The following is a 144179-nucleotide window of genomic DNA, read 5'->3' on the forward strand; positions in this document are numbered from 1 at the left end:
GCCGCTCTCGAGCGGGATGGGGCCAGGGGCGGCGGGGCAGGCGCCCCGTCCGGGGGCAGCGCGACGCCGGGCCGGGGGTGGCGGGGGGCTCGGCCGGGGCCGGGGCCGGGGCCGCCTGCGCCCGAGGGGGCGGCCGGGGCGGGGGGCGCGCTGCCGCCCACGCCGCTCCGCGGGGAGGCGATGCGGGAGCCCCGCCGCCGCCGCCGCCGGCGAGGGGAGGAAGGGGGCGGCACGGGGGAGCCGCCCGCGGCGGGGGGCACGGCCGGACCCCGGCCCCGCTCCGCCCCGCTGCGCGCCAGCGCTCCGCCGCCCCGGGCCGGGCGGAGGGAGGCGGGCGGGCGGGCGGGAGGGGAGGGCCGCGGGGCGGGGCGCAGCGCGGCGCGGAGAGGGGCCGCCCCCCCGCCCGCTCCGCTCCGCTCCGCGCCCGCCGTCGGTGCCGGTGAAGGCGGCGGTGGCGGTGCCGCCGGCTCCCGCCGCCCCCCGCCCCGGCCCCGCGTCCCCATGGCCGGGCAGGAGTGGGACTGGTTCCAGCGCGAGGAGCTCATCGGGCACATCAGCGACATCCGAGTGCAGAACCTCCAAGGTAAACCAACACCCCCGGAGAAACCCCTCCCTCCGCCCCCGCGCCGCCCCGCTCCCCTTCCTCTCCTTCTCCCGGTGCCGGTCCTGCCTCCCCGCCTCTCCCCGTGCCCCGGCGCGGGGCTGCCGCGGGCTCCCCAGCCCGCCCCCCCCCCCCTTCCTCCGGGCCGCCCACCGCGGGCTCCCCCGGCTCCCCGAAGCGGGGGCGGTGCGGGTGCGGGGCCGGAGGAGGACGGCGGCGGGGCCAAAGTTTCCCCCGAGCGCGGCGCCGGGCCCGCCCGGCCCGCCGAGAGCCCCGGCGCTGGGGCGAGCGGCGCCGGCCCCCGCGGGAGGGACGGGGCGCGGGGGCTCCGCGGGCGCCGGCGGGATGCTGCGGCGCGGGGCGGGGGGGTGGTGTGCGGCGGCGGCGGCACAGCCCCGGACCCGCCCCGGCGGGGACACTGCCACCCGCAGCCTCCTCCTGAGGGCGTCGGGGAGGGGGGCTGCAGGCTCCGGCTCACCTCGCTCCCTCCCGGGCGGACCTCGCTGGCTGGCCGGGCGGCGCGGAGCGAGCGGTGCCGGGGCTCCCCTGCCGCGGCCGGTAACGGGAGCTCCGCCTTTCGTTCCCGCCGGAGCCTGGCAAAGGCGCCCCGCGAGCCGCCAGCCGGGGGGCAGAGCCCGCCCTGCCGCTCCGACCTGGAGTACTCGGAGGTGCTCGGCCGCAGTCGGGCTGCGGCTCTGGGTCCCTGTCGGCGCGATCTGAAGGGAAGCCGATGGCTATCGGCGTGCTCAATTTAACGTACCTTCTCATAAGCTACTGTTGAATAAACACGGGCAGAGCTTTTGGATAAATCGACTACGAGATGGTCTCCTATTCTGCCACAGGCTGTGCTGGCGCAAGGGGGGCAAATATCTAGGTTTGAATGTAGTTCGGTGTCAGTGTAGCAGTTCCTCCGAAGTTGCGTTTGCCCCTCACCGGCTAACTCCTCGTGATTGGCAAGGACAGCGAGAATCGATGAAAGAAGAAAAAGCAGCAGTGGTTTATGGGAGAACAATTTGTTTAATGTAACATACCAGTCTTAATCAACAGCTGACATTATACTGCCATGTATCTTCATGTTCCCTATAAATAATAGACTTGAATTACAGGTCATTATCTCTTCCTGTTTATGCATAATGATATTAAGGCACTGTCTACTGGCAGAGGCAGTGCAGTTGCTGGAAATTAGTTTTGGTTTGGCTTGATTATAGAAGATGTATAATTTATCAGAAAAGAGACTCAAATTAGCCATTCTTTCAGCTCTGATGTTGTATTAGTTATCACTTAACTGCTGATGGGGTCACTCCACAACATTTTGACCCGCATCGTCATAACCTCTGAAATTCAGATTTTGAGTGCAGCCAGGGCTGTCGATTCCAGGCTGAACTCCCCTTGGGTTTTGACAGTCTCTCATTACGGTGTAATTCTACATTTCTGACTCCTGTCTCTGTCTCTTTTGATTCTGTGTGTTAGCACGGATGGCCTGCCTCTGATCTCTTGGTGCTCAAAACTGTAGCAATTAAACCAGGTTTAATCCTTAATTCATGGGCATTTTTTGAGAAGAAATAGAAGAGAAATCTGTTCTTAAAAAGAGTAATATATTTTTGGCTTTGCCTCTCAGTCATTTGTGTAAGAAGGAGTTAAACTCATTTCCCTTTCTGGCACTTAAAATGCATTTATACAGATGCACGCAGCCTTCTCTAAAATTCTTATAGTCCTGTAGGAGAATGTCATCCTACAGGGCAAATTCCTTTGAATAACATTATGTTCATGAAAAAAACCTCCTGTTCCCTTCTTACCATACAGGAGGAATTTTGAGAGGTATATTAGTTGTCTCCTCGCTTGCACAACTAAATAGGGGTTTAAGAAGTTTTATGCCCCATGTGGGCTCTTACAAGCGGAGAAGAGGCATTTGTTCTAAGGTGCTGCTCCAAAGCATGTGATAATATCTATCACTTACAGTATATATGATTTGTAACACTTAGTTCTCACATTATCTTCTAGAGTTGAAAAACATTTTACAGATGGTGAGTCTGATACTCGGGAGGGTGTGATTTTTGTCACTCAGGAGCTCAGTGGCAAAGCATGGTGCTTCTCTTCAGGGTAGTTTCTTGTAAAATGGCAGCATATGCGCTGCGTTCATATGTAGTAATTAAACTTGCTCCTGCTTTATAATTCAAAATTCATTCTCTCCTCTCAAAACAATGCGATCTGAATCACCGCTAGTATCATTGTCTGTTAGCTGCAGAATCAATAAGAGTTTTGATGTGCTATAAAGTCACGAGTCTAGGATGAAAAACTAGCTGAGGATGATGCAGAGTTTCCAGCAGCACCAGCAGAGCTCCTGCAGGGCCCCGCTGCTCAGGGCCACACGAAGGACCTCGGGCGGTGAGGGTCCCCGTCTGCTGCTGCATCTCCTGCTCCTGCAGCGCTCTCTTGCAAGACCAGCTGCGTTTAGGGGAGGTGTTACGAAGTTGATGGTTTGTCTTACTCCAGAATGCTTCTTTTCAACGGGACGTTTTACAAGTGTGAAAGTGCTTCCTGGTCTCTGGGGGTCCCATAATAGGAATATAGACCCAAGAGGGAGTATGTTGTGAGGAGAGGATGGGAGGCAGCAGCTAAATATTTGCAGATATGAACAACATGTGAAAACACTGGCATGTCTGCGTGCAGAGATGGAGACTTCTGCTGATGCACGGAGCCAGCCAAATAATGAGGTCTTTCAGGTCTGGAAGGCAGATAGAGGCGTTACTGTCGTGCTGGGTCCGAGCCATCCTGCCCAGCAGCCGATGGAAGAGCCCAAGGAGATGAGCCCAAGTGGTGATGACCATGAGAAACGGTACCACTAGCACCTGAGCAGCCTAGCTGGTATTAAAGTTTCTGCAGCCATCACAGAGCCATCTGCTGTAGCAGTTTTCCATACCCTTTCTGTCTCCCTTTTTAAAAGCTAAAATTATTCATTTCTCTTGAAAAGTTCTTCATTATGTCTTAGCTAAGCTATAGAGCACTGCTGACGTAAAGTACTATTTGAAGATGGCATATGCTGTTTCAGTCTGTTGCACCTTCCCTCTCTAGTTTGGGAGTTCCACATCCAGGAAGGATCCAGGATGCCGGTTACTGGGAAGCGTCTGCTGTCGTGGGGATGCTTTTGCAGTGGTATGATCCCACTGAATTCAGGAGTTGTTCTAGGTGCATGTTCTGGGTGCAGAAGTAGCCTCAGGAACTATATATTCTGTCCTGTAACTGATGGGTGAAATTATGGCATGCGTGGGGTTTTCAGCTTTTTCACAGGGAGACTAAAACTGACAGCTAGGGGTGAAATTTGCTAAATGGACTGGACACAGGGGAAAAAAAGGATGGTTTTAAAAATGGAATTACATCTGGATTTTTAGACACAGGCATATGATGATGAGCTTTTATTTTCCCTTTCCGTCAAGATCTGAGATTTTCCATTTTATTTTTTCAATGAAGAAAGGGATAGTTCAAAGCTGTCGCAGGTAAGTGATGCTAAAAGCCAGGCTTGCTGCTTCCGTTCTCAACAGAGGTAATTTCAGACAACAGAAGCAAAAGTGACAATCTGATGGAGAATGTGTGGTGATGCACAAACCAAGTTCCTCACTCCAGGTCTGTTCAGTTTCTAAATGCATTTAATAAACTGATATTCGTGTTTTCTTTGTTCTGTTTGTATATTCTCCATAGTGAATTTCTCCACATACTGAAAGAGAAAAATGGAAAGCCTGTGCAGAATGTAGGAGCGCATCATCAAGCAGTGGAATGCTCAATAATTAATTTCCTGCCAGGAGATTTTTTTTTTTTCTTTTTCTTTCTTTCATTGTAACACCAGCGGGAACATTTTGTTACAACACAAGAATATTTTAAAATCTTCCCTACTGGAAGCTTGATTTAGGATCATCAAAAATATACTCCCTTGTGTGGTGAATTGCACTCACTAGAAAGAGGCAACATCCTCAGCAGGAGTTATTCTCTTTTAGACCATATTTTGGTCCTGTGCTTTACAATAGTCCGAATGTGTATTTAGTAGTACGTATCTTTCCTCACATTCCTCGGAATGAAGTATGTGGAGATGAATACTTGTGGAGTCAGATGTTTTGTCCATCTCTGGGAAACAAGTGCTGTTACCACCATTTTAAAATGGTTTGAATGTTCATTTCGTATATTTATAATAGAGTATGTGGGCTGGGATGGTAGAACTCTACCATTCTTCTATCAGAGGACTAGACAAGGAGCCTGAAGTCCAGCTACTCGTCATTTCGCTACTCACTCAGGGTTTGATCCAGAATCCACAGAAATCCATAGATGTTTATTCCTTGATTTCAGTAGATTTAAATACTTTCCTGAGTCTCAGGCTTGCTCTGCTGAGGGTTGCATGGCCTTCAAACATATTTGGAGGGCTACGCAAGAATATATTGTAGTGTTGTCAGAAACATTGAAAAAACCAAAAGTGGTGATGGGCTGGAAGAAATAAACTGAACAATACCAGCCCCATTGGTTCCCTGTCCTTGCCCTAGCTTGTACCTTTGCGTGAATCACTTGGTTGTAAACTCCCAGTGCTCTCTGATTTTGCATGTCTTCCCATTTGGATCCTTAAGATCTGGATTTTATAAGCTTTGGACAGCAGTAACTCTAGTTGTCACTGACATGAACCTCAGCTTCCTTTGAGGTAACAGGTCCTGAAGCCTATGTTGTAAGAGGTAATACAGATGCTTAACTCATGAAAGTTAACTCTGGCAGTGAGTATTTACATGTCTTTACTTTGTGGGGCTTAGGCATCTCTGATGGACAACCAAAGGCAGGTGCTATAGTCAGTCTTGAAAATGTTTCTCTCTGTATTTTTGTTTATCCATTTATGTATGAAGCATAATTCTTATGACTTTTGCACTTAACTACAGAGAGTAATCTTTTTTTTTTTTTTAATTACAAGATACAGCAGCATTCAACCTGTTTGCTGTAGTTTGACATGCCTTTCGAACACATGGAAATTTTACAAATAGAAGGAAACCTTTTTTAATGTATCCATTCATTCTGACAGCAAGTAAGGTGCTATAACTGTTCATTACTTTAACTCTTCCATAGCTTGTCGCCATATTCAGCAGGATTTCATTCTGCCTGTAGACATGTTCATTTCAGTGGAGCTCTTTGTAGATTTGGAAAGATTAAATTGCCTGGAGAACCTTAGATAAAGCCCTGTGGAACCACAAAGTGATCCTATTATATATAAAAGTAAAGTTGAATAGGCCTGAGTGTTACAAATGTGAACCCCCAAAATAAAGATTCAGATCCAGGTATAAGAAACCAAAGATCATGCTGGAAACATAAGTCTTCTGGTGGGGATGGTCTTTGTAAGGGAGCTCTCATACCTGACAGTATTTGTTAGCAAAGGAAGGAAGACTTACCTGCTCCAGACGTAGGAAACCCTGGCAGTGAAATAAAGGAGCAGTGAGAGGTAAGGCAAGGTACAGATTGCATGTTTCAGCATGCAGTTTTAACAAGGTCAGTGCCTAATTTCTCTAACAAATTAGAAGTCTGGGCTCTCCATCCCTTTGCATGGATGAAATTACACCAGATTCAAATCATGCCCAGTAGCTCCGCAGTCAAATGAACTCTTACACCTGCATATTAACACTTCATTGTGAGAGAGACTGTTTGTGTTTGGCGTCCAAACGTGGACCTGACTCGAGGCATGGGGTTGATCTGCTGTCACTGGCCAACATCACCTTCTCCGTCTTTCCTTGGTGAGCTGTTGTTCAAGCACTGACCAGCCTCAGTGTCACTAGAGCTGGTGACATCTCAGACCGTATCACTTGCCTGAAGTTGAATGGCATTAGTTTAAAAATGACAGTCTTCAAAACATTGTGTTAAAACTAGTGCCAGTTGAAAAATATAATGTACCTTTCATAGTTTCTCCTGCTTATTTTTTGTTTTGTCCACTCAGCTTGGACAGAAATTCGAACAATTTTCTTTCTCCTAAAGACAATTTCAAGGTTATGGCACTTGCATCCTGAAGTATGCGTAGCATTTACTTTGAAAATATTACAAAGGGATGACTCGTTTTCCTTTTTCTGTTTTAAAGCCAGCTTTCTATTGGACTAGAAGAAGCAACCTTGGGCATTTTGGCTTGTCCGTGTCCATTTAAACATTATTTGTTTATGTCCTAAGCTGTTTGAACTTACTGTTGTTGCAGAATGATTGTTAAGGGCATATGTCTAAAGGGGAAGAGCCAAATGTTATCTGTCTTGTCATGTAGAAGTCAAAAATATTGTCAAAATTATGTATTCAGGAGAAGAAATTACCAGATAAGCAGTCACATCTGTGTCAGTGCTGGGGTGGTGAAGGGCATCACAGCACCTTTTAAGAAATAAGTGTCTTTTTCTACATATCTCTTTACCTGCTGTTCTATTTTTATCTCTCTCCAACCAGTTAAATACAGGGATTGTAGGTGGAGGATTGCAGGATGGATTTTACTTCATTATAATTGCTGCATATTTCTGTGCAAACAGCTGAGCTATATTTTAGCTGTAGTTTGAGGCTCTATAGCCACAAACACAAGTTTAAATCGGCATCTTCTAAAGAGGCTCGTAATAGCAACAACCTGGATGTCTACAGAGTGAATGCCTGTGGACATGTAACCTGCAAGCAGAGAGGATTTCTTTTTAAAACCAGAAATCCAACTGAATCTGAAAAGATGCTATCAAAACCACATAAAAGATAACTCTTATCTCTATGCCCATTACTTAATTTGATGGCGTGATACAAAACACAATCGTTGAAATAGTGTAATACTTTGAAGGATTCTGTTAATTATTTCCCACTAATTCAGACATATATAAAAACATATTTTATGCTGTAGTATCTTTAAAGTTACTCCTGATATGTATTGGTGTAATTCAGATTCAGTGAATCTATGAACAGCAAGTTACCCTGTTTTTTATACTTTTTATGTTAGCATCTTTTACTACTGGTAGTTAGAAATGAGACCTTTCCTGACCAGTGTTGTTGATCTGCTTCATTATGGTGATTTTTAAGTCTTTCTCTTTCAGTAGTGTAATTCTAGTTGTTTACAAAATAAACGTGAACTAGATAGGTGCCACAGGATTAATTTCAAATAGAAATATTTATATTCCAGTCCTTGCTGTCTTTAATGCATGTATCCCTTTGGATCTTCATCCTATCCTAATTAAGACTGGGGATGAGTGCATTTTGTGGAGTCCCAAGCTGGACAAAGAAGCCTCTGCTCTTGCGCAGTGTCCGTTACCGGGAAGCATGTCTGTTCAGTGGTGTGTTTAGATTTACATGCCAGCCAGACCCCAGCCCTGCAATGCAGGTCCCGCAGGCTGCGGTGCTCCCTTACTCACTCCAGTGATGCTCCATACGTCTGAGTCCATCCAGAGCCCTGCTAAAGTCGAGGATGCTCTACCCATACCCATGAAATGGCCCAGCCAGATCAGATTACGTCACCAGGGCCTTCTGTGACAGAGATTTTAAATAGAAGACCAAATCTTGTCTGAAGGCAGTAAATCATGTTCTGCTTGTCTGTACTGGTGGGTTTGTGGCTTTCTGGGCAGCTGGACTTCTTAGTCTTCTGTTTTGTGTTTGGGTCAGGTTGAAGACTCTTGCAGTTAACCGGTTGTGAAACGAGTCTTGAGTGTGTAATTAACCTCCATCACGGTGCATGCCATGGTGCTCCTGTTCTTATACTGGGACCCCCAGGGCGGGTGCTCCACGTTTTAGCCAGACTTAATGGAAGCTCAGATTTAGGTTTTGCACCTAGGATTGTCCCTGAGAGGGACTGAAGCTCTCTGAAGCAGGTGGTGTTCACAGTGGCTCAGCAGTTGCAGTCTCCCAGTTAACAAAGAGCCCTTAAAAGAAAGCATTTTGTATGTTGCACCAGGAAGAAGGTATTTACAGGGGAGAAAATGAACTTCAAATAAACTGCCTACATTCTCCCTCCCCCCCAGCTTACAATCACCGTCAGTGGTAACATGGCAGGTCTTACTGTTTTGGACCACTTCTGAAACCTCTGAAAGGTCTCTCATGCACTAATCTTGGTATTGCCTTCTAACTCTCAAGTGCTTATGGTAACCTACATTTTTATTCTTCCAGCCTGTTTTTCTTACATTTTCTTCAAGAAACCCAAATAACAGTACATTAAACTCCTCGATGATCAGGCGGCCATGCATTATTCATATGTTGTGCGAGCCGTATCGCAGCCTGAACTGTCCATTTCGCAGGACTCCAGCTGAAGCTCTGCATTGCTGCCAAAGCACAGGGACTGGTTACATGCATGGGCTGTCTTTCTGTTGTGCATTAATGGTCAGATAGAAGTACTTTGCCATTTTGTTTTAGTCTTTGCAAAGAACCCCCTAATGTATATCAATAGGTGTTTTGTATATGCAGTCAGTGTAGTTCGCAACTAAGGGCTGATTATGCTTCTCTTGGCTCAGTGAAAAATGGGAAGGGCGAGAGAGTCCTGGCACCGTGACAAATTAAAGCAATGCCAACGAAGATAACTGTTAAAAACTGATCCTTCATATGACTGTGTCTGGACACGTGGTTAAAGCTCTCTGGCTCTTGCTGATGTTCATGATGAACACAAACTGCAGTTATAACTTAGTATAGTAGTTATAAATAACATAGTATGAAATGTCTGCTTCAGAAATACTGTCTGGGATCTATAAGGAAAGAAACACAAATCGATCTGGGGCAAACAGGAGTGGGCAAATGGGGAAGAGCGTGGTCCTCAGAAACCTAATGATAGCGCAGGAGGGACTGCGGCCAGCACCTTCATGTGATACTTTAAATTGGTGAATCATAAAAATCCTGCCCAAATGAGAAGACGAGCTTTCAGAGACAAAATTCCCCCTGAGTTTCCCTTCTTGACAAGGTACTCAGTACGCCTGTTTCTGGTACAAATCCTGAGCGATTCCAGCACTTACTATTCAGAGTGGCTGGGAAGCATTCAGCCCCTGTCCTTGTTCTCAGGTTCCGTGCCAGGTAGGGGACTTCCCAGCCCTGATGATTAATGCCACTGAACAACATTTAGTTCCTGTTACTCTCAGGGTTTCTTTGTCTTTTTTTTTTTTTAAGATCTCTCTGGGTACAGGACAAGGCGTGATTTGAAGTTATAGGGACTCTTGCATGAGTTTTTCGATTTCTGCCCATTATAAAGAAAAAAGTTGTTAAGGGACCTAATGTTGGTTAAAAAGTGCTTCTGGTTAGCCTTCTTCCAGAAGTTAATATGATTATTGACCTTGACTGAAAGTAGTCAGAGTATGAATTTTTGCTGGCTAAGCTGCGTTTCTTCTTTTGAAGGTAGATGGTCTTTTTGATGTATTCAGTGTTGGCCTTTCAAAACTTTAAAACATTGTGTGTTTATCAGAAGGATCAAAGAAGATAGGAGATTTAATTGTCTTCAAAAACTGTGTGTATCAAGAGGAAGCACCATGTTTTGGTTGCTAGTAGAGCTAAGGGACGCTATAAAATCCTTTGTCTGTAATGCTGCAGTTGACAGTATCACTCATCATGAGTTTATTTTAATTAAAGAACTCGGAGGTCACACCAGTGTCGCTACTGTGAAGTCAGGAAGCGGTTGTGACCCTGGTGATGGTAGCCTGTGTGTGCAGGAGAAGGGCAGCGCATGCTTCCCGTCCAGTCCCGGATGGATGTCACCAAGAGGGACCGTCCTCAGGTACTGAGGGATCCAGATATAGCTGGGGAGGTCTGGAAAGCTGATATCCATCTGTCTCTCAAGACTGTTTGTAAACTAATTAATGCAGCAAGTCATATTCGGATTTTGTTTCAACCGGTCAGATCCTGGGTACCTTTCAAGTCCTCAACTTCCTTTGGGGGGAGGTCTAAACACTGTTTCATTGCCTATCCCACAGATGGCTCTAGAGCAATTTTTTTTCATGCAGGATCCCAATTTTTTTCATGCATATTGAGTCCTTTGCTTTTATGCTGAGACTGATTACAAAAGCCAGTTGCAGAGGTGGTCTGGATGCCTACAGCAAGCTCAGATGAGACCCCTATGTTGTGTCACTCGAGCCAGTAGACAGCTTCATCATTCAGGCACTTAATTATGAACTGAATGTTCACTTGACCTCTTATCTTCTCATTTCACTAATGAACCAAAAATCGGGAAGAGTGGCTGACTGCAGAGCTGCTGCAGTTTGGGCTCTTCGAGCCAAAGTTTCCACTCATTTCATTTATCACGCTAATGATCAGTTTTTGAGCCTGAACACAGGAGCTGCATGGAAAAACACAGCTTAATGTGCTAACATGATGTCCACATGACAAAAAGATTGGCATGGGCTGCCCACTTCATTTTGGCTTGCTGGTCCTGCTACGTGTGTGTGTTCTTGCACACTGCATCCTTACAGAAGAATGGGGCCATCAGGGACGTTGAAGTAGCATTTAATAACTGTGGTTTTGCAGAGAGGGTCCAAGCTCGAGTTCTGGTACTGAGATAATTTTGATGCCCATAGGCTTTCTTTCCCACTGCTTTGCATTTGTCTTGACTAAAATTGAAATATATTCTTAATACATTCTAGCAGGGATTTATTTCTATTTTTTAGTATTTGAGTGTTTCGTGGTTTTGATGTATTTCTCTAGATGACACCCTTACGTTAGGGTTGGGGATCAAAGGCACATGCAAGCTAGAGGATTTATTTCAAAGTTTTCCAGATGGCCTAATGACATATTTCTCTGTGTGTGAACATGGAAAGTTTTGGTGGAGCAGGCCTTGAACCTTGGTATTCTCTGTTCAAGGTGACCATTGTAACTACCTGACCAAATTCCTCTCCTCACACCTTCTTTTTCTCTCCTTCGCCATCCGACAGCAAAAGCTAACAGTGTCATCTAACAATTCACATGAACTGTAATACAGATAAGCTGCCTTCTCTATCATAAACTTTTACAACTTGGTAACTTACATGAAGCTACAAACGCCTCTTTCATCCTAGCATGTGGTGTTCCCATGTTTGGTGGCTGGTGGTTTCCTTCTGCGTTTGCTTGTGCTTGTTGGTGTTCTCTCCAGTGCACACCAGTTGGTGTGAAGGTTAACCGAGTGCAGTCAGATTTCATTTTAGCTTGGCTTAGGGTTTTGTTAATGCAAGAAGAACAAAATGCTTGTGGAATGGAATCAACCTGCTTTCTTCTACTTCTCCCTATTTGTGAAGGCGTATTTTTTGAAGTCTCATGTTGATCACCTCTATGAGTTACTATTCATCATCTTCAGGTAAAACCTTTTTTTCTCCAAGTGCTTTGGTATTACCTCAGTCAAGATCCAAATCAGCTGTGCTCCCTCTGCCTCTTCTTACTATGTTTTCAGTTCACTGAGTTTGTTCCAGGAGTTTTGTTTGCTTTGGTTTGAGTATGTGTTGCTAGAAAGGAGATAAAGCGGAGCTGGGGAAAGAAGAAAACTTGCTACTGGAAGCTGGAAGAGGGTAATTCACAACGAACATCTCCAGGAACTGTAATTTGTTTTCTTTGAGGAATGTATGCTAATAAAAGCTTCCCGTTTGCATGCATAAATGAATCAGATTAAATTTTATCCCAGCCTGAACTTGCTGTCAAATCATGCTCTTCAGTTCAGTGCTCAGAATCATCTAAATGTTATTTTAACAGAGCAGTGCTATATCCACTGTCCTGAAACCCTGTCTCCTTTGTGCATGGGTCTGAAAGAGCTCGGTGGGGTAGAGCGGAAGACCAAGGGAGAGGTTGCTTAGAGCGCGGATCAGACATACTTATCTTGAATGAATGTAGATATCTACCTAAAGCTGTCTGTCTGCCCTGGATGATTATAAGGATATGTTCTGCAAGAGAACGAAGTCAGAGAGTTAACAGAAACAAAATCAGAAACAGGAGAGCAATCAGATTCTGTTTTTTCCTTACTGCAAAGGTCATAGAGGGATGAGGCGATTAATTGCCTCACCTTGAATTGTGGTTTATAATGGAGGCTCTGCGATACCTTAGAGCGTAAACTGCCTTGACTTAAAGCCAGTTGAAGCCGGTGTCTTGCAGAGTTACAGCTTGATAAACAAGCCATTCTGACCTGCTCCTGGAAGACTCCTTTTCTTCTCTGTTTTCTTTTCCCAGTTTCTCAAGCTCTTTGGTTTGTCTGGTGATCTCCATCTAGGCTTGCCTTAATGGCATGAGCAGAGGAAAGCATTGCTATTTAGTCTCATGATTCTTAGAGATGAGTTATTAATACATAAAGGAATAAATAGATGACAGGTGCTTTGCTGAGCCCTTTCCCCCCTGTTTCTCAATCTTTCCTCCCACTAGAGCATGAGAAGTGCTGAGACCTGGTAACTGCTGAAATAGCCTCGAGTCTTCCCTGGGCAGGACCTCCCCAGTGCACACGGGCGCTGACTTGCAATCAGCATGTGCGTAGGAGCTGATCCATTGCTTAAGGCTTCTTTGGGAACCCCAAAGAACAATAATATCCTGTTGACTAGGATTTTACTATTTATATCCATCAGCTGAGCAGCCGCCGCCTCTGCCTGCTCCCTAGTTACCAGCCTGTAAATCTCTCTTTGGACCACATTGTCTGTTGCATGGTTGACGATACAATTTTTAATTTCAAGACAAATTTGCTTGAGATACTTAGAAGGGCAAATGCGTTGATGAAGAAAAGCATGAGCTTTTCTCGCTTTGTTAACCTGTTAGCTTTTTGGACATCAGGCAAAGAGACAGGCAGGAAGCTAACGTAAAAACAAGGAGTATCATTAGAAAACAGTACAAACCTATAGCAATGCAAAAAGGAAAACAATTAGATCCCTTATAGGTATGTTTGTGGAGAAGTGCTGACATACACCTGTCAGACTAAAGGCTGAATCCTGCCACCCACATACTCTCCCAGCAGTTTATTCTTTTATTTTTTTCTTTCTCCCCCCCTCCCCCCTTTTTTTTTCTGCAGCAGATTTTCAATCTACTTGAGTAGAAGAGGTGTCATCTTCTTCCAGAAGAACCCTTCCCTGGCTTTGAAACATAGGGAAAAACATGTCAAATTTAGCCTGGTATTTTCTAGGCTGCTTTTTTAAAGGTGAGCCTTTTAAGAGAGGCTGTACAATTTACTTGGAAGAGAAAAAATACAGTCAAACCTGTGGGAGTCTGCTAGGGTGAAGTGAAAAGAAAGCAATTATTTCACTGCGAGCTTTTATGAAGATTTTTGAGGCTCCTATCAGAAACAAAAGTGTGTTAATAATGGGACTTAGTTATAAAGTCCAATTGCTTTGTCTCTGATATGGATAAACCCCATCATGGGGGGAGGGGGTTAAACCTGATCTGAATCAGAAGAAGCCACTGCTCCTAGTTGGAGCTATTTTTAACTGTATGAACATGGGTCACGTAGTTCCCTAGTTTTGCTTTGGTGCCGTCCTGCATGACCAGAGACCTGTTCTTTTCGGAAGACCTTGCTAGTATATCCACCAGGGAAGCACCTTGTAGCTCTTGGCTTCCCGGTTCCTTCTTCTCCACACTTTGGGAATGTGATGGTTCTGCCCAGCTCCCCTCTCCTGTGCGATATATCACTCCCCAGCTCTGCCTTTTGAGGTTTTCTAGTGCATATACATTCTCCTTGTTAAAGCACTGCAAGCAAAATACAGGGCATGTTCAGCAGTTAAAAATGAACTGGGAATACTCAGAGAAACCAGTATATTCTCTGAAACCATTTTTTAATTATAGTGAAAGCTTTGTGCTTATAGAAAGTTTGGAGTATTTTTGGTACCATCTGGGTACCTAAGCTTGGACAACAAATCACTTCTGACATAATAATACAGTGTTCTTCTAACCCGTGTCTCATTAATGTGGAAGCACATGGATTTTCCTGCAAAATGTTGATTCGCCATCTGTGCTAGTATTCTTTGTACGAAGTGAAAGACTGCCCTTTGTGTTGCAATTGCAATGGACCCATTCTGCTTTTACTGACTTCTCTCTCTTGGACCAAATGGGTAGGTCACAGAACAAAATAAAACTACACCAAACAGTACTTAGTGCTAATGCTTATTTACCTTACTTCCAGTGTGGGAGCTATCAAAATTTATTAACAGGGGAACTCACAAGATTAAGTGACGTTTTTCTGTTGTTCTCTTTCCCATGCTTTGCCTTTAATTTGCTTATTTGGGCTGTAAAGTCCTGGTCTTGGGGAAACTGTGAATTCCTTGTATGCCCCTTGTAGATGTCAAAACCTAGATCGCGGAGTGTGTAAAGGACAGTAACATTGCTAGAGTTAAAATGGTATGGGTAGATTAAAAATGGTACAGGTGAGAGTTGCCCATTGAATGGGTTGCAGCTTGGTTTGAGTTGTGTTGCACCTCAATTATAAAGTAGCTTAGAGGTTATTTACCTTCAGAACTAGGCATTGGCATTTTGAGTCTGGTCTAAGTCTGGGGATCCTCAGCTTCATTGTACTTCTCCACTGACTTTTGAATTGCTCTTTAAATTCTGCCTTCATTGTGTGGCCTTTTATATTTATAGATTAATAGTTAGGATTCTTATTAGAAGGTGTTGCAAAGCAGTCTGTGTCTTTACCATCATGTGATTTGAAGTATCACAAAAAAGATGTTTTACTTGCTCTGAAACTTTATTCCACTATCATATAATTGGTAGCCTTATTCATACTCAAAAGCCAGTACTGATGGTTTCCAGATGAAACCCATCAAACCCAGGGGTCTTCAACCATCTTATTTTTTCTTCCTCTCTCTTGAGTCCTTCTGCTTTTTCATATTCTTGACCCTCAGAAATAGATGGAACATCTTTAAGTAAGTAAGTAATTAAATTAGCAGTGAAAATTTAATCTGCTTCAGTAAATTAATCAACGTAGTATGACTTAGCACAGTACAATTAAGGGACTGATTCTATTTTCTTGCACCTTCAGTATTTTCACTTTTGCAACTTCGTGGAGATAAGCTGCTTTATGAAAGATATTGATCTGCATTTTATTAATGAATTTTTAAGGTAATTTTGACACATCAGTAAATAATACCAAAGGGGAAGGAAAGGGCTTACAAAGAGATTCTTTCTGGTGTGTTGTGACAAGGGATGCGGAGTAGCAGTCGCGGGGTTGGACTTCTCTACGGCCGCTGCAGGGGAAGATGGTTACAACAGGACAGCAAGGAAACGACTGCTCCGGCGGGGCTGGAGCCGGACAAGCTGGCGGAGCGGGAAAGGCGACTGATCCCTGTGCTTCAGAGGCAAGTCCACCTCTCTTCAGACACAGTGAATGACTCTGACTGGATTCAGTAACAAATTGGAAACAGCAATAGCGAAGCCTTTCTTAGCTCCCTGAGGCTAACTTCTGGTGGGGTCTAACAAAGTAGAAGCAGCAGTGGCTGGCGGCAGTTGGCAGGATATTATCAGAGAATTGGCTGGAATAGCGTTTTCTGAAGCGAGAGAATGTGAATAGAAGAGATTTGAACACGTAGGTAGATAAAAGCCTATGATTTTGCCTGCTGGGATGAGAAAATCCAAGGGTGTTCACTGGGGACATGGAGGAGGAGGTGGTTATGGCACAGGAAGCTAAAAGATATTTTGGTGCTTTGTTCATGACTTAGATCCACCAAATTCTGCACATGCGCAAACCTCTGTAGCTGTAAGCTGTTACGCTTGCCTTCCTCCTCCCTACTTGTCATATTAATATCTTTGCCTGCAAGTGGGATCTGATCTTGCACCCACTGAATTTTTTGCCATTGAGCTCGGTGGGGCTAAATCTGGCTGCTGCAGTGGAGGAGCCGCTCACCTCTGCCGGTCTCACGTGCACAGGGGTGTGCGCTAAGGCTCTGCGCGCACAGTGAGAGTCCTCCAAGGAATATGGTATGGCTGCAGGCAGTTTATATAAATATGCCTGCAGTCCAAAAACCGGAATATTCGGAAATACATACCAGAATTAGATTCAGATCCTCGGATCAGCCTGATATCCCATGATCTTGTCCTTGGTTGGCATGTTGTCAGATGGGCCAGCAGCACATGTGTGCAAGGGGGGTGATGTGGAAGCCCCTAGGTGGATGTTACAACAGCTTTATGGGTGTATTTGCCTAGGTGTAGGAGTCATTATTACGGCTTCTGGCCTACTTCTCAGCAAAGCAATTAGCAAGTCCGAAAGGTCTTGCCTCAAGGCTCTCACAAGCCATGAATTATGCATTTAATTCTGTATCCTGCCTTCCATTTCTCTAACACACTCTTTCAGAAGATTGTGTAATGCCTTATTTTCCCCTCACATAAAAATTCGACAGCCTGGTGCCCAGAGCAGGGGAAAAAGAAAGCCTTTTCGTCATCTCTTCACAGCATACATTTTTTTTTTTCTAGGTGCTGTTTATGAAAGAAAATGCTTGTTGCCAGACAATAATAATCTTTAGGCTGTTTGGTACTTTCCCTGATGAGAGTCATGAGAGCGATAGCAATCTGCTGGGCATTCAGCAGCAACAGCTGCTGCCTGCCTGATACCATTAAAACACAGATTTAGCATTTATTTACAGTACCATGGAGCAATGAACCTGGCCACTGCCACTCAGATGTGGTGTAGCTAAGGAATAACGTAGAGTGCGTCTACATGAGTACACTCAAAAGTTAATCCACATTAACTTTCCTGAAATTCGATTAACTAAACCCCTCTGGATGCTGGTGTGATGGTTCCTCTGCAGAACGAAGGTGGCTCTACCTCAGCCGTTCATAGCTAAATGTAAACTGAATTAAGGATCCTTTTTCCCTCTGCTAGTGTTTTACTTGAGACAAGCTGTTAGCGGCGCGGGTCTGTTGCCGCCTGTTTGAAGTCGACCAAAGTCCTGGCAGCGGAGGTGGATGCAGAGCAAGAAATGAGGGTGGCAGAGGAGAGGATCCTGACCTCTGAGTTTGGACTGTCCGGCCAAGCGTGTGCTGTGTGCCAGGATCGATACTTGTGGAGCTGGGCTCAGTCATAGCTGCCGGCGCCGGAGGCTGTGCCGGGAGAGGCAGGCAGGGGAGCGGTTTAGCTGGAAAGGCTGAACGCAGAGCCCTGTCCTGCCGGAGCGGTGGGGCTGAGGCTAATTTGTGTGTAATTCTGGTCTTTGCTTTTGTTGTCGCCTTGAGGCAGTGAGGAGGAGTTGTGTGGCTACTCTAAACAAAAATAGGCTAGGAAAGAAATTCGTGAGTATTTCCCTGCATTTCTGTCTCAACAAGAAGCTCACTGGAGATGCCTGAGCTCTTCTTAATAACAAGGATGCTGAAAAAGGGCCCCATGTCTGGGGGGGTGGTGGTTACGTTTACCGCGCAGCTGACAAGGCAGGGTTCTATACCTTAATGTGCTTGGTTCCTGGAAGCAGTTTATTAGTCCTCTCCAGACTTCGTGATGCTCCAGGGAAAATTCTGCTTCCCTAAACTCTCCTGGGTATCCCTACACTGCCCCACAGCTATACGTTACCTGTTCATCCGCCTATCCATGGGATACAATTATTCCTCCAGCCTCACAGAAAATGGTCTCCTAATTCAGTGCCGTGACAGCGAATGTGGAATGAAAAATGGCTTTCAGCCACTTCAGGAGCTTGCTGCTGCCGCCTCTCAGGGGTCCCCGAGGAATCCCGCACGCCTGCGAGGGAGCCAGCTCGTCTCTCAGATCAGTTCTTTGGGATACAGATCCACTCACGCTAGCGATGGTAATTCCGGGCAGTGTCAGCTGGGAGGTAATTTGGTCCCAAGGCCCATTGTTTTGCTGCTGGGGTTTCTCCGTGGATGCCGGGATTGCAGCATGTGGGCGTGGAGGAGCTTGCAGGTCCAGTGCCCACACTGGCAAAATTCTACAAGCTTTGTTTCCAGTACTGGTGTTCCTGTGCTTTCTTTGCCCTACTGCACTGAAAATCCTGTTTAGTTACAAAAGTCAATTATAAACTGAGGCTGGAAGGCTCCCACTTCCAGCAAATGTAAAATTTCATTGTTAGGATGAGAAATACTTGGGTAGTGAAGTTACTGCCATGAAATAAGCAAGGCAAGGTTTGTAGGGAGAGGTAATGTCTTTTATTAGGCTGGCTGATAAATTGCTTTGTTGTTTTTCCAGCTCCTGTTTGTTGGCCTAATAAAAGCTACTACCTCACCTCAGACTTTTTTTTGTGGCATGCTTATCTGAGTAATAGAAATCAGTGAAGTTAGCATAGTGCAAGTGGTCGTGTTTTCAGACTGCAAACTACGAAACAAACAAATTCAAGGTTAATTTGTATAAATCCAGATTATTTATTGCCTTGCTAATATTGCTTTTGTTCTCTAATTTGAGGCCATTGAGAAAAAAATACGTTCTTTCATTTTTACAGAGTAATCTCTTGAAAATACATCATTGCTTCAATAGTATGACTACAAATAAATAAGATTACAGCAGTGACTGACTGAGAATGACAAGTAACCAAAAACCACAGCCAGGGCCTAGCCTGACTGCAGTTGCAAAATGTGACATTTCGGCCTTGATAGGTAGCAAATGGATGGATTAAACTCAAATGGTAGGCAGGAGAACGTTGTTTAGCTATGCTGCCATAACCTGAATTTTCCGGGGTCTGCCTGGTCCCTCAACAAAGTCACCCTGCGCTGTTTCATGATAAAAAAGCAATGCATAAAATGCGCCTATCCAGTCTGCAGTCTTGTTGGTAATTCCAGCATGTATAATGTATCAAAACAAGAAGTTTCATTGCTTGAAATGTAAATATTACACATCATACATACATTTTCCCTAGCTTATTTGACTGTGTAGGGCGAGGCCTGTTTGAAGTTCATCCTACCTTAGTTTATTTATGCATGGAAAGTACTTGAGGAGTACTCCAGGGAGGGGGCACGAGCGAAGGCTGGGAGATGCCTGGGTGTTTCCCAAGCCCCTGCCAGCTGTCGACGTAGTTCCAGAATCAGACGTTCCCAGGAGTAGCATTAGCACTGAGTTCACCTTTTCTGGTTTTGCGATGGCTAGCAGAGCAAAGTGGAAATGTACTTAAATTTACTAAAGCAAGATTCGATTTACTAATGAAAGACCCACGTTTGGGAGAGCTTCGGTGTAAACAGTAGGGAGGTTGTTTGGACTGCTCGCTTTGAAACTATTTTGGCAAATGTTTCCTTGACGAAAACACAGTCTACTCCTATCTGCAGTCACCGTAACTGCTGGTATTACGTGCCTGGAAGGTCCCTCATGTTGATTTAGCCCTCATTAAAGCTGTGCATTTCTTATAGCTGTGACTCTTAATGACAAACACCTTGAGCTGTGGCACTTTGCAGTGGGTCGATGCGATTCCTGAACCTAGCTGTCCTGTCTCATAAACCCTGCCCAGGACTCTCTTTGCAATTTTGGCTTAATGGGTGGCTGTCCTCGTTTCAGCTGGGATAGAGTTAATTTTCTTCTTAGTAGCTGGTACAGTGTGTTTTGGATTTAGTGTGAGAATAATGTTGATAACACACTGATGTTTTAGTTGTTGCTAAGTAGCACTTATCCTAAGTTAAGAACTGTTCAGTTTCCCCTGCTCTGCCAGCAAGCAGGTGCACAAGAAGCTGGGAGGGAGCATAGCCAGGGCAGCTGACCTGAACCAGCCAAAGGGATATTCCATACCATAGAACGTCATGTCCAGTATAGAAACTGGGCGTAGTTGGCTGGGAGGGGTGGATTGCTGCTGGTGCATCAGTCAGCGGGTGGTGAGCAATTGTGTTGTGCGTTACTTGTCTTTTCTTGTTGTTTTTTTTTTTTAATTATTTTTATTTTATTATATTCCTTTTCATTACTATTATTATTATATTTTATTATTATTGTTACTGTTATATTTTATTTTACTTATTAAATCGTTCTTATCTTAGCCCATGAGTTTTACTTTTTTTTTTTTCCATTCTCTCCCCCATCCCACTGGGTGGGGGGAAGTGAGTGAGTGGCTGCGTGGTGCCTAGTTGCTGGCTGGGGTTAAACCACGACAGTGGCATTTCTCTCTCTTAAGTCCTAGCTGTCTGGAAGTTGGACCTCGTCAGCTAGTGTAGGCTTCCTCTGGAGCCGTGATTTTTCCCTGTTTTTGATGGTTGTTTGCAGCATGTGAGAATGTGAAATGCTAAATGCTGGGCTGGGAAAGGACTCTTATTTGCTGTGAGAGAATTAGGCTCAATTTCAGCCTCTGCTGTAACTGCGCAGACACGGAAAAAAGTTTGGGGCCAGCAATGTAAACACTGCAAACTACAGGGTGAGCCCTGCTGCTACAGGGATGGCAGGAGCGGCAGGGGGGAGGCAGAGGTTGCCCCGATTTCCTTTTGACAGAGCCAGCAAACACTAATCCTTCTCTGCCAAAGGAAAGTTGCCCCGCTCGGTCGCGGGGAGCCTTCGGTCACGTCGGCCCGTGTTTATGTGCCGCACGTGGTACGAGAGCAAATAAAAGAGCAGAGTGTTCTCAGCTGAGCCCCCCCGACCCCGTCCTACATAAACGCTGCCTTGTTTAGGCAGCTTGGCTAGTCATTTTTATTTCGTTTTGCCGGCGTAAAGGCCTTTCCTTTTTCTCCCGTGGTGTTTACAGAAGAGTGTGATCCACCTATTGATCGCATGTGGTCCTTGCAGGCCGCGTCTGCCTTAGAACCCTCCAGGTTTGCACATCTGCACCGCCCTGGGTGAAGATTGTAACGCTACCACCGAGAGTCAGTTCCCTCCTGCCACTGCCTATTCTGAATTCAGCCCGATCTGCTTACCCACACTCCTTGTTTTCTTTCCTAATTGCAGATTGAATATCAAGTGCTGACACACAGGTAAAACTGTGTTTGTTAGAATTGAGTCAATCAGGTTAATGCTGAATTAACGGGACAACTAAGTGAAAAAACCCCTGGGTATGGTTGGGATGTTCATCTCTGGAGCAAGGCAGGGTGCTCTGACTTACTTGGCAGAGATCCATCATGTTTCATGTAGGCCCAAAGAGCACTTTGCTGTGGAAAAGAGCAAACAACTCTACCAAATCTGAATTTCTGTTAATCTAAAAAAACACTTGTCAGGTGATTTCAGTTTTTGGTCTTTTTTCCATGTTGTTACTTTGTTCCCTTGGCCTCTTCTTCCCCATCCCACCAGCCTGAAATCATAAAATTTCATTAAATAATTTCTAACAAAACTGGAGCTCTGATAGTTGCAAACCTGTCCTTGCAGAGCTCATCGCTTTTCGTAGCAAAGCATGCAAGTGTGGAGCAGCAGGCAATTCAAGTCTTTCCTCCATGAAAAAAAATCCTTCTCAGGTCAAAGAGAGAATTTTCTGTGCAGAACTTAATACTCAAAATGTAACTTTGTTCTAGTGATGTTAACTGTTTTTAAACAACCATTGAAGTGGTATTGCAAAAAAACCCAGTGGAAAGCCTCCACAACACGCACTCAGGTAGGTGCTAACTCTTTTCAAGAGCCACGTGGCTACGGTCTCCCTGTCACTTCTACCTTATCATGGTGTGCTACCTTGTACATGTCTGAACTATGTTGAGCTTGTCTGGAAAGAGACTGGAAGTGCTTCAGGGTAGTAGCTTTGTGTGTGTGTATGCAGTCTGGATCAAACTGTCTTTGATTTTAAGCTCTGCTAATAATTAACCCTCAGTTTGTAATAACTATCCAGCATAATGATAACCACACCGCTGGCTCTTGTCCACAAGGTTATTAGGTATGTACTACACAGCATATCCTTTCCACTCCGTGTCTGAGAGCTGATTACTGTGAATGTGAATGGATGTGAAATCATCTAAATTAGGGAAAATTCCCAGTATCTTTTTCCAAATTCTGTTACTTTATCAGCAGATGTCAGTTCATCTGTATTTTGACCTGTTACGTCAGGCTTGGAGAACTTGCTTCTAGCAGAGACTGCATTAAAGCTCTTGAGCCCACATTGTGGGCTATGCTCTCATGTTTGCATTAGTGATGGTGCTTTTTCATGTTAAACTGGTTTGACCGTAAACTGTGCGAGATTAAGTCCACATCTGTTTTATCTAGATCGTTTTTTCCTACTTCCATGTCATGTGAAGGTGGGTAAGCAAAGCACTAGTTGGGTCTCTGTGTTTCTTACCAGTCTTTCTCTCCGATTCCTCGAGGTATGGAAGATGCAAACAGGCAGCAAGCGTGTTTACTGCTGCCGATCACCGATGCTTTGGCAGCTCACGTAGAAAACGTTACTAAGAGATGCAGAGATTAATGTAATTTTTGCTTAAAATACCATCTGCTTTAAATACCAGCTGCTCTTTCTTGTCAGAGGCTTATTTCCTTTACCCTAGCTGCGTTCCTTCAACTGATTGTCATCAGAGCCGAGATCCTGGCACGGGCAATTCGGCTGCGGAGCTGCATGATCGACTTGTTCTGGCGGCTGAAACTCCGCGAGGAGAAACTTTTCACTGCAAACCAAAGGGAGCTCACGCAGCCGGGGAAGGAGAGCAGAAAACTCGGTCTTTCCCCCATGCCTGCTGCCTGACCCGGCACGGTGACCCCGTGTCTCGCTCCGCAGACGGGCTCTCCTGAGTCTCCCAAGCAGCCGATTTACGGCCTCTCCTTAAGTGCATGTGTGAAGGAGGGGGAAAACTGAGCTGTAGTTAATCTCATGTTTCTAAGCAACCAGGTAATTCTCTGCGGCGATCCCTAATGGGGAATTCCTGTTTTCCTGCACCCCTGCTCAGCTGCGGCGGAGGATACCTTCCTCTCTGCCTTCTCCAGCTCCCCGGCCATGGGGACCTGGAGTCCGAGGATGGTTACAGCTTTTCAGCAGTTCCCCAAATGTCGTGGGGGAGGGCGAGGAAGCACAAAAAGGGAGCTTTGTTAATGGTCTGTAACAGGTAAGGGTTGTTCATTGCAAAATCAGTAGAATAGAGGGGGTGTGAAACGTTTAAATGTTTTACCCAGGGCTAAACTGAAAATCACAGTCACAAGTGGGGGCTTCCTCTGCTCCAAAAAGCATCAAAATGTCTGAATAATGTATTGCAAATCCTGTTTACAGGGAACCCTCTGTTTGCTGTGAAGTTTTGGTGATTAAAATGACTGAATTCTGTTTTGAGTCTGAGCCCCTCTGAGTGACTATAAGGGACTAGCCTTTTATTAATAAAAGATTCCTGAACTTGAGACCTGTAGAAATAGGAGTTAGAGGAAATAGAGATCAAATGAGATCTCTGAGCTTCTCCACTGTCTGAAGAATGTGGATACCTTATTGAGGCTCCAGAATGATAATTATTAGACCTTTTTTTAAGGAAACCACATGAACCATACACAAGCAGTTATACTGCAGGGACCTAAATCTGCTCAGCTCCACTAGTGAAGGTGATGAGTGGTGAACCCAGAGGTGTGCCGGAATGGTGTGGGAAACTGGGCAATTAACCCTAGTCCCAGCTCCGGCCCCGGTGGGGAACCTCAGTGCCTGCTCAGTGAAGCGGGGCTGGAGAACTTAAGAAATGCTCGTATGGGTCCAGGGACAGGTTTCTCTCTTGCTGAAGGCTGCCCATTTGACCAAATATAAGTGCTGGTTAGACTCGGGGAAAAAAACCAAGGAATACAATAGTCGTCAACAGGAGGGAATATAGTTAAGAGAAATGGGCACGCCTCGGCCCTGAGGACAGATGCCTCACTGTCTTGGGGTTTGGGCTTTTTGACTTGCCTGGTGTTTGATAATCTGAAGCTCAACTGAGGACTAGTCCCTGTTGTCCTTTGTCCTGTGTGTCCATGTGGCGTGGGCCACTGTTGTAGATGAGCTTCTGGGTCAGATGGACATTTAGGTCTGATCCGGCCTTATCACTGTCCAGAAAAATACATACTAAACCACTCTGCATTAGGGTTTTGCAGCTTGGTTAACCAGATGCTGGGAGCATATTTCTTTAGAGTAAGTCTAAAAGCCTGATGCATTTAAGCCTGTAACAGGCATGCGCTTTTACAGGGTGGAGTACTGGAGTAGGTAAACTTCTGACAACATCGCTTCAAAGTGCATTGTCTTCTGAGTTGTAACTTGTGGGAAGGGTACTCGTGAGATGGACTTGCCTTTGGCTGAAGTGCCGACCAGGCACGGCACCTCGTCCTGTGTACTACCTCCTCCCCAGGAGAGCCACAGAGCCACGCTTCGGTAATGGCCAAGTAGCTTCTTCCCCCGCATCACCCTGGCACGTCACTGGTTTGCCCACGTGTAACGCAGCTGGAGGTGCACCTAGTGAGAGCCCGCCGGCTGGCCGCCCTGCCCATCGCGCGGCCTGCGCCTGGGCTGCCCCGCGCGCTGATGCGCCGAGCGGCACAGCCAGGGCTGCCTGGCGCTGGATGGGTCTTGCTTCAAGGCAGGAAATGTTGTCGGGGCAGATTACGTGAAATGGCCAGGAAATCTTCCAGCGAACTCGCTTTAATCTTGGGTCTGGATACGCTTATCTCTTTTCGTGTGGCCACCGAAGGGCACGTATCGCCGAGCAGCGTGGTTCGCAGGCTTCCGCTCCAAGTTGAGCTGTGCAGCTAACATCAGCACGGCAGGTCCTGTGCCGCGCGTGAGGCTATGGGTAGGTACCGAGCAGTAGCGTCTGGCTGATAGCCGGCAGCACGTGCTGCGTAGTAGGAAGCACGAGTTTCTTCCTCTCTTGTGCCTTTGTTGAGGATCTGACCGTGGGCAAAGGGGAAGATTAATGGGCAGGAAGCGCCTGAGAAGACAGAGAGATTAAAGCCGTTGTAATTTTGGTTTGGGAACACGGCAGAAATATTCTAGCTGACACCACCAGAGGTTGTGCGTTTGAGGTAGCTGTTTTGTCAGGCGTGCCTCCTCTCAGCACCAACGTGGGCTTTCATCTGTCCTTAAATTAGTGTTAATTACAAGCTACTAATTTTTTTTTTTAAACAGCGAAATGCAGCTGAAAGCAATTACCCCTAATTGCTAATTTGTGTACGTACACCCAAAATGGTAATCTCTTCATCTGAACACCCAGTTCTCACTGGAGTCAGTCAGTGTGTTTTTGCTACCATTTTTTTACTTCAGTTTTGGATCACATGATAGTTACTCTTTTTAGTGGCTTCTCTGAAAGCTACCAAATCTCTTCCTGCAAGTGCCGTGATCTTGAAAGCGTGATCTTGTTAACCGTTAATGAGGCCTCAGTAAAGAGAAGATGTTCTTTGGGTTTGGAAATAAAGCTGAAATGGCAGTCGTTGACATTGGGAATTACTCAACTTAATTCTTGCAAGTTATGCCTAAAATGCACCTGAATTTCTGTTGGATCTCGATTTCATCTGTGAATGGCATCATCCTTCTTCAGTGAGCTAAAGGCCACACAGACTGCTGTTCTTGTGCTGATAAATTCATGGTACAGTTCAACGCTGACCTCTGCAATCCTAGGTCTCAGATTGTTTTGGACTTGTAAGAATTTAATTCAGAGGTATCATGGCTCCTATCTGCATATTTTCATCCTTGCCGGTGTAGGGAAGATTCAAAGCTGCCTAATTCTGCCAGTGGGATATGGTCTTTGTGATACTGCAGACACAATCTGGTGGAACAGATTGTTAGGTGGGTTGAAAATTGAGGGGACCACCTTCGGCTGGACTCCAGGAGATCAAAGGGCTGACATCCAGCTGGCACCAAGTAGTGAGCAGGGTACTCGGGACTCGAGGCTGGGCTCCACATTGCTCGACATTTTCAGAAGGCACAGTGTGCCTTCCCCATATGTGTTGATGGCACTAAATTAGGGAGAGCAACTGACATAGCAAATGGGAGAACCTAAATCCAGAGGGATAAACCTGGGGACTAGGCCAACATGAAGCTTGTGGAGTTCAGCAAGAAAAAGCAAAACACTCTGCACCTTGGCCAGAACAATCCCTTACACTGGGAGAGGCTGGGAAGTGACTGTATGACTTGTAGCCCAGTTGATATGGATGTGGGTATTACCGTGGATGCCAAAAGATGCCAGTAGATATGAAAGTTGCAAACAACCCAACAGTGCACCCTGATTGCAAATAAGGCAAACCCTCTACTAGGCTACATTGACAAGGTCACTGACACCAGATTGTGGGAAGTTATAATGCCCCTCTACTTGGTTACTGGGGAGGCCACAGTTGGAATGCTGTTTCCAGTTTTCCCCCCACCCCAGGTCAAGAGGGATGTGAAGAGGGTTCAGTGGGAGACTACAAAGATGTTAAGATGACTAGAGCACATCCTAGGAAAAGATATTGTGGGATACAGGCTTCCAGAGGTCCCTTCCATCCAGCATGCCTGTGACTGCATGAGGAGTGACCCGATGTGCACTTGTGTGGTCTGTGTTTTCACAATCTTCTTCTTGAACTCTGCCCGTTCGCGGTTCCAAAGGAGACCTGAAAAAATACTAATGTGCTAAGGCAGCAAAAATGTTAGTGGGTAATTACCTATCATTAAAACAATGGCTTTTCTTTGTCTAAAATAGTCCAGCTTTTAAAAAGAACTGAAGGAGGAAATAAAAGTGATTTTTATGCCACATAATCTTAGTGAAGTTACAGAACCGCCTGCCTTGTTTAGAAGAAATGCAGTGTTGCAAGTGTTCAGGAATTTTCTTTCCAGAGGCCAAGACCTGCACCTGAGCCCAATGCCCGCTCTGCACGCTGCCCTTCGGGCTGCTGCTCCTACGGCTGGCAAATGCCAACTGCAATGTGCTTGCTCCTCGGAGAATATTGGTTGTGACCGATGCTGGAACGCTGCATCCTATGGTAGCGAGGACTCACTCGTAAGTGGAGGCGGACGGAGGACTGCCCATGATCTGTCTTCACGTGTTTTAGTTCAGTTTAGTAAGCTGAGTATTCAAAGGGACGTTGTCTTCAAAAGCTGTTCTCTTTTTTTTCTTGTTTTCACGTCCTTACCTCAAATGATAGATCCACCTCTTAGCCTGAGGTATATCCATAGTACTTTCCCTCCCACTAATAAGGATAAGAGGACTTCTGACTGTGCCACTGGCACTTCAAAGCTGTCAGGCTGCTAAGGAGGAAAGTGCAGCTGCCAGCTGTACTACAAACCTTGCACGTGTCTGTGGGCAGCAGAGCCAGCCTCCATCCCTGGGCTGTGACACAGAGATTGCTGGAGCAGAGAAGCATTTGTTCCACCTCTCGTCCTGCCTAGGTAGGTGTGGATCATGCCGTGTATGCCCAGCCGATCTCAGTGAGCCCCGGCAGAGCTGGCAGCACCGAGCCCCCTTGGAGGGGCTGCCAGGGACGGCAGCAGCTTCAGTGAGAGCAGGGATTTAGTAGGCTTCTCCTATGAAAAGTGATTTGGCAGGTATGGTCTATATTTAGCCAGCTTCTGATCGTGTAGCGTTAAGTCATCGGAACAAGATAAGTTTATTGTTTTCATTTTCACTGATGTGGCATCTTGCAGCTAATGAAAGTCAAATCCCACAGCCTGAGCGCAGCTCTTGTTTAACCACGTGGCACATTTCATCCTGGAGCAGCTTGTAAAATTAAACTGAAATAGAGGGAATCTTCACCTGCCTGTAACGTGCCACCAGCATGGGGAAAACAGGACAGTTGTGCGAGTTGTGTGCAAGGCAGGGCCGTGCCTGTGCGATGAGCACGTTACCCAGCTGAGAGCCAGAGTGACTCAGGAGCAGTGGGTGTGCGCTTTGCACGTCAGACCTCCGCTGCCAGCCTGCTCTGCATACGTCCGAGTGATTGATCTTTGACTCTTCTAAGCCTTTTCTTAAAAATGAAAGTCTTGATCTGTTAGATGTTGGTTTACCCCTAACTAAAGATTTAGTTCTTGTACAGAATACCTACTGCCTTTTAATTATTCATTACTTCAGATATGAAATAACAAATATAGAGGCTCCTTTTATGGTTAGCTGGATTTAAAAGGAAGCAGCCCCTTGTGATTCTGATATTTAATGCATGAGCAGGGACTGAATCCTGCTATCAGGCCCCCTGAGATGGTGCATCAGCTGCTGCCTTTGGGCAGCGTAATGCATAGATGCCTGAGGGGCATTTTGTTCATTTTGTCCTGACCTGAAATGTTATAGCTGGAGTGACTAGGTATGTGTAACGCTCCTCTAACCACAGCTATCTCAAAGCAGCATCAGAAATGGGTTATGCATTGTTCTGGTTTTCTAACTTGTCTGGTAAGGAGGGGAACTAACTCTGTAGGTTGGTGCCACTTTATCTGCTGTGGGACAGAAAGAACGAACAGAGAAGGGAAGAGGAACAGATAACTGTGTACCAAGATTACAGTCAAGATCAAAGACTGAATGGGGAAATTGGCACCAGCGAAACAGGGGGATGGGAAAGATAAATGCAAAGAAGGCAAGGAGGAAGGTGGTTCTTGATCCTTATGTCTTCAGCCACTTGTGCAAAACAAGTTCCTCCATTTACATCATTGGGAGTGGGATTGGCATGAGCAGCTAACAAAATGTGTAATTTAACTGTTTAAAATCAACGGTACGTATACTTTGTTCTGTGGATTATCACAGGATAGGTAGAGGTAAGAATTAGGGACAGAAGGGAGAGAAAAAATGAGTGAACTCTAAAGGTAAGGACTTTTCTTGCAGTGCAGGCATGCTGTCTCGAGGCAGCCCTGCAAATACACAGGAGAGAATGGACAGCCACCCTATTAGCGTACATTACACTTATTTGGTTTGTATCACAGCTCTGTGTTACATTTTTAAATGCTTTTAAGAATCTCAAGAATCTTACGTTTTTGTCAGTTATTTTTTCACAGACACGCGATCAAAACATTAGCTTTTATCCTGAGACCTTACAAAGTGCTTACGCAAGGTGGTGACACTGGGGCACAGAGACGAATTCATTTGTTTGCTTCTCTCATGTTGGTGGCGTATCTCAGCAATCCTCTAACTACTGGACTACAATTATTTCTGAAAATACAACCATTGTATACAGCCATTGGATCACTGAATATGTGATTAGACATATCATAATTTTCCATCCTGTGTAAGGACTCATGCTTTGTTTATGAAGTGTCGCCAATCTGGACAGCAGCAAAAATCTGCGTGATGTATGTGTGACTCAGGAGACTAAATAAAATGGCTCAAGGGGTATTAAGACATACTTTTACATACAGTTTAAATAGAAATAAGCCAATGCTGCTGCCAAGACAGGCAGAGCTATAACACACCCTTTTCCCTCTTGGCTCATACAGGCACAAGTGTTTGTGTGACTGTGCAGTGAATTGGATTGAGTGACCAAGTTAAAATAAACCGTTTTGTCCACCAGGTTAATTTTAGCTGGCATCAAATCCTGCATCTGGTTTCCCATAGAATCACAGAAGGATTTAGACTGCTCTTCCCTGTCTCCCACTTTGTGCAGGCCATTTGAGTTTGTGAACTGCTGGAGAACGTTAAGCAAATCTGTGCACAAGGGCTCTCTGCATGCCCTCGTTGGGTATGTAAACTGGGAATCCGTGATAAAGGTAGGGAAAAACAGATGTGGCTGTATGCATTGAGTTTAGTCATGTAGCACTAAAGGACGAAAAAGAAAGCGAGTCGTCATTCTGTTGGGTCTTTTCTTCCTGATGAGATACCTGATTGTTATTGCAGACTTGCAGTTGCGAAATGAGATTATGTATTATGTGGTTGATGAAGCCTGTTGTAAGCAGTTATTTCTCCGTTTCTGCATTTCTGCTTTTGATTGCTTCCCAGGATGAAGATTGTAATCCATCTACATTAACATTTCTAAGTTAGAGAGATAGTTGAATGTTTTAGTTACAGACGCTGTTTCCAAGACCAGGTAATAATGAATGACATGTGATTGAGTTCCAAACTTACTCAAATATGATATTCATATTACAAGTAGTAGATAAAACTACTTTGCTTTTAAAGACTGTCTCTCTACCTTCCATGAGAGTATCCCTTCCCTTGAGAATAAGCTCTGATCCAGGCTCTCCCCAGCCACTATATTTACAGGTATAAGGGCTTTAGTTTGCTTCCAGACCTTCATTGGCAAGGAATTGAGGGCAAAGTGGGACAGGCAGAATCTGCTCTTCTTGATCTGCATTCGGATACCCTCAGTGGGTATAAAAGGAAGTCTGAGGCTGTCCTGGGTTGGATCGCAACTGGCTGTGCTAAAATACAAGATGAAGCAAGAGCAGACTTGACATTAAATTTCCCCCACCTTCTGTTTGATGCCAGGACATGGTGCACAGGCTAATGGGTGACAGCCTAACTCATGAAGGAAGTGTTTCCTCATGCCCCAGCTCATTAAAACCAGGCGTTATTTTAATACTGCCTAGTCCGTAGCTGTTAAAATTGAATATATGTTGTTACTGTACGATAAAGCAACACAGAGGTGATCCAGATCACACGTGGGCTCAATTCTGTGCTGAAGTTACCAGAACATGCAATGAAGAGTTTGGCAGCTCCACACACTTACGTGCTGGCTGCAGGAGACCAGATAAGAACTGATGTCTTCTAAATCTTGGTGGTACAAAGTTAACTTGCAACTTGTTTTAAATAATAAAGCTGCTAGGTTAAGTTTATATTAGTTCAGCATTTTGTATGGTGTGGGTTTTAAAAAAAATCTGGTTCTACAAGCCTTAGGATGGATTTACTGTACTGTTGAACTACAGTGTTGTTCTTTGCTGCTTACGCTATTAAGTTACTATGTTTATCTCTGAAGATAATGAAAGTGAACTCAAAATTGACTTTGCTTTGCAAAGCTTTTAGGAGGAAAACTCTTGGCTAGGGAAGCCGGCCTCAACCCAGCGTTAAGAGTATCTTTTTGAATGATTTTCAGGAAAAATTATAAAACCTACATTTGGGACCCAAATTACTGTGGGAAATAGAGAAATCGAATGCATATGGGAAGAAAAATCACACTGTCTCTAATTGCTTTTCTTGTCTTGTGTCTTGGAACATCACTAAATGTTAAAATAAATAAATAAATGACATTTTTTGTAAGGGTAGGGGTGCCTTTTTCTGAAAGCAGTAAGCAAATGCTTCAGCTGTTTCAGAATGTAGCATAAAAACTAAGCTGGCAAAGGAATAAAAGATGATGGAAATAATCCTATTAAAAAAACATGTCCAGAAAACACTGGCACATTACTAAAGAAATATCCAGTGAGTCATTTCAACAGTTTGTTAAACAACAGGTATATTGTTTGGGCTCCTAACGTGTAGGTTACCTGAAATCTCCAAATAATGCTTCAGGCTGCAGAGGTGCACCAGGATATCTGTCCTTTCCCACGAGCACCACCAGTCTCCCTGTGGCACCTTCTTATCTCATTCTTTTCCTGCTTCTGTGCCAGGAGAGGAGTCTAAGGTGTCTGTCTGCAAACATGGCTGCAGGGCTTATATCCTATTCACAATTTAAAGATATTTTGCAACTAGCTGGATTAGATTTGGGGTTCTGTAATAAAAAAGTTCCTTCTGATAGGTAGAGAGAATAACCTAGTTAAAAATTCAGCAGATCTATTCATCCCTTATGATTCAATAAAACTCAGTACACTTTACATTTTTGAAAAAAAACAAAAAACAAACAAACCAAACAAAAACTGAAAGGTAGTATAACTTTAACCAAAACTTACAGAAACTTCATGTTTCAGTAAATTGCAGTTGGATTGGATAGTCCTTCTTCAGAGCTAAAAAAATATATGAAATGCTGACACCTATATGAAGATAAAATCTAGAGATGGATACATACTTAATAATGTGCATAAATCCTTCCTTTTCTCTCTTCCTTCTACCCAGAATCCTCTTGGCATGGAAAGTATTCTTTTCTGTCGCTTTGCAAGTGCATGGCCCTTTTTGATGCATCACGCTTCCACACTTTCCACAAACTCTGAGCTGCTGATTAATCTTATTACGGAGTCATACCCAAATTATACAACAGGAGTCAGTGGTCGTTTTGGAAATCTTAATAAATAGCGTTTAGTCAGCTGAGGAATAACGTACTTACTGATGAGAGTGATACTTTTTAAAGGAAGTGGCAGACATAGCAGTTTCCTAATTGTTAAAAACATTTAAACTGAAAGCAGTTTAAAACATAATTCTGCTTCTGTAGAGGCTTCTGTAGAGGAACCTTTCATGTCTCTGAATTATTTACAGTGCTGGTGTGCTGTGCTTGCTTTTCTATCTGCTTTTGACAGGTATGCAGAAAAAATGAAATACAAAATGCTTGTGATTTGCATCCACATTTTTTCCTTGCCCTTGAATAAAAGGAGATGATTTTTTCGGTCACAAGGGTGTAAAGGGACATTCCTACTGGAGGTCAAATTATCAAAGCTGGAGAAAGAGCCAGGGAAGTTGTATGTCTATGAGGAACCACAAGAACTGCTTAAAGCAAGATGGAGCATTTGCATTCTACTTCAAGGAAGAAACATAGGTTACAGAAGGGAGGAATTTGGAGAGCGTCAGCAAGAGTCTGTGTGCACCTAGTGAGATAGAAGCCATCCTTGCACAAGCTGGTCTTGGGATTAGCCTGGGTCTTTCTGAAACCACACTTTTCTGATCTTTTCTGAAACGTGGTATTTTCTGGTACTTGGCATGTGTAGCAGAGTTGAAGTCGTCAGTTTAGCAAATAAAGAATAGAAAGGGAAAGCAAAGTAACCATAACTAGAAGGACTATACATCCAGCAGAAACTACCTGGAAAAAGGGGCTTCTTGGCAAAAAATGCTTGTATGCACGTTGAAGCAGGAAGAGAGCCTGAGTGCAGAGAGAACCATAGAGAAAAAAAATAAAAAGCCTTGCTTAATTTTATTGTCTAGTGGTAGAATGGTGGAGGAGGAGACAAGCTGGTGAATCTGCATTATTTCTTTCTGCTATTTGAAGTATATGCTGCATCAGTTTTTAATGGGATGGAATGTACTTTCTGGGGGAGAGAGAGGTATGCAGGTTGTTTTTTTCTTTTCTGACTTGATTCAAGAAGCAGAAGAGAGATGGATGGTGGGGTAATCTGTGGAACATGTGACTCTGTATCCCAGGAAAAAATGATATTCAGCCCTAGAGAAATGCCTGTAAATAGCAAAGGCAGCTGAACTCTTCAGGGAAAGGATAAAATAATACCAGCCACTAGTGTGGAAAGAGCTTCCAGGCTGCAATTAAAGAGCTCGAAGAGATTAGCAAAGACAGAAAAAGTAGCATCTTAGCCACTGTGCGTATTTTAGACAGTGGCACGCAAAGTATGAAGTAAAGCTCCTCGTTGCGGGTTGGGGCGAGGGAGGGAGAGAGGTTGGCACCACACTTGTCCCAGGCTGGCAGAAATCCCCACAGGACAGCCCCGGTTGTCGGCAGGGTCCAGGGAACCCAGCGGTGGGCAGGCGTGGTGCTCCGGAGAACCCAGCGGTGGGCAGGGGTGGTGTTCGGGGAACCCAGCGGTGGGCAGGCGTGGTGCTCCGGAGAACCCAGCGGTGGGCAGGCGTGGTGCTCCGGAGAACCCAGCGGTGGGCAGGCGTGGTGCTCCGGAGAACCCAGCGGTGGGCAGGGGTGGTGCTCCGGAGAACCCAGCGGTGGGCAGGCGTGGTGCTCCGGAGAACCCAGCGGTGGGCAGGGGTGGTGTTTGGGGAACCCAGCGGTGGGCAGGCGTGGTGCTCCGGAGAACCCAGCGGTGGGCAGGGGTGGTGTTCGGGGAACCCAGCGGTGGGCAGGCGTGGTGCTCCGGCCACGGCACCGCTGCTGCTCCCGGGGGTCTGCCCTGCCGCCCTCCTCTGTGCCTGGGACCCCCTCTCATGGCCCGGCCGATCTCGTCGCACAGGTGGTTTAGCAAAGGGGGGTTGTTTTGACAGAACTAGGTTAGCGGTGAGTTTCTCTGCAGTTTTGAGAAGAATTGGCAGGAGGGTACAAATCTGGGACGCTGATCTGGGACGCTGACAGTAGTGATGTGGAGCACAAGGGCATGCATCTACGGGCAGGCACCCAGAGGACATGTCGATAGTTGAATTAGGCCTCGCTGGGTCTGTAACTTCATAGCGAGGAAGAAACTTCTTTTTCTGTCTAAAGTGACAGAGTAGAGGACAGAAATTACCCATTTCCAAGTACTGATATGCCTGACGCTACTCATACCACCAACTCTATTCAGGGCAGAGGGTTTCACAGTTTTAAACCAGGAATGAGTATACTGGTTTGCAGAGCTAGCTGAAACACCTGGTACCACTTACGAACCTCTTCAGTACAGACCACTGCAGACATTAACTTGGTTTCATGGATGTTTTGGTACAATTTGAAGCAAGAACTAGAAGGGCATCTGAAGGAGAAGCATGAGCTGGTGCTTCCAAACTGAAGGTGAAAATTCAGGTGTGCCATACTGGCCATTGACCTCTCATTGATCCGTGTTACCACCTGAGAAACTATAAGCTGTTAAGGAAATGTCTCCTCCAAAATATGTGGATTACTGACAGCATTCCTCGGTGTGAAACAATTCTACCTTCTCACCTCCATGTCTGAAGCAGATACGGAGTCTCAAAGCCATAAGAAACTGCTGATGAGTGTGTCCAGAGCGATGTAGATCATTTGAGGTTTAAGGACTATAGCGTGAGAAGTTCCTGCCCAGAAACTGCAGGTGGAAGCAGATACACTGAAGGGGACATGTGCTTGGGAGTGCAGCACCGGTGGCTTTGTGGAAAAAGTGCTTGGATGTGCACCTTAGGTGTAGGTCACGAGATGGGTAGTTGCAGCGCTTGGGGACTGAATTGCTTCCTCAGTAAGAACACAGAGTACTTTTGGTAACTGTGGGGTTCTTCTCTTTTGCTCCAGGTGCAATTCCTGAAAAAATACCAGTTAAGAAATACTTTTTTTTTCCCCTCAGAAAAGAACAGAGGCAGCAATGAGATGCTTTGAATTGAAAGAGCATTCTCATATAGCACCACACCAGCGGAATTTATCAGAGTCTAATTCTTAGCATGGTATTTGACTGACAACTTCTCTGCCCAGAGCTTACTCCAAAGTCCCAGATGCTGTTATGGGCCAAAGGCAAGTACATTGGATGGTAGGTGTTTACACTCCTGGAAGCTGTGGGTTTCTTTAAAAACACTCAGTTGATATTGTAATGTTTCCTTTTTAAAGCAAGTAAATGCAACGGCGGCCTTGTCTGTCAAACAATTACATTGTTAGGAAAACCTTTAATAGCAGCATTTTCCATATCCCTAGCTGTTCAGCAAACCTACACTTTACTACAAGAAGCTCTTCTGATGAAGGAAGGGGATGAAGAGGGTGTTCATACAGCCTAGTCAGCAAGGCAAAGCAGGGACAGCCCAAGGCAAAGCAGGCAAAAGTGGCATTTCTGGCAAAAGTGGCATTTTCTGATCCCCGAGGTGCAATTAGGGGGCAGGCTGAACTAAACAGATCTGCAAGGGGATGGACAAATAAGTCTCCAGAGCATGTTGGCATCAGTGAAACAGTGCTCGCTACAAGGGTAAGAGAAAGTAACCGCTCTTTGCATTCTAGTCCACATCAAGCAGACTGTTTCTGGTCTAAAAATACTCTCTGTGGTGACCTGTCTGAGAATAATTTTGTATCACTTTCCTGACTTTATTTCTGGCTTTTGATTTCCCATAGAGATCTGGAGTCTGATGGATTAGACCTGTTTCTGGGAGTAATTGTGGCAGTCCTGTCTTGGCAAGGAAGGGCCCCGTATCTGGAATGTGCTTTTCTTGGCAAGTGCTGGGTGGTGGCAACCTTCAGGGTGTGACAGGAGACCTATTTATTTACTTTGGTTCTTATGCTTACTGTAGGGGTTTTTCTGTGTGTGTCCAACTTCGGATGCCAATACTTCTCTCCCACCCATGGGCTCAGTGATAGCTACACCCTGTAAGACATACACTGCAGAAATTTTTCATGGCTGTTTTAACAGATGGCCGATTTAACAAGGCCAGATGTTTTATAAATAGGGTAATACATTTTAAATTAATAAAGTCATTTGTTAAAGCAGTTGACTTTTACAAGGCGTGTTACTTTTTACCAATAAAAGTGAGTGAAAAGCTCTTGGAGCAGGTAGCCAAAAGGGTTGTCTTATCCAGGTCCTTCCCCCCCTTGCTTTTTTTTTTAATGTTTCTGTCCATGTAAGGATGGGACCATCCAAGATCACTCAAAGAAGACTATAAATTGCTGTCAAATATGGTAACAGTCATCTACTTATCTGCAGTGGTGGAAGTCCTACTTTAGATTGGACAGAGTGGGCAATAGTAAAAAAGAAAACCAAACCCAAACCTCTCGCCTTCCCATGAGCACATGGATTGCTATATGAGCATAAAACTACAACGGTTTCTCACTTCTTCACTGCCTCCCAGGACCTTTTATCCAAAGTGATCTTTTGCTTCAGCCCAGGGATATGACAGATGGCCTTCAGCCCAGGGTCTCTCTGGCTTGTCCCACAGCTGAGACTCATCCATTATAATACCTGATAGAAGGGTGTGCTGGAGGCCATGTAATCACACCAAAGGTTTGTCTAGCCAAGTGTCTCTTTCTGACGGTGGCCAAAAGGGGGTACCTAGTATAAGAACAGGGCAAGCAGTTTTCACAATCTCCTCATCTAGTCTGCAACCATTTGCAAACCAGGGACTTCCAGAGCCAGCAGGGAGTTCATAGTGGTTAATAAACATGGGTGGATTTCCCTTCTGTGAATGTGCCTTGCCTTAAGCCCTCACCAGTGTGTTGAATCCACAATGTCTGGCTGTGAGGACTTCTACAACGCAACTGTGTTGTGTGTGAAGAGGCAATTCCCTTAGTTTTGTTTTTAAACCTACTTCCTGATGTTTTCATTTGATGTTCCCTAGTTCTTTTGCTGGGAGAGATAACAACAAATTAGTCTCTCTCAGTGCCACTTATGAGAGGCCTTGCACAAAGAGAAAAAAATACTCTGTCAAATCTTAAGTTTTTCTTTCTTCACATCAAATAACCTTTCTCTTGCCACCTCTCTTGTATCAAAAGATAAAAGAATTGTCTGTCACCGAAAAAATCCATTTGCCAGGTAGATAGTCACAAGAGATTAGTGTGATGTCTTCCAGCACCTCTGTTCTGGTAAAGCATAAAGAAGACAGGGCAAAGGCTGGTATCACCCACCCACTTTTTTTCAGAGCTGGCTCTTCCTAGGCAGAGACACAAAACAGCAAACAGTCTGCCAAACCCACTGCAGCTTGGAGATCTTGTTAGGAAACATGCCAGGACCAGCGCTGCCTCCTAGTCGTAGGTGGATATTGGCAAGAAGTTCAGTGCAGGGTAACCAAAAGGGATGCTGGAAATATGCAACTCCTCCTTCTTCTAGCACTCTCACAGTGAAGTATTCACCAGCATTTATGCTTTATCCTTGAAGAAACCAAGACTAATGCTTACATTAGTGCCTGGGCAAAGAGAGAAACCATCTCCTGAAACCAAGTACCATGGTGACTTCACAGATTTCCTCACTGGTTCCCAGGAGCTCAGAAATGTGCATTTCATCCTAGCTTAGCTGGGGCAGCTCTGGATCCTTCTTTTATAAGTGATTGGTGCTCCAGCGTGCCAGGCATGGTACGAAGTCAGGGTACAGTCCCTTTCCTGGAGTGCCTGCGGTGCCTGCTCAAGCACCAGCTGTCTCAGATTTGCGGAGTGTTTAGCAGTAGCGAGTCTCTATTTTTATGCCAGAGGTCAAAAATGCATTAGTGCTCCTCCTAATGCATGAGGACTTGCATCCACTGACTTTTGGAAATAAGTTGGACCACAGGTTACTGTTGTTGCTCTCTCAGTTATTAAAAATAGATAGATCCTGAGAAATTATGAGATTTGACTGCAGCAGGCAAGTTTCAGGGATACTAGCTCAGCACTGATTAGCCGGTCTGTGTACTTGAGGAACAAACTGTTAGTACAAGATACGAGTGGAGCAACTGTATTTAGAAACATGTTTCCAGGGAAACATTAGTTTCTCTGGAAGACAACCCTGAGACATGAAATTTTATATGACTCTTGGGACAAATGTAAGTTTGAAGGCTTTTTTTTTCCCCCCTACTTTTTATAGCGAGTACATTCTGCTCCAGATTTATCCGTTTCAGACCTGTATGGTAAAACCTATTTTAACTGTGGAGTCCAGTATCTCAGTGGATTTCATTAAGAAAAGGGCCCACACAAGCTGCAGTTTAAAGATCTGTCACTTGCACAGCAACTGAAATCAAATCAGCACTTTCTAAGCATATCCTCATACACCATGCAAAGTGTGACTTCAAGAGCAAGGCTCAAGATGTAATTTGGCTTCTTGTGTGACACTAGACAAGTCAATTAACTGTAACTTGTTTGTAAAATCAGTATAGTTATAATTTCTTACCTTTGTCCCCAAAATTGTGAGGATCAATTTATTAAGCTTCTAGAAATCCAGAGGAAAAGGGCCAGTTTATACCAGCTGAAAGTTTTTCCTTTGACTAGCTCTTCCTCCTGAAACCAGACAGACTTTCATCTCTTAACCCCTTGGCAGCTTCCTTTCCAGGCAAGTTCTCTAGAAGACCGTTGGCTCTCACTTAGTGAGCAGAGTTTATATTCTTTATACCAGGGAGGTTTCTGTTGAAATCACAAATGCTGTGAACTTGTATAAATATTTTTTGTCATTATTTTGTAAATGATAATTTACTTATTCTGAAACTCAAAGTTTTTTCTTGCCTGTGTCTTGTCTGTGACAAAAATATGTCCTTTACTGTATAATTGTACTTCTATACTAGATTGTATAATTTTTTATTTTTTTTTTTTAATGGAGAGAGTGGTCTGGAAATGTGTAAGTGGAAGGAATTATATAATTAAGCTTTAAAATCCTATGTTCAGTGGACACAGAAGTAAATCAATCAGCTGTATGTCTCTGTTGGAAAAATAATGAGCCATTACTGGCATTTGTAAAAGTCAGCATTTATCTCCATTTTTTGTTTTCCAGCCAAAGCAGGAAAGGGCAGATGAAGTTTGTCTTGTGAGTTTGAAAGGCCCATGGTCCTTGCTTCTCATCTGTTAATGTCAAAGAGTCTTTGTTTGCTTACATGTATGAAGTTTAACGTGAACATCCATAAAACAGCTATAATATTAAACCTTTTCAGTGTCGAAAGAACAGAGTAACTATTATTTATGTCATAATAAAATGGACTACGGATTAAATCTGTTTGTTTTAGAAGACAAATAAAAGCTAAATCCCGCAGCCTTCCTTTAGCTGTGTCAGGGAAGAGTCTCTGTGGGACACAGTGGTGCCCAGAGCGCTGCAGGGTGTGAGATGAGTGGGGAATGAAGGCTCTCCAGACCTTAGAAGAGGTGTGCAGCATGTTGTGGTGTCATAGCATCAAGTCCTGGTTAAATTATGTGCTTAGGGATTTCTGTCAAGCTTTTCCTACTTAATTGCCACCCACATGTTTCATCTGGCGTAGAACTGTAAGTAATTACATTGCTGTCTTTGGTCCATACTTGCTTTTATCACCTGCTGATCTCCAGCGAAGCAGGAAAAGCCCTCCTCTGACGACCTGTCTCCAGTCAGATGGTTCCCACCTACTCTGCACACGCCACAGAATGTGAAAATGAAGAGTGTGCATGTTATTGGTATTGCTATTGCTGACCGTTTGAAAACAAACAAAAAGTGAAATAACTGGTCTGGCGGCCAGACCCAGCTGTAGTCAATAGTGTGAGCTGACTAGCAGTAAAGCAACATGGAGTGAAGTTATTTTTCAATCAAGTTAGGCTTTACCATACTAATCCACTGAAACTGCAAAGGCTGTTTTCAGTAAACTCGTCACTTTATTAAATGGGAGCCAAAGCCAAAGGAAATCCACTTAAGAAAGAAAAGTTAAACAATGTAATTCTGCAGCTGTAGAAATAAATTGAAATAGAGAAGGTATATTTTCAAAGCCATTCTTACAGCTAAATTGCAGTCATTATTAATGGAGAAATAAACTCAAAGGTAATCATGAAAAGTTTCACTCTCTTCTGCCAAGTGAAGTTACACCAAACAAAATTCCCATCCCGGCTTTTCCGGTGACTTGCTTATGAATGTAATGTTGGTGAGCAAGGGAAGAGTGGTCTGCTGATGAAGTTCAGTTGTAACTTTTTCTCCTCCGTTACTTCCAGTGTCATAGGGTTTAGTAGGTGAAAGGTGTTGCTGTCTTTACAACTTTACTGCACTGGGGTTGAACTTTATACAGGTGCAAATAAAACTAGCACAAGAGTGGCACGCTGTTGTATCAAGTCCTGTTGGCATTCCTTTCTTGGTTGTGTAAATGATATTACTGATCAGCAGTTGTGATATGGTTAAATAGATGCATCACAAAAATCATCTTATGAATTGCTTATTTTCCAAACATTAGGGCCTGACTGTGTAGTTGTCACCGAAGTATCTGACTGCTTTTGCAGTCAGTGTTTGTGGGTTTAATTTCAAGATCCTTTCAAAGCATGAATGAGTCCACTGTTAAAAGATGAGAAGCACAGAGATCATGGAAATTTGCCCATGGTCTGAAAGGGATTCCTTCAGACATTTAAGACTTTAAGCCTTCTCCTCACCATCTTCTACAGAGTGTTTTTTAATAGAGGTCATACTCTGGTATCCATGACCTTCCTAGCAGAGTCTAAATGCTGTTTGGCATTGAGAGTCCTTTTATTTTTTTAATGATACCTCAGTTTCAAAGTAGCATCTTCTGCTTAAAGACTTACTGTTTCCTTGTTGCCGTGCAAGAGGCTGCAATCAGGTAGTTGTGTTCCTGATTATTTTTTTTTTCCCTCATGAAGATTTCATTGTGTTTCTAATCCTGAGGGGAATTGACTGTATGATCATATTTTAGTCATGATTACTCAATTCTCTGGTCTGACTTTGCTTGTACCCTGTGTGCCGTGAATGCTTTGATGAAGCTCATTGCCATGCACACTTCAAGCCTGCCAGAGTCCTTGGAATACTTAATATATGTCTTTCCATGAGCCCAAAATGACAGACATTGGGGATATATGGACTCAGGCTCTCGAAACCCATGAGTCAGGTCTCATATTCCTGAAATGTTTGGTTTGCCTTAGGTCATTTCATACAGCTGTAAAGAGTAGAAACTGTTCACAAGAGTTAAGCTTCTCACCTTAAAACCAGGCTCTCAAAACTAAGCAGCTGCTGAATGGTATGAGGAAGGCAAGGCACTGATTGCTGCACAGGACCTTTACCATCTGCAAAAGCTTCTCAGCTTCAAGCACCATGTGAAGGCAGATTGGTTCTGACGTGGCTCTAATATGGCTCTGTGAGGTCCATGGGGTTTTTTGTAAGAATCTTATACAAGTCTTATACAAATAGTACTAAACCAGCTTTGAAGTCTCTCAGTCTAAGCATAGACATGGCTGTAGTGAGGAGAACATCTTGTCATCGTCTGTCACCCAGAATTTAATGTCCATGCTTGTACTAGCTCAGCCGATCTCAATGTTGTTGATAAGGTGTTGCTGACATCAGAGGCTGCGTGCAACGCAGCCTTCCTGGTGCTTTTGGTGTCTTTTCCTATTTTACTGGATTGTCCAGCTGAGCTCCTGCAAGGAACTGGAGTGCGTAGTCCCGAAAGGAGCTGTGTCCTCACTGTCCTCTTCCATTGCTCATCCATCCATCTCACATCCTACAGATGAAGAAAAATGGAGACCCAATAGTGATTTGTCTGTTGGAGAGCTTGCACATTCCAGCCCTGTAAGTGCTTGCAGGCCTAAAGAAGGTGAATGCATCACCTATTAACCATATGCAGCACATACCAGCGGTCCTCTGTGCTGAAATTGGCAGGTGTGCCTGTCAGAGTGAGAAAAGGAGGCAGAACAGGAGCTGACTGATTAGAGCTCTCCTGGCTCCTACGGCAGTAGGAATGCTGTCAGTCCTCATGCTCTGAGTAATTCCCATTGCACAACATTGATGATTTGATGTGGCAAATGGATAAAAAAATGCAAGGAACACATTAACCAGAATCCTGTTGCGTGGGCTTGGGGTGAGAGATCCAAGGCAGTGCGAGAGCAACGTGGGGGGGAAGAGTGAGCTAATGTGGTGGTGTTTAGACATATAAGCACTCTCAGGCCAAGGGCTGCTGTACACAGTAGGCCAGCTCTGCTGCCAAAACGGTGTTTGATGCCCTCCCTTGTGCTGGCCGAAGTGTTGGCTAAGCCTCTTAGTGGCAGTGTGGATCTGTACAGGGTTAAAGGCTATGTGAAACTACGCTTCTGCATAGTGCAACTTTGAAGTCCCACCAAGCAGGCTTCAGTGACTGAACGGTTCCTTCACCTTCGTCTCTAATAGTCTTGGGGAGTGGCCAAGAGCACCAGGAAGCTTGGAAAAAATCATTTTAATTGGCATTAAAAGAAAAATAAAAGTAGAGAACTGATTCAAAGGGCTGTAGAAACCAGACCCTCTGACAGAAGCTCCCTCTCTTTCCAAGGTGCCTTTATTTCTCTTGTGCTATGGACTATGGCATATATATGAAGGTCCGCCTTTCTCTGGAATGTCTGATTGCTGTTCTTCTGAGTACAAGCTAACATAGCAAACAAAATGGCTTATGTCCCGTTTTGAAATATATCTCTTAAATCCATCTCAGGAGGGATCGTTATGCATGTTGAGCACGGTTCAAAGCAACAAAATACGTGTACTTTCCGTGAGCTTTTTTTTTTTTTTTAAACTTGCCTTTTGGAAATATGTGATGCCGTATGAGCACAATTGAGTGTATTAAAGGAAGGGCTTGCTGCTCACATGATAATTAGTCCCTGAAGTTCTTGGTGCTCCCTTTTTCTTCTTTGTAACAGAAGACAATGTCTTGTCCCCAAGGATGTGAAAGTCTGATAAGGAGGATCACAGAGCTCATTGGGTTGAAGGTACTGTGCAAACGCAGAGTATAGCTATCTAGTAACGGGTTTTTTGCTTGAAAGAAGATTGTCTTGCTATGAGTAATACTGTACATGAGGAATGCTTCTCTGCTAAATTTTGTTTCTGGAAATGTCCATAAATAACACAAACATTTGCTTGGCACTTCAGTCCAAATTCTTTTATGTTTGCTTTTTCTTCCGGGTGGATGTTCCATGGGGGCCATGAAGGAGAAAGAGTGAGTTTTCATGGTTCCTGCCATGTTCTCGTTTGAATTTTGGAAAAGAGATGCAAAAATAGAGAAGTAGAAAGGTGGTTGTTGTCCTGGAGGTTACAGGTGAACTATTTAATGACAGAGTCAGGAGGCACGACAGTGTCAGTGTTGAAGATGCCTGCAGTGTCTACAGCTCTTTGTGCTCTGGTCTTTTGATGGCATTGGTTTAATGCCATGAAATGGTACTGTTTTAGTGTTGGATCCTCAGAACAAGAGAACCTGTATACACATTTCTTTTCCTTGGGTTTTCATCCTGGCAGATTTGCTGAAACCTGCCTTCAGGCATACAGCTAAAAATGTGGAGCTCCATCAAGAACTTCAGTCAGTCACTTGAGGGCTGCATTGCCACATTCTGGGAGGCAGGAAGAACTGGGATCCCGAGTGTTGCAGCAGCCTCAATCCAAGCCCAGTCCAAGATTTTGTCTGACACCTTCTAGTTTTGATTAATTGGTAGGCTGTGCCAATGCTATTTCCGAATGATCTTCACACGTTATAGCCTGGTTTCAAAGCCTGCTGGAGCAGAAGAAAGACTGCTACTGACTTCACAAAAATAACTTCTCTGCTAACTTTTGGCAGCTGGATAGCATCACTCAGAATAATGCCCAGGACTTCCAACTCATGGTTCCCTGTGGTACCTAAAGCGATGCTTATCAGCGTGCAAAGGGGACCAGGCTTTCTGCTGTGCTGCCCATGAAGCCTGTGTTAGGGCTAGAGGGGGGCAGAATTAGTCAGAGTCTCCTGGGGGAGGCTGCATGATTGACTTAGCTGAACACTCAGAATTTTGCCATCCTTGATCTGCCTGTAACTTCTTCTGTGGCAGCTACCCTTTTCTTAGAAAAGCAGGCATAGCTCTCTTGAAGCATACCTTCTAGAAGGTCAGTTGAGACAAATGGCAACTCCTCGGGGGTGTCCACTGGTCACTCCTAGGCTCTTGGATTTTATAATGCATCTTAAAAGGGACCTCTGCCGTAGTTAGCTTTTTGTCATTTTAATCTAACTTTGGCAGCTTACACTCTGCCTTCATCCATTTTTAAATGGCAGTTGCCTTGCTCTGCGACACAGCACCTTACAGTGTAGCTCCCGTCTCTTACGTTGTGTTTTTGGTTTTGTTTTCCTCTCCATCCCTCCAAGCCTGGTCTTGTACCCTCTACTTCAGATCACGTGTCTGGTCCACAATGGACAAAGCATCTGCTTATTCCTCCAAAGCCACAGGATTTTGCGCTAGTTAATATTAATCTCCGTAAATCTCCTCAATCTTTTGCTCTTAGAGTTGCATGTATTTCTGCATGTTTCTAATATTCACCTGACTACCTGTTCCTCACTCTGTTTCTTCTGTGCTGCTTAGTGGCTTTGGTAAGGGACATTAAAGGGATGGACAAGTGGGAGAGAGGCGGAACGCAGTGTGATTCTGTGTATTTTTCACTGGGGAGACCCATCTGAGGCTGCTCCCTTTCTTGAGCATACCAGTAGGTTTTGGTGGTCCAGACAGCGGGTTACTCTTTCTGGCTTTTGATACCGTTTTTGCAGTACTGCACATGTATAATTTTTACTTCTGAACCTCTTCTAGTGCTGAGGTGTCCTGTTCAGAAGGCTTTGTAGCCTTCTTGGTTTGGGTAATGTACTGGCTGGGTAATGTCCCCGAGTGGTTTAGGGACAATGGCGAAAGCAGAAAAGAGAAATCCAGAAGCCACAGGCACCCCAACAGGCAATTCTTTGTGATTTCAAGGCTTCTGCAAGGTAGTTGTGTGTCATACCACGTTTGTGGTTGCCTTTCCTTACCTGATTTTAGAAAATGGAACTACTGCCTTCTAAGTACAAGTTTCCCACAAGTAAAGGCAAATTCCAAAGAAGATTACATGTCTCTGGCAGTTGTCTCCTCAGCCCTTCTGTACCATCCCATAGTTCTTTGAAGGTCCTGGTTACTAATTGTGAGAGTTCAAATTTTGTGTTAAAGACTGACTCCTGTAAAGGAGCTCAGGAAGCTGCCCAGGACTTCTTTTGGAAGTGGATGCGTTGCCATCTCCTGTGCCTGAGTTTTTGTCCTTCTACTCACAAATTCAGTTACAGTGGTTTCAAATGCACAAAAGTACAGTTGACCACCAACCTACTAACATTAACTGATGAATATAGGAAACAGTGGGACTCTGGGCACACGCTAGTTCTCATCTGACTCTGAATGTCAAGGAATAACCCTGACACATAGTGTGGGTTTTGTTGGGCTTCTTTGCTCATCTCAAATTATTCAGGCTTTAACGCTGTTGTCAGAACTGATGTAAAGCAGAATATCTTACTGCATTTCAGCTTTTGATGTCTCAACAAAATTAGCCAGCCAAAAGGATTTTTTTTCCTCTCTGGAAGGAAAAAACCAAAAACAATAAGGAGTGTTTCACAGTCTAGGCTTTCTAGGTTTGCCACAACAAATAAGGGTAAATGCAGAGCAGTGGAGATGAAACAGACTGGACGTTGTGACTAGCCCTTACGTGGTTGGGGTAGGATGGCTTCTGGAAGATGTTGTTCTTTTCTTCTTAGATGCTACAGGATGAGCACCAAGATCTTCAGTTAGGAGTCCCATACAGATACTGCTGCAGGTATGGGTATAGGTACAGGGCATTCTTCTCCATGTGGGAGGGAAAGGGCTGTGCTAGTGCTAGTAGAACCATGTTGATGTGAACTTGATTCAAGAGCCATTCCTCTAACTAACAAGAAGATAGTGCTAACTGGTAACTGACTGAATGCAGTGACTATAATTTTGTTAGTTTCAGAAGGGGACTCCTGATTTTATTTTTGAGCAAGTGAAGAGAATCAGACCTGATATACTCAAGTGGGTAGAAAAGGTGCAAGAAGAGGTTGAAATTGAAGTTAAGCATTGCCATTTGAAGCAGAGTTCAGCACTCTGGCAACGGCAAGGGTTGGACATTTTGCCCACTGCAGAGCTGGGGACCTAAATACCCCCAAGAAACATCAGCAGGAGGTGAACCGTTTGTAGAAACCAGTACTAGTGCAGCAAACAGCACTGGAACACAGTGAACCCTGGGCTAGGAGCAGCTCTTGAACCAAGACATTGTAAATGTGCGTTGCTTCTAATGGCCATTGCTGGTAATAGCAAATCCTGTTTATTTTCATGTACAGAAGGAGGTATTATGCTCCTTGTGCAGCACGTAATATACAACAAGAGGTCGTGTGCACAGTCGGAAAACCCCTTGCTGGATCAACGGTTAAATCACTTGTTAGATCAATTCCAAACCCATTGAATTTAACCTAATTACTACTTTGTTGGGTCCAGTAACCTTCCCAGTAATCACTGATGTTTGTTTCATTTGAAGTGTTCAGACCAGAATTGTATTTCTCTTTTTTAAAATTGTAAAATTTGTTTTGTAAGAACATTCCTGGTATGTAAATGAGAAATTTTGTTAATCTGTTCAATAACATTTTCCATGTGTTTAAAAAGTCATGAGAACAAAGATGTTTGCTGTGTGATTGAAGAGTACAGGGAGGGGAATCTTTACCGTCTGCCACTACTAAATTAGTTTTCAAGAGGGAAAAATAAATCCCTCTCATTGGAAGCTATTTTGATCCGATCTTACTATTACATAAATAGTAATATTTTATGTAGGATTTCTCTTCCAGAGCCCAGTAGAATTTACAAGTAAATTCATCTTTCTAATGCTTTGGTAAGAGCAACATCTGTCTCAGACTTTGTGAGGATTGAAGCACTAAGAGTTTTTTAGAAATCTCATATTCATCCTGCAATATTTGTCTGCTGTATGTAATCCTAATATACCAATTGCAGCAGTAAATATTTTGCTATAACCAGACATTGAACTCAAAAAGAAACCTGTTTAGCTGCAGCTAATGAAAATGTAATGCCTGTGATCCTGCGATGTTTGTGTTCTGCAGCACCAACCTGAGTTTTAAAGAATTTTGAACCAGTAAGACTCAGACTCTGCAACTTTGATGGAATGAAAAAGCCTCAAGCTTTCAACACCTGCCATAGAAATTTAATAAGGACTCTAATAAATGGGTCAGTTTCAACAAACAATTAACTTAACAACTTCATCTGGAAGGCTTAGAGGCCCTATTTCATAGGAGGTAACTTGAGAGCAGTCTCATGTTATATAGTGTAGTTAATGTTTCCTTTAGAAAACCAGAGTTTTTAAGATTTAATATTTCATGTGCTCCAAATTACATCAGATTGGCATATGGTACACAACAAAGCCTTCAACCCTTGTATAGATCAAAGAAAATTTATATTAATCTTCTAAGCTGTTCGGGAGTTTCTTAAGCACAAGGAAAATATACAATTCCCAGGAATTCAGAAGCTTATAAAATGAATTTTGTGGGCAATTTGGATAAAATTATTCCTTATACTTTGATTATGCCATTAAAATTCACACTCCTACAAATACGGAGATTTTCTTGTGAGTACTGAGTACTCACTGAGCAGCGTAGCTGGACTGCACCGTTTAGACTTGAATGTGTTTTCCTACATATTGACTTACATCGTGAGCTATTTTTTCAGTCTCTTATGAAAATATATGAGAGATTAAGTCTCTGAGTGTTAATAGTTCAATGTGTTTAATGTAACTCTGTGTTGAGATGAAGCAAAAGTAGAAAACTGAATTGCACTTTTCCCTGCCCTGCTTTACACATTTCATCTTAAATTCTCCATTTATTTTGCTGTCAGTTGCTGTCCCCCATCCAGTCTCCCTTTCTCACCCCCCCCTCCTTTTCTTTGTTACAGTTCACCTCTAATCACCCTTCCCATGTCGGATGTGTTGCTTGCATGTGCCCTGTCTTTTGTCTTTGCATCTGAACTTTGTCCCACATGTTGTGTTTGAACAGTAAAAGGTCTCCTGGAGAAGCATCTGTGCTTCCTTACAGCTGTCGAGATCCTGTACCTAACGTTAACATCCTGTATCTAATGCCTGACCGCTTATTGTAACTCATGGCATGGCCTTTATTTGCCTGTATGGCATATGCAATTACTTGCATCTATATAGGCAAAAAAAGGTTGAACAGCATGCTAGGATTCATGTGTCCCACCTGCACTGCACACAGAAGCTTATTGAGGCAGATCTTAGGCAGATGTCACCCTCTTTGGCTGGTTTGACACCAAAATTCAGCCTGGCTTGCCAGTGCCATTGGTCTGAGCCTATGCAAAGATACAACCACCTAATTAAACAAACAAACAAACAAAAAACTAAGAAGTTCTCTTTAGCTAATGGTATTGCTGGCAGCCTTGTCATGATCTGTAAAAGCAACATGGGTTTTCATGTCTGGAAACGCACTCTTCGGTGTTTGAGACATAGTACAAGCTTAGAACATTGTAGGCAGCAAATGAGCAATTTTAGGTAAAATCTGTTTTCTAAGATGTCAGTCTGGCTTCCTTCATGAACACTAAGTCTGCAGAGAAAACAGTATTCAGACTTGATAGTATGATGACTAGTAATCAGAAATACCTAGGCTGAGTCACAGTGTAGGAACACCATGGAGTCCAGTTTAAAATGAAGTTCTCATTTTATTTAGTGGCCTAGAGTTTGGGTAGTTCCAAAGCAGATTGTTCGATGTGCGTTCATTAGAGACTGATTGATTGCTTGGCTCTATGAACAGGGGTTTTGGGGTGAGGAAGGTGGAAGGAGAAGAATTTGCATTTCCCAAGACTTAGGGTGTCTGAACGACATGTTTCATTTTGGAGTTAGGCTGTAGTATTTAAATATCATACATTTGCCCATGTAGTTTGTTGGGTAATAAGAAGTGCTGTTTTCTCCTGATCTAAGACTTTGGCAGTTGCTCAGATACCTCCAGAGTCACAGACTTTATGAGCTGGTTCTGTGGTGGCCATTGGTTACCGATGAAGTGGATATGGGACGATTCTCCTGGCAAGTTACTGCCTCTGAAGCCAAGGGCAGTCAAAGCATCCTCTTTCACAGTTAGGTGGCCAACACCACCATTTCTGTCCTGAAAACTTGCTTAATGTTAATAACAGGTATATGTTGTATCTATAGAGGTTGTAACTTGCAGTAGACACAAGGAAGCTGGTTTTTGTGCATGTTATAAAACTAGTAGTTAGCAAGATGTCTTGAAGGTGACTTGCAAGTGGATCTAAAAGCGAGCTTGGCCTGTTGTGAAGGTTTTAATGTCATGTGATGATGGTATCCTGGGTGAAATGCTAATAGGTTTGGAAACAAATTTAAGTGACCTTCTGCTTTGCTTTGAGAGTAATATCCATACATGCAAATCAAGTAGTTTTCTGAAGCTATGTAATTACACACTGACAAGTGTTCCACTCAAATCAGCTTCCACATTTCATAGTTCCTTCATGTGCCCAGCCCTGTGGTGGTGTTCCTCAGAGGATTATTCATAACTGGTTCTACAACAACAGAATAAATAGTATTTAAAAGCAAATCAGTATTTGCTATCTCAATTTGCTGTTGAACATAGAGGCTGTTAGGGGATTGGCTTCTTGTAGGTATTGCAACAGTAGTGACCTTTGAGGAGATTTGAAGGAGAAAGAAATGGCATTAGCAGTAAATGCTTGAGGAATTTCTAGGCTGGTGGGGAAGGAAATGGTGCCACAAAGGGAAGCAGCCAAACTCTCTTGTCCACTAACAGCTTAACCTTGAATTTGCCCAAGTGGTTTTTTAACTAGCTTAGTTTTACTCCATGACAAATAAGTTGCCTTTGCCGTAAGATTTGACAAACCAGAATATCTATCTTTGTGAATATTTATTTGCAAACTGGCTAGGGTGCAGATACTGTGGCTGAGCCAAATTCTGCCAAATTCTGCTGTCCTCTAGGACACAGTTGTGGGGCAGAGAGCTGTGTGGGTTATACAATAGGCTCATCATCCTACCAGTACACCTTTTCCTGCTCTAAGGGTTTCTTCCCCTCTAAATTATTGCAGCTAATGCCTCTCAGTGCCTTACCGGTGTACTTTGATACAAATACTGTGCTTCTGCACCATCTTAGACCCTGCTGTGAAAGCATGTTGCAATTGCACTTATTGAAAGAATATGGAAGCCCCAGCTTCTGTGTGGTGGTCAGAATTTCTCTTTATAATTTTTCTCTTATGCCAAGGCCTGAGCTGAGCTGAACCAAACCAAAATGGCAATTCCTAACTTTTTACTACCTTCCAGCATTACATCTTTGAATCCAGCCCTCACAGCAGGCATCCTTCTTTTCCAGCATAGGATTTGTGTGCAGGCCAGCCATATGGTGTGTGTAATTATTATTTTATAATGGTGTTATTGCTCTCTAGCCGCCCAGTAAACCCAGTGCAGTTTCAGTAAACTATATACATAAGCATAGGAACTTTAGACTTGAATTATTTTCTTCACTTCTATACAATAGTAGGTGTGAAGGAGAAAAAAAGATTCCATTTAATTTATAGAAACTGTATAAAGTTTATAGAGTCTCTACAATCGTCTCAAATGAAAAGGTTGTGGAGAAGAGAAGCTGTACTGAAACTGGGAGGTCCACAAAGCTGGAGAAGAATAACAGTTAAAGGCACACATCAGTAAATACCTGTGCTGAACTTTTCCCATTAACTCTACCATAGAGCATATGGACTCCATTAAGGGTTTGTCTGCCTTAGGGATTTTATAAACACATTTCCTCCCCTTTCCTCTTCCCCGTCCAGTTACTATTGCTTTAGACTACTACAGAATCAAATAGTGTCCATTCTGGGGTCATTGTTCTTACTGGAAAGAGGCTGTTTGCTGTAGAAATGTTCACTGATTAGTATCAGAAACCTGTGTATATATGTGTCGTGGTTTAACCCCAGCCAGCAACTAAGCACCATGCAGCTGCTCACTCACTTCCCCCCTACCCAGTAGGATGGGGGAAAGAATCAGGGGGAAAAAGTAAAACTCATGGGTTGAGATAAAGACAGTTTAATAGAACAGAAAGGAAGAAAATAATAATGATAATAATAATAAAAAATGACAATAACAATAACAACAACAATAATTGGAATATACAAAACAAGTGATGTACAATGCAGTTGCTCACCACTCACCAACCAATGCCCAGTTCATTCCTGAGCAGTGATCCCCCTAGCCCCACTCGCCCAGTTTATATACTGGACATGACGTCACATGGTATGGAATACCCGTTTGACCAGTTTGGGTCAACTGCCCTGGCTGTGTCCCCTCCCAACTTCTTGTGCCCCTCCAGCCTTCTTGCTGGCTGGGCATGAGAAGTTGAAAAATCCTTGACTTAGTCTAAACACTACTTAGCAACAACTGAAAACATCAGTGTGTTATCAACATTCTTTTCATACTAAATCCAAAACATAGCACTATACCAGCTACTAGAAAGAAGATTAACTCTATCCCAGCCGAAAGCAGGACAATATGCAAGTACTTTCCTGAATGTGCCTTTTTTTTTTTTTTTTTTGGTGTGTGAGCTCCCTGAAGCAGTAATACCAGCTTGGCTCACCCATCCTTTCAGGCATATGTGCAACTCTAATTTGCACTGATGGCAGAATTTCTGCAGCAAAATTAGGAGCCAATGTGTGCTCAGTTTTATGGATGATCTGTAAATAAACGCAGCTCTCTTTTGCATCCTTATTGACCATGAAAATGAAGGTTGCCAAAGCGACTGGTGAAAAACAGGATCCGAAACAAGAAACCAAGCCTCTGATGAAATCAGAAAATATTAATTTTGCTTCTGTGTAGCCATCTGTGCTTCCTGTTTGATTTTGGTTGACACTGGAAGTCTGTATATCCAGCCCATTTGATAAGGTCTCCTGCCCTCCCCGAAACCTGGCACTGCCCATCCGAGCGTTCCTGAGCATTTCGGACAAGCTTAAGAAAGAGGTGGCCCCATTGCCTGCTGCTAGCTCCTGCGCCTGTTCTGCCTTCCCCTTTGCACCAACACACGTATTTGAACATAAAGAAGTGTATCTGGGAGCGGATCTGGCTTAACGTTAACCTCCACCCACCCTGAAAAGTTAATTTTAACAGATCGATTGTAGAAGTTCCACCCTAGGTGACACATAGCGCTTCTGCTGCTCAGCTGTGGATGTGTGAGTGCATGGAAAGCCAGTTCTGGGGTCAAGGTGCTGAAGGAAGGGAAGACCAAGAAAGATGTGTCACGTCTCTTAGTTTATTGTACTTTGAGATTTGTAGGTGGTAAATGCTGTGGGTTTTTTACAGATATTCTGGAACCCTAATATAATTTACAGTTTCATTTGTAGAGAGCTGTTTCAAATCTGTGCACATTCTTCAAAGATATTTTAAAAGAAAAGCCAACAGCAATAATTAGTTTGGCATTTTCCATGTTTTCTAAAGCACTTAAGGGGTAATGACTTTTTTTAACCAATCTTACATAAAATCAGGTTTTACAGAAATAAGAGGACTTAAAAGGCCTGAAGGGCCATCAGTGACAAATGTAATTCATGCTGAAAGCTCTATTCCAATGCATCAAAATGAGGAAAACAATTATACATCTGATTAGAGGCTGCTGACCCTTCAGTTAAAATGATCAAAAAGAGCAATATTAAAATTTGATTTACGGAAGCTACTACTTAGCCTATAATTAGTCTGACCAATAAAAACAAACCAGACTTCTACAGAATGTGATTTCCCAGCAGATAGGTTAGCTATTTTTGTAGGGATGAAGAAACACAAAATGGTTTTAAAATATATTTGATATGCTCTATGAGTAAATTGAAATACAGCATATAACTAGTTTTAATGGGTTTTGTTCATAAATTGCCAGATTTCCTTAATTCAAGTGAAATTTGAGAAACACATGAGAATAATTGTCTCTAAAATGAAATATTACTGTGTCAGTCTACTTCATTTATATTAAATATATGGTTTACTTTTTTATATTAGAAGGTAAAAGAAAGTTGGTCAGTAATATGATTCCCCTTACACTTTTGCTGAAGTTTACTATGGAAATGGATTCAGGAAATAGCAGATGTGATTAAAAACTCTTCAGCTGTCGCAAGAGCTGTTTGTACAGCACCTAGCATGCAGCACTTCTGGCAAGGAACAGGCACTCCTCGTCTTCCTGCAATAGAAATAAAATGATTCTTCAATGTAGGGACTTGGAGTTTTGATTTTAAATGCACTAGTTAGGAGATTGGGAAGATGAGATTTGATGAGGCTTTTCCATTCATAAGAATGAAGACAAAATTGTTGTGTTGGCTAATGCGGTCCTGTTTCCTTGTGCATGCAAGTAAGTACATTGGAATCCAGGCCAGCCCAATTTGCATGAGGGTGTCGGAGCAATAATCCTATAAATTGACATAGAAGGGTCAAGCTGCCTGCTGAGAGGCTAACATCACTGGAGAGCTGTGGACGACACATAAATGTTCACCTCTGAAAAGCTACATTGAAGACAGCAAAACTAAGAGAGATTTCTTCCTACGTCCTTTAGAATGCATCTACAAGTGTATAGCTCATGTCTGGGCAAAGAAGTTGAATAAAACACCATCGCTCAACCTTATATCTCCCAATTTGGAATATATTTGTTTTATTCACAGGGCTGTCATGAATTCTGACTTTTTTGTGCATTGGTTTTTGAATTTCCTACCAGCTTTCCCTCTTGTGGAAACTTAAGTGCTGTTTTTTGTTTCTGGTATTTCTAGTGGAACGGGAAAATGTTCAGAAGAGGACCTTTACCAGATGGATAAACCTACATTTGGGAAAGGTAAGACTGACAAACAGTCTTGATGTTGAGATACAAGGACACAACCATAGATAGATTGCAGTTAATTCCTTTTGAAGTAGTTAAAATTTAGAAACAAAATTGACTTCTGTGGATATGGGGACATTTGGAGGAGAATGAGGGGAAGCTGAAAGCATATTTCTGAGTAAATTAAAATTGCTTTTCAGGCACAACGAATGCTTGGCTGGCTTTAGTTCATCTCAGGTGCATTTAAGTCTTTAATGCTACTGACTATTACCATAAGACTAGAATTTTCCCACAGAACGTACCCACATAAAATCAAATGTGGTTGAGGCTGCTCTGAGGTGATGATGACTGTGTTCTTCCCTGGACTGGAAGTTCAAACATCTGAGGCATCATGGCCAAAGACAGATGTTCTTCAGAACCTGGCTTCATCCCAGATCTGCAGATGGGAAACATTAATTCCTTGTCAGTCATGTTTTGCGGGGGCTGTATGATGGGATCTTTATATATCCACTTACATTGGAGAACTAATTTTTGGACATCACTTCATATTTTTAAGATGTAATTGTTTCTTAATCATACCATAATATGGCTATTAAACCTAATTTACTGTTCTTATTGATAATAGATAAGTACTAACTCTCCTGAGTAGTCTGCCATCCAGAGAACGATTTTCCTGCCGTTGAGGATGAAAAGAAAAAAAAATTCTTAATATTACTGAGACAGCAGCAATGCTTAGTGCAGGATCAAGGAATGAGACCAGCTTCCTGATCTAGACAAAGTCCCAGCTTGGACTGCGATTTGAGATTCACCACGCTTTTAGTATCTGTGGCTAAATTTCACAAAGTACAGGCTGGGACTAAGTTTGGGCTACAGGCTGACTCAGTGTAGCTCCTGTAGTTCTTGGGAAGTGATTGCATTTCAGACATAGTAAAGTAAAGGGGTTTTAGGAGAAAGGCATCACATATATAGCTGCTTAAGTCCACTACTCTGCAGTGAGTGTTGCTGAAGGAGTAAAGGGATCCTCTTAAATCTCACTGGAAAATCAGAATAAGGCTAGTTGGAAATGTTTTGACTAGCAATTGCTCCCAAAGGTCTCTCAGAACAAAGACAGTGTTACGTGATGCCTTCGTGAATCAGGCTCTAGGGCTTTAAACTAACTGCAATTTTGGAAGTTGTCAAAAAGGGTTGTCAGATATGTGACTTTGGAGAAGGTCTTTGATTTACAGAAGGAATTAGATCATGAAAAGGCTGTAGGGTGCTGTTAATTCTGCCATGCCAAGCATATGAAGTCTTAGAAACTTTGTGGGCAGGTGAACTGTTTTCTCTGGAGTGCATACAAGTTTTTTTCCTCTCTGATTCAACAAAGAAAAATGCTTTTCTGAAGAAAGGACAAAAGTCTGCTGCTATACTGATGTTTTTCCTGGAAGTGGCATAATAAACATACCCATGTAAATAATGAGAGCTTCGCTAAAGCTCTCTCTAATTACAGGTGATTCCCCAAGGACACCCACTGAGGAAGGTGGCTTCTGCCTTTATCCTCAAAGAAGCACTTCTTGCAGAATGGCTTGTTTCTTTTAAAGGCAGCAATGAAATCGTCTTCTTGTACTTCTTCAGGAAACTTACGGTGTGGTGTGTCCCCTTTTAGAGCAGACCATCCCATTTGGGTCATCTTTTGAGAGGAGCTGGCTCTGCTGGTCATGGGATAATTGGGAGTAGTCTGCATCTTCCGAGTTCTGGTTGTTCTTGTCTTAAGTACTGAAAGAATAAAAAAGGTTTGGGTTTGAGGCTTTCAGATAGGTTATTTAATTTTGAAATGAATGATACTTTGCTTTCTTTCAGTATGGAGCATCGTTGAGTACTCTTGGCTAGATTAAAGACTAGTTACAAAAATATATGGTCCCCATTTGCCTGAAGCAGTGTTTAATCAAACAGTAGTGCATTGCCCAACCACAGATAAAAAGATTGGGCTCTTTAGGGACATGTGAGTGAGTGACACCTGAACAGAGCATAATTGCTGCAGCTGAGACTGCCCCTAAGGCCTCAGTGCACACAGCATCAGACACCTCAGTAAAGTGAGGAGATGGTTCCCTTTGGAGGTTTGCTGAGAAGAGAGAGACACAATACAAGAAGTTGGTATTTAAAGTACTTAGAAAATACTGGGAAACAGAATGGCACCAGCAGAAACCTTACAGAGGAGACAGGACATTGTGGCCAGCTGGACCATGGTCTTATTTCAGCATAAAATGGGATTTGCTTCTGCTGGACTTATCTTAGTCTGAGGGATCAGCACCCAACCCTTAGGTGGTCGCTTCCTAGGCAGAGTATTTAGGGTGAGGTTCTGTTATGGAAAATCTGAAATAAGTACTTGTCTGATCTTGATTACATGAGTACTATATCTCAGTTTTAGCTCTGACATTCCTAGGACAGAATTGCCACTGATGTGAAGAATAGTCAGCCCTTTCTTCCTGCAGGCTATGATTTACTTCTAGGACCTCTGTCTTGTAAAATTCTCCTTCTTACTCTCTGAAATCATGGTGACTTACCAAGCAGTACTGCTTTAAAAGCTACCTGGTTTTTTTTCTTCACAGTGCAAGCCTCCTCTGAAAGTAAGAGACTTGTTTATTGATATACAAGATGGCAAAATCTTGATGGCGCTGCTGGAAGTCCTGTCAGGACAAAAGCTGGTATGTATACAAGAGCAAGAAACCTCCTTAGGTATGGAGCTCTGTGTGTTACGAGCAACAGTGTATGGACATCCAAGGAATAAGGGTGAATTTGGTCCCATGTCTTCTGTATAGTAATAAGAATTTCAGCAACTTTGTTGTGATTTCCTTATGTTACAGTCTGGTGTCCTGAGTTGTAACTTAGATTTCAAGGAAATATATAACAATGAGGTGTAAATGGTGTGTGATCAGTGTAAATGTTCCTACCCCTCAGGTTTTTTAAGGCTTTAATACATTAATGCTCACATACTCCATTTGGAGATCACCCAAGTCACATTACCAGGAACAGACATATTTGCTATATTATTTTTTTAATCCATAAATTCTGTTTCTATTTTGTCTAAGATCATTATGACACTTAATAGGTGTACTGATGCTTGGTGTAGTTGTGAGTTTAGTTCTGGTATCCTGGCTCAGGTTCCATTAGTCTTACTGATATGGTCTAAATCAGAAGGGCAAAGCTTCACTTACGAGAATCTTTTTCTCTCCTCCTTTCTTTGTAAGAGCTGTATAAAGTTCCACATACCAGAAATGGAAACACCCAGTGCAAATACAAATGACCAATTACAGTTGACTTTAATGCTTTCTTTCTATGTCAGTCTTGTCAGCAAGTACGCTCTCCTGTGTGGGTATCACACTTGGATAAGAGGAGACTCCTGTTCTGCAGCTGCCTCACCACTGCAGATGCACTTGCAATCGCCTGGTGATGCTCTACAGTGACTGAACCATCTGCATACTGCAGCATGAACGGCCACTGTGGTCATACACTCAGAACCGCCTATTTTTTAATATTCTTGCAGTTTTGGGGAGCTGTAGCAGAAGCAGCAGTGTCTCTGTGTGCATTCACACAGATTGCATTGAGAGCCAGGCTGGAAAGGAATTGAAGGGGGAGACACATCATGGTAAACCCTAGGCTATGCCCCGGGAGGTCAGGGAGGAGGGCAAGGAAGGAGGTAAGGTCAGCTGGCCAAACTTGCGCTGACAGTTAGGTGTTCCTGCACACATGTGATAAAAACAGTGTGCCAAAGTAGAATTGCAGGCAGACAGGCATGCAATGAATTTGTTTCATTTCTGCCAAAGTGGAGGCTTCTGCCTCCCACCTGCCTGTGCCTGCTATGGAAACTGCTCACTCTTCCTAATTAGGATCATTTAATTTAATGCAAGACAAAAAAAATCTATTATTACAAATCTTCAGGTAAATTTGACCCTGTGACTGAACGTCGTTGGGGAGTGATTACATAAATAATCAACGTGGCAGGTCCAAGAGAGTAATAACTTCTGGAGAGCAGGAAAGCTGGTTGCTAACCCTGTTTTGCTACAGCAAGGGCAGATCATGTAGTTGAAGCACTTTACTGATCAGAAAAGATGGCAATAATTTTACATAGGTAGATTTCCTTAGCTTTATTTTGCCTCTGTGTTTGTAGGTTTTTAAGCTTCATATGACGTGGTGAATAATTCCACCATTTTTAAAAACCGTGTGGCTCTTACTTTTTTCTAGATGCACGAATACAAATCTTCAACCCATCGCATTTTTCGTTTGAACAACATAGCCAAAGCACTTAAGTTCTTGGAGGACAGTAATGTGAGTATTTCCAAAGGCTGGTCTTAATATCTTCTCTGGATGTATTTTGCAAATTGTAATGGTTGTAATTGTAATTAGTCTGATGCGCTGCATGTACCTAAGAGGAATGTACCGCTTAAAGGCACTGTGACTTACCCTAGCAGCAAGGCTGAAAAGCCACATAAAAATGCACAATGAGAACACAGACAGAGTCTAAAACAAGGATTATTTGTTCATTTTATAATGTAAAAGTTCAACAGGATTAAAGGATCAGGAACCCAATATTAAAAGAAAATAAAAAGAAATGCAAGTAATTTTTATGAACTGGGTCTTAGTGGCATTACTTCAGTTACATTGAAGGTAGATGACTCTCTTCCATCAGAAATACTTTCAGTATTACAGAGCGTGTATTTATCTGATAAACTGCTGCAGCACCTAATCATGAGTCAAAGGCAAGAGAAAATTAAATCTGGGAACATGATAAATAACATAAATGCATAATTCCAGGAATCAAAACCTTATAAGGATATAACTTCCCTCGTAGTCACTGTGGCACTACTGCAACATCAATTCCTAAAGTTGTAAGTGATCAAGCAAGAACAGACCCTGTAGCTTGAAATGATTCATTCCTTTTTTTATTTCTCCCATTAGGACTTTATTCCAAAGCCCTATGGATGTGGCCTGTGTCTTGAAAACTCTCTGCTCTTGAAAAATGTTGAAAAGTAATTGGGTCGAGAGAAGTCCTAGCCATGTAACAACTCATATACATGGTATACCTAGATCTTTCAGAAAGAGAAAACAAATATTGGACTATGTCCTATAAAGGACTGCAGCAGGGTTTAAACTTCATGGGTGAGGAGGGATCCAGTGTGTGTGCAGGGGCAAAACCCTGCCTTGCATGGAATGCCACAACAGCAGTTGATGTCGCTTTGCTGCTTCCCTGCAATGAGCTTAGCTCTTGTTCCAGAGATCCTGCAGCAGTGCTAGTCATGCAGCAGAGTCACTGCAAAGCTCAGTGCAGGAATGAGTGTGATGTGAGGTCTTAGTAGATCTCTTACGACCTTGTAGATGTGGGAGGTTTAACCTCCTTTGCCTTTTTCCCCAGGAGAGGATGTGAAAGGTCAAGAAGTTGTCCAGTAACTTCCAGGTGTTCCAGTCTCCGTTTGGAAACTCCACCAGTAGGGGCTGATCTGGCCCTCAATGTGTATGTCTACATGTCCTGCTAGAGAACTGCTAAGAAGTATTTTACATGTTCACAGATTTCTTAGCAGTTTCCCAATTGATGCTTTCTACCCAAATCCAGCTAAGGCTTACTGGCAGATGAGATTTTTTCTCTCTGTTGACATCAACACATTGCAGAGGTGCAGCTGAAGCGTGTCTGGTTGCCAGGACCTCGCTAGGGGACAATCTAGAACCTCAACGAGCAGGGCCAGGCAGGAGGAGCCTTGGACACAGGCGGCCTTTTAATTAGTAGTGCTAAAACACCTACTTTTCTGTGGATTTCTTGTTTCCTTAAGAGTAAGCAGTCAGTATCTTCTAGCCAAGTATCTCTACTGGGCTGGGTGACAAGCATAAGCAGCAGTAAGAGGACAGAGCTGACACTGAGAACAGTCTAATGATAAATGCCACTTGCTCCCCATTTTGGAGAAACTGCTATTCAAATGTACTAGGTCTTAAAGGTTTTCCCATGCCAAATCCCTTGGAGCTAGCAAGAAATCTGAGCCTTGAAATACGACAGCTAGAGGTATCTTCTTGCTAAGATTGAAAACTGTTGTGCAAACCACTAGATAAAAAGTTATTTTGCTTTCCTTTTTTCAGTCTAACCGGTTAGTGAAGGGTGGTGATGAAAGTGTTGGCAAAATGCCTTGGCTGCCAAGACCTTCAGGGTTAGATAGTAAACCACAGTGGGTGGAACCCGTCAGTGTACGTTTCTGTGGAACTGGGGCAGCAGGGTAAAGCACGCTAACTGATTCATTATGTACAGGATTTCCAAGTGATAAATGGGCTGTATGCTGGGCTTTAACTCGGTCTGCGTGCCGTGTGCAGTACTGACAGCTTCCTTGCTTCCTCCCTCCTCCATGACCTTTGCCAAAACCAACTCTGTGTTGTCTAAGAGAATAACATCCTGGTGTTATCAGGTGGAAGAAGCCTCACTGTGGGAAAGTCTAGTTTGCTTGGAGTAGGCAACACTATCCTTTTGCTGACTGATTTAATCAGAACTCTGTGGCAAGCTGTGTAAGGTGAGATAAGCAAGGAGAAAGGAGATGCATAGCAAAACAGAAGTAAGCAGCCCTTATTAGGATTTTCATTTTTGCACAAGAAGTGACTCTCTACTTTTTAAGAATAGGATCCACTGGAGGGGGCACCATCTTGTTCCATTTTTGTATGGAGGAAACACATTTGTGGTCTTAAGGCTGCAGAACTGGGCTCACTTCTGTTCTGCAGACTGTGATGGGGGCTTGAGATAAGAGTTCCGTGAGCAGGGTGGTTGAGATCAGGGAAAACTATCATTAACACAAGATTTCAGTATTGCTTTTTGGCTGGCCAGTCAGTGGCAGAAGTGTTCTGGACATATCCAGTAGTCTCAGTGCATTTTTTGCATTTACCTTGCTTCTTTGAATTTGGCTCTGAATTTATGGTCTCTTCTACAGGTAAAGCTTGTTAGCATCGATGCAGCAGAAATAGCAGATGGAAATTCTTCCCTGGTACTTGGGCTAATATGGAATATAATCTTGTTTTTTCAGGTAATAAAACTTTAATACTTTGATCATAAGTGAACAGTCTTCATGGCATCAATCTATTCCAGCTGAATATTGATTTTTAAATTGATTTTTAATCTTAAAGAACATAATTAAGCATGCTAAACCTGGGCTTTTCCCTCCTAATACATGCTAATTTTATACCTGCAGCTGCTTTCATTTTACTTCATTGGACCTATTTTGGTGTAAATAGGACACAGTTCAAGCCCTCATTTGACTTGGACCAGGATTAGAACTTTGGATTACTACTTTACCTTCTCTCCTGTGCCTTCCCAGGGTTCTGTTCCAGATTCCCTGGATCTGAACCAACATCTTGGGTTTGGTTCCAGGTCACAGTTTATTTTCAATAACCTTTTCTTGATTTGGTCCAATGTAGTGGGAAATTCCATGCAGAATCACTGATCTCCAGAGACTTACTCATCATGGAAAAAATTCACAACTGATGTAGATGGCGAAATGAAAGATCTTGAAGGGCTTGGAACTGATAAAACTGATTTGAGCCTGAAAATTGGTTTAGCCCCGGGCTTAGATGAAAACTGCTCCCTAACCTACATGTATTTTGAAAATTACCTTCTAGACAATACCAAATTCTAATGAACAGAGAGAGATGGAGGGAGGATTCTGCAACTCTCGTAAGACTGTGAGGTTCCTTCATTCTCTTGGGGTCATTTCAGAAATGGCTATAGGTTTAAAAAATAATCTGGAAGTTGTACTGGGGTTTCTCTCCCTGGCTGAGCTCCTCAAGCTGAACAGTGCTGCACAGCACCAGTTTGGCCAGATGGACTCGCAGGCAGAGATGGTGCAACCAGAATCTGTCACCCCGGCAGCAGAGGGCATGGGGGACCTAAGAGCAGCAGAGTGGATAATTTGGGCTCAAATGTCAATGCTGACCAAGGACAGGAGTGCTGCTGCAGGTCACCATTTCTTGACTAAAAATATTCACTCAAGCAAGTCCTGTGAAGAGAACAATTCTAGTGAAACTAATTTTTCATTCAAGGACACGTTTTTTTGCTTTTTGTTTAATCCGAATTTGCTCAGTTCAGCCTGAAGTGATACCTTGCCCTGTCTGTTTCCTGGGGTTGTCGGCTGGGCTGCTGCTGGCTGTCACGCCTGTGCAATACAAGTCAAGAGTTATAATGGCCAGGTCTATAATTACCTCTTAAAATTCAGTTATGGCGCTGTTATCTTTAAAGTTTGCATGAAAACAAGCACCGAGTTCTCCATGCAGCTGGTGTTAAACCAGAGCATTGCGTGTTTCACCTTTCATTACAGATTAAGGAGCTGACAGGCAACCTCAACAGGAACTCCTCCTCCTCCAGCCTGTCCTCCGGGCCCAGTGGTCCGGAGTCAGACACATCCCACCCCAGCACTCCCAGCGTGGAGAGAAACATGTCCATTACAGTGAAGGATCAGCGGAAAGCCATCAGAGCCCTTTTAATCTGGGTTCAGAGGAAAACCAGAAAGTAAGCTAACAAACCCTTGTATAAAACTGTGTTTTGCCACCTGCCCTTTTGAAGCTGAATCTCTCTTCTCTCTTCTGCCCTGTGTGCGCGTTACCGCGTGCTGTGGCTTCTTCTGCTTTTGAAGTTTGCAAGCGTACGGTCTCTGCAGGGGGGTATATCACAACGGCCCTGTGTCCACAGCAGCCATCTGACCTTGAAGCCGTATGCATTGCTGGCTTCATGATTTGAGTGTTAAATGTTAACTTGCACTAGTCTGCTTGGCACTGTTTAAAACAGGATTGTTCCCTCCTCCCCCTACCCCCCGGCTTTCGTGCATTCTACTTGATATCTTTTGCTAATTAAAGCGTCGGCATAAACAAGGGTCAAACTGAAAAAATAAATATATTGAAAGACTTCAGCAACAGCCTTTTAAAGTAAGCAGCAGCCCTGAGGGAACTTCTCTGTGTGCTGCAGAGTGCCTTGAAGGACAGAGCACCTGTTAAGAGTCCCTCTTTCCTCAGAATTAAAGAGGGGAAGGGGGTGAACCTTAAGTCGCTTCTCATTAATGTGTAACATTTGGGTCCAGTTCCCTTGCTCCACATGTCTCTCTCCTCTTCAGTAAAAAAGTTGTTATTTCACCAAAGCATTTTGTCTAGTAATGCTTTAACCTGGTAGAGTTACTGTTGGGTTAAAAAACTTTAGTGTGAGATGTATAGTGCACATGCAAATGCTTGGAGTATATTTTACATATATTATTATCTGAAGTGATGACTGCCAGAGAGTTTTAAAGAGGGCAAGGGTCAAACTTACTTATACAAGTTGGATAGCTGAATATTTGGCATTTTTGTCTGTTGATGGATTTATATGTCCAAATCTGCCTGTGAACACAAATGTTCTGTGTCTAGTGTTGAAGATACACATTTACATCTTAAATACTTGGTCGTGTGGGCCACATCATCCCTTGGCTATCTCCAGTGAAGCTAAGGGTGCTTGTTGTGCAGATAAACTTGTCCCATTGAGATCCATAGTTCACTGCTGCCAGTGCAGACCTTAGAGGAAGCATGGTTTTAGTCCCAAAATAATTCAGATATTGTCACTAACAGGGAGGTGGTACAAGGAAAGCGAGGACCAGAGAAGTAAAGGCCATAGACTTTTCAGTCCAGTCAAAGAGTACAAATTGAGAACATCTAATAGGAGAAAATTGTTCTTGCAACTGCTCTATTAAAAACATAATAGCGCTGTTATAATCCTGTTATCCAATGACCTGTGCAGAACTTTCTCTTCTGGGGCTGTATTTCGTTGCAAGTTTGATGGTTGTTTTTTCCTCCAGAACTTTGGGCATCTAACACACTTGTGGTTTATACATATACTGACACCATTTGCATTTGGCAAAGCACAGTTTTCTGCTATAGAAGGCCAAGTACACAGGAATGTGAATCATTTATGCTTATGTGTTTAAATATTTAAGTGTTGGCAGTCTTCTCAAACTCTGGCATTAAAATGCTGGAGAGCAACAGAAACAGGAATCAGAGACATTTGGTTTTGTGAATGTTAAATGTGGTTGCTGAGTTCTTGAGGGCTTTGCTTTTACTAACTACTTCCTACAAGCAGGTTGATGTCAGCTGTTAGCCATACTGATCCAGTTTGTGAATCCTTGTGTTTTATGGACGTATTCTGTGTGTTCTGAAATCCAAAAAGATCTCAGATGTGACTAGTGCAACTCAGGAACCTTACTTTTAACTTTCAGGAGTCTTTGAAAATTATGATGCCTTTACTTTAGATTTTGTAACACCACCACCCATGTAAACTGTATGTAATTCTGTTCAGGTACGGTGTTGCAGTTCAAGACTTTGCCAGCAGTTGGAGGAGTGGTCTTGCTTTCTTAGCTATCATAAAAGCAATAGACTGTACTTTGGTAGACATGAAGCAAGCACTGGAGAAATCATCTCGAGAAAACCTGGAGGATGCTTTCAGCATAGCACAAAATAAGTTGGGTGTTCCTCGACTCCTAGAACCAGAAGGTAAAATGCCTACATCAATTTTGTTGGTTAATATTCAAACTGTAATGAATTCATGAATATTGCATTGTGATACCTACAAAAAACCTCCCAGTGATTATGCTGTTAATGTGATCAGTGTGTTGGGCTGATTGATAAGAATAATAAAAATGGATTGGTCACTGGCTTATAGTCGTGTGCTTCCAGTCATATTTGTAAGCTCCTTGGGGGCAGAGATCTTACCATAGTTTTAGCTATGTACACTGGTCCTGGTTAATGTTTAGATGCTATGTGACAACTGCATTACTAGTGAGCATTAATCGCCACCCTGTCGGGCTAAGAAGTGTCTCAATGCATTAGCACCATTTCGTAATGCCTACAGTCTGCAGAGACTAAATGTCACTCCATGATGAAGTGTGTGAGTCTGCCATACCAGGAAAATGGGTAGATATGTTTCAAATGTATTTGCATCTCCCAGTTTTTCCTTTACAATGCATCTGTGCACACATATATATTTATATATCTAAATATCAGCATATATGTTTGTATATAAATACATGTATATAAATGGAGCTGCTTCTTGCAGTGTTTTTTACTGAACTCTACTAGACAGGTGTTAGGCCTTGATATTATAATTGAAAGCACAGATTGGTTGTTTGTGCTTTCATGGGTCACCTGTTAGAAGACTGGGCCATCCTGCTAAAAATAAACCTCTGTGCTGTAACTCAACAAGATCACTGTCTAGTGACAACAACATAAATGACAGTATGAAGCTGGATGAAAAGAGACCCTGAGCAGGGTTTGGTATGTGTTTGGAAACAGGAAAAAATTAATGTGAGTAAGATGTTGAGAACTCTTTCAAGTACCATCAACAGTGAAAAGTATTCCTCTTATCTGTCAGAAGAAGAAAAGCATTTGTAGCTGTTATTTCTCTTATCATAAAGGCATAAATGTCTGACGATCTGTTCCTCTGCAAGAGTGTTTTAAATCCACGTGTGCTCAAGCCCCTTGTGTCTTGTCTCCACAGATATCATGGTGGAATCACCCGATGAACAGTCAATTGTGACGTACGTGGCACAATTTCTGGAACACTTCCCAGAGCTGGAAGGGGTATGTGTTTACTGCTACATCATGTCATTTTCTTAATTTGCTTTGGTGTACTTAATAAAGTCAGATATTGCTGTATTTATCTTCTAGGTTTCTTTCTAAGCTATTTAAAATAAACCACAAACTCAGATTTTATTTTTCACATTTTTGTTAAATCCAGTCAAATAGGCTTTCATTGGCGATTGCTAAAATGCTTTAGATAGATAGAATTATGCTTGTAAACATTTACATCCAATTATAACTTTCAGAGGTTAGAACTGGTTACATAGGGTACTACTACTTTGCTATATTAGTCTTAAATAAGGCTGAAATTTATCCCTTCATCTATGATGATTCATTGGACTTTGAATTATGTTTTGACTTCTGTCTTCTCAAGTTTGAGGGCCACAGTCAATCTGAATTTAGCAGGTATCAGACACAAGATACCAGAGGCTGAATCTTGTCAATGCAGCAGTCAAAAGCACTCATTGTAAGCATGAAATAAACTGCAGCTTAAAGGACCAGGACTTTAATGCAGGCTATCAAAAATAAAGAATTGAGGAGCAAGCAGGGACTGACGGTGTGAGGGATTGACAAAGGTCTTCTGGAGAAACAGAGGATAAACTTAGAGAGGAATAAATGATAGGAGACAGAAAACTCGAGGAAAAAGGGGAAGTCCCAGGAACTGGAGAAGAGAGCTGCATGAGTTGAAAAACTGTTCTGGAGGCTTCTTGTACTTCCAGACAAACCTAGTTCAACACAGTCTTTTTGGTTTGAAGGGGTCCCCAAGGAGTATCTGGGTCCCTCGAGTATCTGGGTAAGTTTTTGCGCTAGCGTACATGCACATAAATGATGGTTCCTACCCCTCTCATTTCTTGACTGAAGGTTCCAGTTGGTATGTATTTTGTATCTTATAAAATTGGTGGGTGTTACTAAAGTCACTGGAATTAAAATTATTATAATAATCTAATTATTATTAATAGATTAGAAGAGCAATAAGATTTGTTGGCATTTAGACTTGTGTGTATTTTAATGGACAAATAAAAAAGCCTACTTTTTTTTGTTAAAATACAGTCTGTTGGAATGGAATAATCTAGTATAGTAATATATTTCACAGTGGATTTAGTGGACTTGTTAGATTTATTTTATTCCCAGGGCTTGGGATTGTGTCAAAAAGCCAAGTCAGTTGTCTCCGCAGGTGGAGCAGGGAGAGATGAATACATAACAACTGAGGAGTAGGCTTGTCTGCATTCTAATCTTCCTGTACAAGTGGCTTCTTGACGTTGAGCTTTGTTCAAGTCACTTGACTTGCCAAATTGGTTTCCCTACTTTCAAAATAAGTGAGTCATTAATTGGCCATTCACAAGGTAGTGGGATGATGGGCTGGGTAGTTATTCTTTCTGGAGTGTTTGGGAAAAGTAAAATGGTATCTGAGGTATGATTTGTCTTTTAATGGTGTATCATCACTTATAGGAAGACTTTACAGATCCTGACAAGGAGCTTCCTATTGAGTCCACGTATGTCCACATCAAAGACACACCTTCAGAAAAGGAAGGCAAAATCTTGATTTTAAGTGAAAGTGAAGAAAACATGTATACCGTTAATCACGAAAGGAGTCATCCAGCTCCTCCAAAGGTTCATATTCATGACACCCCTGAGAGAATTCCGTCAGAAACCATTCCTGAAAAATGTAATGGGAAATTGAGTCAAGTGTCAGGTGATTCACAGGAAACATCTGAAGAGGAGCCTCAGAGGCCTACCTCACTGAAAATTACAGGATCTGTCAGTTTTGAATCCAATTCCTCTTGGGAGGTTCTCAGTGATAAATTCATGCCAGGTGAAGGGGGCATATCTGATGATCCACTGAAACAGAATGATGACCTTTCTCCAGCTGTTCTGACAGATCAGAAAAATTCTGTTGACTCTTTTGAAGACTACTCTGAAGAATTAACTAAAGAAATCTCTACTGAATATGACAACGAAACTAAGAGCCTTTCAGCCAACACTTCTTCTTTGAGTCCATTATCCTGGACTTCAGGTATACTTACAGATGAATCTATAAATAAAGTAGAAGAGAGCAAACCCCAGAATTCAATTCTTTTACCAGAAGGTACCTCAAAACAAGAAGATACGCATAAGTATGTTCTTCATCTAAATGAGGAAATACTGAAGCTTCCACAAAATGAACATACAAAGCAATCACCTGTCTTTGAGACAATAGAAACTAACCATTCGTCACTGAGTGGTTCTAATCTCAAAAGCCAAGAACTATCTACAGAGCCTGAAGCATCTGATGACTCTCTCTCAGATGTACCCAAAAATCCAGAGGACCTGGACAGCTGTGACGAAGTTGAGTCTTCAGCTGAAGTGCTACCCAGTTCTTCGAAAGTGTCTGTAATACCCCACGATCTCTTTTATTATCCACATTATAATGTTCCCATATCAGCAGTTTTGAATGCTTACCTTGAGCCTTGTATTGAAGGTTATGGTACTGGAAATGACAAATCTTCTTCTGAAACAGTAACAGATGTTTTACATGAGAAGAGCTTACCAGAACAGAACTACAAGGAAGATGTTCCAGACCCAGACTTAGGGAATAAGCTAGGTGTCCCTCCATCAGAAATGGATACTGAGAATGGCAAGGAGGACACAACAGATACTAACAGTCACATGAATTCTTTCGATGAAAAAGAAGTGCCATTACTAGTAGGAGAAGAGTTAGAAATTGAAAAAGATGGCAAAAAGGCCGCCAACCATGAAGATTCCACCATTCTGCAACACCCTGAGGTATTTTATTTATTACCAGCATTTCTATGTGTATATATGGAGGATTAGCATCTGACCTCAGTGGTTTTCATTTGCTTTCGTTTTGCAGTGCTTTGGAGAAGTATGTAAAATGTACTTGGTTTCCTGTCCAGTAATGCTGTTTGCCACAGCCCTCTACTGGAATGAATAGAATTGCAGATCCCTAAGAAGATCTGACATTAAAAGAGAGTATAAGCCCTAATACTAATAGTACTGCAAAAATGTGAATTTTAATTATGTTTTAAAGTAGTTTGAGGCTCCTGTATAATCCCTGGGCATAAAAGATTATCACAGATGGTATTTTTAATAATTTGTAATGAGATGAACAGAAAGTAGTATTGTTGATTTAGAAAGGGTACAGGCAAAGGTAATTTTTGTCTGAATCCAAATAAGTTTGCCTACAAAAACTTAAACCAATTTGAGTAGGATAAATTACGTGGGTAAAATGAAGGATTATCTACACTGGAGGAGGAGAAATAGGGATTTTTGGTAATTATTCTGTGTATTGGATTTAGGCAATTTGCTACTCATCTCTTCTTGCAGACACTGATTTTGAATTGTCTTACACGTTTTCCAGAGCAGTGATTTTAGACAGTGCTTTTCAGGAATAAGTGTCCATTTAATGTTACTCCACATGTTGCTTACACAAGTTGCTTGACTAGAGTCATGAAGTCAATTTGCTGTTAGCTTCAACGACTAATTGAGGATAGATTAAAAAAAATCTTAGTGGATTACTTCAAAGACCCATGTCCTGTCATCTCTTCTTACATAAAAAGAACTGACAACTAATTGTATGTATGTTGAACTGATGATACTTTATAGCTTAATGTATCCAAAATTATTTTCAAGAAATGAATTGCTTTTTATTCTCTTTAGTGAGACTTTCAATCTTGTACTACATGCAATTTAGCATCTGAGTAGGCTACACCACTAAGATATTTTGAAGGGTAGGGAAGAAATCTTGTTGTCTAATGCAAAATATTTCTTAATTTCAACAGGCCATAGTAGAATATCTAGAGGATTTATCAGTAGCCATAAAGAGACCAGAAAAAAGTAGTAATAGGGAGGAAGAAGGGAAAAATATGATCAAAGCAGAAGACTTGCAAATCTCAGAAGTTGCTACTACTGCTCTGTCACAAGATAAACTGGAAGAAATTGCTGATTGTCAGGAATTTACCAGGTATTTCACATTAACTTTGTCTTAAATATACCTAACTGCTATGAATGCCTGGTCTTTTGAAGTGTGCCCTGTCCACTGGATGTTTCTTGTAGACTTCTTTTAGGAGCAGTGTATTGGGACTCATTGGTTTCTTCCTGTGTTTATCTTAAACATGTTGAGTGATTCAGTGCCAGTAGGACTTGATTTGACTTTGCTACGCGAACTTTGCTATGCAAAACCCAACAGGAACCCCAGTGCATTTTGAACATGGCAGTGTTATAACTGTTTTTCCAACAGAAGGAGCGTTTTGTAACATAGATTAAATAATTCATGTGCATTGTGACACCATGTGGAAGTGTGACATTGCTTCATTCCAACAGATATTTGTTGGCCTTTCTCTCTGTCTCTGAACAAGCGAACGAGGTTGTGGTAGGTTGACCTTGGCTGGCCACCAGGTGCCCACCAAGCCATTCTCTAACTCCCCATCCTCAGCAGGATGGGGGGAGAAAATAAGATGAAGAACTAATGGGTCGAGGTAAAGGTAGTTTAATGAAAAAAAGCAAAGGCCATGTGTGGAAGCAAAGCAAAAGAGGACCAAAAAAAAAAAAATTATTCTCTACTTCCCATTAGCAGCCAATGTCCAGCCACTTCCTGGGAAGTAGGGTCTCAGTAGGCGTAGTGGTTGCTTCAGAAGACAAATGCCTTAATAATGAGTGTGTATGTGTCCCTTTGCCAGCTGCTTCTTTTCTCTTAGGTTTTATTGCTGAGCACAACATCATATGGTATGGAATATCCCTTTGGTCAGTTTGGGTCAGCTGTCCCGGCTATGTCCCCTCTCAACCTCTTGCCCAGCCCCAGCCTACTGGCCTTTGCAGGAGGGTCGGAGAGACAGCCTTGGGGCTGTGCGAGCACTGCTTAGCAATAGCTGAAACATTGGTGTGTTATCAGCACTGTTTTAGCTACAAATAGAAAGCATAGCACTATAGGGGCTGCTGTAGGGAAAGTTAACTGCACCCGAGCCAGACCCAGTACAGAGACACTCAGCTAATTTTACTCCATTCACTTCTGTTCCCTCTTATGTTCTAATTTAGTTCTTAGGTAATGTTTTTGAGTGGGACATGAACTGTAATTTGTTGATGCTTATCACTATAGCAGTCTAATGAACTTGAAAGAGTTTGCTTAGAAAAACCCATTGTCTCCTTCAAGCTTTCTGCTCCCTGCAAGGTCTGTCAATTTTTTATTTATATAGATAGCCATAAAACCTGGGGTATACTCTCACTTAAATGTGAATGATGTCAAAGGTGCAAAAACCCTATCAGATACCATTTTTCAGAAAAGATTCCAATTTGAGCATATGGATTTTTTATCATGGGTCAGATTTTCGCAAAGCTATTTTTTATAAAGTTACTGATAAATTCAAGTCCATATTCTAATACATGCAACAATGCATATTTGTGGTTTTGCATAGCTTAAAACTAGCATGTGCAATTGCAGTGGCTCTCTTTGAAGTCAAAACAAAACTTAGCTTTATGAATTTAAAAACTTTGCTTTTACATACATTTCAGAACCAGTGACAGTGATTCCAACATTTATCTCCGAAAAAGATCTCCTAATACTTCTGAGGAGGTAAGTATGTGGAAATTTACCTATCGCTGTTTTTCTATGTCTCTTAAACTCCAAAAGTTCACATACTGTAAAAGGGTCTATTCTATATATAAAGCTCGGTGACAGTACAAAAACCCTGTGACTTCTAATAATTTTAGTACCAAAACCAGGCATAGCTTAAAAGCTTTACTGAACTCTTCTAAATATATGGAACTGAACCTTATTGAACCTTGAACAAACCCACAAAGGAGCACCTAATACTACAATTAAATCTGTTATAACTTTGAGGCTTACTTCATCATAACTGTATAGCTGCAACATTTCGCTTCGTTGAAGCTGCCTTTATTTGATGCTCCAGTTTCTTTTAGTTTGTGCATTCTCTGTATGTATGTTGGTGTCCTGGTCACAGCCCTGCAAAAATGCTGGGTGTCTCCTGATGTGCACTTTTTATGAAAGATTGGGCTCTTTCCCTGTCCTTCATAGCAGCGGTGTATTATATTATCTCAATGGCAGCACCTAACCCTATAATGTGAAACTGCATCCTTCAAGGCAGATGTAATTCACACTGGTTTCTTGAGAGCACACTATACAACTGAGCTCTGGATTTTTATTTTTTAAGTCAGAAGGAAGGGACAGCATCAACAAGCTGGGCACACTGAGCAAGGATAGGAATATGGCTCTTTTCAGCACAAAATAAAATTCTGACTGTCTTGGAGCTTTAAAGAAATGCTGCCACCAATGTTGAATGAAACGGAGATTTCACACACATGCTTTAGTTTTGCAACACTGTCAGAGCCACTAGAAATATATATGAATGAGGGAAGCTTTATTCAACTGAATGAAAGTAGTTGAAAGCAAAAATATCTTATTTCACAATTTTTTCCCTTTTCTGTGTGTGTACCAGACTGCAGTTGTGGATGTGCTGGCAGGGAATAAATTTATAAGCACACTTTCATTTTATTTGAGCAAACATTAGACATACTCTGCATAAAATACACACACAATTACCATCTTTGTGAGATGCTGAATTTTATTCTTTTTACATAATCTATTCCTCGTTTGTTTAAGGAAACCTATGGTGTAAACGAGCAGAAGATGACGGATATGGATGAAAATCCATTAATCATCAGGTGAGTTGTTCTTATTCAGATAAAGCCTTTTGCAAAGAATCCATAACTCCTAGGTACTTCAAACAATGTTACAAAGGGAAATGAAAATTAACTATAATGGTAGAGACTGACTGGATGTCTTGTGTAACGGCTTGGAGTCCATATTTCCCATAGGTGTAAGATACAAAACTTCTTTATTGCTCAATCTCCCCCTTGACTAAAATGCTTTTTTCTTGTCTTGAGAGGAAAGATTCAGCTGTCTAAGCAAGACTGTGAGCACTTTCCCCACATGGTGGATATTTCAGACCAAGAAAAGAGTGGGAGGACTTCAAATATGAGGCCCTCTGGCAGTGATGACTCTTTCCAGGTTTGGAAGACTGTCAAGACAATGTTTAGTGTGGTCAGTGCTAGGGAAAGACGATACTTCAGTGGAGTTCTGGCCTCTGTTAGAGCACCCATGCGTTTTTATAATTTGTATGTGTGTTTAGTTTAGACGTAGGGTGATGGATCCTGAACACAGAGTATGTATCCCTTTGATATTAAGGTCTACATATCTATTAGAAACAAGGATTGCTTTAGGTTTTCCCTCTCAGTTGATACCGAATAGTACCTCCCAGAACTTCTAGTTAAAATGATGGTTGCATTTAAATGCACAAAACACACAAAATATTATTGGGATCCACTGTCCTGGACTCACTTATGCTTCTGTGAAAAAAATACATGAATACCTGTCACAGTTACGCCTGTTTGCAGACTGCTGATATTGAGCAAGTTTTGTGTAATACTCAGGTATATATCCAGTATAATATCTGAGCAAGTATGATGCCCCAAGCCAGAAAAAGGACTCATTAAAACAGGCCAAAAACCAGTTTTCTCCAAAAGTGGATTAAAAAAAGGTCTACCAGAAGGTGATTCATGTAGTATTATAAAATTATAAAATGAGTGTACCATCTCGTACCTTTTTAAATAAGACCTTTTCTTGTCTTTGTCAGAGCTCAGTGGTGCTGGCAAAGTCCATCAGGCTTTGCCCTTATGAACCTTATGAGCTGGAATTTTGGAAAGTTGGAATTTTGGAGTTGTTCTAGAAAACCCCAACTGCTAGTTGGTTTCTGGAAGTCTTGGGCTTTTTCTGTTTAATCTGTTTCTATTTAATTCTGTTTAATCTTCTGGTGTCTGACATGAGCAGCTCTGAAAGTTGATGATTTGGTGAAAGTATATCAAGTCAGATACAAGTCAAGTAAAATTGTGGAAGTGTCATATGTGTTGCCCAGAGTTATGTTTACTGTTCTGAATATAAAAGGGCATCTTTTTGACTGATGGAAATCACCTTACATCAAAGGACTGTACTGTAATGGCATGTATTTAAACTACCTGAGAATTTGTCCGGAGTTTTCGGAGGATTAATTGCTATGTACATTTGCTCCCCGGGGGAACACAGTGTTACAGCCCATTATGCACCTCCTAGTCTAACTTGCACTCCAACTGACTATATTGAAATGGTTCATTAAACTGCTGTCTTTTAGTCTGCCCTCTGATCTTTACAGTAAATATTAACAGTGAGGGTTTCTTCTTCTTTTTCCTGCCTCTTATCAAATTCTCTCCTGTTTTCAGGAAGAAAAAGGACTTGGAAGCAAGTGAGACTCCAGCACCAACTCATGAGATTACGATTGTTGAGCAGCCAGAGCTATTCTACTTCATCATTTTCTTCTGGGTGCTGGTCTACTGCCTTTTACTCCTTCCACAGCTTCTTAGCAACAAAGTTTGATCTCTGTGAGGTGTGGAAAAATTAAGGACGGTGGTTGGATTGCTTTGTGTATCTGCATATGAATATGTTCCTTCAGGTGAAGCACAAACAGAAATGTAGGACCTGGTATTTGTGTTTATTATCAGGTTGTCCTCAATTCCTCTACTGTTGTGCTATGACAGTGTCTAAGCACATTTTATATTACAATAACTGTGTGTATATATATAAAAAGGACCTGATTTAGTAGACGCGATTTTGTACATTTGTGCCTTGCTTTATAAGATGCTAAATAAAACCAGATAATTATCAGTAGAAATATGAACAATTCAGAGCTCTGGTCTTCAAAAATGATTCTTCTGGCTTCATTTACTTACGTAGGGCCTGACAGCTGTGGAAGAGGGGTGGTGGTGACTTGCCCATGAATCTGGTCCACCTGCAAGGGCAAAGCTAGAAATGCTTTTTCATGTTTTCCATGCAATTCGAGAGAGCTGGAGACAGAGCAGAGCTGCAGGTGGTAGAACACAGTGACCCCAGGAATTGATTACAATTCCAATGGCAATCCAGTGGAGCAACAAAATCAAGTTGAGGGTTTATTTGGGTAGGGGAGTTTGGTTTTTTAGGATTTAAATTAATTTTTATCCTGCACCTTTTGTTATGTTTAATTCACAGGAATAAATTGGGTGTGGAGAAGTGTGAAGAACATACATGCTAGCTCTTTCTTAGGAGGGATGATACAGGAAATCTTAGCCCAGGAACTTCTGTAGAGAATACCTGAAGAAATACACTTTTTGTACATTACTGATGGTGGCCATCTTTGAAAAGATGTTCAAGAGGCTTAATAATTTTATCAGGAATAGATACCATGGTTTTGGGTTTGTTTTTTTTTTTAAAAGTACCTCTCTGCTTCTGAGGCTGCTTCTGCTTCCTTTTCTCTGCTGCTTTTAATTACCAGATCATGTGAAGATTTCTCTTTTTTGAAGATACAAAAAATAATAGGTAACCTAATTTGCTGAGGCTACTGTTAAGACATAAGTGCATGGTAAAAGGACTAGAAATATCCTTCAAGTGCCCAAATCAACAGACAAAGAAATGACAGATGTAAAACTAAATACAGAGAAATGTTGAGAGCTGGTATTGACTTTCTAGTGCAACTGAAGAGACTCTTCTGACTTGTCCATAGACACAGTTGAGCCACTTCTGCATCTTGTAATTTTTGTCCACCTCAGTGATCACTTTAGGATATTTGATTTAGGATTTTTGCCAGAGAAGGCGTACCTGTGCATTACAGGACAAAAGAGAAGTCTTCAATTTAATAGCAGTAACTTTTCTCTGTGTGACTTTTAGTCACTGTTTTTCATCAGCATATTTTTAGTTTCATAGTATGCTTTATGTGATTATGTCGTGTTGTTGCTTCCACCTGAAAATTCATAAGGTTGACTGCAATGTGCTTCATAAAATCAGGGTTTCATAATTTACATTGAGTGAAAGTTACAACATATGGCTATAAGTTTTACGTATTTTGTTTTAGCATAAGGTGTATCTCTGCCCTGGGTTAGTTTTCAGCTGAACTAATAGTACCTGGGATCAGGACACATCAGAATATACAGCAATTTATTTGCAGGTATTTAAAACCAGTTTGTAGTCATGTTATCTGCTGGGGTAATCCTAACCGTCCATCACACTTCATTCTTTTTGGTAAGTATTTTGTTTCCCTGGGATTTTTCTTCCGAGCTGCAGTTAGAATTTAATAGCAGCAATGCACAGCAGGAGATCTTAAACACTGAAGATAAAACTCTGAACCTCTTTCAGTCAACAGAAAGCTGAAATCTTTCCTATTCTGTCCTGTCACCGTTGACTAGAGCTGGATTCACCCCATGAACCTAAAAATAAGATCCTTTGTGCTTGGTTAGGAACAGATCCAAACTGCCCAACTTAATTCAGTGTAAATCAACCTAAGTAAAAAAAATAGTCTTTCATCTTGCTGATGAAAATGTTCAACATGTTCAGTCATCTGATTTTGTGATGCATGAACCTGTTTGTGCTTGTTGGTGAAGACAAGGATACTTTCTTCCAAAAGAAAACCTGTATTAGAGTTTTTGAAGATGCTTCCTTGAAGTAGGCTAAAATATATCATTGGAGGGCTAGTGCTTTTTCTCTGAAAGCATAAAACTTAATACAAGAAGCTTTATATCCTTATCCTGAAAACCAGTGAATACCAGGCTGGGGTATGGCAGCTATTTAATAGCAGCAAGTAGCAATGTACATCAGTTTGGAATGAAAGTGTTAACAGCTCTTCATTATGTGCCACTCTTCATAGGCTCCTTTGGTTTATGACAACTTTTTCTGAGCCTTTCTGTCTTACTCTCTGGTTCTTCCATGTTTCTTAGTCTTCAGCAGAGATTATCTGGAGTTGGATTACAGTCTCTTCATAGAACTTTACAGCTATCAAAGTTCAATCAAGTAAAGTAAGCTCCCTTTTGTCTTCTCTCCTTCTTCCTAAGAAAATTAATCAGAATGAGGAGGTCTTTGGATATCTCATCTAAACAACTGACACCCATAAAGAATGGAAAAGTGAATAGGAATGCACTGATGCTGACAACTTCATTACATAGTATTTTCTTTCAAGAGGGAGAAAACCCAGGGGTTTCTTTCTTGCCTCCCACTGATGAACAGTGACTGAAACAGTGAAATGAGCAATTTAAATGTCAGACAGCAGCCAGCGCTTGTCTTGATCATCTCACCCAATGTTTAAACTGATGTACGCTTTCCAGCCTATCCCATTAGGAGATGGAGATTGTTTCTTCTATGCAAAATAGATGAAAAAAATACTAAATTAGTCCATGATACTTGGTAGTAAGTTGCTTTCCAGAGTCGGGTTGGTTTGGTTGTGGTTTTGCTATAACAGAAGCAGTCTACCTTACTCAGCCGTTCCATGGGTAAGAAGATCCAGGGTAAAAAGTTAAGAGTGATTATACTGGTATAGTCAACTTTGCATGAAAAGAGACTGAACTCTTCAGGAGTTTTGCCATTACTTGGAAGTGCAAAAAATGACATCTGCATAAGCAGCAGCTTCCCCCACTTAAATTGACTTGTAAGCCTGCATCTCTTCTTCCACAGTGCAAGATCCAATCCCTCAGTGCAAGTGCCCTATTCTGAAAACATTGCTTGTTGTTAGACTTTGTGTCCTATTCTGAGCTTAGTCTAAAAGCCTGATTGTGAAGCATTCACTGTGGCAAAGCCTGTTTCAATTTGCTGGCCAGAGGACTGGCTTGAGGTAGCAGAGGTTTTTAAGGCTGGTGGGCAATCTATCATCTATCCATTTTCCAACAGATATGTGCACTGTCTGAATCAGGAAGTTTTCCCTGAATTTTTGCCCGAGTTTTTGAAAAATGCTAAGCTTGAACTGACCACATTTGGTATTTTGATTTAGCAGCAGAATTCAGATACACAAGGGTACCAGTCTGTTAAGACCGTTTCTAAAACCCATTGTTGTTGAGCAGATGTGTGGGCAGCAGACTATGGTGAAGTGTAAGTGTCAGGAAGTGCTTGAGGATCACTGGGTAAAGGATGTTTGGTGTTCACAGAAGCACCATTAAAGACTGAGAGACAACTATAATAGGATGGTTCAATGTTGTTGTAGTCATGTAACTTAACTGCGAAGTGTTTCATTGTGATTTTATAGAAAGTGTAAGGAAAGATATGCTATTAAAGACAGGACCCCCCCTAAACATTTATGGGGCAGATGTCTTAGAGTTGAAGAAATTAGTTAAACAGTCACATAATCTGCAAACTGAATCGAATAAAGCCTTTGCCAAATTGTAGGAAATGATCAGCACACAGATAGGGCAAGCACAGATTACAGTAAAAAAACGACAATCACTTTTCAATGCCATGAATATTTTTGATGGATTGAGCTCTAAAATGTTTTTTATTGAGTTTCTAGATTGTAATGAATGTGTCTACAGAATTTTATGCAAAGCTTCAGAGTTCAGCTGTTTTAAAATGATTTTTTTATATAGCAGTGATTATTTTATCTATATATTTAATAGAACTGTAAACCCATTTTAAGAGTACCTGTAAAATTCTATGTATGTGAGATGATTATTTATTAATTATGACTCATGAGAATGAACATTAAGCTATGCATCGGTTGTGTCATCCATTTGAAAACTGGAAACTGCAAACAGGCAAAAAGTTTTTAATGAACAGTAGACTTGAAAAACATGGGAAATGATTGAATACAGTTGTGTGATTCTTAAAGCTGCATAGCAGTATGTCGTTTTGTGATGTTAAACTTTCAACTAAAGTTGCAAAATATACTGAGTGATTAAGCTACTTTCTTCCATTAAAACTTCTGAGGCTGAAATTTCTACATGTTGATACTTGGTGTCTAAACACACTTAAATCCTCTACATCTTCTGGAGACTGTCAGTTTACTCCAGCTCAGTAGGACTGTAACTTCTTTATCCAAGTAGTGCTCCATTGAGTTCATGGGGGTACCATGCAATACCCAGCGGGTTTTTTTAGGGTTTTCTGCACCAATCCCCACAGAATCAGACCTTTAGAAGATTAATTTGTCAGTGTATGCGGTATCGTATTCAGCCATCCAACAAGATAATAGTTATAATAGTGCATTATCACTTATGCTAGCTTTAAGTACTTGGAGTCCCTTCTTGCCAAGCGCAAACTTGAATGCATCCAGTGATGTGTTCAGTTCCTCTACTTCTGTGGAAGTCAATGTGTTGCATCTGTGTGCTAAGCACACACTACAGGATCTGGCCCTGAGGGGACTTAAATCAACATTAATCACATAGGCCAGGAAGTAGCTGAAGCCTATGCATTGCCCTTAGCGCTGGATCCCCTCAAATCCAATGTACACAAACAATGCCACCAACTTCAGTTAACCCCACTGTATGTGTACCTTTTGTTTGCCTAAATTCTGCAGGATCAATCCTCTCTCTTTTTAGAAAGTTAACATCCACTTCCATTTTTGATTAAGAGAACAGCGGAGGGGAATGAATGGTTGGAAGATGAGGGTGAGGTTACAGGCTGGAATGTGGCCATGAAAGTTCCCAGACTGCTACAGCAGAAAGCTCTTACCCTGACAATAGGTTGCCTGCTGTTCTCCATTGAGCTAATAGGTAGTGGATCTGAATGGAGGTAAAAAACCCCTAAGTTTTTGTCTTTCCACATCATACAGTTTTTTGTCAGGTAAGTAACATCAAATTCCTCCCCTCGGCATACCACTGCTAACACTAATTTACAGCTGCCCAACTTATGATTGTTCATGTTCCAGGTTTGTATCTAAACAGGACTTGCAGTATGGCTTATTCCCACCCACACCACCCTAAGATGGTGAAGCTATTCATGCAGAGAGATGGGAGGTATATGCACATTAAATAATACGGCAAAGTCATATTCTGAGTGGGATAGCTTGCTTAATCTGTCCATCACTTGGCACAACTCTAGAGCTCACAAAGCGTGAAAAATTAACCGTTTTATTCTCAAGTGCCACGTCTATTTCTGTGGAACATCAGAGTATTTCTTTCCTCCTCTAAATGAGATGTGGAAAAATTCCTTCCACCTCAGTGGCACTTTTGATGACTCCTTTCCAGGCAAATGCTACTGCTGATACTGGAAAACAAGGACTGTGTTAGTTTCTCACCATGAGGGGAATGTCAAAGTTTATGTCTCTGAAACATAAAATTGGCCCCCTGGTGATAAATATACTTCTTTCTTCATGAAAAGGTTAGAAGGGGCAATAAATATAATTAATTTTACCTCAGCGAGATATACTAAAACCTACCATTCCAAGAAAGGCTAGATCCTGGCCTTCACTGCTGTGTTCAGGTCAGGTAATACTTTATTCCCAAAGTAGTTTCATCACTTTCACTGGGCCTTCCTGGAATCACTTTGATTCATGGAATAGATTTGCTCTGTGTCCAAGGACCAATTCGTACACAGAGGTCCTGGTCCATGGCCATTATTAGACTGTAACAGAAAATCACCATTGTTTAGTTAGAAATGGCTGGTCTGATTTAAATCACATAACTTTCAAATTATATGCTGCTCATTTTTTGAGAGAAATAATGCAGTCATTTTTTAATGCCAAATAACTTACACAAGTCAAATAAGTTTATTTTTATTGTAATAAAAAAATTCAACTTCTTCTTTTGTCTTGAACAAAACATATTTTAGTAGGCATACCACTTTGTGCTATTGTATTCTGCTGTGTAAAGAGCTGAAGGAAGTGTTCTACCCTTCTTGTTAAAGTTCTCCAGTTTAAAATGTAATCTGTAAAGCGCTAGTTTGCTAAAGAGTTAATAAGGGACTTCTATCCTGAAGAAATAATTTGTAAGTAAGGAATGTAATATTTAAAATACATGTTTCTCTTTGGCAAGTGGTGAGGAATTATAGTTATTTAAATGACAACAAATGCTGGGAAGATTTGAGTGGTATCAAAAGATATTCTGAAGGAGATGCATTTTTGTGTACTTTCAAATACATTTCTTCTGAATGCTTTCAATCAGTGGTATGTATTGAATGTTTGCACTTGTTGCTCAAAGCTAATTTTTGTGAGAAAAATATATTCTTCTGTATAGTTGGTACAGTAGAAAAGAAAATGTTTTTAGAAACTGTTAAGCTGTAATAAGAATAGTATTTACTAGTGAATAGTTCCACTTTATTTTATAAAATCTCCAATTTTGAAATAAATGCACAGGCTTCCTGTATATAATCTGTTATCTGTGGGTTTGTCCTTGTCCTCCCAAGAAAATATCTTCAAACATCTGATTTCAGGAGAGATCACCATTTTGTTTTATTCTATTTATTTATTTGTTATTATTATATATATATTATATTGTATATATTATATATATTTTATTTATTTATTTATTCATTTTCATGCCCAGAAACAATATTCACTTTTTAGCAGAGCAGATCTCAGTAAATGCAGCAAATTCATAAAGTGCATTGTTTCCCCACCTACCCAAAAAGAGACTTTTAATTTTGGAGGAAGAATCTGAACTTTTATTCCAGTCAACAAAGAGAATGAATTTTAAATTTTTATAAAGGTGAAGATTTATTAATTTATTAATGCATATGAATTGGCATTATAAAGGCAAGCCATGGGAAAGCTTACAAAAACAGTTGTGCTGAATTACAGATGGTTCTCACAATTCAGTTTATTTGGCCTGTTTCTATGTAAATGTTTAGACTTGTGGATTAGTAAATTACCAGGTGCAGTACTGATTTGTATGTACTATGTTCCTCCCCCCTACACCTTAATTCCCTTTGTAGTATATGAGGAAAGGAAAATAAAGTATGACAGAGATGCAATACAATTCAGAACCAGCCCCATGATCTGTCTCCTGAAAAAGATACCTAAACTGGACGTTGTGGTTTAACCCCAGCCAGCAACTAAGCACCATGCAGCCGCTCACTCACTCCCTCCCCACCCATTGGGATGGGGGACAAAATTGGGAAAAGAAGTAAAACTCATGGGTTGAGATAAGAACAATTTAATAGAACAGAAAAGAAGAACCTAATAATGCTAATAGTAACACTAATAAAATGACAATAGTAATAATAAAAGGATTGGAATATGCAAGCGATGCACAATGCAATTGCTCACCACCCGCCGACCGACACCCAGTTAGTCCCCAAGCGGCAATCCTCCCCTCCCCCCAGTTTATATACTAGACATGACGTCACATGGTATGGAATACCCCTTTGGCCACTTTGGGTCAGGTGCCCTGGCTGTGTCCTGTGCCAACTTCTTGTGCCCCTCCAGCTGTCTCGCTAGCTGGGCTTGAGAAGCTGAAAAATCCTTGACTTTAGTCTAAATACTACTTAGCAACAACTGAAAACATCAGTGTTATCAACATTCTTTGCATTACTGAACTCAAAACATAGCACTGTACAAGCTACTAGGAAGACAATTAACTCTATCCTGGCTGAAACCAGGACACTGGATAAACACAGAGAAAGAAAATAGTCTATGGGGAATGGAGTAGGAGTGCTTCTTCTCCAATTAAATGTAAAGTTTGGTGGGTATCATGCTTTAGGAATTGTAAATGTTCCCCTCTTCCTTCTACAAAATCAAATCATCTCACATGCTTTCAATGTGTTTCTCACCACCCCTGGAGTAGCTGGTACCTGCCTACTGGACCACCGCCCCCCCCCCCCCCCCACCTAATCTTTGCAGGTAGTAAAAGAGTATTTGTAATGCTGTTGAGAATTTAGGATATTTGGGTCCGGTCCTGTTAGCAGTGCTGACTTACAGAATCATAGAATGGTTTGGGTTGGAAGGGACCTTTAAAGTTCCAGTCCAACCCACCCTGCAATGATCAGGGACATCTTCAACTGGATCAGGTTGTTCAGAGCCCCATCCAACCTGACCTTGACTGTTTTCAGGGATGGGGCATCTACTACCTGTTCATTACAGTAACTTTAAAATGTCTAAGTACAATTTGAGACCAGTAGCTTTTATTGGTGTTATGAATGATACTTAAGTGGAGAATAAAAAGTTTGTGATTTTTTTTTTTAATTCGGTTAATTTTTTGCAACTGACACTGTGATTTGGAATTTGCAAGCGGACTGCGGGGGAGGGGGCAAAGTGGGTCAGCTCAGAACGTGGGAGTAGAGTAAGATTTTACAAGAGTATGGGATCCAAACTTTAGTTCAAATTCAAACATGGTAAAAATAGGAATTGTTGGACTTGATTTCTTTTCACTGCTCTGGGATAAAAGTAATTCTGATAGAAACTGCAGAAATAATCTCCCTTATCCTTGCTGTGTAAACACTTTTTGTAGCTTAAAGAAGATGCAAATGCAGCATAGGAAACATACCCATCTGGATCATGGCAGCAATAAAGAAACACACAGGGTTCATTTCAGGTAAGGAACCATACACAGGTACGCATACTGAGTATGCACACTTTGGCTGTGTAGGAGCCCAGACCTCCTAAGGGTAACCTGTGGACATCATGCATATATTGTGGTTGGTAGTGTATCCTGAAAGCTTTGTTCTCTCCTCAGTGCTTGTTTTACCCAGTTGGTAGACAAAAGCCAGCAGGGGCAGGAGTACCTTCAAATTGCTGTGCAGATATAACAAAGCCTTAGACTTGAGCTGTGATTTCTATTAAGACACCAGTATACAGCAATAATCTTTTCTTGAGGTGCTATTTCTCTCAATGTTACAAGGATTATTTCCAGGAGAGCTAATTGCAGTAATTTATGAAATGCCTTCTAGTGACTAACTGCATTCCTTGGTTAGACGGTACCATTGGCAGTTCTCTGTCTTTGCCAAACTGTACACTTTACCTTGGAATATCATGTAACATATGATCAAAGCAAAATGTATAGCTCCATCTACTGTAAGTACTTTGAATTGATTATTTTTGCCTTTTTAATGACTGATCTGTACCCTGGGGAACTGATTTATCACTTTGCTGACATGTATTTTCTGCATGTTAGCAAGAATCAGCATAAATACAGCAGCTAAGTACATTTATACATTGCAAAGTGGTATTTCTCGGTTCTCAGGCAAATAGGAGCATAAAAAAGTGTGTATTTCAAGGACGTTAGGAACTTTTGTTAATTACTGAATCACAGCTCTTTCCTACTGTGTCATTGCAGCTGCTTGTGAAATGCAGAAATTACATGACTTGTCAGTGATGTGGATTGGAAGAGATTCCCAGCTATGCTTCTGCTAAGCGATAGCTTTCCACAGTCAGGAACGGCAACATTTGTTAGGCAGCAGTCATCAATGCTGAGTCCCTGCATAGTAAGAGTGAATGAATTGATATCCCATTTTTTATACTGATTTAAAAAGGTAGACCAGCAGTTTAAAGAGGTCAAAAAACCCACTAAACCAGTTAAAAACACTGAAGTTTCATTTGCACTAGGTAAAACATCCTTATTTGGAGTTATGAAGTCTGGGTCACTGAAGTGTGAAAGCACACCAAAAATTTTTTTTAAATGGCATCTGTGGGGGGAACAAAAAGTTTATGCAACCTAACACCCTTCTAAAATCTCAGCTCCAGTTTTAGGAATGGAATCTGTTCTAAGTAGGTTGTTTCTTTCTTTCTTCCAACTTCCTCCTCCATAATCATACCTGCAGCTTTTTCTCATAATACGTTGCAGGTGTTATTATTAGCACTGTGGTTTAAAATGTTTGCAACTGCTCTTTTCTGCAGTGATTCACAGCTATGAACTGAAAAACCTGGTAGCCAGACTAGGGGCTGTTTGAGAGGAAAGTCTCAAGTTAAATTTTCTCAAGTGGAGTGCAGAATAGGCACATCCTTTCCTGGCCAGAAACTTGAATGCAACATGCTGGCCCATATTTTCTCGATAACTACCAGCTTGTTTCAAAGTGCATTATTGAAACAGCGTGTGACGCAATGACAAAACATCACCATGGCTGGTATCAACAGAAGGGAACAACAGAGGTCACCATCATCTCATGGGAAGGAATCTCTTCAGAGTCCATTTTAGAACCTGATGAGACACATAGAGCCAAAAAGCACAAAGCCTGGTTTCCGCTGGCGTGATTACACAGTTCTATAGCTTGAACAAAGACAATTACTTGTGATGCAGTTTTTTTTTTTAGTTGCAATTTTCCTCTTTTCTAACCCAAACACAATTTTTTTTACTCTTATCCAACAGGAAAAAACAGAAACAATCCCCCCCATCCCTTACTGGTATGATTTTTTAAAAAGGGAAATGGAGATAAATGTCTCTGTTTTCTTGTTGTCTTACAACAGTTATCCCATAAAGTAAAACATAAGTATTTCCTGTACAAAGATATGGGGAAAGCCGTAATTTGGTACATTATTACTTACTTACTCTGTTCTGGATTTTAATTAGCTGGATATTCTATTCTTCTCATCCAACGGCCTGTTTCCTTTGTTTTTATAGTTGGTTGCATGGTTTTTACCAAACACTGAATGCCAAGCAGTTTGAAGTAGGTGGAATTTTTTGGAGTTGTGTATCACACTGATGACTTCATCTTACTTTAAAAATCTTTGTAAGAAATTCATGAAATCAACATAAAAGTCAACTTTTTATTTGGTCTTGAACTCTGAAGGTTAGCTGTCATTATATGAGCATATGACATATCCATCTTAAAATGGAGAGAGGATAGTGGTGATAGAATAATAAGGAATAGCACAAATTTTATCCTAGCTGTGCTTTTAAATCAAAAACTTCTGTCAGCAGGCAGGCTCAAGGAGGAAGTAGCTGTGGAGAAAGACACCCTTTTTTTACGTGAAAATCACTTCCAGAATTCTCCTGGCATTTGTGTGCTTTGTTTTCTGAGTTTTAAGTATTCTGCTTGCCTTCTCTTTGAACCTACTTGAATTGGATAAAATTCATTATTTAATCATGGCCTGCAGAGGATAAAGGAGGGTTTCTTTCTGCTCTATTTTATGTTAGAAATAATCAAGAATGCCAATTTCCTTCAGTACTTCAGCTAAAATTGGAAAAATAGACCCATATGTTCTCACAGCTCCCACTGGATAGGACTGAACAGCTGCTCCTCTTCCTAAGCTTTTGTCACGGGATATAATTATTCCTCCATCCATAAAAAACCAGAAGGATGCCCCTTCAATGCTATAAAAATACCTAATACTGTAATATTTAACAACATGGGCATTACAGAAGACGTGCTCTAAATAGCAACAGAGGTTTGAGCCAAGAAAACACTTCATTTGATAATACCCTAGGCCTCTATATCACTTTTAATCTGAAATAATTTTACTGAGGTTGGTTTAAATGAACCTTAGAGTGCTCCAGTTAGCTTTATCTTCTCATACTGATATTGTAGGCAGTTACATTAAAGAAGATGGTTAGTCCCTGATAGAGTGCTGATGGAATGAGGGAGGCCGGACCTCCAGTGACAGATCTTCCATTGCATACACACCACCTTCAGCACAACTTAAAAGGGGAGTGGCTGGCCGGGAGTGGCTGGCCAGAAGTGGCTTTGTGTTGCACTTATGGTCATCGTCGTCTTTATTAGGCAGCAAGGACGATCTCCAGTCCTTGTGCAAGTATATGTGATCTTAGGAGACTCTAAATTGGTTACCTGGCCTAACACAAGTGTAACTGGTTCTGTACCTGCACAGCTTGCAGGGTTTTGCAACACAGCAAACAGGATCAGCGAAATACAGCACACAACCAAATCCATCCACGGTGGAAAGGAGGTGCCAGGAGGAGGCAGAATGGGGCCACCAATGTATATTTACATTCTTTAAAGATTTCCTTCCACAAGAGTGACCACATTGCCCACATGTGGCTATACCTTTACATTTTTGGTGCGGTAATTTGTATGAGCAGTCAGTCCATAAATCTGACCACTCATTAGCACTATAGGTAGGCCTGTTCTTTTGAGCTTTAAGTGTGTGCATCCCATCACAATGGTAAATTATGGTAAAAGACAGGATTTTTTTTTTCTTGCATAAAAAGTACGAAAACTACTGAAAAGTAATAAAGCTTTTGGACGTGAGTGGAGGACGGGAGGGAAGAGTTCAGCTTGAAAACTGAATTGTGCATTTAGCAGTTAAATGACACCAAAGCAAACTGGGGGCCCTAACACTAAAAATTTTCACTACTTACGTCCATCTTTTGGTACCATTCTTTTTTCCATTCTCAGAAAAAACCCCAACAAAACCAACCCACAACCAAACCCTTCCTTGTTGGTCAGCAATTTCATTTCTCCATAATGTAAATGAAACCCTGAGAAGAAGAGCATCAAAGTAGAAAGGATGAGCTATTAACTCCATGGAGAGTAACAGGATAATCTTAACAGCTGGACATTGACACTGACAAACATTCACTGACGTTGCAAAAGATGAGCATGAGCACAATGCGTTGAAGAACAGGTAGGGTGATTTGAGTCAGATGCAGTTTTTTCATGGTCACTTCCAGACACAGCTCTTTAGGAGTGAAGCAGTGATTTTGTGCTCCACTGCTATTGTAATTGATGACTAGATATTCAGCAGGATACTGCCATTTATTTGGGGATGCGACCAGATGCGAGAAGGATGTGATTACTGCCTTCAGCTCTCTGATGATCCATCAGGACTTACACTAGGCCAAGCAACTTTCAAACTCCAAATTTGAATTTTCAACAGTTATCATTTCGTTACTTGCCCTAAGCATCTATCTGGTCCAGGCTGTGGATCTAAGTCATGCAGTAATCAAGCCTGGAGGTTTGGTTATTAGCTACATCTCTGTGAGGAGGCTTCAGTCTTCTCACCAGTTGCAAAGAGAATGGTGTTGGCAGGTGATGCCATGGGAGGTGGGAACAAGGGAATTAAAATTGAGACTGGCATTAAAATAAACTGTAAGGTAGCTCCAAATGTGCTAGTTCTCATAAGCTGATTCACTCCAGTCCTATGTCCTCCCTTAGTGACCAGTTATTCACACTTACAACTGAACCTTCTCCTACATCGGGCATTGTATGGTTGTCTTGTCATCTGACAGCCCAGTTTAGGTAATTTGTTCAGAGCTTTCTCATCGTTTTATGTTTCCCCAGTTTTCCAAGGACACACCTTCCAGATTTTTATGTCAATTATAATGAAAATAAAAGCTAAAAACCAGCACTATGTGAGGCAGAAGAGAAATTGTGTTCCTGTGTTTCAGCACCACACATTTGCCTTGGTTTCTTCCATCTGTGGCTTAAGGCTTTTGATGGTGGAAGAGAGTTAACCCTGTATCAACTGTTTAATCCAAGAAATTTCAGGGCACTTTTAAAAAAATGTAGTAGTAGCTAGTAACACCACTCAAGCAAGTGACTGTTGACAAGAAACTGGAGTGAGACCAGCGGTCCAGCTAGCCAACGATCTGCCTTAAACAATGGCAAAAGGAAATGCTGCTTAGGGAGTACACATAAACCCAACCACCTCCAGCGGTCCTTTCTTCTCCCACCTTCTGGGCCTAGCACCAGCAAGGGTTTGAGGGTGCCAGCTCCCTGGTGGAAAAGCAGCACTTTGCCTTTGGCAGGAAGGACACTCCTGATGGAAACGACCGCCTGTGTGTACGGAAAGGTGGGATTTCGTTACACAGCGATGAGAGAGCTCAGCGCTGCTCTGCCCAGACACTGCCGAAAGGATCGCCTTTCTCCCAGGGCTTGCCTGGAGCCGTACGACACGACACCTCCATTCCCTCAGAACCATCTCTGTCACCGGCCTTGCCTCAGCGGTAAGAGCGGTGCCCTGGAGGCGGCCTCGGCAGCTTCACACCCCCCCCACCTCTCGCCGGCCTACCCCCCCAAGATGGCGGGTGCCGCCCTCGCCTCAGCGCTGCCGCCCGCCGCCTCTCGCGCGCGCGAGAGCCGCCCAAGCGCATGCGCGGAGGGGGAGGGGGGGGCGCCGGGGGCCGAGAGCCTCGCAGTCCTCCGGCGGGGGGGGGGGGGGAGCGCGCACACACGTGAGCCCCTGGACCACCCGGCGACTCCCCGGCAGTTGCTGTATCCCGCTATCGCATTGGCTGTCTTGTGAACCTTTCACCTTTTACCCGGCTTTCGCCGCCAATCGCCTGGCTCCTTTCATAGCGTGGGGTTGTGGAGCGTGTGAGCTGCGCAGGGTGGAATTCTCGGAGCGGGCTTGCGTTGCGGGCGTTGGGCGGCCCCCGTTGGTATGGGTGGGAGGGGTGGGGGAGGTGCTCCGTTTGCGTAGGGCCGGCAGCGCAGGGGGAAGGGAGGGGGAGGAGGCTGTCCCGGGCCCAGGTGAATGGAGGAACCTGACAGTTGGGGGGAGTGAGGCGGCGGCGGCGGCGGGGAAATGGCGGCGGCGGCGGCAGCACAATGAGACGCGGCCTGTAGTGGGGGGAAGCGCCGGGCTGGGTCCCGTCCGAGCAGGTAGGAGATGGCGGCCCGGGCGCGCCTGCCCCTCGCCCTGGGAGCTGCATGGCGGCCGAGCACGGGTGTCGGAGCCCGCCGCCCGCGCCAGCCTGAGCTCCCGCAGCGCCGGCGCCGCCGCCGCTGAGCGGGGTGGGATGGCGGCGGTAGCTCCTTCCCCGCCTTCCCGCCGCCGGGGCCCGGTTGGGTCTGCCCCGCCTCCGTCCCCGCGGCCGTCCCTGTCCCCGCGGGTCCCGGGGCCGCCAGCACCGACCTCCGGGCCCCGGGATCGGCCTCGGCAACTTCCCGCGGGCCCCGACGCCGGCAGGGGTCGGGGCCCGGCGTGTGGGGCGGCGGCAGGGCCCGCACGGCGGGGGCCGCGCTCCGGCCCCTCTCGGCTTTGTCTCCTCTGGCTCCGCGCCCCCCGGGCAGCCGCGGTGGGGGCCTGCCGAGGTGGGTGCTCGGAGGGCCGGCGCTCGGCCCCCAAGGGCTGGGCGTCTCTGGAGCCCTTCTGTCGTGTCGCGAGGGGCTGGGGGAAGGCAGTGTAGGGTAGTAGAAGAGCTTCCACTCTGGAGTGCTGATGTTAAAGGCGGTATCAGAAACTCTTCGCTCTTCCCTTTGCTTCCTTTCCATCCTCTTCCAGTTTAAATGAAGGCATCGCATGGAGTGAAAAAACGTACGGGCAGCGTGATTAAGGCAGACCTTGTGCTGCGCGATCTTGCGTTGAAAAACAAAAGGTTAAAAAGACAAATATTTTTGCACCGGAGTTTGTTGCTGTGTTAGGTAATCTAAAAAAACCCGAATGAGTAGGAAAAGGATTGCGATACTGACATCTGAAAAAAAAAAAGGGGGATATTTTTTGTGTTTTATCATTGACCAGAAATTACTGTTTCAAAGAAGTGAATCTCTTGGTGGTTCAGTGAACTTCAGCTGCTAAAAGTGTGGAGGATGTTTGGCACTTCAGATGATCAGTATTTTTGATGTTAAGATTTTGAACTTCCAGTTATATGGTGGGCTTGAGTGGTGGAAGTGTGTAGGTTGGGATATGATTACCACGTTTAGAGAAACAGAACAAAATGGAAAATCAAAGCAATTAACTTTGCAGACACTCAGTTTACACTATGTTTTAATATGATTTAGGCTTCTTTTTAAATAAGCCAGTTTGGATGCTCTGTTGAAGTGCAAAGTGCATGTGTATGTTCGGTAGGTTGCGTGGTGCTTGTTTTAACAAGTTCATATAGACACAAACTGAAATTGATTTCCATTATGCCATAATTATTCTCCTAAATCCTTCTCTTAAGAGGGTCTTTTCCATTGTCCGTCTCCACAAGATACGTTGTGGTCTATTTAAAAGCTTTGATGCCATTAGAAGTTTTCAGGTGGAAAGTGCTTTTGCATGTATAAACATTGGAATAGTACTTTATTATTTATTAATCCATAGGATTAAAAAACATTAAGTATTTATTCAGAAGTGCTGAACTCTGAACTAGCTACTGCTTTTCATGAAAACGTCTTGGTGATAGAGTTCTGTGAAAGTGGCAGCTCAGTACTTGGCAGTCAAAAAGTGAATAATACTAGAATTAACAATTAATTGAGAAGAAAATGGCATCAATATGCCACTGTGTAAATCCATTCTGGGGCCATATACTTACTAAATTACTAAATGCAGTTTGGGTACTTTGCCTTTATCTCTCTCCTACCTCAAAAAGATTGTATTAGGCTAAGAGAAAGGTGGAACAAAAATTGACTATGGCTTTTCACCCAGGGAAAGAGATACCAGTGGAGGGATAAGAGGCATTATGAAACTTAGGAGTCATGAAGAAAGTAGACAGGGAGCTGTTGCGTTTGTGTTTTTTTTTGTTTCCCCTTTTTTTGAAAGGTTTCTGTATCCTACAGATTCATAACAAGTAAGATGCTCCTTTACACCATGTGTAACTAAAAGACCTGGTGCAGCAGCATATTGGGAATGCCAAAAGTTTACAAGGAAGTTGAAACAATTAATTTGTAGGGAAAATCATCAGAGACTGTCAAACACAGGAGTATCTCCTCAGAATGGGCAAATATCAAGGTGACTGGTCAGTGGAAGGTATTCCTGCTTGCCCTGCTATTATACTCCCATGTCCTCCATTGGTTACTGGTAGAGGGAAGCCAACAAGCTAGAAAGGTATTTTGCCTGACACAGTATTACACTAATGTTTTATAGAAATTACACTTTTTTTTGAGAAATACCTTGATCTTCTGTAGCTTACGAGAAGGAAAAAAGTAGAACCTGCAGTTCAGAAAAACTGTTCTCATGGTTTTTGTGTACTCCATAGATGTTTCTTATTTCCCACATCAAAAATTTGTAAAGTACTTTTCCTGTTTTTCAGAAAAGTTAATGGATAGCACAAAGGTGCTTTAGCACCACTGATTGGAGTCTCACTACTTCACCCATGTTCACTTTCCGTGTGAACTGACTAAATGTGCATTGATCTGTAACGGAATGCAAATTACCAGCAAAACCAAATACAAAAACATGTGTAACCTTCTTAGAAGAGCAAGGAACCATTTAGTAAAATGGATGTGGTAAACTTGGAGTTGAAATACTCTGATTTCTCTTTGGATAAGCTGTAGAATATAAGTGAGAGCAAGAGTTCAGGAAGATTTTGAAAAGGATTGTACGCTTTAGGGATGACAAGCATTATAGTAAGTGCTAAGACTACAGATGGGAGTTTTATTTCAGGGCATAATCTAGTCTATCAGGCTGCAGGTAGAACATCAAAACATTCTTTGAGATGGGTTGTTCCATTATTCTGTAATTCTCTGTGAGGAAATCCTGGGGTTTTTTTCCTCTTATGTAGGTGGTACAAACTAGGGAGTACACTGAGCTTAATAGATTGTTGGCAGAACAGCGAGATAGTTCCTATGTCCTAATGCCCGTCTGTGTAATCACTGACCATCTGTATCCCATCACCTTCATATGTTAAACAGTAATTTCTTCAGACTGATAGCACAGAAGTTTGATGGGGTTTTTTTAATTTTTTTTTTTTTCAGGAAGTGGCTCCCTTTAAAGAGAGTAAAAGTATAATTATGGTATTGTATAGAACAGGAGCATCTATATAATTGTGTGCAATATGCTTTTAGAACCCTGAAGGCTAAGAATGATTGGAGTAGAGGAGAGAGCATGATTTTTATTTACACCATCCAGACGTCTGTCTTCATCCTTTAGCCTTTCTTGACTTCCATATGTATTGTGATAAACCAAAAGAGAAGAAACCTGACATATAGTAAAAACTAAAAGTTCATTTTTTAGCTGAAGTTACTGCAGTCTTTGGTTGGGATTTCAACGTTCAGTGTTCAAACTGTGTCGATCGTTTGGGGTGGTGGCAGATGTAGGAATGCAACTAAAATAACCGTTCTGAAGTACTTAATCTACAGGACAAAGCAGTGCCCACTTTAATGTATACCATGATACTGTATTAGGTGAACTCTTGGTTTTGGTAGTTCTTGCATGCCTTACCTAGTAATGTCATAATTTTTCAAGTTTGAATGTGGAGCAGTGTATCTCAAATTCCGTTGTTATTTCTGCTCTATATTGCAGACTGCATTAGTTAAGTAAATTTTCCCTGACGTTTGTCACCTTCAAATTCCTGCAGCTTTTGGAGTTACGAAGCGGAGAACTGGAACTAGTATCAAGGAAATTTACTTGCATTGTTGCACAGCCAGAGGTGTTGAAATGCCCTTTCCTGGTGGGAAGAGAAGGAAGAGCAGTATTCTCCAACTTCTCCTTGCATAAATACTCCTGAATCCAAGAGACTTTAGTACTACTTGTCATGGCTTTTACTTCAGGGCAACACACTTGTGAATCTGTGATCCTCGTTTTGGTTGGCACAGTTCTCTCTTGACCTTTGCTAATATACGATAGTATTGTAGAAAAACTTGTTTTGCTCTGCTTTTTTTCTCTTTATGCCTGTGTCTCAGTACTTATGCTATGTAAGCTGGCATGATCAGCTTCTGCCCATGTTTTGCATTTTCTGTTACACTTCATAAAGGATTAGTTCCTTTGGGTTTGCCGAGTAAGTGTGCATTTATATCTGAGATGCAGCAGGGTGGCTGCTGACTTAAGTGATTGGTTGCTGAAAACAGAGGTGGTCAGGTTGGGACTATTGTAGCTGGCATTGGGATTTGTTTGTTTGTTTTAAATTGCTCATAAATATCCTTGTGTTTTTTCATTTGTACACCCCCCCCCCTCCCCCCCAACAACCCCCTTACTGTTAATTATTAAAACCTGGTTTCCAGTGCCTGTCTCCTCCTTTGGAATCTGATTCCTGATAAATTGTCAAGCCATGTAGCAGCCTTTTCCTCAGCAGAGATGATAGTAAGTAGCTGGGTAGCAGTAAAAAAAAAAAAAAAAAAAAAAAAAAAATCAGTCTCCTTGAAAACTTAAGAATTTAGGATTTTTTTTTAAAATTTTTTTTATTTTTGAAAACTAGTTTGAAGTTTTAGACATGCCCACTTACTGATAGCATAGATTTCCTTTCCTTAGGAGGTGAGGCAAATACAGCTTGCTTTTTAAAGTTAATTTGTTTGACTCCATTGAGATGATTTGGCTATGCAAGCATGTCTGGGCTGGCTAACTTTGTAATTCATGTTTCTCTTTTGTTTGCGAAGCCTGCTTTGTTTCTGATCTAGATCAAGTTTCTTACAGCTTTCTTGCAACTGTTACTGGCTTTTTATGATGATTTTGGCTCTATATTTTCTTGTTCAAGAAGAAATGAACAAGGCTTACCTACCTAAAGGTGAAGTTGCTTCGTAGTTGATAGTAAAAACTTGTAGAGGTGATCTAGTGGTTAGGACGTTGTCCAGGATTGAGAAGATCTAACTTCTCTCACTGACTCTGAGGTTTGGCAAGTTAATGCAGGTATCTCTCTTTTCACCCCCTCCTTTGAGTTTAACTTCCAAGTGCTTAAATCAAAAATGGTTTTTAGATTTTTATATTCTGCCTTTGTACATTAAGACATTTAGATGGATTTAAGCTGACTTATTAATTGTGACTTTATGAATTCATAGTGTTCATTGATTATATTTGATCATCTTTAATCAGGATATTAGTGCCTGGGATCAGTCTCAAGTAAGAATTTCAGTTCCTCACTTAAGCTTTGTTATTTCTGAGCACACAAACCTGTCTGCCTTGCTACCTCCATGGTCAATGGCTAGTAGGTTTTCATATTTGGAAGTGGACATAAAATGAAAGAAAGTGCTTACAGTACAATTAAAAGCTTTGACCTCTCATTTTTTCAGTGACCCACAACCTTTTGCCATCTTTCCACTAAAGTTAAATGCCTATATTGTCAATTTGCTATGTAAAGTTATTAAGAACTGATATGAGGTCTGTGAAAATTTTTTGAGGAAAAAAAGACTATGCCCTTTTCATCCTTCCCCTCCAGTTGCTTAAAATCATTTTTCATTACTCTTGCTGTCTAACATAGTGCTGTCTCAATAATCTCCAAGGTTTTAGAAACCAAATTACTATTGGAGGTGGATAGTGTGCATGAAAAAATACACTACTTAAAAAAAAAATAAAAAAATTCAAACCTCTGTTTCTCCTGTATAAGTTCTGTGAGTCCCCAGGAAGAGGTGTGCGTATTCTTAATTTATTCTTGCTACTTATGCTTTCCCGTTTCTGTGAGGCAAAATAAGAGGAAAATTGACCCTAGGAAATGAATATTTTCTACCAAAGTAGTGTATTTTCTACAATGTAGAATCAGCATGAATGGCAGAGACTGTAAGAGGAAAGTGACAGAAGCTTGTTACTAAGAGCCGTGGGATTATCCTTCTCTTCTCTCTTTCTCATTATTTCTACAGTCACTGTAAGCAAGGTCTGCTTTTTCTGTTCACTTATGAAAATTAAACAAAATCCCATGGACAGTCTTATAATTTTTTACTACTTGTAAAAACAAAAAAAAAAAAAGAGGAGGGCGGTGTGGGTCGTTTCTTCATTGTTTCCAAAGAATATTGAACTCTGTCAGCATCAGCCTCCTGAGTTGACTTATTTTGACACTAAAAAAACATAGCAAGCTGTGACTGATGGGGCAAGAAGAAGCCGTCTGTTTATACTTTCAAAAATTGTAAATAAAAAAATCAAGAAATGTATACCCAGGTATTCAAGTCCATAGGTTTATATGCTGAATAGATCAGTTCATTGTTTATTGTGTAATCATAAAGGCTATGATTTAGTGAAATCTTCCTCTGAAGAAGTGTGGCTATACCATCTACTGAGGGATTTGAGAGGAAAGAGTTTGAGCTGTGACAGGTGACAAAGCTCTGGAGGAGGAGGTATAGGTTTTGTGAAGGTAATGGGCAATGTAGGCCTGCATTCCTACCTTGAAGTAGTTCATTGAAAAAGGACTGGAAGAATGCCAAAAACATGAGCTCCCTGGGTCTTTGAAAGACACATGATCAACTTCCAGGAGATGAGTAATTTTCCTTATGGTAATCTTCGCATAGTTAATGCTCTGCTATGTAGAAGTTGAGAAGTGAAACTTGCCTTGATTAATACTAAATTGTCTGGAAAATGGTCTTCTCAAGACTATGTGTTGCCTCAACTGAGTAGAAGGCAGTTTGAGTGACAAAATTCATGATTTGTTAAAACTGTCAACTGGCTGGTTGTTATATCATTGGATGAGGGTCTACAAAGAATTACTGGATGATTTTTAGGGCATGTAGTGACTGGCATAATGATGAAGCAGGTGCTGATTTCTGGCAGGCATTTTGAGTAGCATGCCAATAATGTTACTAATATATACATTGACTGCCAGCTATTAACAGTTGTTAAAATCTTTTATCGGTTCACCTTGTTTTTGCTGTCTGTTGCCACTAGGTGTTTCCTTTTGCTGCATTCAAATAGTTTTGGACTAGACAGCAAGAAGTTTTGTTTCTGGAATTGTTAGGTTTATTGTCATTAGTGTAACACTGTTCAGCAACAGTGGCGGTAGAGAAGAGAAGCTGGTGTCTGGTTTTGAGTGACAGTCAAAAACCTGTTGAATCCAATTTGCTTGTTTTCTGTAATGTAGGCAGTCTAGTGGCTGTCAAAATGGATGACAACTGTCTCCTCATGCCAGTTCTAATACTCATCTGATCCCCATCAACTACTTAATTCAGCTTGCTGAACCAGCAGAAAACTTGCCTATGTCAAGAAAAAAAAAAATCACTTGGTTAGTGTGCTGAACCATTTCCTCCCAAAGAGTCAGACAAGTGTCGAAGGTGTTTAGAGAAGGGAAGGAGCAGTGAGAATGGGGTTGCTTCATCTAGCATGAGGTTGCCTTGGGATTGGATCTGCACTCTCGTGAAATCTAATTCCAAAATACTACTTTCCACTTGATTGTGTTCCTGTATGCATATTGATTTCTTTTCTCACTTATTAGTTAAAATAATTGTTTCATATTTTTCTCAACCTTCTACTTTCTCACTTACTGTTTATAGCTGCTCTTATAAACAGGTGTATTATTATAGTAATCTTGTGGGTTTTGTGTATGAAAATCAGCTGTGGTAAATCCAGGATATGAACGAAAGTGTGGGGGGGAAGCGTATGGTGTGTTATGAAAATGGAATAAAAATACAATTAGATTTAACTATATTTCTTTAGTGAGTACTATTCTGAGGTTTTAACAGCTTCTTAACAAAGGTAACAACCATCAGAAAGTGCAGAAATCAAGATGGAACACAGACTCTAGCTATTAGCTTGGGAAGTTCAGATCCGAAGTTCTGCCTAGTTTAAAACCTCTCATTTTTATCGAGAGGTAATTTGTAGTCGTGACTCCATAATTAGGGAGCTGTGCAAGAAACTGCTTAAAATTTCAGGACATCTTTTGCAGTTTTCCTCAAATGTAGTGATTATGTATTCCAAGATAGTAATATAATCAAATACAAGTCAAAGCCTAATCTAAAAAATGAATGTTTTCCTCTATCCAGTTTTCTATTCTTCTGAAAGTGATGGCGTTTTTTGGTAATTGTGTGTTCAAGTTCTGAGGCATACTCTGATTAGTTTTAAAAGGTCTTGAAAGCAAAGCGGTTAGGCTTCAGTGAAGGAAAGGCAAATCACTGTCCTGATTTTAAAAAAAACCCAACACAATCCACCAAACAAAACCCCAAACCAACCAAAAAACCCACATACATAGAAACAAAACCCAAAACAAAAACAAACAACTCGCTGGTTTGTTTACCACCAATATTGTAGAGATTTGTAATCCTTAATTTGAAATCAAAGCTTTAGGACCCCACACTATCCACCACAGAAGTCTTTAAATAATTATGTGGGAAGTTCAAAAGTAACAAGTTGGACTAGTTGAGAGAGGCAAGTCACCTTTGTGAATCAGGAAAAATTTCTGATTTTTCCTTTTGCCCCAACTTGATTAAGGTTCTCTTTTTTGCCACCCCATAAATTTGCCTTCAGAGTAGAACTGGGGGTGGGGTTAGGCTATACAAATTTTCCAGACCATGTTTTTTTCAATAGGTTAAGCTCAGTTTTATGGTGAAAATTGACTGCAGTTTTTGTTAAAATGTGTAATTGAATGGTGATAGTACAGTTAAGATACATTAAAGCTTTGAGCAAGAATATCCAAAATGTAAACAATGTGCCTTTCAGTGTTAGGAGTTCAGCACTTAAAAGTGGATTTATGGGGTAAACAATATTTACAATTTTCAATTTACAGGCATACTTCTAAGCGTATTAGTTGACTGTATGTATAATTTTCATATGAAATAGTAGCCAATACTTAATGCAGGATTATTTGCAATTGATACTATGATCCTCTCTAGAGGGTTAATTAAAACAACAAAAGCAGAAAAGTTTAATATAAAATATTCATATTCTTCGAAAGTTTGCATTCTAATTAGGGTATATATGGTCATGGAGGTACTACTCAAAACAGTAAATCCTTTTCCTGTTAGTTATCCAAAGTGCACAGGCTGTATCTCGAGCTGTAGTTTGATGTGCTTTTTAGATGGCATTTCTGCCTAGAAAGAAAATACGTGTGTCCCCAGGTAGTGGTATTTGTTAAGCTTTATTGGTGCAAGCATTTCTGAAGGTGTATGCTAAAGTGGATTAAGGAGACTTAATTAATCTAAGAAAAAATTTTATTCTGTGTGATTTCTTTATTCTGTTATGGTCTGTCTCTAGATGTGGCCACAAATTACCTGGGAACAGTTGTGCCAGCCAGTGTAAGAGAGGGTTGGAGGCAGCATGTAGGTTAAAGAGTCAGTAAGAGTGGTGCTCTTGTACATATAGCGGTGCCATATTAAATGCATGTTAAGTTGTGATCTGGGAGCCTTTATCATACAGCATTTTGTCTTGCTGCTGAGTGAAAATGAAAGAAAAGTGATAAAATACAAAGTGATTTCCTGTATTTTGTCTACACCAGAGAGATAGTATTTCTTTGGTGATTATTTTAGAAAAGTTTGACTGTACAACCAGACACAGATTTTTATGAGCATATTGGAGAAGCTAAAATGAAATACCAATGTAGTGATATTATGGTATGTTACTCCTCTTCTAGTAGGACTAAACACAGAGCATATGCAGAGGTTTAATAAGGTCACTCTTCTCAGTGACAGCTTGCCCATAAGGGTTTAACACACTTTTACTTTTTGAATGAACTTCATTGCCTTAGTTGATTAGTCTCAGTTTCTCTAAGCTCTTGTCTGAGCAGCAGAGTCAAACTTTTTAAAATGATATACCTTTAAAATTTAATTCCAAAACTATTTTTATATTGCAAGTCTTAAAGGCGTTTTTTTTTGTTTGTTTGTTTGTTTGTTTTTGTTTTGTTTTGTTTGGTTTGGTTTTTTTTTACCAGTTAGTTTTAGTATGTGTTTGAAAGATCCTGGAGTAGCTTGAATTGGAAATTATGAAAACAGCCATTTTTGAATGAATTATATGTAGTTCCAGAGAAAAGGAAAGTTTTTGAGTTTTGGAATTGTATCCTACCTTCAGTAAATATCTGTCTATTCCGTCTTTAAAATGGTAAAAGCTAATTATGTATTTTTCCAAATAATAGTACTTTTGATTTTTGTTCTGCAAGAAAGGTGGTGTAATTCATCTGTTAACTAAAGAGAAGTGAGAGATTTCCTGTTGTTCAGGGTTGAGAAAGCAATCCTGAGGAAGAACTGGGAAACCTTTCAAATCTCCATTGAAAGTTAGGCATGTAATCTGCTTAAATCATTCTGAAAGTCATACCAATCAATTATTTGGCTCTTTAGGCATCTTAGTGCATCTGTTTATGCCTACTCACATAAGTCAGGTCATTAGCCGATAAAAGCAAATGATTAATCAATGAAATTGAAAGCCAGCTGTATTTAAATATTTATTTTGCATAATTTAAAGTTTTATTTATTATTATAATTTTAATATACATTTGCATTGAGTTGTAAATTCTTTCCAAATACATGGTAACCGGCAGGGGGGGAAGTTGTTATACATAAAGGAATATACCAATTAGTAAGGTAGATGGTGTAATTACTTGAATGTTAATAATGACTGTGACACTACTCTCCTAATTAATCAGATGCCTGTATTTGATAGTTGCAAATCAAGGTAAACAATATCAGTATGGAAGCACTTGTTTCTAAAGAAGACTACAAAACCAAAATAAGTTTCTGACTGATAGAAAGCTTAGTTATATAAGAAACCTTATATGTAAGGTTTCCCAATATAAATCAAGATTAAAATAAGGGTTGTTAATGGCTTCGATTTAATCAGACTTGCTGTAGTGGGATGTTAATGGTGGAGTAATTTACCTTAAAATGCTTGATATTGCCCTACTTTTAAACCAAATTATTTGGTATCTTAAGACTTTTAGTAAGGTGGTGTTTTTTTTTTTTTAAAGCAGAAGTATCTCTGCTTTTCCAAGACTTTGATTGTATTCATGTTTTTCTGGTTTGCTTCTAGAAACTTGCTCCTTTCCTTTGATTCCATCATAACTAGATTGAGTTCTTTGTCATTTAAATGCTGGCAGTGTTTCTTCTAATCCTGCCTAAAAGGTTGTGTGTTCATTATAGCTGCTCTGCTCTCTATCCCCTTCTGTGCTGCTTCATGGACATCTTCAGAGAGTCTGGATTTGGTTGACTGTAGGAGAACTACATAGTCAGTCTGACCTGCTGGAATTGGTCATCTGCAGGGTACTGTGAGGATAAATGAGGACAAGAAGGTACTCCTCGTCTAGTACTCATTGCTAAATGAAAGTATTGACGTGTTTGCAGAGCTGCCCAGATTGGAAAAATGATATGGTGATAACCACAAAAGATCATGTGTGAATTTGTATTTTCTTTTCCCAAATTCAAAATGGTAGAGATGTGTTCTACTGCTTATCTGATTCTCCTGTCATCTCCTTGTCTTGTCTTGTCAATCACCAGGATTTCTGCAGTGAATGTACCTGCCAGGCTGTCACTTTTTTTTTTTTTTTTTTTTTTGTAAGTCTTAATGTATCCAGAGTAGAAGTTTAGGAGGCCAGCAGAAAGGGGAGATAGTCCAGGCTCTGCTGTTGCAGCTGTCAGGTAGACCTTGCAGAACTGACTGGATTTTCTCTGAAAACTCAGAACTGATGACATAGTAAAGCACCTCAAGTTTTTGCTGATGGTTGCTTGATGTTGGCTGCTTAATATTGCTGCAGTCAAACAACCTGTAAAATGTCTGCTATTATACTTCTGGTAATTAGATGATATTAGGCATAATGAGAGGTGGTTTGACAACTTCTGTGCAAACTACAGCTGATGTGGTAAGAACAGGACAGAATTCCTTCTTTTGCTTCATATTTTCTATATGGTCTGGAATTGAAAGAACCATAGGAATATATTAATTCTGAGTTGTGCTTGGTAGAAGAGTTAGTAGGCAGGTGCAGTACTATATTAATTTAATTATATTGCTTCCAGAACCCAAACTAGTGTCAGAAACCTTCAACTGCACCGTTTACAGGGATTTAACTCCTTTAAAACCTTATTTCTCAGCCCTGAATGGTTTTAGATAATAATATAGAAAAAATGGAATTATTTAGCAATATTCCATTATCTTTACTTATTTAATGATTATTGAGGCAGGTTAGAAGGAATGCCATATTCAGTAAACCACAACTGCTTTGATGTCTGGAACCATCCTTTCATTTGCATAGCTGGGAATGCTTTTGCTTATATGCAGGAATAGCTTTCACTCCATTCTGAGAAATGAAGGGTAAAAAATTATCTTATCCTCCCCCCCTTTTTTTTTAATGGTGGCTCTAGCAAACAGCTTATTTCAGTTTTTGAAGCTTTTTTTATCATTCAAAAAGGAGGAGCAACTTTGATATTTTTTTTTTTTTTTTTAGCCACATAGTATGAATATCCATTACTATACATGTAATGTGCAGAGCTAGTGTGAAAAATTGGACTAATGCTGCACTGGACTGAAAAGATTTTTAACTGTAATGTAGACTTGGGATTAGGCAAAGATACCTATTAATATATATTCAGGGAAGTCTCTCAAGGATACATATTTTATCTCCAATTATTCTTTTTCATCTTGCATTTGTTCTGCTACTGTGGAAGATTGACAGATGGCTGAATCGGGAATGGGTCTGTTTTCTGATTTGTGTCTGTGCACTGAAAGTGTTACTGGTGCTTAGTTGCATCAGTATTGGAGCTAAGGGACCCTTACAAATGGTTACTTCCTAGCTCTAACATGGCAGGCTGTTTATCTGTTTGACCTTGTGCTAGCTTTCATAGTTCATCAGAATGTAAGAAGCTTTCAAAGGAGGAGAAAAAAAACCCTTAAATTTTGAAGCTTCTCAGTCAATGTTTAGACACACCTATGATCCCACGTACTGGGGGAGGAACCTGTTCCAGTTGTATTTTGTGGATCTTGAATATTTTGATTTTTCAAAGTCAATCATGATTCCATATTTACTCTTAAACCTAAGACTTCCATTTAAGGCATCTGCTAAAAAGAAAGTTTTTTTTCTTAAATGAAAACTTTAAATTATACAGCACAAGATGAAGTCCTCAGATCTTCACAAACTGTTCCAGTTTTTCTTACCTGTTGTTCAGGACTGAGAGTACACAACACAAGGATGTCTCATCGCATACAGTTATTTTTTGCCACTTTACCTCAGATAAGCACTTCAGCTCTCCCATCACTACCTTTTCACCAAGTAAATTCTTGAATATATCCGAATCAGTTTCGGTATCATGTCAGTTGTTCTTGAAGGTCAACAGTGCTACAAATAACCTGTGATATGAAAATACTACATGAAGATTCTAGCTTCATACAGTTAAAATGTAATATTTATGGCTTCTCACCAGCTTTGAACCCCAGGCAGTATGCAAATATGTGCTTCATTGGACAATATTGAAAAGTGAAGATGGATGCATTAAAATAAACAAAAATTGTTAATTGGTTTGACTTGCTGAAGTCTTATATTAGTTTGTTTAGCTGTAAAGAATGTAAAGTAATGATCACATTCTATTCTAACTGCATATATTTACATGGAGAGAAATAACAGTATCTATAAAATGCTGTAGCTTTTTAACATGATGTTCACTGTATTCAACAACGTATGTATGATCTAAGTAGCTGCTTCTATGCTGAGGCCTAATGCTTCAGTAGGATATAAAAGCCTCTGCCTTAAAGACGGCAGTTCTTTTTAGTTTGACTCAAACAGAAAGCATTAATTACTACTGTTAAGGCAAAGGTCATTTATACTTTTATGAATAGAAAATTCAAAATACCTGGAATCTGTGCAAAGTGCTTCATGGTGCACAAAGTTTTTTAGCATTGGTCCATTACTCCTGCAGAATGTACTATGCTTGTTGATTTGAGATTGTCATCACGCAAATAATTAACACTGGCCTGGTTGACTCTCATCTCTCTTTCTGGCTGTTCTGCACAGTAAGTTGGTTAGCCAGATATGTAGGTTAAAATACTAAGAATTTCCTTTTTTAATGGCCTTTCCCCATTTGGAATTAATTTGGATCATTTTACAATCAGGCACATGTTATGATTGCAAGAAAAGAATACATGGGAAATTCTATTCTTCATCTTGTGTGAGAGCCTTTGCAACACTGTATTCCACGGAGCATTTTCATCTACACCTTTAGACATTCTTACATATTCCGAAAAAAATTGGTGGGCCTGTGGAAATGTCTTACCAATTACTCATTTTTTTCTTCAATAAAATGAAAGAATCAATGAAGTATGTTGGGGTCCTCCCCCCCCCCCCCGCTTCTGGTGTTATTTCTCTGGAGGTTGGATTCTGTGGCATCTGAGCAGCTTTGAGTGTCTTCTGAATTTGGGAGTTAAAATAGTCTCTTTATATTACGTATTTTTATGAACTTAATATTGAATTCATCCTAGCTTCACATAAAAGAAAATTCCAGTAGTGTGCCTGCAAGTTCTTTGCAGGGAAAGAACATGTGCAGACGTGTAGTGTAACTGGTGAGAAGCCTTTCTATTTTAGGAAGACAGATCAAAAACTACAAAGCCCAAAATGTAATTGGAGTAAATAACGTGCTAACCAGTACATAATACTTCCGTATTTTAAGGTTGCATTAGGATGAGTTAGTTTGCACTGTTAATAATAAATACATTCTTTTTTGAAGCTAAGCCTAACATTTGTACGCTGATTCTTGGGTGATACATAAATTGATATTATGACCAACTATAGGAGATCTGAATTCTCATTTTAGACTTGGTGGAAATTCTAGAGGGTGACTTAAGACCTGCAGATATTTGGGGTTTGCATCACACAATCACTGAATTCAGAGAAAGCCTTTTGTAATGTAGGACTCAGTAATTTTGGATGTTCTGGCAAAGAGATAACAGAAAACTGTCAAACGCCCATGTTTTGGGGAACTTGACTTTTTGCCACATTGGAGAGAAAGGATTTCTGTTTATGCAAATAATGGGATTGAAATCCCCACATGGGTTTATATTTAGGGGGCAGCTGCTGCTTTTACTTATCATAAGCAAGAATAACTGGTGGTTTTGGAACTGCACTTGCTTCACAGCTTGCCCCCAGATTGAGGAAGAGAGAAATCGCTGCCCTAATGTTTGCTTAATTGCCCTAATGTCTGCTTAATTGCTTTCCTGTCGAAAGACATAGGTGCCTGAAAGGCTTGAACATAACCTTTAAATAAACTAAATAATCACAAGTAAATAATTCAGTACCCAAGTAAAGGACCAAATGATAAATAAATTCAGATATGGTCAGATATTATCCCTTCTTGTGATATTGATATAATAATAGTATAGTTACCTATATAAATTAGGATCTATAAACTTGGCAGTGATTCTTCTGTGGGTTAGTTTTCAAGCAGCAGCTTGAAAAAAAATCGAATTAAATATTACGTGGAGTAATTAAATTCTAATTGCTGTTAAATCTATTAAATGTGTTTCAGAGTGTTCATATAGCTCAGATTTTTTTTTATTTAGAGAAATGTGTCCTGAGTGTAATTCTTTTTCCTGACTTCCATTGAGAAGGCTTAGTTCCTTGGATGCTAAGAGTATTTTGTTTTGGAGTTAATCTGAGGTAGTATGGAGTTTGTACTGTGGTTTCTGACTAACTTTATTGTTTGTACCATAATAAACCAAAGAAAAATACTTGAAATAAAAGGCTGCTGGAATAACACATGGAAGAGAAGGAAGAGTCCCTTTTTATAGTCGCGCCTTCTCCCTCCCTGCCCCCCAGCATCTGCTACCAGCTGTAATTATAGAGAGACAGGATGCTAGCCCAGGCAGACTTTTTCCTCCCAATCATAATGGTAGTTTTTACCTTACCCCCTCTGATGCTATAGGACTTTGATTCATGCTGGAATTCATTTGTATTTGCATGAAGATAATTCACTTCATCATAGCTTTGTTGTTGAGCTTAAGAGTCCAATTGCATAGATCTTGCAAGATAAGAACTTCATTTTCAAGTTGTTAACAGTTTGAATAATGGCTTAATTAAATATTAACATCATTATTGGGATGGAGGGGATAGTTGTTTAATTTCAAATGTAGAAGAGTTTGAAGAGCAAGAACATTGATAGTCTGTTTCAGATTAAGACTGATGCCTGTAATGTGTCAGTAGGTCTTTCACTGCAAATTTCGGTCCTCCTTTTTCTGACAATCTTTTTTTAATAGCAACAATTAGGTGTCATATTAACATGATTATTTTCAAATACTGAATTACAAAACCAGGAAATAAAAATAAAACCTGTTGATATATTCTTCTGCATACTCTTTGATATATTTGGATACTTGGTTTTTGTATTAGCAAATGTTTAAGTAGCAAATAGCCAAGATACTTCAAGATCGTGGCTGAGATTTGCAGGTAGTGGGTGCTTGCAGGTTTCTAGAGCACTGGAGATTTGCGGAAGTGACTGCTGTATCACTGCTTGGATGCTTCTCTTGATGTCTTTATAGGAGCTGATTTTTTTTTTTCATGTTTTTGCTTTATTCTTTGAGTATTTGATGTGTTTGTGGTGCATCTAGTTAAACGCTCCAAATGGCTAGTTATCTTGGAACTCTCACCTTCTACCTTGTAGATAAAATATGTGAATGTTGAGTTCTTACTAGAAACCTTTTTTAAAAAAAAATATGGTGGCGTTACTGTTCAATAGAAGACATTCTAGAAATCTAATTTTTAGCAATGTCAATGTCAGTAATTTTTCCTTTTTGACCCTTTTGCTTTCTTTTAACAAGATCCCCAGTCACTGTAGAGTAAAATGAGATTTTTTTTTTCTTTTTTTTTTTTTTTTAAATGTGGTAAAAAAAAAAAATCTTGTCAGATTGGACTCCAATGTTACAGTTGTTAAATGCTGGAGTAGTTGGTTATGTTATTTGCTGTGGTAACCCCTAGCTGTGTCTATTGTTTGGCTGGGATCATTGGCAAGCTGCAGATGCCTTTGGCCTGCAGACGGGAAGGATTGGCCGTCTACTGCAACAAGCTTTTGTCTAAGTGGGTGCACCAACACCATTTAGATGCTAATGTGATATAAGCTCGCTGTTTTGTACTAGAACTTGACTGCATCTCAGGAATGTGGCCTGTCTGGTTTTATGTTGGCTTCGGCATTAAAAGGGCCTACTGTAATTCATGTCTGCCAATCGATTAAAGCTGCAATTTTGTGTTTTATGGCTTTGATGTGCCAAAGGAAATTGTTGGGGTTGGTGGAGAATTACATACTTTTTTTGGTTCTCCCAGATTTTACCTGCTGATCTGTATGCTTCTTGTTTGCCATCTACGATTAGGGAAAAAAGTAAATTTGCTATGTGAAGCCATGTATGGTGTTAGCTTTACAGACAGCGTTGAACCATTTTTTCTTCTGTTCATGTTTGTTATATGGTGGGGTGACTAAATGCTGTCTGTATTGTTCCTTTCTGCTTTTCTTGCAAATATAAAGTGCAGTATATTTCTGTATTTTTAGCAGAGGTGTGACAGTTTTCTGTTGTTAGGCTATTTTCTGGTTCAGTGGAATACATATTCTGGTTCATGTTCTAGAGGTGGTGAATAAATGAATAACCTAGGCATAACAGTTATAGTACACTTAAGTCTAGTCACTGCATCTTAGCAGCAAGTTGCTGTATTTTGTGCAGAAGAAAAGGATGTGTGTATAGTGCAAACACGAATTTAAAAAGTAGCCCTGGGAATAAAATTTTCATAGGTCTGTTATGTATATGAATGCAGTACTCATCAGATTTTCTGTGCTGCGTTCTGCAAATATTCTTGTTGTAAAATAGAACCATAACTGTTTATTTTGTTTTCTGGAAACACAAGTTATTTAAGATTTTTTTTTTTAATGTGTTGAATGATAAGTTTCTTCAAGTTTTCATTACTGTATTAGGTGAAACATGCGTGGAGGGAGCACAGGGGAGGAAAACCGTAAATCTGGTTGGACTCAACTAGCGATTACTTTAGCAGATAAAACAAAATATGCAAATATCTCCTGAGCGCTCTTAAGGCTGATCTTTCAGACACTGACTGTCTGTATCCCTAGCCAAAAAAGGACATATGATAATTAGATTTTGGAGGACCATGTGCTGTTGCTACAGAGCTAAATATTAAAATGCAAGAAAGCAGACTACCACATGGCACAACTGATTTTTATGGCAGTTCATGTTAAAATGCTCTCTTTTTTATATTGCCTTTTAGGTTACCTAGGGTGAAACAAAATTACAGGCTTGGAGACTCTGGAAAAGCTCAGCATCAGCATTTGAGGTAAAAATGAACATACTGAAGTAATCTTGGGAGTGTCCTTCTTGTTAACTTTGTGGAACTGATTGGAGTAGAAATTTTCATCAAGATCCATTCTGCATTTAAGTTTTCAGTATTGATTTTAAAAAAATTGACTTCAGAATCTCTCTTTTTAGGTCTGGGAAAACTCATACTTTAGGTGAATATATTGTGTAAATATTTTAGAGCTTTGAGGACATTGTAGATCTGCTTAGATATGGTATTTTTGGTTTAAGTTGTAGTTGTATAGAATGACTAATATATCTATGAAATTCTTTGTCATGTCTTTCCTAATTTTACTTGTATAGCTAGATGTATTTTTATGCAAATCACCATCTTAATTGCACAATATTTTTACTTTTATCAAAAAACGTGTTAATGTACTTAGAAAGAAATGGTTATTTTTTTTCCATGAGTTTACTGTATTAATTGCAGCTTCAAATTGAAATACTGTACAGAAGTTTGAATTCTGATTTTTTTTTTTCTTTTTAAATGTTTAACTCAAGTGAAAAGAAAGTACATGTGCATGGAAAAAGCAGTACAATTGTACTGAATATAGTAAAATTATGTAGAACATACTACTCTTGTATTTCTCACGTGAACCAGTTATTAATATTAATCATAGTAACCTGTAAAGAGGATTAGGGAAGTTCGCTTTCCTTGCACATTTAAACTACCAAAAATTAGCTTTTAAATCACTCTTTTAAATTTTTATTTCTAATACTAAACTAAAATAATTCATGTTCAGGATGGACTTAAATAGTTCATTTTCTGTCAGCAAGTTACAGTGTGGGGTTGACACATCTAAATGTTTATAAGCAACTGAATTGCCACAATTAACCCTGCTATTGTAGTTCCCTTTTCAAACCATTTTTATAGTTCATAGGTTTTGTTGTTGTTTTTAAGAGCCGAAGCTTGCAAATTATGTGATTAATCCACAAGCTGATACCATGATGTCAAAATGCAGTTCGGGAAGCATAAACACAGAGACTGCGGAAATTAAAACGGTAAGACTATGCTTTGTAGTATGGGAGAAGCAGGTTTTTATGTATCACTTCACTGTATTTTCCTATTTTATATTTAAAGCTTCTTCAGGACCTTAGAGTAAAGCAACTTCTGTGTGTGAGGTTATAGAATTTTACTGTGAACTTCTTTGGAAAGAATAATGAAACTAGCTACTTTATTCTATCCATAGGTCGTTAAATAAAGCAATGCCAGAGATAAAAAGATGTTTGTCATGAAACACATGCTGTGATACTTCTTATGAAGCTGAATATGATTAGGAATGTATTCATTTTTTTGAAAGGATGTGTGTGTTTAAATATTTCTTGTGGATTTTGTATTCAGATGTGGTTGTGTTGGTGAAATACAATCAATTTAAAAAAAAAAAAAAGTGCGAAGAGAGGAGGTACGAAGAGTTGGAATTAGAATTAAATTTCTATGTTGTTCCAGATAGGAGATACAAAGTAAATGGTGAGGAAAGTAAATGACAGGTAAATTGTTAGGGCCTTAGTTTCAGTAGTATGCTTCAGTTTGAATTACGAGTTCAGCAAAAACAGGAAAAGAGGCTATCCGATTAAAGCTATGTAGAAGAAAAATTGATATGTAGTTTGATAACATAGGCAAGACAGATGTATCTAGTTTCCCTGGTCCTCACCTTGCCTTGCATCTTAGGTGCCGTACACTTTACGTTTTAGCTTTTGTCCTCTGTGTTAAGGAGGTGAAAGAAGAGGAATCTGCATAGCACCAGTTCTGCACCACTGATTAAGCAACTACATAGTTAGGACTGTTGTACAGGGCCTTATACACATAATTTTAAAAAATGAAATAGTTTGTCCCAGAATCTGGCTGCATGTCAGTATTTGTTAAAAGAAAAACATCCCCTTTCTAAGCTTTTATTCTGAATGCCTCGTACTGTTGTCACACTAGATATACTAGAAAACTGATTTTTGTTTTCACATTTTATTTCTGTACTGGTAAATGCCCTACAGCCCATGTATGTTATGCTGGTATATAGTGGTATAATCCTTTTGGTTTAGAGACTGTTACAACGTACAGCAGCATAACTTTGGTGTGAACTGTGTCTTGCTGGCTCTGTTGGTAGAGCTAGACTAATTACAACGGAAAGCGTTTATTAGGCTTTTGCCTCAAATCCAGGTTTGGTCATACTGGTGACTGAACACCAGATGAGGGACTTATGGGTTTGTGCGTTTTTCTGAGCCTGTTAAGTGTCATGTTGTACTCCATTTCTCTCCTATATACAGACATGTAGGAGGAGTCTGCCAGGAATTCCAGCTCTTAACTATACTGTACTGCTTGTAAAAATGCTTCAGAAGCAGTTCGTTCAAATGTAGAGCCTCAGTGTAATCTTCATTTAATAAGCTCTTTAATGAAACTTTTATGAACAATAGAAAGCAGCCTTTGCTGCTTTGCTATGTCTTACTGTGCTATTAGAGGCTAGCGTTCTGCTTTTGCTGTTGGACTGGTTCTGTATCAAAAAAATAGAACAAATAAAATTCTTGTAGATCAGGATGAACATTTACAATTAATATTGATGATTGTGCTAGGGAAACCAGTGAATCTTGTTCTTATAGGAATGCTTACATTTGAGCTTTGTAAGCATTTATGCATTCTGTTTGCCCTTCTTTAAAGGGAACAGATCTGAAATACGGTTTTGGGTTTTTTTTTTTCTCTTTAAGAATATTGTAAGACCAAATATAAAAACTGCTGTTAGGCAAACTTTGAAGGATAACAGATAAGGAATGTCTCATGCAGCTGTGTTGTATGTTAAAGATAGCATAATATAAAAGAGATTTCTGATTCATCTTATTGAGTAATATTGTTTGACAGTATTTCCTTACTTAGACCTTCTGGGCTGAATGATGTTGTTTAGAAACTTTGAATTCTGAGTTAGGAGCAGAAATGTCAATGCTTAATTTTTAAAGTATCCTAGATATTGGCTGCTGAATTAAGTTGGGGGGGATGGGGACACAACGACATGACATTTCCCATGAAGATGAAACTTTTTCACTTGTTTCTGAGATGTTTGAGTTTTGGGCTTTTTTTTTTTTTTTTTTTTCCAAATAAAAACTGGGTGTGTTTGGTTTGGGCTTTTTAAGTTCTTTAAGAGAACTGAAGTTACAGAAGTAATACTCACAAAATACACTTTTGTAATGCTTTTGGACTATCACAGGAAAAGTCAAATCCTTTTAAAAAGTACACTTTTAAAAGCAGGTTTAGAAACCAGGCGATGTAAGAATCTTGTATCTTTAACTTAACTTGGGCAAAAACAACTCTCGCCACTGAATGTTTATAGTGTAAGTAGAAGTCACTTTACTGCAGACTTCTGCAGTAATTGGTATAGAACATCCTCAGCGAATATTTTACATTTTGTAAATTAACATTTAATTAATTTTCTACTTTGTATTTTATATTTGTAATATTTTATGGTTTTCTTTTTATTTGTTCCTCTATTATCCAAGTAAGAATTTTCTGCATTAGATCTTTCAGCAAGTCAATGTTTCATGTAGCATTTGGACATAAAACTTACTATAAAGAATGCGATATTCACACTATTTAGGTGTTCACGTAAGAGAATATTCAAGCAGCAAGATTCTATTCATATTTTTTGTACAGATTGTGATTTGTTTACTTTAGAGTAAGTGGATTTTTTTTTTTCTTACCCCTTGAGACTAACTTTTTTTTTGGCTGACGCTGAGCGTGTTTTTAGAGAATAAATTAGACATTCCTGGACAAAGACGAAAACCTACAGCATTAGCAATAATTTTTGTATCACAAGGATTATGCTGGGTACAAATTTACAAATAAACATTGGTGAAGAAAGCAGATGAAATATATTGTGTATGGCAGTAATACATTTTTCTTGTTAATAGGAGATAGTTGTAGTTTTGCATTAACTTGGTATGAATATAGCACATACTATGCAAGCAAATGGTGGTAGAAACTTGAAAGATGTATCCCCAGGGATCTAGTCTCTTCTCTGTTTACTTCAGAGTGTCATTCTGTAAATGTTTTAAACAGTCCTTGGAACAGGACTAGATCCAGGATGTCTTACTTCAGGTGAGTGCCCTACTTGGTTTGGCTTGTATTCCTTAGTGTTTCCTTGAAATTTTTTTGTGCACCAAGGGACTTCTTCAACTTGAATATAGTCCTGTGACTAAAAAAACCTACACCACAGTTACAGAATTATTGTAGACAAGAAGAAACCGCTATTAAATGTTGCTGGCTGTTCATTTCCAACCTTGTGCCCTTCTGAAATAAAGTTCTTTAAATGATAGAACAAGGGATTAGTTTTAATTTTCTGCAGTTTACTGTCTGTTCACATAAATCTGCATTAAAGTAAGGACATCAAGTTGTGGATTTTGCTGTTAAAATTATCAAGATTGATGGCCATAAAACTGGACTTTTCAGTATTATTTTAGTAGAACGGATAAGCTTGGGCACTGTGCTGCTTTCTCCAGCTTCTGTAACCTAGTCTAAAGCCACAGGAAGCAGGACTTGTTTCCTGTGTTTATCCCTCCATATTCAGCTTCAGCAAGTTCTTATAGTTTCTTGTTCTATCAATTTTCAAAATAACGCAGTGGTTAAAGATAGAACATCTTAGCAGGTGTCTTTGTTACTGTGCTGGTTTGGGCTGGGATAGAGTTAATTTTCTTCATAGTAGCTGGTATGGGGCTATGTTTTGTATTTGTGCTGAAAACAGTGTTGATAATGCCGAGATGTTTTTGCTACTGCTGAGCAGAGCTTACAGAGTCAGGGCCTTTTCTGCTTCTCAGCCCACCCCACCAGCGAGTAGGCTGGGGATGCACAAGAAGTTGGGAGGGGACACAGCTGGGACAGCTGACCCCAACTGACCAAAGGGATATTCCAGACCATAGGACGTCATGCTCAGCATATAAAGCTGGGGGAAAAAGAAGGAAGGGGGGGACTTTTGGAGTGATGGCATTTGTCTTCCCAAGTAACGGTTACTTGTGATGGAGCCCTGATTTCGTGGAGATTTCTGAACACCTGCCTGCTGATGGGAAGTAGTGAATGAATTCCTTGTTTTGCTTTGCTTGCGTGCACGGCTTTTGCTTCACCTGTTAAACTGTCTTTATCTCAGCCCACAAGTTTTCTCACTTTTACCCTTCTGCTTCTCTCCCCCATCCCACTGTGAGGGAGGTGAGTAAGCAGCTGCGTGGTGTTTGGTTGCTGGCTGGGGTTAAACCATGACAGTTACTCACAGTGGCTGAGCAGGACTAGTTTGGGATTTTTTCTCTTTCCCTGTTAGCTAGTTTCAGTTAGCTAGGTTCAGTTGACTTCTGTCCACAAATTCTGAACACATGTAAGTACATCTCAAATGTTTTCAATTTAAAATCTGTTCTTCAAGTAGATGTGTTTTTTCCCTTTTTATTTCTAGATGGTCCTGTACTGCTTTTCTTTTATCGAAGAACTTGATATTCTTCTTGCTGTTGAAATACTTAGAATGATACAATTACTTCATTATTCTGGCTTACTCCCGTAATAACGTTGACATTGATCTTGTCAGATCTCATATACTTCCAATACAAATAATACAAATGAAGACTAGGAGACTTTAGCACAGCAAGAAGTAGCATTGATGGTTTAGGGAGGAGAACTTTTTCTTTTTACCCGAGTTAGCATACAGTGGGAGGGAATTTAAGCTACTTCAAGTGTGTTCTGCCTCATGCGAGCTTAACTCTGTTATTTTGCTAATTCATAGAACTATAGAATGCTTTGGATTGGAAGAGACCTTAAAGATCTTCTAGTTCCAACCCCCGTGCCATGGGTAGGGACACCTTCCACTAGACCAGGTTGCTCAAAGCCCCATCCAGCCTGGCCTTGAACACTTCCAGGGATGGGGCATCCACAACCTCTCTGAGCAACCTGTTGCAGTGCCTCACTACCCTCACAGTGGACAATATCTCCCTCATATCTAATCTAAATCTACCCTCTTTGAGTTTAAAGCCATTCCTCTTGTCCTTTCAGTACATGACCTTGTAAGAAGTCCCTCTCCAGCTTTCCTGTAGGCCCCCGTTAGGTACAGGAAGGCTGCTATAAGGTCTTCCCAGAACCTTCTCTTCTCCAGGCTTAACAACCCCAACTCTCTCAGCCTGTCTTCATAGGAGGGGTGTTCCAGCCCTCTGATCATCTTCATGGCCCTCCTCTGGACTCACTCCCAACATGTCCATGCCTTTCTTCTGTTGGGGGCTCCAGAGCTGAATGCAGTACTCGAGGTGGGGTCTTATGAGAGCAGAGTAGAGGGGCAGAATCACCACCTTTGACCTGCTGGTTACAATTCTTTTGATGCAGCCCAGGGTACGGTTAGCTTTCTGGGCTGCAAACACACATGGCTGGGTCATCCTGAGCTTCTCATCAACCAACACCCCTAAGCCTTCTCCACAGGGCTGCTCTCAATCCATTCTCCGCCCAGCCTGTATTTGTGCTTGGGATTGCCCTGACCCATGTGCGGGACCTTGTACTTGGCCTTGTTGAACTTCATAAGGTTTGCACAGGCCCACCTCTCAAGCCCACCTCAAGGTCCCTCTGGATGGCATCCCTTCCCTTCAGTGTGTCGACCACACCACACAGCTTGGTGTCATTGGCAAACTTGCTGAGAGTGCACTCAATCCCACTGTCTGTGTTGCCGACAAAGATGTTAAACAGCGCTGGTCCCAATACCAACCCCCGAGGAACACCACTTGTCCCTGGTGTCCGCTTAGACATCGAGTTGTTGACCGCAACTCTTTGAGTGCTACCATCCAGCCAGTTCCTTATCCACTGAGTGGTCCATCCGTAAAATCCATGTCTTTCCAATTTAGAGACAAGGATGTCATGCAGCACAGTGTCAAATGCTTTGCACAAGTCCAGGTAGGTGACATTAGTTGGTCTTCCCTTATCCACCAGCACTGTAACTCCCTTGTAGAAGGCCACCAAATTTGTCAGGGACGATTTGCCCTTAGTGAAGCCATGTTGGCTGTCACCAATCACTTCCTTATTTTCCATGTGCCTTAACATAATTTCCAGGTGGATCTGCTCCATGATCTTGCCAGGCACAGAGGTGAGACTGACTGGCCTGTAGTTGCCCAGGTCTTCCTTTTTTTCCCTTTTTAAAAATGGGGGTTATGTTTTTCCTTTTCCAGTCTGTGGGAACTTCCCTGAACTGCTGCGACTTCTCAAATATGATGGACGGTGGTTTAGCCACTTCATCTGCCAGTTCCCTCAGGACCTGCGGATGTATCTCATCCTTTAGGTTCTTAGGGTGGTCTTGAACCTGATCTTGTCCTACACTGGGCAGTTCTTCATTCTCCCGGTCCCTGCCTTTGCCTTCTGTGAGTTGGGTGGTGTAGCTGGAGCACTTGCCAGTGAAGACTGAGGCAAAAAAGTCATTGAATACCTCAGCCTTCTCCATATCCCAGGTAACCAGGTCTCCTGTTTCCTTCCGGAGGAGAGCCCACATTTCCTCTAGTCTTCCTTTTATCACCAACATACCTATAGAAGCTTTTGTTATTGCCTTTGATGTCCCTGGCCAGATCTAAGTCTGTCAGGGGTTTGGCTTTCCCAACCTGATCCCTGGCTGCTCAGACAATTTCTCTGTGTTCCTCCCAGGCTGCCTGTCCTTGCTTTCACCCTCAGTAGGCTTCCTTTTTGTGTTTGAGTTTGTCCAGGACCTCCTTGTTAATCCATGCAGGCCTCCTGGCGTTTTTGCATTTCCTATTTGTTGGGATGCGTTGCTCCTGATCTTGGAGGAGGTGATCCTTGAATATTAACCAGCTTTCTTGGGCCCCTCTTTCCTCCATGGCTGTATCCCATGGTACTCTGCCAAGCAGATCCCTGAAGAGGCTAAAGTCTGCTCTCCTGAATATGGTAGTGAGCTTGCTGTGCGCCCTCCTCGCTGCCCTAAGGATCTTGAACTCCACCATTTCATGGTCACTGCAGCCAAGGCTGCCTGTGACTCGCATTCCCCACCAGCCCCTCCTTGTTGGTGAGAACAAGGTCCAGCATAGCACCTCTCCTCCTTGGCTCCTTGGAGAAGCAAGTTATCATCAACGCATTCCAGGAACTTCCTGGATTGCTTATACTCTGCCGTGTTGTCCCTCCAACAGATACCGGGGTGATTGAAGTCCCTCCTGAGGATGACCAGGGCTTGTGAAGGTGAGGCTGCTCGTATCTGTCTGTAGAGGACCTCATCTGCTCCGTCTTCCTGGTTGGGTGGCCTGTAACAAATCCCCACTACATTGTCACCTGTCCCTGCCCTCCCTTTAATCCTACCCATAAGGTCTCGGTTGGCTTCTCATCCATCCCCAGGTGGAGCTCCATGTAGTCCAGCTGGTCATTGACATAGAGGGTGACAGCCCCTCCTCATCTCTCCTGCCTGTCCTTCCTAATGAGCCTGTATCCTTCCACTCCAACACTCCAGTCATAGCAGCCATCCCACCGTGTCTCAGTGATGCCAGTAAGATGATAGCCCTGCAGGTATGCGCAGTTTATCATAGCTAAATTCTATTTTTTTTTTTTTTTTTTTTTTTTTTTTTTTTAGATTGCAGGGTAATAACGGTATGATTAACAGTGGCAGGCAATGTTGTTTTGCTTGTGCTTACTTTTAAAGTTACAAATGCGTATGTACTACTTCCTTTGAAGTTCAAAGGTTTTTTTGAGAATGCTTTTTGATCTCAATGAGATGATTGTACTTTAGGGCAGGTCTTTCATGAAGATACACAAACCAAAATTGTAGTTGAGAGTATATGTTGTTTCACAGCTCTTCCAGATCAAGCTGCAACCATATGTAAGTATGAATCCCCTTGCTTCTTGCAGTGGGGTAGCTAGCCTAATATCACTGTCATGAAGTGTGTAGCAAAGGAGATATGCTTATTTGTGAATATTAGATCCTATACTTGTTTCTTGTTAACAGCCTTCTCAAGGTTGGTTTTCTTTCCTTAATTTCCTCCTGGTGATGTGATATAGGTATTTTATATGTTTTCAAAGTTGTATTTATGATTTGGAAAAAAAACAAAATAGGTGGAACAGTAAACGAAGAGGAGGCACTGCTGATGTAAAGTGATTTATAAAACTGAAGTGGCTGGGCTTAGATACAAGAATGATTGGGGAATTGACTTTAGCTTTTATTATGCAAAAGGTTTGTTTTGGTTTTTTTCCTGGTCCCTTCTAGTCTTGAGCAATTATGATAGCTGTGACCAGGGCTCATTTTAACAAAGCAAACGCTTGTGTTTCACATGAGTTGCTATATGTAAGTAGAGAAGCATGCCTGAGACCATTTCAACAGAATACTGTAGTCACGATAAAGATTTTTGTATCAAAGGATTTTTTTTCATGTTACCGACTAGCGTGTTACTCAGTGGAATATAAAAAGAGAAGCTAGATATATTGAAGTATTAAAGGGGAGCTTCATCTATAAGCTGGGGTGGGGCAGTCAGGGACGACACACATTTCCCTATGTTTTCTCCCTTCTCCCCTGCTCTCATATACCTAAGCTGTTAGTTCATACGAAAGCTTCACTTATGTTAGCAGTGCCCAGAGTTTCCAGATGCTTTCTACCAGTGGCTGGGGAATATTGTGTATTATGCTACTGTCCTTGCCATGTGACAGATTTCATTTGATTAGTCACATACTGATTAACATCAGTACGTTTGATGTGCAAATGCTCAGTAGGTCAGAATGTCAAGGATGATCATCTTCGCTACATGCAACTATATAGCACATACACAACTTTCCTGTTGGTTGTCTCCCGTGACCCAGAGCGGTGGAGTCCCAGTGGAGGAACAGCCATGAAGCCACTAGTTCCAAAGAGGGATTGAACCAAAACATCTCTTATTTGTGCCAGATTTGAATGCTCTATAAAGTTACTAATTGAATTGTTAGAATAGAACCTGTATGTGCTTGTACACATTGTTTGAAATGTACAAAACCAATTTAAAAATCTATATGAGTCTTTTTGTATTATAACTGAAATGAGTAATGATATATTACTGATTTTATGATGTGTGTAGACTATGTTGTTTTCTATTTGCAGCTAAATAAAGCAATATAATTGATCCATTTTATTTATTTAGATAATCTGAAAGAGTCAGGCTGAAATGGTAGCTTAGGTTACAGGACTGAAAAAGTAAATAAGATTTGCATGAGTTTGGAGATTCATTCAAAAGCAACTGAAAAAAAAAGTCAGTTGAAATGTCAAGAGCATTCTTTAGTATGTCCTGTGAAAATGTACATTCATTCCTTTGTTTTTTTCCTAAACATTTGAATAAATCTTTTCTTTTTGGAGTCTTCTCACCCTGACAGTTTCTGTGAAGCTCAGATTAAAATACCAGACAAGATTCCAGCAATATCATCACAGTTCTCTTAGTAAAGAAATCCTGTTTTTGATGGAGGGGAAACTACATTGATTGCTGAGCCAAAGACCCAGAAGTTACATTTACCCTCTTTCACTAAGTAGCATTTACTACTGAATGTTTGACTTCAAAAGAGAAATAATTATTTATTATGGAACAGAACAATGATACTTCAACTTAACCACACTGTCCTTCAGGACTCCCCCTGTTCCTTTGGAAAAACTGAGACAAAGCTCTATCTCTGACTACTTTCTATGAAGTGGGATTACTTCTGCATGAATCTGCAAGAGGAGTGACCATGTGATTCAATGTATTGCCTTCTCTTTATTTTACAAGATATACCTGAGATGGAAAACTAGAGAGAATTGGTTTAATCTCTTTTGTCAGAGCTTCCCATAGTTATTTAATACTAGTTAAGTTAGAATATAAATCAGTGTTTAGACATGGCCCAAATTATAATATTTAACTTAAAAATGTGAATATACCACGAAGAGCTACAATGTTTTATTAATTGAAGACTATGTTAAATAAAATTTCATCTTGGTACAAAAATAAATGAATACTTTTAAATTGTACTGCTGTATTTGTAATCTCTCAAAGCAGCTATTTCTCATAACCATTAGTGGTTAATATTTTGTATTAGATATCATATCATACTTTTCTTAGTTTTTTGTTCCCTACTGCACATTTGCAAAACTTAACCAACTTTACTGTTATATAGAAAAGCAAGGACATTTCTATGCAATAGGATGATAATTAGCTTTTCCTCATGAATTTCTAATGAATGATTATATTTGAAAGCATTGTCATTTTTATGTATTTCGCATTTTGAGATTGATGCTAAAATGAATATAGAGCATCTAGGAATTTTGAGGAAGACTAACTTTTGAAAATACTGTTTTGTTGACTCGGGTACATATCTGATTTGAAGGGAGGAGCTATTCAAAATGTCTTAGATTTGATGCGCTATGTTTGTGTTGCACTTCAGCAATAGTTTTCTATATCGCTGGGCCTTAATCAGTTTCCCTGTGCAAGGTAGATTTGATTTTTTTTTTTCTTTTTTTTTTTTTTACCTTGATCATTCCTGACAGATAGCAAACACTTTAAAAAAACACTGAGTGATGAGGACTTCATAGTCTTAGTAGGAAAGTGTTTTCCATTGTGTAATTCTCATCAAGTTGTGAATGGTTGATTTGTTTATCATTTAGAATATCTTTCTGGAAGTTGCTGGTTAACCTGATAAGGGTCCTTTTCTCCATTAGTCCGTATCAGAGTCATCAGCAATTATTTGTAATACTTCTGCCAGTTCCTTAAATAGATAACCTTATCAGAATCTGTTGATTTGAAAATACTGATGTTCTTTTGTAGTTATTGTTCTTTCCCTGCTGATTAGGATGAAGTTCCTCTTGCATGTGTATATGTAAAGCTTTAACTGTCCATAGGGACTTTCTGGTTGGAAAGAAAAATGGAAAATGTGATACTTATGCCTGTGCTCTAGAAAATCAATCTTTTTCTTTCTTGAAGTAAAGCTAAAAGAGCTTTATTTTTTTTTAATTTGTTTTTAAAGATATTTTAAATGGTATTCTGTCAGAACATAAATGGAACTCTATTCTGAAACGTATTTGCATAAATCCAAATGCCTAGAATGAGCTTTGCTGTGTAAAGTACATCTCCTTTCGAATTTCTTTGGTACTTTGATAAACACACATCTTTAAGTTGAAAAGTGCCTATAAATTTAAAATTAACATTTTCTGCTGAAAATAGTATGACATTTAGCACTTAGTGGAAGTAAAATCAAGTAATGTCCTTTTCTTAGAATAAATTTTCTCTTCTTGCTTTATATTGTGACTGTATCTAATACTGTTTCTTTTTCTTCTCATAGTAGGCTGTGCTGGAACAAAAATGCAATGAAAGAAACACTGGATGAATGAATGAAAAGCCCTGCTTTGCAATCCCTCAGCATGGCGGGACTGCAGCTCATGACCCCTGCTTCCTCCCCAATGGGTCCATTTTTTGGACTACCATGGCAACAAGAAGCAATTCATGATAACATTTACACACCAAGAAAATATCAGGTACTAGTGATAATACTAATACAGTAATGTCAAGAAAAAGTAAAATTAAATCCATTAACTTAATAGAAAAAGAACCAGAGCAGCTGGAGAATGTGCAGTGTTGCACACAGTCAGTCTAGGCATGTCTCAGCTCCACCTGTTGGGAGTCTTTAGCATGGCCATGTTCTACATTTGTAAGACCCTCTATTCTCTCTTCTCAGTTTGCTCTAATGAGCAGAACAACTTTTAACCAGAGTATTCTCTTGCTGCTCTCTGCAAAATGCTGTTAGGGACAAATACAGAAAATATTACACTGTGCATATTGATTGTATGCATACAATCACATCTCCTTCCCCCTCTGACCTTCTGTCTCCTACATGGTGAATCTTGATTTTTGGTTCACATACTGGTCAAAGCAGCTCAGTAATGTCAGAAACCCCATTGGAGCACTCTGATTTTCATTTTGTTATGCAAACCTGTTTCTGAGTCCTAGAATTTCAGTTCTCTTTGCACTGCAGAGGTGCCTGAAAGCTAGCATTTGGTAAGTCTTACTGAAAAGCTTAGATCACCTTGACATAATATACTTGTTTGTTTGGCTGAATTGATGTATACAGTTAGATTTAAAAGGTCTAGCTTCTTTATTCGCACAATGTATCTAGCAACAGAAGTGTCTATTAAAAAGATATAGCTAGAAAGGTACTTAAAATAGTAGCAAATTGTGATACTAAAGGATTTTAGATTTAGAAGATAGACTATATAGGGTGTATTAATATTTTTGGAAAGAATATGACAAGACATTGTTGTGAAAGAGATGTATTCTTTGGCACTGGAAAGATCTCTAGGGATACTGCTGACTTGTCTGTAGTTTATTTACCACTTGTGTTATATTTTTTTTTTTGTCAGCTTTTTCACTGCATTGCTGCAAGTAAGGACATTATTATTTTTTAAACCTAGGTTGAACTGCTTGAAGCAGCTTTGGATCATAATACAATAGTCTGCTTAAACACTGGCTCAGGGAAGACTTTTATTGCAGTACTACTCACTAAAGAGCTGTCCTATCAGATCAGGGGAGATTTCAACAAAAATGGAAAAAGAACTGTGTTCTTGGTCAACTCAGGTAAGAGGAAAAGTATACTAAGTTCCTGAACGTGCTGCTAATATTTCCATGGAATATTCCTTAATAGAAGTTGTGTGAAAGCAAATTTGGGAGAAGCTTTTGCATAAAGTCTTCCAACAGCAAAGATGCTAAACTGATTAAAGAACGTGATGCCTTTCATCTTTTGTTTATGATCCATTCAATACAACCTGTTTATCTCTGTGACATCTTCTGTTTCCTGGTTTAAAATTAAGACATTGACTCTGAAGTGCAGTTTAGTTACCAATCTGTTTCCTTGCTGTGGTTTTATATGGAGGCATTTGCCCTGTACACCTAGTTCAACATTAGTCTAAGCTAAAGATCATGTTATGAAACACAGTGCTAGGTAATATGACAGGCATCTTGAAAATTAATGTATGAAGAGATATTTATGTGATTGAGATTTTTTTTGTATTTTTTTTCTTAAGCAAATCAAGTTGCTCAACAAGTGTCAGCTGTCAGGACACATTCAGATCTTAAAGTGGGAGAGTATTCAAGTTTAGAGATAACTGAATCATGGACAAAAGAGAAGTGGAGTCAGGAATTCTCTAAGCATCAGGTGATGTATTAAGTGTAAACTATAAAAATAAGCAGAGTCTACAGTAAGTTAGGCTTGATCAGAAGTGATACTTTCTTCCAGTTATATGTTAACTTATTTCCTAAGTGAAATTCAGCATATTGGTATTAGTTGTATATGAATTTTGAGGCAAAACATGTATAGAGCTTCTCAGGTTGTTTTAAAAAGCTGTCCTTTTAATCCTTTGTTTTCAGTCTCCCTGACTTGTGGTTCACTATGATGATGATTGCAGAAGAAATTTTGAGTGTGCATAGTGTACTTTAAATGCCATTAAAAGATGTTTAAATATTAGGTAATAAAAAAGATGATAAAATTGAATGTTTTTTGGGGATGCAGCACATTCTCTTTGGCATGCATTTTATTTCTGCCTTTTTGGGTACACTGTTTCTCTCTAGTTCTCTTTTTAGATAGAAAATTGCATTTTGTTTCTGCCTTTTTGGGTACACTATTTCTCTCTAGTTCTCTATTTAGACAGAAAATCAGTAGTTTTAATGGTGACATTTTCCTTGGTGGTTCTTGGACCCTTTCTGTTACAATCTTTTTTCCATGCTGACCTGAGTATCTTGCAGTAATGCAAATATTTGTAATTTCTGGGGTTTTCTGTCCAGTATTTAATAGTGGCCTATGTTAATAGTGGAAGTGTTACTATACTTGGTGGAGTTCAAAGTTATCGTAAAAATAGTGCATAATTTTATCAAGGAACTTAACTCTTTATCTGTGATAATATACAAGAATGAGTTTTCCTTTAAAAAGAATTGTGATAACATCCTGCCTTTCTGTTGTAGCTGCAGGTGGTTATGAGTTTATGAAGAATTATCTTTCTTGCCAGAGGCATGATGATGGGACACATCAGGGACACTAACTTGTTATGGACTTAATGACATTTGTTCTGTGTAGTCTGGCTGGTGTTGATATTGTCTGTTTGTTGTATTACTTCTTTTTTTTTTTTTTTCCTAGGCATGTGACATATAAAACCTTCAGACAGATTACTTTCTCAAGTAGAGAATGTTTTATTCTCTTTTGTCCTTACCTGGTCTATGTAGATGAATAGTAGCCGATATTTGCTAATACTGTCTAGCAAGACCTGCAGAAGGCTTTCCTTGACCTAAGCCAGCTTGTAATTTTCTTATACTGACACCTTTGTTTTTTTTTTTTTTTCCTTTTAATCTAGGTTCTGGTTATGACATGTCATGTTGCTTTGACTGTTTTGAGAAATGAGTATTTATCCCTGTCAAATATTAATCTTCTGGTGTTTGATGAGTGCCATCTTGCAATCCAGGATCACCCATACCGTGAAATTATGAAGGTGGGTTTCTGTTGCATGATGTTCTAATATTTGGTTGAGGAGGAGGAGTGAGGTGGGAGGGCTGGAGAAGTGGGAACTATTTAAGGCAGCTTTTGCTACAAAGGAAAAATATCAGTGGAGCCATATTTTAGCATGTTCTGGGACTGTGAAATTATTATAATGAATTTAAGACTTCAGTGATATCATAAGATAGAAAAATATTGTGTTCACTGTATTTTGTGGTGGAGATCAAAGAAAACTTTGGCATTAACAGAAAAGAGAAGCTAAATTTATGGAATTAGGGGAATTTTGTAAATTCATTGACAAAATATATGAGTTTGGGAATGGGATGCACTAATCAGTTTTTATTATTTTAAAATACTGATTTCTATAGATGTTTGCAGGGCTCTTTGAGGGTATTCTTGGCTCCCTGTGATATTTGGCTTATACAATATGAGAAACCTGTATAATAGATGTCTTTCCAAATCTCTCTTCAAGTTTAACCAGAGCATATGTCTTTTATTTTTTTTAGATGATACTTTAGTTTTTACATGGTGTGGAAGTATTATGATATGTGTGTTGTAAATGTGGCAAGGATACTCTGTGCTATGCTAACTGTTTATTTCTTTATATTTTTTCACATTGTAAATATTTACCTTTAAAGATGATTGCTGTTAAATTGTTACTCGATTTCTACTTTAACTTCCAGTTGATAGAATAGAAAATATTCATTCAATGTTTGGTTCATTTTCCACCACCTACTATTGAAATACTAGTTTCCACATAAGCATCTAATTTTGCAGTCTGCTAGCTTGATGGTAGATTTGCAATAGTTAAGGTATTTAATTCTGTTTTACTTCACAGATCTGTGAGGATTATCCATCTTGTCCTCGAATCTTGGGATTAACAGCTTCCATTTTAAATGGGAAATGTGATCCTGCCGAGTTAGAGGAGAAGATCCAGAAACTGGAGAAAATTTTAAAGAGCAATGCTGAAACTGCAACTGATTTGGTGGTCTTAGACAGGTATGTTGTACAGTTATGGCTGTTAAATTGATGCCTACATTTTCATTTTGGCTAGAAGAATAAACCAGTAGAAATACTTGCTCTCTTAAATTTTAGGAAAGTTTATGTGTATGTGATGCCATTACTTCTATTTGTGCTGGGGAGGGAATGTTAAATTGCGTTTTGAGTAACCAGTGTTGAAGTACATCTTTCCTTAAAGTTAGGTCAAAGGCTGATTGGCCTTGGTATTCAGAGATTCTCTGTAGTTAAAAAAAAAAAAAACAAAACCAACAAATGAAAACAAAAAAGCAATAAAACAACTAACCACCACCACCCCCCAACCCAATCAAGCCAAAAAACCCAACCAACAACAAAAAACCCCATGCCAACCCCCCCCCCCCCCCCCAACCAAAAAATTCACGTTACACAACGTATTTCTGAACCTGTAAAATGCACTGTCTTATGTTTGGAGAGTAACTGGTTCATGTTCAGTGTGTGCCATAATGTTGCTATTTAATTTAGGAAAATGTTGCAACAGCCATAGTACAAGATATTCTTAATGCCAGAAAAGTTGCATGATTTTTTTTTAGTTCCCCCCTCCGCCCCTGCCCCAGGAGTAGCCTGGGTTTAGAGGCTGATGAAAGACAGGGAGATGTGAGGGAGCAGTAAAACCAATATTGAAGTAGCAGAGCAATAGCAGAGCAAGTGGGTCTTTTCCTGTATGTTCTTACAGAATGTAGAATCCGGTGAATGATGATTTGTTGTAGAGGAAAATTAGTGTGAAATGATTCATGTGCACCATGTTTTCTTGCACCGGCTGTACTGATGAACTGAGTTTCAGACAAAGTCAAAGATGGTTATTTCATGTTCTGAAACAGGTGTTTTGTGGGTGTGTTTTTTAAAGGCATTTTTCTGAACTTGAGTGAACCATTGCTTTTAAGAATTTCTCACTCATAGCTCTGTCATTCAAGAAGAGTAATTACTTGTGTAAGTGTGTATATATAGACCTAAACTGACATTATGTGGATTGTATTTGGCATATCAAAAGAGTACAGTTTGGAAAAACAAAAGTGAAGATGGTGGTCAAGTAAATTCAATCTGCTTTGCCTTAGATTTTTCCAATATTTGAAATTAATATTAGTGTTATTAACCTCCTTTTTAGGGAGTGTATTAGAAGGAATGGTATTTTAGAATGAAGTATTTGGGGTGGTGAGGTATTTTACTTTGAAATATTTAACTGTGTAACTATTCATCATTATTAATTCATGGTGGGGAAAGAAATGTGCTTGAATATACTTCATGTTGCTGTTGTTATTTGATGTATAACCTTAACAGGCTGAAATAGCTCTGGCTTTGAGAAGCTTTGTTTAACTTGATCTTTGCCCTCAATTAAGATATACTTCTCAGCCATGTGAGATTGTTGTAGACTGTGGACCATATACTGACAAAAGTGGGTTGTATGGAAGATTATTAAAGGAATTGGATGAAGCGCTTACTTTTCTAAATGACTGCAACATATCTGTACATTCAAAAGAAAGAGATTCCACCTTAATTTCTAAGCAGGTAAGGACATTAAGCTATGTGAAAAACCTGGGCAATAGAAATCTTACTGCTGTGTTTCTTTGCCATGTATGTTACGTTACTGAAACTTTCTAAGCTAGCCAACCTAGACTATCTGAGCAAAAAGACTTCTGATTTTTGTACTCACTAAGAGTGCAGGTCTTTCCATAAATGAGTGGGGCATGAATGTCAACCATTGATTAGACCTTTATCTAGTCTGAGATTCAAATTTGCTTAAGGCAGTAAAATAATTCTGCACCCTGATGTTGTGGGTCCTTACTTCTGAAGTCAAGAATTTGATGCCTTTGTGATCTCTCATGACCTTTGAATAATTGAGTACAGAAGAGGAAATAATGCCTCGGGAAGTATTTGGAAAAACTGTACCCAGGTGTATTAAAGGATGATAAAGTAAGAATTCAGGCAAAAATTCCAGCCATAGATCTACAATTTCTACAATTTATCTTAGAGCAATATTGGACTAGTGCCACACCTTGCTGGAATGGAATTTGAGCCTCAAGCTTGCCCCTAACTTTTCATGTGTTTGCCTCTATGTTGTCATGCGAGATGGCAGAGTAGAGGCCAGAAGGCATGGTGTATTGAGTAGGGACCTGTGACACATGGGGTTAGGGCAGCTTTTTTTCCCTCTTGGGCTTTGTGGTTTGGAATTGCCTCCTGAGGTACAACTATTTAGGTATGTAAGTCTTTGATTAACAAGAAGTCAGCAGTGAGTCACATTTCTATAATAGTCCATGAGGAAGTTGGAGAACGTATTTCTTTCTTCAGCCCAAAGTATTCCAGTTTCCTTCAACATTCTTAGAAACCCAGCACTCTGATGCTGTCCAGAAAAAGATTATTTGGGCCAGAGGGAAGGATGATACATAAGGCAGCCTATCACAGCTGCATGGAAAAAGAAACTCCTGGTTACTTTTGTGCTAAACTGAAAATGTAATAGGATAAAATATATAAAGAATGCTGGTGGCTGGGGGCAATCCCCAGGATTTCCATAGTCCGGAAGAGTGGATTAACTGCTATGCTTCTAATGCGCGTAACCCTCTGTGCTTGTTTTCTGATCCAATAGCTTTCCAAGAAGATGGAGGCACCCATATTAAGAAAAAGAAATGAGTTTTCAGCCTGAAGTGCCTTTTGTCTTGGCACTAGAGAGCATCCAGCCTCTATGTGCAATTACGATTAGTTTAGACAAATTTTGCCCTTAATACTTAGAGCTGACAAACTTCAGGGAGGATAGTGTAAAGAGGATGATAACCTGTTTTTTACTTTTTCATAGAAGGGAAGAAGGAAGAGAAATTAAAGCAGCAACTGAAAACTGTATCATCCTGACTGTTGTTACAGTTCTATTGTAGTTCTTCTGTTGTAATGGTACATCCAAATCCTGAGCCTTTTTAATAGTATTATCAATGTACCCCATTTCTGGATTCCTAGTTTATTGTTTGACCACTTGACTCTTCAGGCGGAAAGTTTGCCATCAGATAAGATGTTGTTGGTACTCAACTACCTATGCTATGGTCTCTGAGTAGGGTATAGTTCTCATTTTCCTATTCCACCCACACATACAAACCCCTAATTTTTTTCCTTTGAGAGGGTGGTCTTGCTAAGATTACCCTGAGGCCACTGCACAACTTTCTGGTTAGATGCTTTTGAAACCGTGGCAAGTATCAGTAACAAATAAAGTAAAAATGCCCAGTAAACTGTCTATTTTATTAGTTTTATGTTAAATATAAAGGATAATAATTTCTGCTTTATTTATCTAGCTGCCTCAAGAAGTATTCTCCTTTTTAGCATAATTATCTTAAGGTAAATTTCAAATTACAATTCCATTAAATTCTAAAATACTCTCTTAAGGTTTGGGGTTTTTTTTTTTTGAGATTCAGAAACATATAAAGTTCAAAGTGTAGTTGTAGTAATTTAGGGGGGAGGGGGAAACTTGCTCCATTAGAAACACCAAAGTTCCCAAGGTCATCTAAATAACAAAAGCAGACTTCTAAATATTTTTATAATAGAACAATTGTCATAATCCTTACAAAGATTGCGCTATATCAGAAACAAGATCTCAGTCTTAAATGAATAGTTCACGAATGTACCCTTTGAACTGATATTTGAATTCATGTGTTGTAGATACTGTCAGACTGTCGAGCTGTGTTGGTTGTTCTGGGACCCTGGTGTGCAGATAAGGTAGCTGGGATGATGGTGAGAGAGCTACAGAAGTATATCAAACACGAACAAGAGGAGCTGCACAGGAAATTTTTATTGTTTACAGACACTTTCCTAAGGAAAATACATGCACTCTGTGAAGAGCACTTCTCGCCTGCCTCACTTGATCTGAAATTTGTAACCCCAAAAGTAATAAAGCTGCTTGAAATCTTGCGCAAGTATAAACCATATGAACGGCAGCAGTTTGAAAGTGTTGAATGGTATAACAATAGGAATCAGGATAACTACGTATCTTGGAGTGATTCTGAAGATGATGATGAGGATGAAGAAATTGAGGAGAAAGAGAAGCCAGAGACTAATTTCCCATCTCCCTTTACTAATATTTTATGTGGAATTATTTTTGTGGAAAGAAGATACACAGCAGTTGTTCTAAATAGGTAAAGCTTTTTTTTTTTTTTTTAAATGCATTTAAAAAAAGAAAAAAGACAGACTCAGCTGCAGGCACATGGATGTTAATATCATGAATATGTAGGGGATTGTCTTGTATTTTCAGAACTCTATTTTAAAGTTGGTTTAGGACATCATACTGGATCTGTGTAAAGAATAACAACAACAACAAAATTCACTCTGTGTATATATGGGGTGGATGGGAAGAGCATGTGTCTTTGAAAATTGTACTCAAGCGCTTGTTTTGGACCTGAGTTTGTAATTTGATTCCTTTAGAAGGCAAAACGTGAAATACTGTACTGTCGTGGTTTAACCCCAGCCAGCAGCTAAGCACCACGCAGCCGCTCGCTTACTTCCCTCCCACCCAGTGGGATGGAGGAGAAAATCAAAAGGGAAAAAGTGAAACTTGTGGGTTGAGATAAGAACAGTTTAATAGAACAGAAAGGAAGAAACTAATAATGATAATAGTAACAATAATAAAATGACAATATTAATAAAAGGACTGGAATATACAAAACAAGTGATGCACAATGCAATTGCTCACCACTCACCGACCGATGCCGTTAGTTCCCAAGCAGCGATCCCCCCAGGCCAACTCCCTCCGGTTTATATATTAGATGTGACATCACATGGTATGGAATAGCCGTTTGGCCAGTTTGGGTCAGCTGTCCTGGCTGTGTTCCCTTCCAACTTCTTGTGCCCCTCCAGCCTTCTTGCTGGCTGGGCATGAGAAGCTGAAAAATTCTTGACTTAGTCTAAACACTACTTAGCAACATCTGAAAACATCAGTGTGTTATCAACTTTCTTCTCATACTGAATCCAGGACATAACACTATATCAGCTACTAGAAAGAAAATTAACTCTATCCCAGCTGAAACCAGGACACTGTACGTAACTTGTAAAATAGTCATATACTGATTTGTCTTAATCAGTGTTTAAATTTATATTTGCAATGGATGCTGGAAACTTCCCTAACCTACGGAGTGCAACACTCCTGGAAGTTTTACCATTACCTTACTAAATCACATTATTATATGATCCAAGTCTACAGAAAATCAAATTTGCCCTTGCACAAATATCTTTAAGATTTACCGGTACTACTTTAACAGTTGGTGTTTATAAAAAACCTATTCAGTCAAACACTAAGCACTTTCTTAAAGTCTCCACCAAGAAAAATATGAACCCTGGAGTATTTGCCAAGGTATACTATGCAATACTCTAGTCCTTATCAGTTCTTATTCCTGAATGTGATTCATGTTAGTTTTACATAACACTTAATTGTTAAATGCTGTTTGCCACAAACCATGGATGACATCTGATTTATTCACCTATCTTGATTTTGAGGATTTGGTAGGGGTTTTTTGATAGTGTACTAAATGTCCTATGCAATTTGTTTATTGCATTCTGGATACCTCTGAATCTGACCAGTCTGTTGTTACCTTTTTGCGCGAGTCAGTAGTTTGAGTGCATAATATATTCTTTGATCTGCAGACTTCCCTATGTGTTTTGTGAACTTCATCTTTTTTCTTTGCCTTTTTTGCAGTTTTAGATATGTTACATAAATAAGCAGTATGAGGCAAACTAAGCCATTCGGTGAAATGAACATATTCTGTTAATAACTCCTGAAGAAATAACATTAACAGATTCTGATAAATTTTTGCTGAGCTGAAATGAGTATTTCATTATCCTACAGGGAGTGAACAGAATTGTGAATTTTTTTTTCTTCTCTGTTAAGTTATGAATGTGATTTAAATTATGCTTTTTCTACTGTGCGTTCTTGTAGACCCATTTATGCACTGTACTATACCCTAACTGCTGTTGAACCTGACAGAATATGACGTCTAGATCAGATAGGTAACCAAATTCTGCCATCTTTAAGCTTTAGGTACGTTTGGTACGGTTATTGGCAGCAAAAAATAAAACTATATGTAACTTATTATCCACTTCTGAAAGCTACCTAGCAGACTCTCAAAATGCTCCTTCACCTCATATAACACATCTGGTCTCAAAATACCTGGATGATCAGCAGACCTGAGCTGTTGGAATTAAGACTGAAAGCCTTCAGTGGAGAACCTTGCTGTAGGCTCACTTCAATTGAGTGGGTTTAGTTCAAGGGCCTCTGCTGATTGTAGCTATCCTTACGCTGTATATACAGGTGGAAAGACTGTCTCCTGAATAAGGAAGTCATGATTGTTTGAATTAGTATATCAAAACCAGTTGAGCTTACAGTAAAGTAGTATGGATCGTTATACAGAACTAAGTTAAAGCAGAAGTATAATTTTTCTTAAAATATATTTATTATGATAGTATTTAGAGACTAGAATCCCATTTTATGAAGTCCATGATGGCTAAGGAAGGGCAAAATTCGTGGCATGTGTTGTACTTTCTGGGAGAAATGGGTAGGAATTTTCTCTGAAGCAGTAATTAGAGATAATATCTTTCTTTAGAGATCTTTAGCAACAGCCACTGCACATGTAAATACTACAAATTAGAAAAAACCAAAAACTTCAACTTATTCTTTATTATTACACACAACTGATGAAGTGGCACACTGTTTTATTTGGTGTATACAGTTGAGTTCTGGTGTCTAAGCTCCTTTTCAGAAGAGACAGCATCTTCTAAAGCCCAGTTTCCTTCCATTTTCATTGCGGTGCCTCTCAACTCTCTCTGAGAGGGGTCTGAAAGCAGAAGTTTTTGTATCTATTTGAAAAACAGCACCTGTTATCTACCACTAATAATACTTTTTTAACCACAAGGTTGAAGTCTTGAATATTTCTCAAGAACTTGCTAAAGATGTGCATGGTGAAATGTTTATTCAGATGTTTTTAATTGTCCGTTTCTGTAATAAGTGAGATACAGTAACAATGTTTGAGATGCTTAGTAGGTACTCAGACTGAAGCTATATGACTTGACAGATACGCCATGTGGAAAAAGAAATATAAAAAAAATAATGAGGGTTTTTGTCCAGTTATTAACCCATGCTTAGTACATCTGTCTCAAGAGCCTAGACTGCATACAGAAACATGAATCCATTTAGCCTTGAACTAACAAATCACATGCATTTTAGTACAGGACAATCCTTCTAGTCTGTTCCCGTAAGCATAGCAAGCCATTTGCCACTTTTCTATTCTCTTGCCTATACTCCCTGTCCATTCCAGTTTTAACAGGTTGTGAAGGAAGGAAAGGAAGTCTTCAAGGTGTTTTTTGTTCCCATAAATCTTGTTTAAAACAGTGGCCGGGTAAAGGGGAGAGACTTCAGTACTTTTCCAAGGGTAGAAAGGACAGAGAGAACTTTGCCATTTTCCATCTGGTTTGGCAGCAGCCTGCTGGGTAGGTGGTAGGCATGTAGCAGGGGACTGGCACAGCACCCATCTTATGTGAGGCAGAACTGCTGGAGATGTAATTGGGAGAGGTTTGAATTACTGTTGGAGGTACGCAGAGGCAGGCTGTCCTTTGGATATGAGGAGCACCTGGTAGTAGACATGACAGATGTGCTATGAGCAAAGTGGTCCTGGGATGGCTATAGTGAGATGTGCAAGGGATGTAACTTTTTATATATGATCCCTTGATTTTTATTGGCTCTGTTGCTCAAAAACCTGTTATGGTTGAGAAATCCCAGGTTCTGTTCATGCTGAAAACAGATCAACTAAGGATGCTACAGCATAATTACTTTGATTGCATAATGTAATTATGCTTTTAAATCCATAAACGCCTAGTTCTAGATTCAGTGCATTATTTATATAAGCAATCTTGACCTTGTCGGAAATCAAAACACTGCAGAAGCCAGCCTTTTCTGCTTCTGTGACCTAAAGAAAGACATAGGGGAATAAACTGAGAGCATGGATGATCCTTACCCCCCTGTTCAGTTTTCCTTTTAAATAATTGGATTAAATCCTCTAATTGTGGATATATTTGGGTTAATTTCAAAAGTAGTAAACATCTCACTGGGTAGGCTGAGCATTGCTCTTCAGGAAAAACAGGTCAACATTTTGTCATGAGTATACCTGAACAGAATATGTATTATTATATTAAGGAGAATAAGAATTTGTATTTTAACCTGAAAATTAACACCTTATATTGAGCAAACATACTTTGTTGAGAGAGCAGTTACAGGTCTTTCTGCTAAAATCAGTCATAATTTACAGAAAATGAGATTAACTAAAGCAGTTGTGAGTAGGGTGCCTTAACAACAGGGAGCCTTAGAGTAATAGATTGGTTTAAAAATATCTGGTTTTACCATGGTAGGTCTGAAATGCATGTGATGCATGCACACTCATGCTGTGTATGTATGCAGTCTGTCTATTATCCTTACAGAAGTTTTCACTAGAATTAGTGTTTTTAGAGAAGCCTGAGGTCAGTTTATGTGTTAGCGTGGCTTAATTGTCATGCTTCCATTTTTTTCTATTAATGTAGGTCTTCCAAACAAAAGATTGTCTTCCATTTTCTGGGTTGTGTGACTTCTAAAAACGCATGTAATATTTTTAGGTTGATAAAAGAAGCTGGCAAGCAAGATCCAGAACTGGCTTACATCAGTAGCAATTTTATAACTGGACATGGCATTGGCAAGAACCAGCCTCGTAACAAGCAGATGGAAGTAGAATTCAGAAAACAGGAAGAGGTAACTTAAACAAAAATAATGGAAACTAGCAGTACCTTCAGAACCTTTTGTTTTCTTCCTTTTTTTTTTCTTTTTTTTGTGTGTGTGTGTGTTTGTCTTTAAAAACAAAAAAAAACCTTAACAGGCAGAGTCTGGGGCACAGTCATTGGAAGTTCAGGGAATACCCGGGGTTTAACAGATATGCATACTTACTGGAGATACAGATATTCATCATTAAAAAAACAAACAAACAAAAAAAAACCCCAACGTTTGGAGACATTGCTATGTCACATTACACAAACAGAAATTAAAACTTCATGTAAAATCATGTTTGTGTCTAGTCAGATCATCAACCATCTAATTTTTCTGCATTGGGTTAGTAGTAGTACAGTAATACTGTAAAGAAGAACAAAGTTCCTGATGTTTTCAACAGTTGAGCTGGTTTTAATATTTATCTTTGCTGAGAGTGAATTTGGTAAATCATTAAATGATACTAATATAAAACCACATGATTTTGGTTTCACTTAAAACATGCATTTGCTTTCAAAATACTTTACATTTATCCCTCACCCCTGGCTGGGTTGTCTTTCAGACTTCCCTCCAAAAACCTCACCTTTCCTTAGCATTGTTTAATAAATAGTATAAATACCAGCTCTAGAATGTGCTCCACCCCCTAAGGATGTTTCAACCTCAGAATGGTTGGAAAAGATGCTGTCCTGAAAGCAGCATTTTTTTTTTTTTTTTTTTTTTTTTTTAAATACTACAGCTGAAAAGTTGTGAATAAATAGATGGGATCCTCTCCATTGCTAGTGGCTGTACTAGCTTCTTGGACTCGTGTAATTCCACATACCAGGTTTGATTCCTAGAAATCTGCCTGTTCTGATAAATAGTCTTGCTGTGTTTCCAAAAAGTTTTTTTTGTACTAATTTTATATCTGCATATTTGGACAAGTTTTTGGAATGTCTGATCCACTCTGTTTTTACTGTTTTTTGGTGAATCTGGTGATGGAAACAGATCTGGGACTAATCTCTCAAATTTGTCTTCGTTACTTTTGCAGGTTCTTAGAAAATTTCGAGCACATGAGACGAACTTACTTATTGCTACTAGTATTGTAGAAGAGGGTGTTGATATACCAAAATGCAACTTGGTGGTGCGTTTTGATTTGCCCACAGAATACCGTTCCTATGTGCAGTCAAAAGGAAGAGCTAGAGCACCAATTTCAAATTACATTATGTTAGCAGATACAGACAAAATCAAAAGTTTTGAAGAAGATCTTAAGACATACAAAGCAATTGAGAAGGTATGAGGTCAAAGGAATGTGCCTGGTTTTGTTAAATATATTGGTATTTTTTTAAGGGAAATATCTCTCATCATGTTCTGTTCTTGAAATGTTAAGATCCTCAGAAACAAATGCTCAAAATCTGTTGATACCAATGAAACTGAAACTGAACCCATTGTTGATGATGACGATGTATTTCCACCCTATGTGTTGAGGCCAGATGAGAACAGTCCAAGAGTTACTATTAATACTGCTATTGGACACATAAATAGGTAAGAGGCATATTCACTTTTTATTCTTGTCTTGAATAAAAAGTTTCTTAGTCTGTCTTGCAACATGGAAGCACAGGCTGGGGCATTGTACACATTTTCGCTTAGAAATCTCGACAGGATCTTCTCTCTTAAGGAAAGTGGTCACAGTGATTGGAAGGGAAAATTTGTTTTTTGTCTCTTTATCCTACAGAGGTTCTAGCTCTGATAATAAATATAGTGATGTCAGTCCCTGTTTAATTAAAAGCTGCCCTGAAAACTTCAGTTTCAAAAGGGGTAGTAAGATTATTTTGGGGTTTTTTTTTTGCTCAACAAGCTAGCTTTAAACATACCAAAACAAATAAATAAATAAAAGTGACTTGTTAAAACTGTAGTAAAATCTTCCAGTTCTACTATTCACATTTGTAATAGCAATCTGTTGTCATGTTTAAAAACAAAAATAAAGCTGAACATAATACAAGACTCCAGGACAGGATGGTATGCTTCCAAGGGGGCTAGCCAAGTACCATCTTTGTAAGGCCGTGGCAATTAGAGGAGGCCCTCAGTGACAGGAAACAACAAATGTTATGACACTTCAAAAAAGGCAAGGAAGATGATCCAGGGAGCTACAGACTGGTCAGTTTTACCTTAGTCATATGGAATATTGTGGACCAAGTCCTCACGGAAGCAGTCTCCAGGAGCGTAAAGGAAAAGGGGGCTGCAGCCAATAGAGTTTTATTGAGGGTAGTTTTTGCCTGACCAACCTTGTCTCCTGTGTGATGAAGTGATTGACCCTAGGAACTGTGGAAAAGCAGTGAATGTCATTTACTTAAGTAAAGCTTTTGATGCAATTGCCCTAGTACCTTAGTACCCAAATTCTTGAGATGCAGACTGTTTCGGTGGACTGCCTGGTAAATAAAACCTGGCAAAGCAGTCAGATTTGAAGGGTGTAATGGTAGATGGTTCAAAGGCTAGCTGGCAGCTGGTTATGTGTGGTATTGCTCATGGGCCGCTAGGAGGTCCAATACAGTTTAACATCAGCATGTTTGCATTTGACACCAAGCTGGGAGAGGGAGAAGTGAGTGCAGTGGAGGAAAGACTACCAGTCAGAGGACAGAACCGTGACAGATAAGAGGAATAAGATAACAGTAAACTCGGAAGATTAAATGACAAATGCACACTCTGGGACCTGAGATGGAATAGTCTTGTGCATCATGACAACCTTGGAACCACCTTGCTGGAGACCAGCTTTGTAGTAAAGGACTTGGAGGTCTTCTGCTCTGTAGTTAGTTGAATATGAGTCAGCAGTGTACCCTTGCAGTGCTCAGTATGGCCTGAAACCATCTTCTGTAGTGTTTAGACCAGTAAGGTAAGATTCCACTGAAATGTGTTTAGGTTTCAATTTGCAGGTTTTGATGATTTGTAAAATGTTTTGTGCACTTAGGTACTGCGCTAGATTACCGAGTGATCCATTTACACACCTAGCTCCCAAGTGTAAAACCCGAGAACTACCTGATCATACGTTTTACTCTACTCTCTACCTGCCAATCAACTCACCTCTTCGAGCTTCAATTGTTGTAGGTATTTGGGGAAAGAAAAGCACGGAAATAAGTGAATGTGTTGTTACAGATGTGTCTGTGCCATTTCTAGAATTAGTTTCATTGTTAATGAAAATCACTTTTTCTTTTCCTGTGTTGTGCTCTGTAACTGTATTTAGATTGCTGTTTGTTTCTGTTATAATCTGTTTTCCAGCAGTTACTCTTTATTCTAAATGTAAAAATATTTAGATACTCTTCCCAGTGCCTTGGTTTTTTTCACACATTTATGTATCAGTTATAGGAAAATGTCCTTCATTAGTTTTGATCAATAGTATGTTGTGTTCTTGTAATTTTGTAATTTTGGCTTTTGTGGAAAAACAACATAAGCTTGAATATCTTCACAAAACTGTCATCAGTGCATTTTTTAAAAAAGTTTTGCTTACCTAATATGTTTGTGTTAAATTAAACTAATTAAACATGTATAGTAAGTAATGTGCTAATCAACCAAAGTTCTTAAGAAATATTTAAATGTTTATAGGGTCCTCCAATGAGTTGTGCAAGACTGGCTGAGAGAGTTGTAGCTCTTATTTGCTGTGAAAAACTGCACAAAATTGGTAAGAACTGGAAAAGCAACACCTCTTTGGTAAAGAATATTTTATAATTGAGAAGTTGAACATGGTGTGGATGTTATGCATATACATGCATTTCTGCTATAGCCATCTACTATAGCTTCCTTTCCCTTGCCTTATTTTGTGATATGATCATGTACTTACTAATTTAGCTTACACCTTGTAAGCTAAAGTTAAATTTTCCAGGGTAATCTTGTTATTTAACATTTTTTGTCTTAAACAGCAAATGCAATGTTAATACAAGACACGTAGATTTTGACATTGAATATATTTAATGAAGGGGAAAAGAGTCTTGTTCTCTAGAAGGTGTTGATTATAGGTCAGGGACTACATCCCACAGCCAAAAAATAACTTGTTTTTTAAAGTCAATTGTAACAAATTAAAATATAAAATACACAGCCCTAAATTTATTGTATTCTCTACAGTATTGTAAGTCATGTTCCAAAAATAGGACATTGCAGGATTACTTCAGGTCTCTTGTCTCTAGTAAGTGTAATGGAGCGTATTCTTTATTGTGGAATGTTTTAAAGAGAATTCCATGTTATGAGTGCTTTGATGAAGTACAGAAGTATTAATGTATCTTTTAAGCAAAAAAGTTTGTAGGTCTGGGGTTTGTATTTTTTTTCTGTCTGAGTTAAACCTTTTGATCACTGAATTCATACCAATAAATGTATCCAAGAATAACACCGTGATTGCTCAACTCAGTGTTGAGAGTGCACATTCAACAGTAGTAATTCCCTTTTTAGAATGATACAGAAATATAACTGTTCCCTCTTTCTTGGCATAACTCCATGTGAGTGATTTGTAAATTACTATTTCAGTCACTGGTTGCTTTTTATGGGCAAGAAGAGTTTATTTTTCTTTGATACTGTCATTATATAATTCAATTTTTTTTATTAAAATTTCAGATGTTTTTACTATAAATAAGTATTTTTGCCAAAAAGTAAACCTTTATCACTCCTTCCCCAAAGCTACACTTTCGGAGCCTTGCGGTAGTAAGTGTAGTTTAAAAACTTAGGTGAGGTGTTTTCATGAGCAATCACACCTACTGCGTAGTAGCTGAAGGAACCAAGATTTGATTGTTCATAATGCTATTTCTCTGTACTCTTTCATAATATTCAGGTGAACTGGATGATCATTTGATGCCAGTTGGTAAAGAAACGGTTAAATATGAAGAGGAGCTTGATTTACATGATGAAGAAGAAACCAGTGTTCCAGGAAGGCCAGGCTCTACAAAACGAAGACAGTGCTATCCTAAAGCTGTTAGTATCACTCACTGCTGTCCACAACTCTGATCAAATGCTTTATGTACTGATAAGGCAAAATTGACAACTTTTAATCTGATAAGAATCTTTTACAATAAGTCTTGCATTTCTAGTGGAAATATTTTGCAGTTTTAACTGTATGGAAACTTGCACTATTACCTGAATGAGCTTATGGGACCATATGCTTTAGAAGCATGCTTGTAGTTCAAAGAATGTACACTCTCTGTAAAGCTTGTTGGCTGTATCTGCCAAGTATAGAAATAACCAGGAGGAAGAATTGTCTTGCATTAATAATCTGTAAAATCTTTATGTTCTCAGGTAAATATACTAGAGCAAAGGAAGAATTACTGGCTTTCTAGACAAATAATTGAAGATTCAGGGAGATGCCCAGGGGATCAAAGTTATCTGTCAGGTGCTAAACACAGAAATTTAGAAAAAAAAAAATTTTTTTTTTTTTAGATGCTTGGTTTAGTTTGGTGACTTTACTGATTGAACACAGAATTTCATAAATTTTTGTTGAAATCTTAGAATACCAAAGAAGTATATTTTTAATATTTTTTTACTTTTAAAATAGTTCTAAATATTATACTTAATACACTAAAGGGGTCACACTATAACTCTGCATTATTAAGTAACTTATCCATAGATCTGTTACAGCAGGTTTCAGCCACATCAGTTTGTAGAATTGCACTTCTTAGATAGTATTTATGGGGGAACATCAAATACTTTAAGAGAAAATGGAGAAAAGAAGCTTTGTCAGAGTATTTTGCAACTACTCTGGAACCTTCCTTCTTGCCCTGCAGTTGTTACAGGTTCTGTCTAAAGTCCTTTGAATAGGACAGGTAACTCATTCAGAATAGATTGCATAGTAGCTTCTGATAATACTTGCATTTCACGGAGAAACTGATAGCCTTTGGTCACATACGGGAATGTCAGCATGTACCTTCACAGTAGTAGGCTACAGTGCTGCGTTGTACTTCTTGTGTGCAGCCTCAGTTACGGTGATAGCCCTTAAGTAATTCCATTCTTGGCATCCTCTGCATGCCCCAATTTTATTAATAGTTTAAATAATTGGTTATTAGGAAAGCTTAGGAAAGGATACTGTGGCATCAGAGTGTATTACAGAGGGACCGACAGATGAGAAAACCTTTTTCTTGCAAGACTTCACAAACAGTTTGAATCTTTACACAGTGTTTCTTGATGCTTCTTGTTATAAATGCCCTTCTCAGTCCTCTTACCTCACTAGTGATTGTTGGAATAAGAGTGACTCGTAAAATGCACAATTATGGTATCTCTCATTCAGAGGAGTTGATTTGTCAAGTGATGCATCATTCTTTCTCAGTTATTTTTTTAATGCAGAATCCAAGAATACTTTCCCTTGCTTTTGTACCAACTTTTCACATCTGGAAAAGAAGCTTTGGCAAATGTTGAAGGTCTACAAGATCCTCTTGGGCTTAATATAGTTATTAAACTTATGAGTAATTTTCCATTAAGCCAAGACCATAGTTTTGCTACAGTATAACTTTAAAATCCAGGACTACATGTATTGTAATTTAGTTTTAGATAAACAGGAGGATCATTTTTGAGACCTACAAAATAATGAACTCCTACCAAACATAAAGCATGGTTTCTTAAGGTCTATGACAAACATGAGCAGCAGAGTTAAAAGTGCTTGTGGGTGTTGCGAGTATTCAGATCTGCAAGCTAGAATTGTTATTAGAAAACTTCTATAGTGTAGTGCCTGGACAAAGGGGCAGTGTATTGAATTTTTGATACTTTTAAACAGTTCTGCTAGGGAAAAGAATCCATGTTAATGAAGCTGTAGGTTCAGCCAAGCTTACATGAAAATTGAATTACTAGGATGTAGTTTTTTTCCTATGCACGCACATTTTTCTCTCCTACATGCCACCCCACCCCACGCCCAACTGTTAAGGTCCAAAGACCTTGGACATAAAGTGTGCTCCAGAGTTACTGGCTAAATATGGAAATTGGCATCAAAATGTCACTTGTATTTATGGTGAAGTGCTGTCTGTGTTCTACAGTTAGAGTTGTATTTCTAAGACAGGGTGGATACAGAGGAAGTTTAGGGATGCAATGGAAGTTGCCTCTTGGCAAATAGGAAGATCTGGGAGTATTGTGCTCCCTTGATGCAAGTGTTTGGACAGATCTAGTGGCTGCCAGGCCAGGCTGCTGACACAATGTTTTTGCTTAAGAAAGAAAACATTACTTAAGTCCAGATTAATTTTTTTTTATTCCTCATTTTTAGCAGTATCTTTCCAAATAAACGTGAAGTCTTGTTCAAAGAATAGTCTTTAGGTGAATTTTGCAGATTTTTATCATGTTAAATTTTTTTTGTGTGTTTTGATTTTTAGATTCCGGAATGTTTGAGGGATAGTTATCCCAAACCTGATCAGCCCTGTTACCTGTATGTAATAGGAATGGTGTTAACGACTCCTCTACCTGATGAGCTCAACTTCAGGAGACGAAAGCTATATCCTCCTGAGGATACGACGAGATGTTTTGGCATATTGACAGCCAAACCTATACCTCAGGTAATGAATCTACCTCTTTTGCTTATTCTACATGCCTTACAACCTGTCGTTTTCCACTTATTCCTCACCCCCAGACTGAAGGGTTGGAAATTACCCTAAGTGCTGCTTGTATCAAGTAACTTCTAGAAAATAAGCAATAATATCCATCCCATCCAGTCACCACTTCATTTTCTGTCTTTAGTGATGGAACAATCTGTTCTGTTTTTGCCAAACTTTTGTTTTACAATTTTATTTTTTATTATTTTGCAGTAGCAAATTCAAAATGGTCCTCCTTTTTTGCATGAGGTGTGATAGGAGTGGTGTATCAGCTACAGAGATGGCCTGCAGTGCTGCCTTATCTGTTATGAAAGCTATGGTAGCAAGTCCTCTCAGCTTTGCTAGTCTGCAGCAACAGAAAAAGTAGGCCATGTTAATTGAAATTGATACCTCTTGCTTCAGAAAATTTTAATTTTTAATAGAAAGGCATTTTCTGTGGATGACACTCAGCTGAGGAAGATTTTTTCAAATCATATTTTCTGTTGTCCACAGAAGAAAACATTTCAGGAGTTTGCTGGTTTTCACATTTCTTCCTCCTTAATGGAAGACTTCTGTTTTTACTTGATCTTATATAAAAAGCTGTAAAACACAAGGAGAACTGTTTTAAAAAAAAAAAAAAAAAAAAAAAGGGCAGCCAGCCATTCTTTAAGCCTTCAAAATCTCATCTATAATTGAAGGTCATCAAGGATCAGAATTCTGATCCAGTTTGATGCAGTTTGCTGTGTGGTCAGGCAAGTGCTGCCTCAGCATCTAAACTAAACAACTGGTACTCTGTAGAGGAATCCTACTCTGGATTTTCTCTCTTGATTTCTTTTGGTTTTTTTCTTATTTAGATTCCTCACTTTCCTGTGTATACTCGCTCTGGAGAGGTTACAATATCTATTGAGCTTAAGAAATCTGGTTTTACTCTGTCTCTGCAAATGCTTGAGCTGATAACGCGACTCCACCAGTACATTTTTTCACATATTCTTCGTCTTGAGAAACCTGCACTAGAGTTCAAACCCACAGAAGCTGATTCAGCCTATTGTGTTCTACCTCTTAATGTTGGTAAGAACAGAGCTCTTGTCTTTTAAATATTCGCTTTGAATTAATTTAGCAACATGTTTGTTAATGTTTATGTTAAATTTCAGGTGTTTGCTGTAGAAATGATACCATATGTGGTAGTAGGAAAATTTGTCAGTTATATTTTTATTACTTCTTCACAATTCCAAATTAGTTTTAACTTGATGGTGTGAGTTGATTTATAGTAGGTTTCAGCTGACTCCATAAGGGTCGGAAATCATATATATATCTCCTTTGGAATTTTTTTGAAATAATCAAATATGTGTATAGAATAAGAAAAAAATTTTGTAATTTAAAACTTCCCAGAAAAGTTCAGCCTGGAAAACTGTCCCCTGAATAACTGAGTTACACATTTTCCTTTTTAAGTTGATGACTCCAGCACTTTGGACATTGACTTTAAGTTTATGGAAGACATTGAGAAATCTGAGGCGCGTACAGGCATTCCTAGTACACAATATACAAAAGAAATGCCTTTTATTTTCAAGTTAGAAGATTACCAGGATGCAGTTATCATTCCACGGTGAGTACTGTATACATACTTTAGGTATGTACCTACTGTGTTTATACACACACTTGTAATAAGGGGATGTTAGTGTCTGCAACAGAATTGCTTGTAAGAAATGAATGGTATTAATCTGAAGGTATCTGGTGGTGTCTCGTAATTTAAAGATAACTTTTAGTCAATAGTTAATCTTACATAGTAGGATTTAAGCGTTTAGGCCTCCCAAGACTCATTACCTTTTTATTAGGAATAGTAGAGTTCACCACAAAACTTATGAAGTATTCTGATAAAACTTTGTGACTCCATCAAGAACTGGCCTACTGAACTGATTTTAATTTGGAAGATTGAGTGGGAGTTGTGTTCTCTGGTTACTGCTTATACACACCAAAGGCCTGCTAAAGGAAGGTATGCTGTTGATAGATGGAAAAATTAACAACTGAAAAAGACCAGTTAAAAGAATCTTTCTGTGGAGTGGTATTTAGAGGAGAAGTTTACATCATTTTATGTACTGGATATGCAAAGGTTCTCTAGAATTGGTGGGGTTTTTGGAGACTTAATTATTCTCTGTCACGTTTGGCATGATGTGAAAAAATGAAATGGACTGACTGGCTTGTGCTTGTACCTAGTATATTGTAAGCAATGGTAGTTGCAGAATATATATGGAAGATAAATATTAGTACTTTGTTTTGGCCTCATCTGTGTTAGACTTTTTTTTTTTTCTTTAAATATCTTCCTATCAGTGCTGATGAATACTGTGGCAAAAATGCTAGTGTAAAAAAGTGGTGATGAACCATCACTGTGTATAAGCATTACTTCATATGATCAGAGTTAACCCTGTAGAAGTAGCTCATAGGTGGTGCAAATTAGCACACTTGCTGGACTTCAGTGAAGCTACGGTATTTCACCTGTCTGAAGATCTGGCCACAGTGTCTAAACCAGTATTATTCTTCCCCCTTCCCCCCTGCCCCCACTCCCCCCCCCCCCTTTTTTTTTTTTTAAATTGGGGTTGGGGCTTGAGTAGGTGGCTGAGTACATCTCTTTTACGAGAATTATTAGTTGCCATCTGATAATGTTCAGTCTTGGGAAAAGCCAAAACATTTTTTACCTTGTTTCATAGATTAATAAATGTCAGAATTTCAAGTACTTCTGTCTTCAGTCAATGTGAAAATGGTGGAAATATGTGCTTATCCTTCTCTGTCCTACTTGGTTGTAAGCTCCGCAGGGGAAGCATAATACAATGACTGTGTATTGGTACAGTTCTGATTGAATTCTTCAGAATAGGCATGATTATGAATAAGATAAGAAAAAAGGATTTCCTGAAAGCTCCTTTAACCAGCATGTCCTTCAGTGAAGAAGTTCAGACAGCCTGGGAACATGGTTTTCTTGAATTTTCTCTTTGGAAGGAAGCTGAAAAGACTCACTAATAGTGTGTAAACAGTGTTTGCATAGAAGCTTAAAGTGATAGATGCAGCAGATCAAAGTATGAAATTAGTTAATGTGCAAATCTATATATTGAATGTTGATTTAATGATTTTTTTATTATTATTTTCCTCTGCCTGTTTATCACTGTAGTATATCCAGTGAGCATCAGTAGCGACAGTAGAGGTGTTGCAGCATTCTGGCTTTATTTTTCTAACATTCTGCTTTTATTACAAGAACTGCGTTGTCCTTGGAAGACTTGTGAATTTACCTTACTACATATTTGGGGTTTTGTATTTTAACTTTATCTGTGGGATGACTTGGGTAAAATGCCAGTTTAGATATGAGGTAGTACAGTCTTTGTATGCAGTAGCACATAGGAGACTAGATATTAAAAAGCCCAATTACCAAATTTCATTGTTAGGTGTTTGGAATTAAGAAATTGTCGTTTGCAGCATTAGTCTTGGAGATTGTTGTCTAGAGCTTGATTTTGTATTAGACGTTAAAGACATAAATCCTGCATTTAATTTAAATGTTTCTGTAGAGGTAATTTCATAGATTATAGATTGACTTTATTCTTCCTTATCTTATAGCACACTTCTCATTCAGTATTTGAGTTAGCTAAAAAAAAATGGTTTCTACAACAAAAACCCCACCAACCAAAAACCTCAAGTGAGCTATTTAATGGTTTATCACCTGACCACATTAGAACATGAAGGACTTAACACAAGCTTTACTCTAACGCTATAACATATGCCAAAATATTGGGTTGGTTTTTTTTTTAGGTATCGAAATTTTGATCAGCCTCATCGATTCTATGTAGCTGATGTATACACTGATCTTACTCCACTCAGTAAATTCCCTTCCCCTGAATATGAAACTTTTGCTGAATATTATAAAACCAAGTATAACCTTGACCTTACCAATCTCAACCAGCCACTGCTGGATGTGGACCACACATCTTCAAGGTAACAACAGTCATATTTGTGTCTGCTGTTTGTAGTTTGACAATAAAGTGCCTTTTTTTTTTTTTTTTTTTTTATTATGGGATAAAGCTGAGGGCTTGTGTTTTCCAAAATAACTACTGATTTTTTTTCTTGGGGTACTTAATTTATGTTATAACTGTAACTTGAGTCCATTTTTTTCCAGAGGTAACTGTACTTTCACTTGCTTGTCACAATGCATAAAGGTTGAATACTAAGCATAAGTCATCACTTCAGAAAATTTAGGCTAGTAAGTTCTATTCATTAATTATGTACTTACATT

The 144179-nt window shown here is 40.4% G+C and overlaps 2 protein-coding genes across 8 annotated transcripts in view; both read left to right on the forward strand.

Annotated features, from left to right (window-relative positions):
• Positions 1–379: 379 nt before the first annotated feature.
• On the forward strand, positions 380–80866 carry CLMN (calmin). 2 transcript variants are annotated; one of them, XM_030041957.2, is made up of 13 exons: positions 380–583; positions 54099–54160; positions 56734–56829; positions 58367–58450; positions 61081–61173; positions 62461–62651; positions 64458–64651; positions 65655–65737; positions 67187–68500; positions 69517–69698; positions 71243–71303; positions 72351–72412; positions 74003–80866. In XM_030041957.2, the coding sequence occupies exons 1-13, from the start codon at positions 502–504 to the stop codon at positions 74154–74156; spliced, it is 2658 nt and encodes an 885-aa protein (XP_029897817.1). In that variant the 5' UTR covers positions 380–501; the 3' UTR covers positions 74157–80866. The 2 variants fall into 2 exon arrangements, with proteins under 2 accessions (XP_029897817.1, XP_029897825.1); XM_030041965.2 differs by lacking the exon at positions 380–583 and adding an exon at positions 22974–23368.
• Positions 80867–88539: 7673 nt separating this feature from the next.
• Positions 88540–144179, forward strand: part of DICER1 (dicer 1, ribonuclease III) — a 73782-nt gene continuing 18142 nt past the window's right edge. For 2 of the 6 annotated variants that reach the window (XM_030040032.2, XM_041129680.1), the window contains exons 1-20: positions 88869–88994; positions 107105–107170; positions 108092–108192; positions 119438–119630; positions 120564–120726; positions 121173–121303; positions 122493–122627; positions 123471–123631; positions 125005–125173; positions 127304–127776; positions 132272–132404; positions 133441–133683; positions 133780–133934; positions 135355–135487; positions 135987–136062; positions 137200–137339; positions 139715–139894; positions 140764–140977; positions 141359–141512; positions 143699–143881. In XM_030040032.2, the coding sequence (XP_029895892.1) occupies positions 119487–119630; positions 120564–120726; positions 121173–121303; positions 122493–122627; positions 123471–123631; positions 125005–125173; positions 127304–127776; positions 132272–132404; positions 133441–133683; positions 133780–133934; positions 135355–135487; positions 135987–136062; positions 137200–137339; positions 139715–139894; positions 140764–140977; positions 141359–141512; positions 143699–143881 (2987 nt within the window). In that variant the 5' untranslated portion in view covers positions 88869–88994; positions 107105–107170; positions 108092–108192; positions 119438–119486. The other 4 variants (XM_030040050.2, XM_030040070.2, XM_030040060.2 and 1 more) reach the window with 4 other exon arrangements.

Source organism: Aquila chrysaetos, chromosome 2 (genome assembly GCF_900496995.4).
Source record: "Aquila chrysaetos chrysaetos chromosome 2, bAquChr1.4, whole genome shotgun sequence".
NCBI lineage: Eukaryota > Metazoa > Chordata > Aves > Accipitriformes > Accipitridae > Aquila > Aquila chrysaetos.

Bases quoted from the DNA above. Each gene is read 5' to 3' on its own strand.
- CLMN (XM_030041957.2), top strand. From the start codon at position 502: ATGGCCGGGCAGGAGTGGGACTGGTTCCAGCGCGAGGAGCTCATCGGG. The intron at 58,451-61,080 runs GTGAGTATTTCC...TCTCTTCTACAG, and splicing joins AGTTCTTGGAGGACAGTAAT to GTAAAGCTTGTTAGCATCGA. The intron at 68,501-69,516 runs GTATTTTATTTA...TAATTTCAACAG, and splicing joins CCATTCTGCAACACCCTGAG to GCCATAGTAGAATATCTAGA.